Source organism: Gallinula chloropus, assembly GCF_964237585.1.
Source record: "Gallinula chloropus genome assembly, chromosome: 12".
Lineage (NCBI taxonomy): Eukaryota > Metazoa > Chordata > Aves > Gruiformes > Rallidae > Gallinula > Gallinula chloropus.
Genome location: NC_140097.1, coordinates 18,528,547 through 18,650,442, shown reverse-complemented (window position 1 = coordinate 18,650,442; position 121,896 = coordinate 18,528,547). Strand labels below are relative to the sequence as shown.

The window sequence follows — 121,896 nt, the reverse complement described above, 5'->3', positions numbered from 1 at the left end:
CTCGCATGGGCGGGGAGCAGAGGAGCTGCATACCACCCGCCCGGTGCTTGGCCCCGGTGGTTTGCGTGGGGCGGGGGATGCACGGGCGATGATGCTGGGTAGAGGAGGAGGAAGAGGAGGAGGAGGGGGAAGCTGGCGGGACAGCCTGAGGTGGGCGGAGGGGGGAGGCGGGTGTTATACCATCGCTCTGGGGAAGGATAAGCATTTGCGAATTCCGGCTCCAGAGCGCGGGGAGCAGCCTGTCCTCACCGGCCGGGCGGGCAGCAGCCGCAGAACAGGACAAGATTTCCCGGCTTTTCGTTATCCTAACGCTGTCCGCGTTATCCCCGCCTTCCTCTGCCCGCCTCTGCCGCTGGGTGCCGGCGGCTGCCCGGCCCCGTTCCTCCCGTGCAACAGAGCGAAGAGCGGCAGCCTGCGGAGGTCCCCGCGGAGCCGAGCGCTGAGCTAACCACCCTGTCCCTCTCCCCGCCGCGCAGGCACAGCCCGAGCCCTGGGTGAGTAGCCTGGGAGCTCCCTTACTCCTCCAGGCAGGCCAGAAATATTCAGGCCCCTTCTCCACATCCCTTTCTTCATCTCTTCTCAGTTGTGTGCCTGGAAGGTGCAGGAGGAGATCTCTGTTCTCTGTTAGGTTAATCAGGCTGGGATCCTTGGCTGGGGAGGGATTTTTGAAAAGCTTTTCTATCTGTGCCTTAAAACCATGTTATGCTATGAAGTTTGCTGTCTCAACTTGGAAGTCTCCTTCCTTTATATGTATGCTTTTTAAATATATATATATATATTTCTCCTTCTTTCTGTTTTCTATCTTTACAACTTTTCCAGCCTCACAGTTGCCTCCTTCACTTTCACCAGCAAATTTCTATTGATAATAGGAAGCTAAAGATATGCCGAGGGACTTGTTTTTGTTGTTGTAGGTTATTACTAAGAATTGACTTAAACTATCTATGTTTTTCTCTTGTTCTTTCCTAGACTGAACAGTCATGACAGCTGAAAAGACTATTCCTATAATTAATGGCAAGCCAGAAGATGCTTTGGACCCAGAAGCCTCAAGTACCAATCTCGTCCACAGCAATGATAAGAAAGTTCATGAAAGAGGTCACTGGAACAATAAGGTTGAATTTGTGCTTTCTGTGGCAGGGGAGATTATTGGGTTGGGAAATGTATGGAGGTTCCCATATCTTTGCTACAAGAATGGAGGAGGTAAGATAGCATCATATCTTGATTTACAGCTCACTCCTAAACATCTGGGAAATAAACAATTAAGAATGTTTTACAGTGTTTTCTTGTGCTAGGTATTCAGGATTTCAGTGTATGTGCAGAGTGGGAAGTATTAAGCATCTGACAATCAAGGAAAACATTGTGATTCTCTTATCTTCTCCTCCCCAAGTATTGTGTGGCTTACTTTCTAAAGTTTTGCTTGTGTTAGTAAATTGACTTTTTTTTTGGTAAGATCTTTAATGTGGAAGAAGCTGATATTCAGTTGTGGTAGTACGCTGTGTGCTTTCTTCTGCATGCAAACACAGACCTAGGCAGACTTAAATAAGTTCATCTGACATAAGAAGAAATGTAGCAGTTTATTTTTCGTACTAGTATACATTGGAGATCATGAATATTGTTTTTGATAATGCCATAAAGTTTACCTTTTGACTTTTCTTTGTCATATGAAAATTTCTTCCCAAACGACTACAGTAGAGTAGGAGAGGATGTAAAATCTGCCTGTTACTCAAAGAGGAGAGCAAACCCTATAAAATTTGGAATAAGAATATTCATTGATAGAGGAAAGAACAGACTTAACTTCCATGATAGTGTAACATGTGACATGTATTGGTTGTAGTTAAGAATAAACTATGTAAACTGTGTGACAATTAAGAATAATCTCATCAGATGTGACTTGCAAAGCAATGAGAAAAGCAAATTAAAATTTAGTTTGGAATTCTCTGTACTAGATGCAATAATCTCCCCACTTAAGGCCTGAATCTGTATTAGTATAAGCATAAAAGCTGGGAGAAAATTAATATGTTCAGTGGCTGCTATGTAAAGATCTGTTCTTCAACAGGTTGGTTTATTAACAACACTGCACCAAATTTTTTCCCCTTTTCCCTTCAAAACTAGTCTCAGTTGTCCGAACTCAGAGATGGTTTGGGCCCATTTTGTCTGCTGTTTCTATAAGGTTAATGCTACTGTGGAAGATGAGTTTGAGGTTTGCAACTCCTTTATATATCTGTACTTTGCAAAACTAACAAGAATTCACCTGTTCTCAGAATGATGCTACCGAGTACTGCTGTTAGTACATAAATAATAGTATATGGATACGATATACAGAACAGTTTCTTGTCTGTCAATGTTTTTCAGAGAAGTTTTGGTAGTGGAAAAGGTAGGAAGGTTGTTTTCAGTATATAATAACTCCTTGTTCCTGCAGTAACATTTATGTGACCATTTGTATGTATACACTAGATTGTCAAATTGTGATGTGTCTATTTTTAAGGCTATAACATTAGATAGAAAAAATTCTAATCGTGCTTTTGGGTGATTTTTTGGTAAAAGTACTTAAATACGATATTTAATCACCACTCTATTTTTTAAGAAAAGAATTAATGTGTGTGGTTTAATTGGTCATGTCCTGGCACCATGGGAAATTTGCTGTTGACATCAATTTTATTCAGTGAGGAGTTGGTCTATGACCTGTGGTTTTTGTAACTCTCTGGAATGCCCTGCTGGAATTAGATCAGCAGAATCCAATGAGAGTTGGACTTGTTTGATGCATCAGATGTAAATACCTGAAACTTCTTTGTGTGTGGTAAGTGAAGATGATATTAAGACATACAAGCTGGTTAGGAAATAATTTGCTAGGTACAGACTGAATCTAGAAGCAGTAATGTGGAACTACTGTGGTCTGAGCTCTCTCTGGTACTCACTCTGAGTCATAACAGGTAGTGTAGCTGTAAGCTGCTACATTTTTAAGTTGTTATTATGGATATTTAGTGGAATTTTAAGGAAAATTAATTTATTTGCATGTTTTGAATTAGGTATTTTTTTGCATGTGATCTGTTTGCAAGCTGGGAAACCAGACTTCCTCTAATTTTCATGATGTCTACCTGTTATAGAATAGTGTTGGACAGAGTCAAATCTAGTACTTTAACAAGTTGCCACGGGAAACTTGCTAGGATTGTGGATATGAGTGGGCCAAGTTGGATTTGATACTGTCCAGCACTTTGCCCAGCCTATAAGTATTTTGTTCAGACCAAATCTTTGTGATTTGTAAATTGCAAACATGTTTTATATGTAAGGTTTTCACTCTTTGTGTAATGTCAGCTGTATTTAGTTTTCTAAACTTTCGTGGCTAAAATATAGCAATAGTTGCAGGTGGTGGGTGTGTTGTGGTGTTTGGGTTTGTGGTTTTTTTTCCTAAGATCATGACAGGGATACCTAACTTCCCTTGTATTAGAAATTTTCCTGAAGTACTTTGCTGCACTAGCCTGCCTGGTTAAACCAGTAAAACTTTCTTGGTGTAAGTAAAAATGGCAGAATCTGTTATTTTGTGCTTGCTTCTCTGTATTCATTTCCTTCTTTACTTGTTTTAGTCTAAACAAGTATAATTGCTTCTTTCCACCTCATCTTTTGACTCATCAGAAAGTCTGAGTAACTTGGAGAATGAGGGGGGGGGGGAATCTTTATGCCTTATGTGTTAATTGATTCTTACACAATCAAAAAGCTGCACTTGATTGCTCATTATTTAAGTTCAGTTCTAAATTGAATACCCAAAATCTACATTATTAGCAAGTGATGTTATGCCTAAGTATATTTGTTCTCCCCTTTTTTGCTTTGACATACTTAACATCCATTTTCTTTAGGTGCAACATCTAATGACACAACCAATGGTTAAATAATATAATACTCTGCACTGTGTTAATTGCTAAGATGTTATATATGGTGCTTCAGCATTAAACTGTACTATTCATTATCTATGCTGGAGTTTACTGTCAGCATCTAATAAATAAATTAATGTTTTGTTACTGTCCTGCAATGTCACATTAGTATTTATAGCAGGTAAGGCCAAGCCCTGCTTTCCTGTTCTTGTAAGTAGTTCTAAAGCTTATTTCATTGTTCTCTTTTCTTGAGCCTTGTGATCAGGCTTATCCAAGTAACGTACAAAGGACTTCTTGGATTTCATTTCCATAACACTTTTTCATCCCAGCCTTCCTGAGAAAAGTGAGGAAGATTGCATGGACTGACTTGGTGATGATCAGAGCAGAATTGTTGGGCTGAGTCAGGCTGTGGTCTTTTCTGTGTTTAGTCTGTATTGGGGAACTTTGGTCTGGTCTTATGTGAAGTTTTCTTATCTGGGGCTAGGACTAAACACTTCCTGTGCGTTTAGCACAGTGCCTGAGAGGTGACTTAATGGGTGAAAATTTCTCAATATGCTGTGAATATCCCTTTTCGTTGTAACCAATACCTCCTCCATGCTTGCTTACAGGTGCTTTCCTTATCCCATATGTGGTCTTTTTTATTTGCTGTGGAATACCAGTATTTTTCTTGGAGACAGCCTTGGGACAGTTTACTAGTGAAGGAGGCATTACATGCTGGAGGAAAGTTTGCCCTCTATTTGAAGGTAACATCCAGTTCTGTGTTTTACTGCAAAAGAATGCAGGAAAATTGAAGTAAAATAAATTAAATTTTGTCAAAACTGGTGAAGATATACATATAGTAATAAACATTTGGTTTTCAAGTACCTGAAAATGTTTTTCTATTGAAAAATGTTTTCTATTGTCTCACTTCTTTTCTCTAGGTATTGGATATGCTACCCAAGTTATAGAGGCACATCTAAATGTATATTACATCATCATTTTAGCATGGGCTATCTTCTATTTGTTTAACTGCTTTACTACAGAACTTCCTTGGGCTACCTGTGGGCATGAATGGAATACAGGTATGACCTCCATAGAGATTGCTGCTATACAAATACTTCCAAGTAATTGATTAATACATTAAAACATTAGGAACAAAATGATTCTTCTACAAAAGTCTGTGGAAATAGGGCAAGTGCACCATGATACACCATGATAAAGGAATCCTGGAGTGAAGATTTATTCATACCTTCTTGGTGTAGGTCGTTGTATAAGTAATTTTTTTGCAGAATATAATGTTAGAAAGCAAAGAGGACTGCTTTTTGTTAATTCTGTAAAATATTCTGGCGAAATCCCAAGACTCACATTTGCAGTCATGTTTATTGTCCCTGAATGCATTAAGTGAATTCTTCGGAAGAGCTGATGACCTGATGACAGGTTACAATCTTATTCTTTCAATCTCATGAAATCAGGAGGAGTTTAAATGGAGAGGAAAATACTAGATGTGGAACTTTGAATTCTCCCTTTTTAATGCCAGATGTTGAGGAATAATGTTCATCAAGCTACTTGGGAAAATTTAGTCACATAAATAATCCTTACTGCATGTGAAGTAGATTCTCACATGAAAGAGACGAGGTGTGTATTCATATGGGTTTTCAGTACCGGGCTCTGCATCTGTCCCCTCATTGATGGTCCCCTCATATTTTATCAATAATGCTCTAATTAGTGCATTTGGAGATGACGAATATGTATGGGGAGGAATCCATACTGATGCCCTTAACTCCCTGAAATTCTTGCATTTATATCACTAACTGATTTCAAATCATGTGCCAATTGTACTTTCTTTCATGGTTTTTATTAATTTGTTATTATTGTGTTCTTTGATCACACCTAAAGCTATTTGATATCTTGCCATTTGGGTGATGTTAGGGAACTAGTCTTGGCCCGATAGATGTGGAGGGTTTCAGGATCAGTTTTAGCAGCCCTGCAGAAGAGCTTAGCCAATGTTGATTGCTGTTCATATATTAAGTGTCAGCTCAATCATGTTGGGCTGCTTTGATCTCCTTTCTCTGTACTAGAGATGATAGTAATAACCTATTACTAGTGACTTTTTACTCACTGTTTTAAGGCACAGTGGAAACTTGTTGTTAGCAGTGTTTGATAAGCTAATTGCTGGCCATTGAACTAGCAGTTGGAGTCTGGAGTGTGTTGTAATTCCCAATCAATTGCCTCGGTTCCTCTAAGCATCTTTGTTCTGCCTCGGGTGTTTTATTTGCCTTTGCCATTGCAACTGTGCCTTTGGAAAGTGTTATAGGAGAATGAAGCTTACTGCATGGATATGTTTCTGGGATAGGCCTGTGATCCAGTGGTCAAAATATGGTGTTGCATAAGCAACAGTTGTGGCATGAATCCTTTAACCACCTAGAGAAAACGCCTTACAGAATGGTGGCTTTATAAGATGCATAAACTAGAAGATGCACAAGAAGAAATGCACTTTCACATCAATGTATCCAACTCTTTTCTGTTCTTTTATAGAAAACTGTGTGGAATTTCAAAAACTTAATATGAGCAACTGCAGTCAAGTCTCTTTACAAAATGCCACTTCTCCAGTGATGGAATTCTGGGAGTAAGTGCAACAAACTTTACATTTGCTCAGACCGTTGATTAACTTCCAGTGTTTTGATCATTTACATGTAACCCTATAGCACTTAGTGATGTGTGTTTGACTGGAGATTTTCTGATTTTCTGATACAAGCAAAGACAGTCAGGATAAGAGCTTTAACTCTTATTTTTTTAAGAGGATACAAGGAAAGGGATTCCATATCCTGAAAGAACATAGAACAAAGTGTGCCACTTGCTTGGGAGCTTGGCTCTTGCTGCTGGAGGAAAGAGCCTCAAACCCATACTAATGAGGAGGCAGAGGTGAAAGGAAAAGGCTGATTTAAAATATTTCTTGTTTTTTCCAGGATGTTTCTTCTTTTAAGAGTTTGAGAGTTGCATCTTCATCATTTTGTGAGCTTCTGTATCTCATTATTTTTTTATAAAGGCCTATGTAAGTGTTAGTTATTCAGCTGTAATAATGGCAGAGTTTCATTTTCTTGTATCTCCTAGATTCTGATTACTATTTGGAGTAGTAGAAGAGAAGTATATCTTTACAAAATATGGTCTGCTTTTGTGAGACAAGTATTTTTTCTTACTATAAATATTTAATTAGTGCATGTGTAGTCACATATTTGTTCCTTGCAGGGTGCAGTGTGTGTTAAGACAGTCATAGAAATGGAATGCTAGTTTTAGTGCTAAGCCATCTCACAATTCAAAGTGTGTTACAAAATTCTAGGTTACTCAAATTTCTTGAGGGTCTGTTCTGTTCTCATTAATTTTATTATTAAGATAGAACTGTATTCTGAGGCAGTATGTTCATAGCCCAGTTTTATGTTCAGTTCAGCTATAGCTGCACTTTGAAAGGACTGTAAATGAAGATAGTCCTTCGAGGGAGAGCTCTACATTAACGTAATTTTCTTGAATGTTTGCATATGCCATGGTCTTTGTTTCTGAACCTCTTTGTCTTGCTACATGAGTTACCTTAGCTTTCGTCGGTGGTGCTGGTTGATTCAGTGCATGATACTGTTCTGTTTAATAATAAAAACCCAAACCCCAAGTAAATCTAAACCAGACACTAAAATGCATGCACTGACTGGTTAAAATTATCCTTTGAGTATCTGTTAGGTATTCAGATCATTGAAAATTTTAACATGTTAAACCAGAGTATCCCTGTTCTACCCACTTCCCAGCTAAAATTTTGGAATAAACAAGAGGGTTTTTTAGGTGTCATGTCTTATGGCCATGACTTAATAATTTTAACAAAAATACCTCGTGTTTCTTTGGGATAACTACATGTCATATAGCTAGAATAAATGAACAAAGTATTTTCTCCAGTACTAGTGTTATCTACCCACAGTCTTAATTTGCTTATTCAACAATATCAAATCTTAGCAATTGATGGCAATTACAGTTATCCAGAGAAGCAGGCAACATTCAGTGGAACTGTATGAAGCGGACAGATTAACTTTTATATCCTCATGTTTCTAGGGTGTTGGGCTTTTCTGTTAGTGCTCCTCTTTTGATTGCCTGAATTCTTGTGTCTGTGTTATTTTGACACACATACAGATACATTCAAAATTTGAAGGATTTAGAAGCCCCTGTAACATGAATCCAAGTTTTGCTATAAAATCTTTTTAGTTTCATTTTTAGAGAATTCTGAGAAGGGGGTATGTTTAAAATGTATTTGCCTACCTGATTTTGGTTGTGTTAGGAATGAATTATGAAATCAGAAGGTGTAATCAGATTTAGCCCTTTCTCTGACTTGTTTTACAGTATGAGTATACAAAGTAGAAATTACACATTGTAACACTTTTAAAGTTACAAGCACCAAAAGAGTAAACAAAAATAATTTGCCATCTATCTGAAACTTCTTTCGTTGTTATGATCAAACTTTTTCTGACCAGTTCACTGGTCAAAATAGTTTACAGTAGTTTACTTGTCTACTATCTCTGGCCAAGTAAAGCTGAAGCTGCATAGATTTCACCCTTGGAAAATTCATGTACTCTCTTCCTGCTGAGGGAGACATTCGCCTTGTTAAACTTTAAGTAGGTATGACATTGCATGGCTTCAAAATTTAATACAAACATGAAAAAGTAGAAGTAGAAAAAGCTTTATTAAATAGGAGGAATTATTTTTGCATTAACTAATTGGAATAGAAAGATTATAATCAAGTTTTATATTTCTCAAATATATCAGAAATAAATGAACAGTAGAGGTCTGTGTGTTTAGAAGTACACTGCAGATCAGAGTAGTTAATCTGAAGTAAATATATTACTAGACCAGTTAATTTGTCTGGCAAGTTTTCTTACAGTCTGCAGACAAGTGTTACCAGAAATGTTACTTTACTTAGCCAGAGGTCTTGTTCATGTGATGTTGCTTTGCTCCTATATCAGTTCTGGTGTCAGGAAATATAAATTTATTGAAAGACTCTTTTTGAAACAAATAGTAAAAGAAAAGTTGATGGGGTAGACTACACAAAGCAGATGCTCATTGCTGTTCTCACACCTCATGTGGATGGTGTGTGAGAATCTTCGTTGCTGCAATAAACACTCACAGGGCTGAATTCATTTGCATAACGGCCAAGTTCTTTACAACTAATTAAGTTGATGCCTGTGAAGGGAAGGCGGAGGCTCTAGGTTTCTTCTGAACAACCCCACCATTGAAAACCTTTATGCTTTACTCTTGCCAATCTCAAGTCTGCAATTGTAATTCCTCTGAGTCATGGCCACATAAAGCAAATTTATTGTGTAAAGGGTCAGCTGGGGGGGAAAGTTTGGATTTGGTGGGGTTTTCAAGGGTTTTGGTATTAGGTATTAGGGTCTGTTACCATCTACTCTTGGGACAATCGATGAATTGGAGTGGTAATCATTGTGAGTAGTGATCCTGTTTGCTTACTGTATGCGATCTCATTTACATGTAGAACTGACTACTGCATTTGTAAACTGTCAGGCTGATTATTACATCTTCCCTCTGATAAATCACATCCCATTACCACAATCCCCTATAGTATTCACAAGCTCTCCAGGTTTTTTTAGTTAAACCAAACCAAAAAAGCTTAGGGAAGACTCAATATTCACATGAATGCATCTTTCTGTACCATTAGGTGTTTCTGTCAAGCTCAGTGCGCTCTGTCTAAGGATTAATAATGCTGAGGAGTATACAGGGTGCTGGGCATCATATAGCAGACCAGCCTGGCATCTGTGAATGCCAGCAGTGGTTAGTAGCAGTGGCACAAGTTGGGCTTAGTTGTATGTGTGTGTGCATGCTGGTAAATGAATACACCAGGCCCAAAGGGATGTGAGAATCCAAATCATTTCCTGATTTGAGGACTGTGGAAAAGGTCTTCAGCTTCTTTGTAGAAATACCTCTAGCTTTCATTGCATCTGTGGCCTTGGCTACTCCTGAAGCTATTGCTGAGGTCAACAGCAACTCATCCAAGTGTAGTGATGTCTGAGAGGATACTTTGCAGTAGTATGAAGCTTTTCTGGCATACACATTATTAGTTACCTGTACTCAGGTCTACACAGAGGATACCGTTTCCTTGCTACCCTAGAAGCTATAGACCACTTTCTCTGATAATTCACCAGTCTCTACCAGCTTTGATGTCTGGGTCCACAGAGTGTGAAGGCCTATTTATTGTCTTGGATGGGGTGGTGTGTGTTTTGAGGGGTTTTTTTGTTTTGCTTTTGTGTTAAAAAGAAACTAAGAGTTTGGAGATAAGTACCACAGTAGGTCCTACATGCGATTTTCCATAGGGTACACGGAGAATAATCTCATAGTATGTGCAAGGACCTCAAAACTTAATTACAGGGTCACAGAAACATTTTGATAACTACTTATCTGTAGCTATACAGTGAAAAGGGTATGATTCTGGTAGAGGAGCAAGAAGCAAATCTGGGAGTTTGGATGCTCTTTACTTGTTTTCCTCCTTAGAAACGTCTGTCCCTGTTAACATTTTAAGACTTCATTTGAGTTCATAGACTTGCAACTGCCTGCAGGTATCAGCGTTGAAAACTCTGGAAAAAATTAGGAGATTAAAGGATTTTTTTTACCTTATTTAAGACCTTGCATGCCTTGAGAAGTTTCACATTCCATCTGCATATACAGCTTCCTAAGATAAGTCGATCAAAACTCACTTTTTATTCTTCAAACTCTCTGGTGCCATATTCCAAAGGAGGACAGGGAAGAGTCTGAAGCTTTACTTTTCATTTCATGCAGGTGCCCAGCATTCAGAGGCTGTCTAGTTACCTACTATTTATGGTGTTTCTCTCATCCTAATCATATAGCCTGATTTAAGATTTTTCTAAGACAAAAAATATTAATCATACTTTCAAGGTATGGCACATGGAGTTTTTAGCATCCAAACTTTAAACAGTTAATAGCGGTAGCTGCAGTAATAATAGAAGTATTGATAATTTGGGGTATGTTAAAGCAATCCCATGAAAGAAAGCCTTGGCCATGGATGAGGCTATATTTATAGCCTGGGAGACAGAATAGAGAGGAGAATATACTCTACTGCGTTGTTCTGTGTCCATTCCTAGGAGAGGAAATTGCCTGGCAGGTATAGGAGGCAGCAACCATGTCTCTGGTTTTCTTGGCTGCTACTCCAGTCTGTCACCATGGTCAGAAATTTGAGGTTTCTAGTGCCTGGGAAGGGAGCTGGACACACAGAAGACCCATGGTTTTGTGGTTGATTCCACCTCAATAGTTTTTTTTTTTTTATTGGCTGTATAACAACAACTTGGTCCTCTGTTAAATAAGGTCTAGTTGTTGGCCTGTCATTCTCTGGAGGAGGTCACACATCCTTAGCATTTCCAAGTAAAGCCTAATGAGAAAAAAACATTTTTTTGTCTAGAGAGAAGAAAAGGGGCTGTTTTCAGCAAAAAGGAAAAGGCACAAACCCTTTCCTTGCAAAGTCAAAGAGTTTTTCCTGTGCCATTCAGGCTGCAAATGACTGCAGGAGTCGCATTGTGCTTAATCCTCACTACCCTATGAAAAGTCATTAGTAAGTTGAGCCTGATCCTGCAGTGCTCAGCACCCGGAGACCTTCAGCACCTCTCAGAACTAGTCCCTTTGTGCATGCCTTGTAGAACATTGAGTTGTGCCAGACTTGCTCGTTTCTGTTCAGTTCATAAGAGGCCGTGTGAAAATTGCTTTTTGTTTGGAGTCACGTGAGATCTTCATCTGGTTTTGCCTCAAAACCACTGACTGCCTGGTTTTGGTTGAAAGGAGGAAATGGGGTAGGTGACAAAATGCTGGGCTGGTAACTGCTGCTCTGAACCAGGCAGATAAAAATAAAAACCGATGGAATTTCATCTTGAACATTGTACATAACTTTTTTTTTTTACTATGTAGAAAAATTACCTTAAAAGTTGCGAATTGAAGCATTTGGGTATTAGGAAATATTAGAAATAAGGTTGTGCAATTTCAAGTTCAGATGTTTTATGAGTATGATTTGAAGAAGAACCTGATATTTTTTCAATTGATCTGCTTTGATCATGCTAGAGGATGCATAAGGAGCAAATACTGTGCAGCTATTCAGGATTTTGTCATTCTTCATTAATGTTCTTATGCCTTGTATTCCCATTATTGTTAGGTTCCTGTTCTGCTGACAAAATTACTAATTTAGTCACGGCTTCCTAGGATGCTCATGGTGCCAATGGCTTTGCAATTACAGATTTATTGATTATTTTGAGGTTGATTTATGTTCACAGATAAGGTCAAATTATTCCCATTTTCCAGAAGGGGATCTGAACTACACAGAGTAAAAGTGCTGAGTTAATATTAGAGGCCCAAGATATTTTTACATACTATTTATCGTTACATGAAAAGATTTTAAAGTTACTTAGTTGAAGACACCATAACATTTGTTTGGAGCAAGTAATTACTATTTCGTTCCAAGCAAAGCATTTTATTTTGCATACTTGCATGAAAATTTACGGGAATTATTGGGGGAAAAAAAGGCCTTTTTGTTGTCTTTGCTCTGATGACTCAGGATGTAGGAGGCTGTCTTCATTGTATGAATGTCCCACTTCCTTGAGTGTGTTTGTATGGGGTGGGAATTTCACCATCTTCTGACTTGTCTTCTTTGTATAAAAGTGAAATAATCATGGAGTATAGACTGGGGTGCTAATGTCTTGCTTCTCAGGTCATTACTTTGGGCAGAGGTTTAGGGATCGTTCCTCCACTGCCTCCATACTTTTTTAGATGGTCTAGATCAAAGGAGGTACTTGAGGACAAGGATTGTGGAAGACTATTCTGATAATATATAGGTTAATTGTCTTCATGCCAATAAATATTTAATTGTTTATTTCAAATTGTATTGTGCAACTGTAAAATGCTACAAGCCCCTCTTGTTGTACCTGTAGGTACCTTGTAGGTACTTAAGGTAATAAACTTCTCTTTGTGAAGGTCCCATGAACAAGTTTGGGGCTTTATTTTCCTAGTTATTTAGAATGATACTGTTATTTCAGATAAGTTTCATAAAGCATTTACTTCACTGTTTAATACCTAGAATTTCTTTTGGGAATTTGTAGCATTTGTTGTCTGTGATTAAAAAATGGGACAGTTTTGTCCTGCAGTCATGGCAAAAATAAAAATTACCTTTTTGTTGGAAAGATTATACATGAGCTATTTAAAACAACCCTTACACAACTGTAGAAGTTCTAGCAATGAAAAGGAAAAACACATGGAGCAGAGTGATGTGCTTAAAAACCTCTGGCCTTTAGCTCAGATAATCAGTTTTGCTGAAGAATGCTAATTTTTTTTTCTTAGAAGAATTGGTAACACTAAGGGCAGGAATATGTATTTAAATATATGTCAATACATGCTCTTTTATGTATTGTGGAGAAAGAAATATGAGATGCACAGTTTTCCTGCAGGAAAATAAAATTTTAAGAAGTAAAAGATCTAAAATAGTGAAACCTTACATGTGCCATGACAAGTTTGGCTAAATCAGTCAGTTGTAGAACACGCCAAATTAACCAGGCTTTTTTCTTCTGGCTTTGCTAGGGTTTTATTAGTTTCTCATAAATTCATTTGTTCTCTTACGTGAGAGAAGACCTCTACTGAAAGGCCTCCTTTCAATTTTGGCTTGTTTGGTGCAGCTACAGAAGTGACCTCACCACCTTATATAAGTTACCACCTGTAGCCTCCCACGCTTATATCTAAGGAGAATTTTAAATCTAGAAGACTAACACTGTGGTTGGTGGCAATTTCTTCCTGAAACCGCTTAGCCCACTCCTCTAAAGGAGAGGGGTCTTGCCAGGGTCAGTCTGAAAAGTTACATTCATGTTTTATGAGGTTGCTCAATAAGTATGTTCTCCACCAGTTTACTGCAGGACTAGATCTGCAGAGAAATACCATGTGATTCTTCCAAGATGTATCCTTCAATACTTCTGGAATCCTTCAGAAATGTATGTGACTTTACAAAATACTACAGTTTTTAACTGTAGAAGAATGTGTCCATTAGATTTGCTCACTGGCTCAACATTGAGAATCTTAAGGATTTTAGAGATGTTCATGTATTATTAACCAGCAGTTGCATTTGTCTGCTTACTGGCTTTCTCAGCATGGGCACTGTGTAAAGCAAAGAGTTCCGTATAATTAAGCAACCCTGTATCTATTTTTGGCTCTTAAAGAAGTTTCATCACAGGACAGAAGCAAAGTTTACACACTTTTTAAGTGTATTTAGGAAGTAAGGCATTGTAGATTGAGGGTGTTAAGAGAAAGGGTGGTTGCTTGTTCGTTTTAGGCACTTTAAATGCTTGAGAGAGATGTTCTGTCTGTGCAAAAAAGTATAGTGAGCACAGACTGGGGAAAAAAACCCAAAAAACATCACCACAAACCAACCTTGTTTTCCAGTATATTCTTTCATGGCAGCAAGGAAATTGATTTGCAGTGTCAGGAGGATTTTCTGAGGAATTATCATTAAGTATTGTGATGGAATTTCTATAAAGGTTACACAATATCTACCAGTGCTGGCCTTGAAACAGTGATGTCGGCATAGTCATTTTCTGTGTGGAAAGGGAAATGACTGATATTTTACCAAAGTCCCTTCAACATCTGTTTTTTTAATAATTTCAGCTCTGCTATTTTTAGTTTACAAATGAAAAATTGAGGTGATGGAGTTTATTTGAATTTATCTAAGAATCGTACTGTAAGTTGCAAGTGCTTCAGGAAAGCAGTATTTTATGTAGACCCAGTAGCTCTAAGTGTGAACAGAGGACTTGGGGCTTCCCAAAATAGCTCCATAACTCCTGTGTACGTTTGTCGTTTTCTTTTTACTGTTTTATGAGCTATTCTTTACTCCCTTCTGTCCCTGTTCCTTTGCAGGTTTTGTTTGGTTTGGTTTTGTTGTTGTTCATAGTGGGTTTTATGTAACTAGGATTTACTGAAGAGCCAGTGAGTATATGAGCTACATTGACAGAATAATTTTTTATTTATTTTTGCCAGTCAAGTAATGGTTTTATATTCGCCTCTTCTGTGTGGAAGAGGTAAGAGCTTACCATCACCCATTTCTTACACAAGTTTGTAGCCAAGAGCTCCCTATGAAGGGCTATTTTACCAAATCACATGACAGTTCCTGATTTTTTTTTTTTTTTTTTTGTGGTCTGTAGTTCTCATTTTATGAACATTTAATTGAGTGGCCAACAAAGGACAAGTCTACAGACTGCTTGAAACCTTCAGCACAAATTGAGAGAGACATCAGGTTGACTTACATTTGTTCTAGATGTTTTCAGTTCACAGCTGCTACTGTGTGTTGTATTAACTTAGGTAGCTTGGAAGGTGAATAAAAAGGAGATTTTTGGCACTGCATCAGAGAGGAGTAGGGGAAAACTGCAAGACTTAAGGATTCATTGGATATATTGAGAGAATAGCAAGAAACTATAGAGCAGAGGTGAGTGGAACAGTACAAAAAAGGTTATTTGACAGGATCAAACTCTCAGACTTGGTAAGAGAAGAATTTGCTGTGACTTCTGTGAAGGAGATTGAAGGAAAACAGGTCAGGAGTGGCTAAAGTGGGAGTTCTGTGATTCGACTCTTATCTCTTGCTATAGATATATAGAAAACACACACCTATACATACACAAATAAAACCAGTATATGTATATACACAGTGGCTGCTAAGTAGTCACATTAAATTCAGAAAACATAAATACTGAATTCAATGAGTCAGGAGTTGAGATGAGAAATAACTGTCATCATTTGCAAGCAGTGCTACAAATTTTAGAGAAAATTCTGCCGAGGAGAGTTTGATCTTGCCTTCTAATTTGATAAGAAGTGTAGATTTAGAGACTTTGTTCCATTTTGTAGTTGTATCTATGCTTGTTGTTATAGGTGTTTTGGTGATCGCCACTCGCTGCACCAGAAAACAACAGACACAACCAATTTTAAGTTTCTAAATGCTGTAGCCTAGAGGGAAGGAAGGTAGTGTGAAAAGAATCTCTTCTTTTTAAGGCATTCTCTTTCTCAAAGATACACACCTACTTTATAGTATTACCTTCATTAATATGTTGTTCTCTCCCATGTCACCGTCACATAATCAGAGCTCTGCAGGGTAGCAAACCAGTGGGGGTTCATGCGCTAGCCACTCATGCAGTGCATCTTCTGAACGCTTGTCTCCTTGAGTCCTACTCAGGTTCGAGATTGTCTAATGTGGGTGCAAGTAAGATCAGAACCAGTTTAATATGCAGCCTGTCTTGTGTTGCTCAGCTTTTACATTTGTTTAGACAATGCAACGTATATTATATGTAATGTAGGACTGGTCTGTAGGATGCATTTTTCACTGGAACTTACAGTTTTAGGGTTATCTCTGTTAGAATGTATCTTCCAATCCTCTAGGAGGGAGGTCTCCCACACATTTCTGTAAAAGTCCTGGGTCAGGTAGGTTCTCTTCTAAGAAAACCTTTTCTTCATACTGTTGATTGCTGCTTACTCAGTGAAGCTCAGCAAGTCTCCTTTACTTTATTGGGCAGGTATAATTTAATATATAGCCTTGTGAAGTACAGAACAGGATGTTTAATTTATGTTTTTAAACTGAAAAATGTTTCACAGCTTTGATATTGCTACACCTGTACTATTCTGTACACTTTATTGTGTCATGAGATAATTGAACCACACCAGAGAAAAGAAACCTTGGAAAACAGTATGTGTAATACATACAGTAATGAATTGACTAGGGAAGTAACAAGATGACTCTTTTTACTTTCATTTTATTGAAGGATATTTTTTCTTTTTTCCTGGTCCTATATAAAATCCATAGGTATTGAGTCAAAAGTCCTGAGAAGTTTACCAAGTAAACTTTGGGATTTTAGCCTTTTGGTTTCATAGCTCCATATCCTTTAGCATTCAGTATACGTGTTGGAAGTTTATCTCACGAGTATGTAAGGCAGTGGAGAATACCATCGCAGATCTTTAGCATCTTGTATACTCTGTTTAATGCTGAGGTTCTTTTAGTGTCTGGAGTGGCAGAAAATCACTATACTCAAAGGAAGGTGGGCAGCATGTAATTTTGGTGAACAACTCACCTTCTCTTAGTTGTTATTCCTTACACTGAGAGTTTTATTGTGCCTAGTCGGTAAACTGGAGACTGCTAAATCAAGCAGTAGGGTCTTCTCTGAAATATCAGTTTGTATGTTTGTGTATTATTGAAACAGGCATTCTTTCAAAAGTTTTTGTTCTTCCTAAGCTCTTCCTCAGATTCCTCTGAGTTTTGCCGTCTGTGTGGATCAGTCTGTCTCACAAATTAGACAACAATTAGCACAGATTAGATGGCCACAGGGAAATGCCGCAACTCCCTGCAAGATGTTTCAGTACAGAAAGTTTATGTGCTCTTCAGCAGAGCTGAGTAAGTAGAATGAAAGAAGCAATTTCAGTACTTGTGAGATCCTTTAAAGCTGCTTGCAGTCACATGAGTTGAGGAAGCACTGCCTTGAGCAAGAACTCCTAGCACTGCTGCCTAGGAAGCGTACAGGGTCAAGTGAGCCTCAGCATTTAATTTTTAAGAATCTCTATCAGATAACGAAGAAGCTCCAATGACTCAGATGAGAGGAAATTGGTGCTGGTGGTAAAACCCTCAAAACGGCTGTTACTAAGCCATTCCTATAGCTGTAAGGTTGGTCACACTTATCAGTAAATAATGTGTATCAAACACATTAGGTAAGCAGCTGCCTCGGATCTCCGTGACAAAAAGAATGTCACTTTTTAGTGTTTTGTGTGTCCCTGGCAAACATGTCAGCCTTCCAGTGTGTCTGGAAGTACTGCAGTCACTCTATGTCCTTACCAAGGAGGCTGGTTTTATGACTGAAGAAGTATCTGACAGAGCAAAAATACACAGTGTGATTGTCTTCATTCAGATCTCTAGCAGAACCTCAGATGCTGGTAGCTCTCTGACCTAGCAGTTCAAGCCTCCACAGAGGATCTTGTACATGGCCTATTAATCCCACCATTTTCAGAATGCAGCTGGTATCTGCTTGAGTTTCTGTGTGTCAGAAAATCTCCACTTGCACATGATACTTGTGTCCATTTGGGTATGAAATATTCAAACTGATCACTTTTTGCAACAGCTAAAGAATAGTACTTGCTTCAAGTGCAGATAGAGGAAGAAAGATGAGTTTAGAAAACATGTCTTTGAATAGAAACTTAAACTCACTGAAAGATATCAGTAGTTTTCTACTAAACTGGTGTAAAATCTGTGCAGCACTGCACTCAAATACATTATGCCTTTTGTACAAGGAGCTCAGTAACAAGGCTCACAAGGTCAGTACGGACTGGACCTGCAAAATCTGCAGGGATAGAAGGAGCCTAGCAAAACATACAGTAAGAAAGGCCACTGTAAAGTAGCAGCACTGCTGCTTCATTTTGTTTCCCTTTCATTCCCTGCAGAATGCTCTGAAGACAGAGCCTGGCCCAGAGTAAAAAGGAACATTGCCACCTATGTTCCTGGCTGGCTGGTTCAAACAGGCACAGATGGAGAAGTGACCTCAAGAGGCTTCTGTCTCTGTTGAGATGGCTTTTCTTCGTGGTGTTTGGTTTTGGTTTGGTTTTTAGTTGTTGGGGTTTTTTTAAAAAAGAAGAAAGTCTTGGAAACTGCTCCGAATCAGACAGGGAATATGAAGGGACCTTCCTCAAATAGATTGAATCTGTTCTTCAGCTTTCCAAATCATGAAATAATGCAGTAAGTACCCTGCTACATTCCTTTCAACAATGTGTTGGCAGTAGTTAATCCTCTTTCTATTCAAAAGCCTGGTACAGCTCTGCACATTGGAACACTTTAATAAAGACACTCTTTCCCAGGAAAATGCAGTGTTCTCCCAGCCAGTTACACAGTGGCATAAGCTTTCAAACCCTTAGTTTTCAAATTTGGATGGAAAGGTTACTCTTCAGCAATGAGTAGTTATCTCATAATAATCTCCATTACAGCAATTCCAACAATAGTGAGGCCCTTCTTCCTGCCAGACGTACTGAACAACTAAACTGAAAGGTGTTGTAGCATGTTCTCAAATAAATTTAAGCTATTTTCAGTAAGTAGAGGGTACTTTTTGAAATAATTTCCACATGGGATTTTATCTTTCTAAATTTTGCTAGGGAATGTACTTGCAATGATTGTAATGGAAAGATTAGAGATAACCTTGTGCACTAGTATGTTCCTGAAATGGAGGTAGCAAAGAGTTGTCGTATTCTGTCTGTTTTCTTGCTAGATATATATTATGTATAGTTGAAGTAGGAGTAAGTGTTTCTATGGTTCTGTTATCTCTTACCAAATCTGTCCATGTTTATTTGTTTTTATCCACACATATCTGATCCATGTTAAACTTTAAGTGTAAGATAGGCTTACAGTATTTGGTACTATAAAGCACAACCAGAATAAATCAATACTGTAGTAATAACGTCATCATTTTCTTCTAGTTGTAAATACCCTTGTGACCAAACATCAACATTTCTGACAGCTAATGGGAAACAAAGAATGCCACTGTTCAGATATATGTCCTTTTGTTACACTTAAATTTATCTTCTATTCATCAGATTCTATAACTTTTATCACTTCTGTGTTACATATAGGAAGAAAAGTAAAAACCTCTTTGATAGCATTTTGTCAAGCTATGTATGTGTGACTGGAAAGAGTAAAACCTTCGAACGTTGTGTGTTGTGGGTGTGATACACATCAAAATCCACTCTGCTTTAAATCTGATTTTCTATTTACAAGTAAAATACTGTGAGTGGGTTAACAGTTTGCTACTACTGAATTGCAAATCTTACTCTGGTTTAAGTTAACCTTTGCATTCCAAATTATCCCTAATACTAATGGAGCTTGTTTTCCTCAGTATTCTGGTCAAGATGTGCAAATGCCACCAGTCTCCTGGCTTCCTTCCCAGGCTATTGGTAGGTTCAAGAAATTGAAGTGCTGCGAATTTTCAAACAACAAAACAACCCCCCTTTAACAACTACAACAACAAAATCCCCATCCTCAATACCTACAATAAATCTTTTCAATATCTCAACAATCTCCATTTTCAGTGAGATCCAAAAATAGTTAGTGATTTGTATCTTCTCTGCAAAACAAGTGCTTTTTACAGCAAAGTTTCACGTGGTCTTGAGTTCTTGCCAGCAAACTCAGTACACTCAAAGTTACTCTGCTCAAAGTGGCTTGTACAAAGCAGTGACACACAACCTGTAGTAATTCCAGTGTTATCTACAGTAATGCCAAACGGTTATCTACAGGTTTATTGTACTGGCAGCTACAGTGGACCCCTAGGTTCTTGAGCTTTTTTTCTGTCACAGTTGAGTTCGTTCTTTCTTTCTGTAAATGTATGATTATTTATGGGAACTTTCATTTATTAAGAGAACATTCAATAACCTTCCTTAACCCAATATCTTTTCCCCGGCAAGGTAGATGAGTTTGCAGTATTTGTTTGAAGGTAAGAACATTCAGGCCTTAGGTCAGTGACAGTAGTGAATTCTAGTGGTGAAGTTTCAAGACATCCCAATGAAATCTCAGTTAAGGTGTTTCTTCTCAGTCACTCTTCTGGGGGATTTTCCTTAAAGAGCCTTAACTTTAATCTTTAATAATTTTCCTTTGATATATATTTTTTTTTCCTTCATGCAAGTATGAACCAAACCAGCTGAAGTAAAAATGGACTTTCCACATTCTGTGTACATTTTTTAAATAGTGCTGTTAATGACAGATGTGTGTGAGTCCCTTGGGAAAATACAGAATTCAAGAAACAAAACCTTGGAGGTGATTGCTGGATGTATCTGGGTTTTTATAGTATGTCTGGCATGTAGTGGCACCACTCCTAAGGTATATGGCCAGTGGCATTCTAATCCTTCCCAGGGTATTCAGATTTGATAATTGAAGACTTCTATCACAAAGGAATGTCTTGGACTCATTCTGTAACTTAGGTTTCTGATTCTTGATACTTCAGTCATATAAATGAATGTTGTCACTTACCTCCATTGGCTTCACTTAGATAACTACATAAGACTGACAGTCTAACTAGGGCACCTTGTGCTCCGAAAATGACTAGTTTTAATTTTGATATCACCTGATATTTGGAATAAAAACCAGCTGTGATTTCGTGGTTTGTCTCAATCCCATTGTCTTATTTTACAAGACCATGTAGTTTATAGCAGGGGATGCTTAGGGTAGGACTGAGACCTTGTGTTCTAGAAAAATTTCAAGTCCAGTGACCATGAGGTGCTTTTCTACTTCTTCCTGTTGCAATCTGTATAAATTATGCAATGTGCATAAATTACTTCCTTCTGCTCTGCTTCAATATGTGCAGTCACAAGTGATGAAACATTGGTGCAGACAACCTTCACAGCTTTGGCTGTTGCTGAGCATCTCGCTATAGAACTTCTCTTTTTCAAATGCTTGTGATTTCAAAACAGCATCACTTCCAGTGCTGATTTTGCTGCTCTTGTTCTTTCTCTCTCTATCCCAGAATTAAGAGGTGAAAAGAACATAGTGTAGGGGACTTGAAGTAGTAAGAGAAGGAGAGGAAGGCACAGGGAAAGGTACACTGTCGCTTTTTTTTGGTGGTGGTGGTGCCTGTGAAATTTGTGCAAGGTCACGGCAGCTTTTAGATGCTGAACTGCTGAGGAGCAAGCAGCTGTGATCAACTGTCATCTTCTGACCTCTGAATACATCAAGCTCTTTACTTGGATGCAGGGGCAAATCATGTATTTTTAAAATGCTTTTCCTTTTTGTTTTATTTAAGTTGAATAATAAAGGAGCAAGAGTGCCTATGAGGGTATCGATAGTCAGACTGAACTGAGGCTTTGTGAGAAAAGTCTCATGTTCTGAATGCCACGTCCTTTCAAAACCTGCATCTGCTGCTGCTGTTTCAGATAGCTTCAGCAGGGGCCCTGGCATTAGGGAGGGCATTGTGCCTGCTGAGGAAATCACTGCTTGCCTCTGACCAAGACTTTTGCTTCCTGCAATCTGTTCTTTGCATACACTGTATGTTATAGTTTAATTATATGCACTGGACGTGTTGTTGCTTACTTTCTAAGGGAAATACTAAACCTTTTCTCTGCTTGAACAAAGGAAAAACAAAACAATTTATCACACTTCACTGTATTTTAATGTTCATTATGATGCTAACAGTTCAAGTTGATTGGCACCATGTGTCTTTTTTAAATGAGAGCAGCAGGGACAATTCTGTTGAGGCCATTAATTTGCTATTTACTTTCTATGACACCTTTTACAAAAGAACCTGGCCAAGATTTTTGGATGGGTAAGGCAGGTGTCTTCTATTTGAGACTTCTAACAGAGCATTCAGAAAAGACTGAGCATTGACATTCTGCAGGTGGCTTCCAGAAACTGGTTGCTTTTAAAACCCCTCATCTTGAATCTTTACTGAGAATCGTGTTCGTAAGAAATTGCCTTTTTGTGTGTGGCACATGCTAACCAGCAGAGAGCGAGTAATAACGTTTAGTAAGAAGTTACACAGAGTTAGAACAGTGGAGTGGCCAGGTGCTGGAAAGTGTTACTTTGACAGCTGGACGTGGATCAGATCATGTGAGTGTGAAGTAATTCTGCAAGCTTTGTTTGAACCCCAAGTACACCAACGTATTGGTCGTACTTCTATCACACTCACTGTGGTGGCAGCCACTGTGGAATTGTAATGGAAAGCTTTCTCTGCCATCTTCTCCCAGCACACATTTCTGCAACCACACTGCAAGACAGCTGTACAAAAATTGGTATTTCTCTTGACACACTTACGGGTCTGGAAATTGAGGAGTGATTGTAGCCTCAAGTGTAATTGTTGGCAGGACATGGATATTGAATGGCACCATGAGACCGGGCAGGTGATATTCCTGGGAGTCAATGTGATGTGGTTCATCACCACTATAGATGTGCACAAATCTTCAAGTGAGGACATTGCCAGCCTCTCTCCAGTAAATTTACCAGTCCTCCAGGAGCCTGTCCTGTTGCTGGGGCTTTGTCTGTGTACCAAAGCACAGCAGCTCTAACTGTGGCATACATGCTACAGGCAAGCAAGTAAGTAACTGTAATACTTAGCCCCAGCAGAGTGCTGTGTTAGCTCTGCACATCCAGTAGCTGAATAAGTATACAGATTTCTTCGTAGCATTGCTTTCAGGTACTTGCACCCGTCATACACGTGCTCACAACTCCCTAATTTGGACCAGTGCTGCTTATGTTTAGGTGCACATGTACATAAATATCATACAGATAGCAAGAAAAAATATTGCTTTGATGGAAATATAAGGCACCTCATTCATTGTTCTTGGTCAGTGAAAACAAAGCTGAAGGAAGTAAGTTTACATTTCAAAAATTTGTGTGGCCAAAACACAAATATTTTTATTTATTTTTTAAAAATTGTCTTAAAAATTAATGGTATTTTTTATTTTAATTTAAAAGTGTAGTAGGCCACTTGAAAATAAATATTAGAAACTTTCTAATCAAAACAATAGTTAAAATTATTGAATTTCAAGTGTACATTTCACCAGACTTCCTGCATAGCTGTGGTTCAGTGGTGTTCCTTTCAATTCTAGACTATAGATAGAAAACATGTATGTCCCCTTCTTGATTAAAATATATCCTTCATTAAAATGAATCTCTTTATTCTTTTTAATGAATTTTGATGATATTCATAAGATTCTTTGCAGGTGTTAGCTAGTGCATTGTTTCATGCTAGATGTCTTCCTAAGAAGAACATGGCAGAAGCTTTGCAGAATAAAACTTAGTTACTGGATAAAGGGGAAAAGTAGATGGGGTGACAGTATGTTTGACAGCTTTGAAAATAAATGTTTTGTAGTTTGTGTTACAAAAGGAAATTCACAAAAGTAAATGTTACTAGATAAAAATAAAGGTTAGAACTTTTTTTCTGAAAAAAATAAACCAACCCAGTAAAACTGGGAGAAAACCCCCACCCCAAAACCATTCAAGTGTTTTATTTTTGACTTATTTGTTGGTTATTACTTTAAAGAGATAGGGGTGTTTTTCTTTGACCTTTGCTTTATATAAAAGCTGATTTAAAATCTTGTTAAATTTTGTTACTCACTTAGAAAAATAAAACATTTGTTCATTTTTAACCAGATTTCAAATCCACTGAGAATATCCTTTTTCCTTCTGCCACTTTTACCTCAGCATGGCACGCTGTCATTAGTAACTAGGAGTGTCTTTGGTTGAAGTTGATTTGGTTTCAGTCCAGTGTTTTGTTGTTTGCTTCAACATTATTTTTCTCTTCCTTTTTGCAGACGCCGGGTGCTGGCCATATCTGGTGGGATTGAGCACATCGGGAACCTTCGCTGGGAGCTGGCACTGTGCCTCCTTGCTGCTTGGACTATCTGCTATTTTTGCATTTGGAAAGGAACAAAGTCTACAGGAAAGGTGAGGTTAATATTCTGCACATCAGCTGTAGTACAACTTGCTTGTGCTCCAAACCTGTGTTGGCATTTATATTTATTTAAATCAGAATGGTGGAAGTTCACATGTATCTTGCATTGCTCTAAACAGCTGTACTATAAATTGTCATGGTAATTAAGGCTCCATCATGCTCTCACTGTTTTCTTCTACGGTGTCATGACTTGCTGTGTTCCCTGATTCCATTAGGTAAAGCTCTTTGGTTTTGTTTTGGTCTTGTTAATTTAGGAGACCATATTACTGGCCACTCCTCAGACACAGAAATCACTACTGAGTTGTGTTGGTTTCTGTGCATGAAGTACCCAAAACTTGAATTTTGTCCCAAACTGACAGGAGCAGAAGCCCCCAGTGACACGAGTAAATCACATGCATCAGCATTGTGAGTTTAGAAATACAGTCACCCTACAACAAATGCAACCAGAACACCTAAAGCACAAATCATGATAAAACAGATGGACCCATGAGGGGAAAAAAGAAAGCATGTTGTAGTCTTCTTTATTAATGCCATTCCACACCAGACAGAAAGATACTACTTCACAGCCTGGGTCATGGGATGATGGAGAGGTAGCCCCTGGAGAATTACAGATGTAGTTCTGAGTAGAATATGTGGGTATCAATGAAACAGAGAGAAGAGAAGAGCCATAGCTGGCAGGAGGGCCTGTGTGTGTGTGTAAAACACCACATTGTTTTCACATTTCGAAACCAAAGAGTGCAAGGAAAGAAACTGGTGGACTAAAACATTTTGTGTGTATAACTTTCAGTTGTTTATTACTTTGTTTGGAAGTGTGGTTGGATTTCTTTGTTTCTCTTTTATTAGCCTACGCCTAAAAATGAAATGTTTGAAATTAGAGTGGGTTTTTTTTATTTAAAAAATGTCAGAGCAAAATTTTTCAGCTTTCTAAACCACACTGATCCTTCTTTCCATCAAAGTTTTGGCTGAAGCTGTTAACTGCATTCTGCCTGTGTATGCCAACTGTGTCAGTCAATCTGGTACTGCATTTTTCATCTACGTGTTTGCACACACAGATTTATGCAGCCCTACTTTTATCAAGTCAGTGCAGGAAAAATGCTGAGAAAGACTGTCTGGGGATACATACGAGCATGAATAGTTTAGAGGAAAGAACAGAGAAAAAAAAACTGAAGAGGAAAATATAGAGAAGGAAAGGTGATATAAGGGAATGACAAGATAAATGTCCATATGTCTTTGAAGCATGCACTCCAGGGAGGTACAAAAGTGGTTTAGAGTTGTCTGAGGAGCTACAGCTGGCAGTGAAGAAATGAAACTGAGCAAAACTAATTTTCTTTTTTTCCATCAGAAGGAATATATGAAGATGGATATCTATTCTACCATAGCATAATCTGGCCCAAGGGTGGGGGAGAAAACTTGTACTTTGAATGCACATGCGTGCATGCATGGAAGGTTGTGCAAAACTGCACTGTACTTAAGAAAAATAGCTTTAGTAAAATCAGTTGTTGGTAGGGAGAGGCTGTTGTGATTTTGGAATGGATATATCTTACGTTCCTGCATTCCTGTGGTTTACATTCAGCTTCTTATTGTTCTTCATATGTGTATCACATGACAGTCCTTCATCTTCTACCATTTCCCCAGAAAAGGATCTTGCATTTTGGAAGTAATTGTAATGAAACTGATCTGTTTGAACGTCTGTTTGTTTGTCAATAAGTTTGTTTGTTTGTTTCCTCATAGCTTAGCTGAAACCTCAGCTTACTGGTAGCTGGAATAAGTTTTATTTGGCTGTATTTCATTAAGATTTTGATAATTATGTTTCTGATGAGGTTAGGTGAGACTGCCTGAGAAAGAAACCCATCTTGTCCATTTGAAATGGTATGATAGGCTTTTCAACAAAGCAAAAATAAGTAGCAGGCTTGCAATACAAGTGCAAAGAGAATTTAATTAACACCCAATATTCAGCTTTATAGGTTTCAAGCTTAAATTTAGATCAGGGTCCTGTAAGTAGACTCATCGTACGTGTACACTCTATGGATTGGTTTGCCATGAACAGCAATTCTGTTTCAAGAATCATGAGGAAGCAGGCTCATAGACTCCTGTGTTCCTCAGAAGACACTGGTATTCAGCAGTCTGCCTGGGTGGAGGAACCAGTGCTTCTCAGGAAAATTCAAGTAGGGGGCTTTCCTAGCATATGATGATAATTTCTTTTTCCGTTTCTGTTCCTGCTGTTAGTAAGAAAAGCTTTTTACTAGATGGATATGTGACATTGCATTAATTTGCAGTGATGATGTTTTATTCCTGGACATAAGTTCACATTTTACATGTGTTTAAGAATTTTAATGTTCTTACATTTGTCACTCATTACAGACAAAGTCACTGGAAATGAGCTGTTGTAGATGCAACAAGGGAATGAAATGCTCTGAAATCTAGGTGACACAGCTGTCTTGTGGGCTGCAGTGTCAGTTTCTGATCTATTGGCATTTAGGAAGTTCATACTTCAGGTCGTCCAATCATAAGCCTTCACACTAGATTGAATTTATTATATGTTTATTTCTTATAATATTAAAGGGTTTTTTTAGGCTAACCTGTTAAATTAGCTATATACTTTAATTGGATTGAATCATTTCAATGGAATAACATATTTATTCAAAGCAGAACATGTCTTTATACCACCTTTGGAAACGTTTTCAAAGGAAGATGTTTGTGAGACAGAGTAGCTAGAGAGAGAGAGGACAGGAGAAACAGAGAGACAAAATGGAGAAGGGGAGAGACTTACTTACCGTCTTCATACAGCTGTGCTCTGAAATATTCAAGAGCTTAGTTTATTCTTTTCCTCTTTTTACTCTGCATCCTAATGTGTGATGGAAAAAAATATCCAAGGCTTAAAAGCTGCCATAAAATAAACGCATCATTCTCCAACTAGTGCTACCACAGAACTCATTGCTCAAATTATGAATATTTAATATTTTAAGTTATTAAATATATTAAATCTAACATAAAGTTTAACTCCAAGTGAAGCGCTTGTGACACTGTTAACAAGATGCTTCAAACTTTTCCATTACTGTTCTTGAAAGTCATCAGTCTCTCCCTAAATCATTTTAATTTTCCATTCCAACAGATGTGTAATAGCAAAATAATTTCAGGTGGCTCTGGTAGCTTTCAAGAGAAACCTCTTTGTGCCTTTTCTGAGGATCTTACCCTTAGTTATTGAATCTTCGATCTGAAGTTATTTGTATGCCAGCTTTTTAAAATGTTGCATGTGTAGGAAATGCAGGGTCTTTGAGAAACTTCAGATTGAAGATATAGTTTTGTCATCTTAAACAGAGAAAAATATGACAATGTGATGTCAGCATAATGTTATGTGTATGTTGCAGCTTGCTGAGCTTGTTCATACATGACATTTGTCTTATGCAGAAGTATTTGCAGTAGGTAATATGAAGTGATTCCAAAGATGAGCTAAGAACTATGTAGATGGTTGAAGAAATTTAATGTTCTAACCATTTAAAATATTATTCTAGATCATTAGAATTTATTTAGTATCTTATTTTTGCAAAATTCTTTTGTTTGCTAGTTAGGAAAATTCTGAGTAATTCTATAATGTGTATACCTACATAGTTGCTGTGTCTTGCTAATTTTTGATCTTTATTTGACATTCATTAACTCTTCAGGTACTGGGGGAGCCAGGTTGTTTTTTGGTCCTGCACTATCCATTTATTAGTTTCGCAGTATGTCCGTGTGCTTTATACTTTGAGAAAACGACACCAGAACTTTCTGATCTATTTTTCCTGAAGTGCTTGCTGAAAGGGAGTAATCCCAGTGTTTTCCACTTTATTTCTTTTTTTCTTTTGTTTTGGGTTTGGTTTTCTTTGTGGTTTTTTGTTTTGTTTAATGAGAGTATGCTAGGGTTTTTTTAGGATAGCGATCACTCCTTTGAGCTCATAGAGACTTCTCACTTGTTGCAACTTCTGCACAATTGCTTTTCAACTTGGGAGGCTCGTAGACTTAGAGTTGTGTAAGGCATTGTGGTAGTCTTGGTGTTACTACACGACTATTTCTGTTCAATCACCTTGATTTTTCAGTGCAGCAACACATCCCTGGCTGGTGCTGATACTGTTAGTTTGGAATCCTGTCAGGTGCATGGATTTATAGAATCACAAAATCGTATGGGCTGGAAGGGTTCTTAAGAAGTTTCTAGTCAAGTCTCCTGTTCAAAAAAATTATCAACGCTGAACTCAGAACAGTTTTCTTTTGTGCTTTGACTGGTTGCATCTAAAAAACTTCCAAGGATAGAGATTTCACATGTTTTGGGGCAACCTATTCCAATGCTTAACTGTCTTCATGATACGAATAAGTTATTAATTATCTTTTTTCCTACATGTAGGGTCACTAGAATATTCAGTTTTGTTACTGAATTATACTTTTTCTTTTGCATAGCTTGTTACATCTCTGTCAGCCCCTCCTGATTAAAACACATTTTTGTATGATCTCTCTTACTCTGTAGCATGGGCGGGAGTGTCTACAATTTTTCTTGCACACAAAGTGACTTGGATCTCCTTCTATATTAATAAGCTAAGTAAATAGCTGGATTTCTCTTGTCTTGAGTCTTTCTTTCTTTGTCAGCATCACTGGCATATTAATGAACAGAAGTGGCAGTTAATCAGCAGACAGTATGTCACACAGCCATGGGACAACTGATCAAACTTACTCATGTCTTTATCACTGCGTGATGAGCTTCTGCTGTCTGTGCTGTAGAAAAGAGCACTGCTTCAGCCCACTCCCTAGACAAGGAGGGATTGAATCAAAAACATTGAAAAGCAACATGTAGTCTTGCTATTACTGTCCAGTGTGGATATTAGAACATTTTACCACACCCCCACCTTCGCGTTGTGATGTCTTAGTTAGAAAGCAGGCCACAGAGAGACAAGCAAAACTAATGTAATAATGACTGATAGATTTGGATCCAGAGGCTGGTTTAAGTGTTGAGTATTTGATGTCTAATAAATACCATAAACTGTCCTTGTTCGTATGCAACATCTTTTGCATTTCTCAGAAAATCAGGCTAAGACCCTTTCAGTCTTACTGCAAAAGGTTGGACCTAATGAACAAAGAATGCAAAGTCTGATGAAGGCTTCAGGAGATCTGCCAAAGGTTATTATGGATAAACATTGCCAAAAAGGCAGCTTCCATCTTGCAAAATATTCCTAAAATGTAATATGAATTTGTACCCCAAACCACTTTATTTGCTTTGCCATGTATTCTGTGGCAATAGACTACTTTATTAAATGATGGTTTGGTTACAAAAAACAGAAAACTGGAAAGTGTGTTCCTTACAGAAGAGTATACCACATTGAGATTTACAGTGCATTCCAATTTGCTCTTCTGAAACCTTTCCATAATGAATTTGGGGGTGTAATTATTTCTGATATAGTTTTTCTGGATAATGCTAATTTGAAAAAAATCTGGATAGATGGAAGTAAAAGGAATATTGCTGACTACCTTCAGGATTTTTATGTTGTTCAGTATTAGATTATCACACTGCTTCTAAGACCACTGAGACCAAGACTCGCATGTATTTTGGGTCGTTTTGAAGGAGTTTTCATTAGTATCATAGAGACTATACTTCTGTTCTTTTGCCAGAGCCAAACCCAAATAGTTCTTCTACACTGTTTTGCACTTCTCCATTGGCTGCTGGACAGAAAGTGATGAGAAATCCTTCTCACGTTGTTCCAGGATCATCTGAAAGAGGGACAAATCTCCTAAGAGTCTGTTCTTTAAATTTTCCTGGAACTAATTTATGTATCACAGACACAGGCTTCAGTAATTGCTGAATATTATTCTGTTTGATTCTGACTTCTGAATCTTTTGATTTTTTTTCCTACTTTTATGTTGAATTCCCTGAAGTTCAGTGTCATCCTGATTTTGGAGTGTGTTAACCACATGATGTCTCTCCACTTGATGTACTTTAAAACTACAACAGGAGGAGAGGCTAAAGAGAGTAGAGGGCAATGCTGAAATGTAAAGTCAGGAGTGTTGTCCTGACTTGACACAAGAACATGCAGAAAGCATCAGTGCTTTCACGTGTATCAAGTGTCTACAAGGAGTAGACACAGAGCTAAACAGCTGTCCCCTGTAAAAAGCAGTGAATAGCCTTAGCTGCTCTAAAATAATTTACTTGTTTTTTCAGATAATATCCGCTTTAAAAATGTCTTGCAGACTGTCTTAGCAAGCTTTGACTTGAGAACATGCTAGAAAGAGTTCATGTGGTTCTGTTTGTCACCTGCTACCCCTTTTTTACACTCTAGCTACTCTCATAGTAGCACAGAAAGCGTTGCTGAAAGGTATTGTTATGCTCATGTCTGAGCTACATAAGAAACCACACTGATACAGCTACTTTCTCTACATAAACATGAGTTGTCTAAGACACTTGATTAAATAGTCCTGCAAGTCAAAATCTAAAATATTAGATTAGTGATTGCAGTATCTCCTCATGAAACATTTATGACTTCTCATTTATCATTGGATGGGCTCATATTAGCCATTGTGTCTCTAAAAAGGATACTGTTTGGTTAAGAAAATAATTTGCAGTTCATCATTCTAAACCATTTGTAATGACCTCACAAGCTTTCTTGGTGATGTAGTTACCACATGAAAACATGAAAGTATGAGGCACTCTGATTTTTCTGTTTATCATTATTCAGTGAAGCATTTCACTTTGTACCATGACATCACTTGAAAAGTTATAAACACCTTAGTGAAGCAGAGAACTTCCTTTTCTTAAAGGAGTAGAAGTATTGTTTTACCCAGTACAAGTAAGCAGGATATTGGGTTCAGTGTGTATGTAAGTGATGGCAGGATTTATTATTTTATTCTTCTGCTATTACTGTTTTCTTTCCTTTGTACATGCATGGTGTCTTGACCTGTAGTGTTCTTCAGGCTTTTCTGCTTCATAGTTCTGATGGGAGCCTCTCTGGTTCTAAATGTTATGTTTGGTGAACTTGATTGTATTCCATACGGCCTCTCAGATTTTTCCTGATTTGAAGGTTTTATTGAAGTTTTACATGTAAAACTCAGACAAGCATCTTGTAAAGGCTGTTAAGTGCATTTTATAGCTGTGATCAACATGAGGATCTTAAGCTGATAATTGTGAAGTTCATCTTGTAGCTGCATGGCTGTTGTCCTTCGTAATGCTGCACTGTTCCTAACTTCGTAATTAGTTCCTCTGATCAGCTTAATTTGCTGTGCTGGATGCGTTGAAGGGCCATTTAAGCGTAAATTGTCAAGACATTTTGTAGAAGCCACCAGTAATTCTGTGTGTTAAAAGACCAGAGATAAACCAGGAAGGTACAGCCTGACTGGGACGTCTTGACACAGATCTGTTGACAAGACTAGGGAAGTTTCTGGGTAGGTAGTGCTGACATTGTTAATCTGTGAAGTTGAGGGGCAGGAAACAATCACTGAAAAATCTAAGATTGTTTTTGCCGAATAAATAAGACTCCAAATGAAATGTACTGAACTATCTAATTAGCATCCACTTTTTAGTAAGGTTTCACTAAAGGGGGTAGAGCCCTGTTTTTTCCACTCAGCAGTCTTTCTGAAGGTGATGTCTCCAAGTTGCAGTTCCGATAGGCCTGAAGAGTTTAATACAGATAGATGTCTGAGCTGTTGAGAGTTTATTCCAGAAAATCAAACTCCTCTCTGTGCATTATTGGAGGAAAAGAAAAAAGAAAAAGAAAAGGCTGCAACTCAACTGAACTGTTGCTTACATCTTATTTTTTCATTTTTCTGTTGAGGAAAACCCCTTAATTTGTGTGAACAGTTTAAAATGCAAAACATAAGATGTCAAGCTCTGGCTGGCTGAGTGTAGTGCCATCTCTCGCTGGCACGTACAACTCACATTCGCCCCTCACCTCTCTCTATAGTTGGGATACCTCCTCCACCTGCATTTGCAGTGCTGGGGAGTGTGGGATGATTGATGGATGCTTCCCTGTTCTTTCCCCCAGATATCCAGGCTGGAGACAATAGAGGCATAAAAGTAAATTGGTTTTCAACTTTTTTCTTTTTTTTTTTCCTCTCTCTCCAGCCCTTATTTCTTTAGATTGTGTTTGATACCAGTGGTTCACCAGTAGTTGAGATACTCTCAATTTTTATGTAGCAGCTACTCAGAACTTCAAGATTTGAAGGCTTTTCCCCTCCATTCTGAGCCTTCGATTTTGCAAATCATCTACCAAGGCCATCACTGTTAGAATGTATCCACATGGCAAAGGAACTGACCCCACAGAGCTTCCCACTGCAAGAAAGGCAGGTGGGGCCAGCAGCTTCTGTGCCAGGCCGTGCACACCTGCAGAGCTGGCCTGTTTGCACGCAGGTCTCGTTTATTATGTGATAGGGCCACGGGTTATTTTTCTTTTTTTTTTCCCAGACAGGTCTCTGCTTGGCCTCTGTGTAGCTCCCTTGCTTCACTTGCATTGTGCACCTATATAAAACCTACTTTAGCACCCCAGAGTAGTATGCTGTCCAGCTTGTATTCAGCTCTGTGCTGGTTCTGGGGTAAGCTGCAGCGTGCTCAATTCAAATCTAGCTTCAGTTTCTTTGAAATAATTTATCACACTATTGGCAGACCTGAATAGTGCTCATGTTTCTGACTATGCATAACTTTGTACTGGTTGAGAGAGAACCCAGCTTTACATGTCTTCCGTAGCAGTACATCTCTGTCAGAAATGATGTCGGAGTGCCTTCTAAGCTGTGTGGCCTGCTCAAGGTGATCCTGTTTTGGCCAGGGCGGGTTGGACTACCAGATCTCCAGAGATCCCTTCCAATCCATACCGTTCTGTGACTCTGTGATTCTGTAAAGGGAATGCCATATGGATGTAAACTGAGGAAAAAAATTGAAAATAGTATATTAATTTGATTAAAAATAGGAGCAGAATGATAACTCGCTCTGTCAAGGCTAAGGGCTTGAGGTGAAAAAATTGCTAGGATCAGGATGTTCTTTTTCCTTGATTTGAATACCAGCAGTACACTGCAAGTTATCTGGTGGCTCAAGGGCCCCAAATTCAGAGATGGACTTCCCATACCTCTTACCCATCATTTTCTCTGCCTTCCCATCAGGAGTTAAGCCTTGCTTGCCAGTAGTTAAGACTCAGTCTCTAGACCCAAAGAAAATTTATTTCTCAATAGCAGGCTATATAAAGGCCTTAATGGATTCAATGAGGCAGAAAGAAAGAGTAGAAGCGCAGAAGAAAAAAAAAATAAGAGAAAGATGTGTGGAAGAAAAAAAAAAAAGAAAAAAAAGAACTGGGGCCCATTGTGGGAGCCCAGGAAAAGGAACTAGGCAGCAATGATTGTATCTCCTGAAGTGTCTTTTGTTTTAGTCTCAAGTAATAGCAAAGAATAGTCCTTCATGGTGAGGCTTTAACACTCTGTCCAAGATTGATCTCTGTATTCAAAGGGGGAAAGTAGAACATTCATGAGATGCATGCAGAGTTCCTGCTATCCGCCTCCTCTGTGTGAGGTTTTCAAACAGCTACTGCGATATTTTTTTTCACTCTCCTGTGTACTGAGCATTTAAGGACACCTCAAATTTTTTTTTAAAAGGAGATTTTTGTGCCTTTCAGTGATTTTCTCAAAATTGTGTTTGTCAGCTGTGGGAAGTATCAAACAGTAAACTTAAATCAGAATTGTACCTTCATGATTTCACCTTATGAGCAGAGATCCACTTTTATATGAATACTTACTTAGACTGGATCTAAGCCCTGGTCCACAGCCCAAGCAAGTTAAAAGTGTGCTTCAGTGCACTCAAAGGCTGTGCAGGGCACATGCAGTTGTGAGAACAGAGAAGTCACCTGATCTGTCAACCTAACGTATGAAAAGGAAGGCGAGCTTTGGTATTTGTAGTAATGCAGTGAAGTTTCCTGAAAAATTAAAGGTGAAGTAAAAAGACAGATTAACATTGCGCCATCTCTGCAGGAGAAATGCATTGAATGGCTAAGGGTAACACATACAGGTTTATTTTTTTCATTGAGATTACCAGGCACTTTTAGCCCACTATCAGTAAAAAATACACTGACTTAATTAAAAAAAGGCTTTAGAAAAGCAAAAGGTTCAGTCATTTGTTGCTGTACGAGCTCTTCATATTTCATTTCTCCTTTCACAGAATCCTCTCTTCCTTACAAACCATGTACTTCCTTACAAACTCTCACCCGCAAAAAAATAAAATAAAATCAGTGAGCAATGCTATACAGAACATCAAACTGGAGCCAAACACAAATAGTTCTGTTTATTGTGATCACTGTTTGATGTATGTGCCAGGGATAAACCATTCTTCCTCCCGGTGCCTGACCCACTGTCTCTGTCTGTGACTCATAACTATCAAGGCTTTATGAAGCTGTGCTTTAAAAGTGTTTGTGTGGCTGCCTGTGTCCCAGTCTCTTACGCATGTACAGAAATCACTACAGATGCTGCTTTTGCTGGACCGTAGTTTATGTATTTGGAACGTTACTTGCAATAGTACTTTTCACCAGGACCACACACAGTATCTCCCTGGTCACTCAAATACAGAAACATGAGAGTTGATATCCATTTATAGCATTGACTGTTAGTGCTGCTTCAATGTCATACTGCTTCAGCTGAAGTAGAACAGCTAGTGTCACCTGTTTTCACACAGGTTGTTTGTCCTCAGCTTGTGCTAACCAAGCGTGGCTCACTTGTCACATTTCAAAAAGCTGTTTGTAGGTATCCATCCATAGGTATCCATCCCCACGGCACTCCAGGTAAAGGTCAGTATTGTGTCTAATTCCTGCCTGTGGGAGGTGGTCCCTTCAGGTTTGCAGTCAGCACAGGCTAGTATTTTGTCTTTATCTACAAGGCAAAGATGACATTGTAGTAGCAGTTTTGTTTACACGGCTGTTCTTGTGAGAATTACAAACTTCTGTACATACATACATACATATATATATATATATATATAATTCTGTATACCCTCCCTGTGTCAACTAACACAGGCTGTATCCAAATTCAGTCTAAAGAATGGGGAGGCTTAATGAAATAAATTGCTACATGAGCAACAAGGGCAGCTTCGGGCAGCTGCTGGCGCTGTGTTGGTAACTAAAACACATCCCTGAGAGTGAGTTGGCTGCCGTGCGCCTGCTATTCAATTCTGCTGCTGGGCAATTGAAAAAATAGTAGTTGAAAAAGAAAATAGGTCAAAACATCCTGCATAAGCTTAACGGTGTCATATATAGAAAGCATAAGGCATTGCTGTAACAGTCTGAGACAAAGATTTAACTGTAATAAAAAAATTCTTTGGGTTATTTCCTGTGGCTATAAAATGTGTTTGTTGCTGAAATAACTAATGGTAGCTCTGGTCAGTAAGGGCTTTTGTGGTTGAGTTTGTATGTCACTTGTTTCTGGAGTGCTTTACTGAGGTTAGAATCTCAGTGTACCAAGTCTTGGAGGAGTGCAGTGAGGTGTCTCTAATCCCCGAAGAGCTTGCCTTTACATCTACATGACAGACACTCAGAGATCTCCATTGAACAGAAGGGATGAAGGGAGAGGAGACAGATCAAAGCATTTGCTTAAGATAGAAAAATAAATCTGTGGCAGCAACATACTCTCAAGTCACACTGTCTTTCAGCCTGATGTCTTTATTTTGTGATTCCTCTCACATTTCCTGTGCATCACATCCCCTCTCAGGTCTCAAACTTGTCTCAAAACCACAATTAAATTGCAGCACGCTGTCAGATCAGTGTCCTACAAGTCAGCCTTGGGGTGACTCGGGGTAGATTTAGAGGCTGTTTAGTAGGGAAGTTACAGTGCAATAAGCCTTTAAGTAAAATAAAGATGTGACTAACTGCATTGTCTTAGATGTAGTAGCCATAGGGAATGGCAATGTGGAAAATTAGGGTCTGGATGATAAGGGTACTTGTTAGTTTACGTGGTAAGGCTATTCATTATATTTTTTAATAATTACATTTAATAGATAAGTAATAGTGCAGTTGCTTCATGGCAAACACATCTCTCAGCTATTGCCATGGTGATAAGGGCCTAGATGTGTCAGTGGATGATAGAAATTTGTCTATCGACCTATGTCTGGACAAGCACATACCTTTTCCAATAGTAGACAATAAGCTCTTTATTACCCTATAAGTATCCTGAATATTTTTGGTTTGAGGGGACCTTTAAAGGTCATCTGGTCCAATAAACAAGGCAGTTTTGTGATTACAAAAATGATCAAAAGAAAGAGGCATGAGTGTGCTCTAGAGACATCCTTTTCTTGCCCATTTGTTTACAAAACGCTTTTTCCTCCTCCAGCATTTCCTGTATAAGATTGATTAATGCTGGGGTGCTCTCAGAAAGCTGCAGGATTGACTGATAAATCTTTCAGAGATGGCCACTTACATATCTGCTTGAGTGCTTGGAAGTTTGATACACTACATACTCAAAAGAGGTTCAGATGTGACTAGTTTTGGTGCAGAGTTCTAGGGGAGATCCCTAATTCCTATTGTATTGATGTTCCATGGGTTTAGTATTTGCAGTTATTTAAAACGGCTAATGCAGTCACACATTTATTTGATGACTTCTCTTATGCTGATTCTTCTCTTAACCTCCTTCCCAGTAATACCCTCTTTGCTATATTCATCTATGCTGACTGGCATCTTTTACCTTTGTGGCTGCCTGAAGAAGGAGGAGCTCTAGCTAGGAAACCTCACCTACTAATCCGTCTGGTAGATAGCATTGTATCCAACTGCATGCAGTTGTCTCTTTTTGCCTTAGCGCCAGCGTTTGTTCAGGAGTGGGGGGGTGTGTGTTGGGTTTTTCTGTTTCTTTGGATTCTTCTAAAGACAAGTGAGGAGGAAAATCAAGCAAGACAAGCAAGTGAAAAAGATGGAGATTATAAGAAATGTTCTGGTACGGCTGTGTTGCACTGGAAAAAGTCAATGCACTGAAACTAGTCATTCTTCAGAGCAGCTAGCCATTACATGAAGAAAATACTCACTTGGAAAACCCAGCTTCATGTTCTCTAGCAAACAGTCAGAGGGCAAACAAACCTTTATCGTCCTCTAGTTTGCAGGAATGAGCCAAACATTTTGAATTTATTCCAGTGCAGATTTAAGGTCTTACAGAAAAAAAATCATCTCTTGTCCTGTTCTGACCCTTGCAACTTCATCTGCGTTACAGGTTAAACATTGAAGGCACCACTAAGTATATTCTAACATTGAGAGCTGGAAGTCATGCCTAGACTAGCTAAGAAATCCCATTCATCTAGCACCTTATCGGTTCCCCATTTCTGCCTGTGCAAACTCAGTAATGAAACTGGAAATTCAGATGCTAGTATGGGATAATTCTGACCCCTCTAAATTATTAGAAATGAGATTATTCTATGTCAGGAATAGTTTAGGTTTCTGTGGATGTATGTAACTAATACCAGTATCTGGCTTGTTGTGTATAAAGGCAACCTAGGTGGCATTCAGAAGTCTGAAGATCCTGGAAAGTTTTGAAAAGGAACAGCTTTGATTTATAAAAGCTTGAACTTTTTCAAGACCTTTTCAAAATGCAAAAAACCCAGCCCTCAGTTGATTAATTAGCCCTAATTTATATTAAAATTCTTCCTGATTGAGTTTTAAAGTGAACTTTTACTTGATTAAATAGCAGTCTTTGATTTTGAGATATTTGTGGCTCTGCAAATTCCCTGCTTGATGGGAGCTCTATGTAAACACTTTTGCTTGCAGTAATGAGCTTAGCCAAGATGCTGAAGTTTATTTCTTCCCAGTCAGTTGTCCTGTCCCTGCCTACCACCACAGGGTAGGTCGTCTTCGTGCACTTGAATATTGACCAACACAATAAATTAACCTTATTCTTTCCGATATTCATAGTTACAGAATGACATTGTTTCCTTTGCCATTCTAGTTTGAGGCTGACCCATTTATGGAGTAGATAATGTAACAAATTCTTATCAATAACCTCTTCAGGGTAGACCACCCAACCAAAACGAGAAAACCCACCACAGCCTGTAGGTACTACAGACAATAATACCCTGATTTGCTATTGGATTGCTTCCTTTGTATTTACACTGGCAGAACTCTCAGCTTGCCAGATTGTAATGCTCAGTTTACTAAAGGTTTTCTGCAACATTCTGCATTTGAAAATTAGACTGCAGACCTCCCCTGGATTCACAGATTTATTTTGGGCATTCTAGTTCTGTAACTGTTGGAAGTTTTACATTGGCAATGGATTATCAATATATGAACAATGTGACAAGCATGCTTTATAACAAGTGGGTAGCACATTCTTAGGCACGTTTCTGTTTAGAATTGTCACATCCTGTACTTTTTTTTTACCGACAAATCCTCTGAGGACACTCAGGCAGTTGCAAAGTGTAGGATGAGTACTGAGTTTGGATAACAAATTTTGGAGATTGATGAACAGTGGCACTGAGAGGATCCAAGTCACTGCACTGAGTTTGTGAGTTTTCTCTGCCGGTATTTATCTGGGAAGGAATTTGTCCTGCTCTCCTCCTCTGGCACCTAATGGCAGAAAAAAGTGTGGTAGTATTGATTAGACAGTCTGACTCACAGTCTTATGTTTTTTTAGTTCAGGCTGTGTCCCTGTTCAGGCCAGCAAGGTTAGCATTGTGTGGGTTCACTAGTGAATCTTTCTCTTCGCTCCAGAGCAGGGTCTCCAAAAGCTACTACAGAACTATGCATTACTCTGTAGGCTGTGTAAATTTAGGGTAACCATGCAAATAGTTTCCGATGAGCCTTAACCTAGGTGAAGTGAGTCTCTTCTTTTGATGCCATGAATCAAATTCTACTATGAATTTAACAAAGACCTATTCAGACTGGAATGGATTCTTGAAATATAAGGAACTGTGATTTAAAGACATTCTCTCAGGATTTGGCTCTTATATTATTATGATCAGTTCCACTTTTTTTAGGAGCTGTTGGCACATTCATTTTAAGTGATTAGGTCGTTATTAAGCTGTGCCCACATATGCTTAGCTCAGGGAAGAATATAGGTATCTGTATTTACCATTATTTAGTGCTTAAATATGGGTGCTCACATAATTGATTTAAAGAAGATAATAAAATTATTCATCGTTGCTTTCCAGTTGTCCAGTTGTGTGCATTGGAAGTCTCTGCAGTATCACTGAAACTCATTTCTACTCATATAGTAAGGTTTTTCTTTCCAAGGAGCTTTGAACCTTCTCATTGTACTCAAACACCCAAGTTGAGAAGTAGGGATAACCAATTAACTGGGTATTACAGGGGAGGTGGTCTGAAGTGCACCAGTTCTGTAGATACAGGTGTTCTCCAAGATATTTGTCTGAAATCTCTCAGACCATATTTATGACCATTTCTGTTTGCTTTCTCTTGGTAGTTTAACAAGTGAATATCTCGGGGCAGCAATGTGTGTTAAATCAGGGAGTTTGTTACCCTAACACATAGAAGTCTAGCTTTGTGTTTGATGCAGACAGTGCTGCTATTCCTGTTCTTGTTATTAAATATGAGACCTGTAGACAGTATCATAATAACCAACAATCTTCAAGTGTAATTTTAGTAGAAAGAAGACCGATGTTTATTTCGATGGTCGTGGGCAATGTGGAAACAAAGCCAGCTCTAGTAACTGCATGGGAACCAGTTTGAAGTCACTCACATTTAGAAAACTGGATGCTGCTTAAGGGGAGAAATAGCTTGTCATCTAAGTTCACTCACTTCAGCCTGGAACATGAGCTCCTGCAGGGCACTGGTATTGTCTACCTTTGGTACTTTGCTATTGCTTTCCTATTTTAGCTGTATTCCTGCATTGGCTTGGTGGAGGCTGTTAGAGCATTGGGGGTAGAGCAGTGCTGAGTCAAAGCTTCCTCCATACTTTTCCTCTCCTCTTTTTTGAAAGAAGACTGGGAGGGGATCTGATTAATGTTTATAAATATCTTATGTGTGGGAGACAGGGAGAAATAGCCAGCCTCTGCTCAGTTGTCTGTGGAGACAGGACAAGGGGCAATGGCTGCAAGTTGGAGCACAGGAAGTTCCACACCAACATGTAGAAGAACTTTTTCATGGTGAGGGTGACGGAGCACTGGAATAGGCTGTCTAGGGGGGTTGGGAGATCTCCTTCTCTGGAGATATTCAAGACCTGTCTGGACATCTACCCATGTGACCAATCCTAGGGAACCTTCTTTGGCAGCGGGGTAGGACTCGATGATCTCTAGAGGTCCCTTCCAACCCCTATAATTCTGTGAATATGTGAATTTCTGACTGCAGATAGGCAATTTTTTGAACACAGAATATGTTGTTGAAATGCAATTTGAGGAGAGCTGAAAACTCCATAAAGTCAAACCCAATGTAAAGAAAAATTCTCGCTGAAAAAATAGGAAACAAACATTTTTCACCTGTTTTTTAATATTGAAATGAAGTGTATAGGTAACAGCTTTGGCTTGTTAAAGAATTTTTCAGTCAGGAGAGATGTCCCTCCAGCCCATTCAGTAAAAAGAATGCCAAACCAAAGTTGAATAAAATGCAGTAAATTTTTTTTTTATTGACTCAAAAAGAATTTTGGAGTTGAGTTTTCATTTCATTATGAAGAAGTTGTTTCAGCTTGACTCAGACTGTTGTTGACTTACTTATTGCCTGCACCACCACAAGGATGAAAATAAGGACTTTGCACTGCTCTGGGAGAGAGATTTTTCTGTATTGCAGTCAATGACCTCAGTGTGATGTGGTATTAGGAGTATTTATTCCTTTCTGCCGTCTTCTGTCACACAGAATCTTCTGCTTCCTGTGATCACTATGCATTTAATCCTACCTACCTTCATTAAGTGTCTTCTCTTGGCTCATATTTTCTGACTCATCTTGCATTCCCAGTGATTTTTTTTCCACTTTGATGCTTATTTCTCAGCTCTCAAATCTCATTAAATTTTCTTACCTGTTGGTTTTTGAACTTCTCTGTACTCCAAGTGAAACCGTCTGAAGTCAGATATGATTCATAGAAGAAATTCTGCAGTTTGTAAGCAACCTGATAAAGGTTGGTTCATGAGATTATGCTGAAGCAAATTTCCCTCTGTGGGTAAACAAACAGGAGATGAAGCTAAAAATTCTGTAAACCGCAGAAGAACAATAGCAAATCAACCATCTTGATGATTCTTGTCTCCCCACCTATCACCACTCCAGTCATATGTCATACAAATCCCCTCCTCTGGTATTCTGTTGAGTTTTTGGTATAACTTGTTTTTCTGCATATGAAATTTTAGCTTCAAAATGTAGGAAGATCTATAATTTTGTTTCCCTCTTTTGAAATACTTTTTGAAAATCTTTATACTTTTTTACACCATTTTTCTTATAAATCAAATGAACATTGACAATCACTCTTATCAGTTGATGTTCATAGGTGCTGTAGTGTCATATCAGCAAAAGACTTTCAAGCAAGTGCTGTATGGAAGATTTCACAATATACCACAGTGGTTGAAATTAAAATCTTTTATAGTGTTATCTGCTGTTAACATGTAGCAGCTTAGAATTTGTGAAACTGGAAATAGTGTTAGTGGAGCCAAGATGTCTGGGTTGTGTGGTATGTAGAATTTTTTTTTACGTTTTTTTCTTTCTTTTTTTGCTCTTTTCCCTTATTTTAAAAATTTTGATAGCAGTTGTCCCCAAATTGGTAATGCCTGGGTGTATCTACAAAGACACTAGAGCTGACAGACAGTGGTAAGAGAATTCTGTTTCTATAGTTGTACTAACATGCCTTTCTGTATCAACACTGTAAAGCAGGATAAAAGTTACTCTTTTCCCTGTTGCATCACTTAGTAGGGAAATTTTGGTTCCCAAGCTTCTTCTCCACACAGGAGTGTACAGCAGTGTGGGCGTAACTTCCTTTCATTTGTCCTGTAAAGACAGACCTTGTATATCACTGAGATCTGAAGATTGCTTAGCAGTCTTCTATTAGCAAAGGAAGTTGGTGGTATTCCTGTTCTCAGTGGTCAGTGTCAACTAAGTAAATACACTAAATAGCTAATCAATAGGCTGAAAACACTAAATGAAAGATGAGGGTTTTCCACCTAACCCTTCTGAGTTTTGGCAAATTTCTTGCAATTTTTGCATTGATACTACTTGAGTTTATAGCCTAGTGGAGCAAGGAAGGACTTTAGGGGAAGGGGATTGGCAAACCAGGATTTTTTTGACACAGTAAGTGAAATAAAACACATTCCATTTATAAAATGCAGTTGGTGCATTGTAGAGCAAACAGTCTTCAACATCACAGTTTCCTAACCTCAGAAAGCTCTCAGCAAGAGGATTAAAGTTTGCCACTTCCTATTCCTGACTCACCCTGCTAAGAAGCTGCTGTGAGGTATTGTGTGAACATCAGCCTGGTGTATTCTGTGGTAGGTGTAGCCAGAGAAATCTATTTTTAGGCTTTTAGATTTCTCTCTGTGTGTATGGCTCAATTCATTGCATGGAGGGCCTCTTCCTTATTCTCCACAGTTTTATCATGTATTGCTTCTATGTTTTCTTGCAAGCTGAGTTACCTTCACTTGAACCTCTATGGCATCACCTGGCCACAATGTTCAGAGAAGCAGCCCTTCATTTAGGGTGAGCAGTTCAACAGTGCTAGTAGGGAGATTTGAAGCTATGGACCATATTTATGCTTTAAAGATACTTGGGTATGAAAAAATGTAAACTGGCAGCTAGTTCAGTTCTCAAGATCTTTATGGCTCCTTACTCATTAAATCATTGCGTAGATACTTCGATGTCTTTATAACTAACCTTGAGAGAGATAGACATCTAGGTCTTGTAAGGTTTTGATATGGTAAAGTTCTAGTACTTGGTACTAAAAGTTCATTGGAGTCAATGAAACATCCATTTGCAGGATCTTAGTCCTCATGTACTTTGAGTTGAGCACCTAGGTTTGCTTAAGAGCTGTTAGATGTCCCAGTGGGTGCCTTTCCACATACTTGCATGTCTAAATAACTTTGTGAATTTGCCTTTCAGTTCTATTGTGATAGGAGAACTTGGTGCAAGAACTAACATGCCAGAAATTTTAATTTTGTTTCCAACTGCTTGAACACTGGCATTGGTCTGACTAGGGTTTAAAAAAAGCATTTGAGCATTGGAATGCAAATTAACATACCAAGCAATTAAAGTCAATTAAAACAGGATGCAGTGTAATTAGAAACAGTTGTGTTCACATTTATATTCAGAGAGGTTTCATGTGTTGAAAGAAAAGAAAACAATTCAGGAAACTTTTAATGCCTACAGATGTGATGACGATACTAATAATGGCATTTGATTTCTAAAATGCCCCATCCTCCCGCACCTCATGAGCTCTCCCCAAGCATGATAAAATGAGCAACGGCTGCACTGGATGCAGTGGAATTAAGTGGCCCAACATACTGGGAGGCTCGTATGCCACCTAGGAGAGGTGGCATTCTCTCCCTTCTCTGAACACAATGCACATCCCTGTTGCTGTACAGGAGAAGCTTGCAGTTTCGGCAGCCTCGTTAGCTTGTGTGAGCACTAACACCAAAAAAAATTGTCAACAAATGTCAGTTGGCTCAGGAAGGGTGTATCTTTCCCACACATGCTTCCTTGGCATCTCTTTCGCTGTTGTTCTGGAGATCTGCATTAGCATTTATTGCCAGAAATACTGAGCCAATTGCACTCTATTTATATCCTCTTTCTGCATGGTAACCAGAAAGGAAGGAGAGTCCTCGTTCCTCTGAGGCACAACTACCCCTGTGATAAAAAAATATACTAGAGGTTGTGGTCATAGTACTTTCAGTAACATTAGTACATGGGGACAGGCTGTGGAAAGCACTCGGAAAAGCGAACAGAAAAGGGTGAAGTGTGACTATGGCGGCTGCTGCGTGGTTACAGACGGCAGCACAAAGGTACCTTTACCTGATCTCTCTTGGCCATAGGGATGAGTGGTTTCAGCTGTTCCATAATGGAGCTGAGTGTGGAAATACACCCAAAGGAACCTGGGAAGAACTCTGTCTGCACAAAATTGCCATCTGTTTGCTGATGTAAAATATTTCAAGGCAGAGACAGGTTGCAGGAGATAGGCCATGGAACAGTGTAGTTAATGAAGTGTGATGCAGTGAGGTGTTATTCTTTAATGTTATGACAGCTATTCAGGTGCAATACCTTCCATGTCATCGAATGTGTATGTCTGCTGACCATCCCCTGTTAAAAACATCTATTGATTTAAAAGAAACAGAGGAAAATACCTGGCAAAGAATTAAATACAAAAACATAAAATAACATCTGCTGCTACTTTGTCATTTCCACCCAATATAAAACTTGGAGCAGCACCATGTCTATTCCATGTGTTTCTTTCTCACTGCTCATTAACTCATGATCCATTTTTTTATATGAAACCTAAATGTGGAGAGTGGTCTCTTGGAGTCAAGGTCTGTTTGAACTCAGTCATTTTAGTTTGCATTTCCACTGATAATCTATAATAATAAATGTAAGTGCTGGGATTCCGTTTTGCATTTTGTCAACCTGTGCATTTGTCAGTTTGGGCTTCTGAGACCTGTAGGAACGCAATAGCTACCACCATTTCCTGGGAAAACCAGGGCGTGGATTTTTAAATGGGGTAAGACACCTGAGAGATATATTGATGCTTACGTCCTATTAAGGTCAGTGAGAGTCGGGTGTCTAAATGCATCTTGGGCAGCTGGACATGCTCGAAGATCTACCATGTGATGTTTAAGGAGTGCACAGCTGAGGCACAGATGAGATGATTTCTTGTTTGAGGTTAAACACTCAGCATGGTCTGTAAATCAAGATTCAGTGAATTAGTCATGAAAATATGTTTGAGAATCTTTTCATGGGTACATTGTCTCATGCATTTCCTTCATTTACATAGCCATGAGACAGGTAATGAACTTTGGAATTTAAAATGCATATTTTTTAATATTATAGCCTATTTTTCACCAATTATTTTCCCCATTCTTGCAGTCTATGGAGTAATTTTTACTTAGGCAGTGTAGATATCCCATTTCTGGCAGGGTTCAAGGCCAGGTTGGATGGGGGTTTGGGCAACCTGGGCTAGTGGAAGTTGTCTTTGCCTATGGCAGGGGATGGCACTGGAGGGGCTTTGAGGTCCCTTCCAACACAGGTCATTCCATGTTTTTAGGTGTAAGCGTAGTGTTGCATATTAGGATATCTCATACCTATGTTACACAGGTGGGAATTGCTATAGAGAATTCTGGAGAGTTAAGTTTAAGGTTTTGGGGTTTTTTTAAGTAAATCTTTATAGCGACTTGAAATTTATCATTTAATCCATCTCCAAGCTTGAATAGCTCTATAGTGCTCTCGGGTCTGTGATTATAAAATAACAGTCTGCTTGATTTTTCCGTTGACAACCATGGCTTTTTGCAGGTCTCCAGAAAAACTCAGTAGCTCCCCATGCACCATGCAAACTGACTTATAAAAAAAATGGGGCCATATATGTGAAAACAGAAATTGCTGAGCTTGAGCACTTCAGAAATCTTGTCTGAAGGTACTTGGCAGGATAAAGGTGCTGTAGCAGTTCATGAGCAATCTTAGGACAGCTTGGTAATTGATAAGTGATTAAGAATCATTACAGATGCTTTTATATAGTGCATACCATATAATGCAATTAATTACTTGCTGTTCTGAATCAATGTCCCTGTATCTGTGTTTGAAATAGTATGTGGTATAGTGCACAGGTACACTGTACTATGATGTCTGGTCACCTGTCACAAACAGAGAGTAAATAATATACTTAGAGAGCTTCCCAGTCTTTCTATAAGAATGTTGAGCTTTCCCACAAGTCATTAATAGTTTAGGTGGTGTTATGTTTGGAGGACAAATTCATCTCCATGAACAAGGACATCAAGAGCACTTTGCCTCCAGAAAAGAATTTCTTTTTGTCAAACAGCAAAATGAATGTGGAAATGAGGGATTTTTGTTGTAGTTGCAAGAATGTGTTTTTCTGATGTTTTCTTCTCCTTGCTAGGTTGTGTATGTAACAGCCACGTTTCCCTATATCATGCTGATGATTCTTCTGATTCGTGGAGTAACGTTGCCAGGTGCTTCCGAGGGGATAAAATTCTACTTGTACCCTGACCTTTCTCGACTGTCGGACCCACAGGTAGGACCATGGTCCATGCATTTATTAGCCTCTCAGGCTGGGAAAAAGCTGCAAGAGTTTCTTGATTTTAAAGTTTGAATAAAGGTGATTGCTGGGTATTTGTTCATTTGTTAGAGGTTTGGAATTGTGGATAGGGCTTTTAAGCCATCACTGCTTATGCATGTTGGTGTATATTTCTCTTGTAGAAGAAAGTACCTTGGTTGATAAATCAGGATTTTTGGAAGTGTTCAGTTGCAGTCAGTGCTTCTGTCACGGAGAGACAAGAGCATTACCTCTGGTTTCAACAAGGACAGCTTTAAGACTTGTCTGTTTTATGGTTCTTTCTCTATTCCAAAGCTAAATCTCAGTCAAGATTAACAGAGAAATTAATTGTTCAGATGATCGTTGTCTTTGAAGCATATGTCTCTATCTGCAATTTAGGAGGAATTGGTGTACTCAGACCTGGAACTGTGTCTTTTTGGTTGTTTCCAGAGTAGAGCTGAACATGGAAAAACTAGTCATTTTTTTCAGAGGCAGATGAGTAAAGAAAAACAGTTATATATCACTTATCTGATATGAAAGAGGGAAACGATACAAGCTCTACAAAACCTGACAGGTTGCAGACAGCACTTTGCTTATCTGGTTTGGCAATGTAAAAGACATTATACAGAGCTGCTCCTAAGGCTGTTACACTATTAAATGGATCCTGAGATGGAGATAGAGGGGAAGCTTGGGAATATTTGTCAGAATTAATTTTTAAAATCTGCTTACTACAAATGCATCAGCATAATTATTTTAACCTCAGCTTACTGAAAAAGGTTGGGGTTTTTTTGCAAAAGACAATAGAGGGGACCCTTCAGGTTACATTCTGGAAGTTTCTGAATTGACTGACTTACGTAAAGTTCACTTTAAACAAGTGATTTTTCTACAGAAAAAAAGCCAGCTAGAAAGAAGATTCATTTAAAATATTCAAAATTTTAGATGAATATTTAATCATGTTGCCACTTTTGGACTCAACAATGTTTCCATTGTTCTATGTTGGCATAGATGGGAAGTGAAAGACAAGTTGTGAAAGTGGTGTTAAAGCGTCAGTGATGTGCTATGCCTTTCCAACAGCTAGGAGGGGGGCCTTGGTTCTCCTCAGAAATTAGCACACTAACAGAGAAAGCCAACAGGATTCTCTGACATGAGCCCAGTTATTTCTTTGCAACATATAATAGAGTCAGGCTGTAGTAAATACAGCAAGCCAACCCAATTTCAAGTGGAGCCCATGTCTCTTAACTCATTTTTGCAGAGACAAGAAATTTGGCTGTTGTATGTTTAGTCCAGGTTCAGCTAGTGTTTCACCCCCCATATGGTTCTGACAACCACAGTTACGCACTCACTTAATAACAACTGTTCACTCAGTACTCTGTCCTTGTACCAAGCCATGTTTCCTCCACCTGTGGAGTCTGCTGGACTAGTATGAGCAGGAGGTAGTCCTGCTCCTTAAATGTTGGTTCCTTTGCTTGCCCAGCAGCATGTGAGCAGCCTGTTAACAGGGTTTTGCCCCGCGTGTGGATTTTTCACATGCCACTGACACCCTTGCTTCTGTTTGTTATTGAGGGAGGGCATGCAAGCTTAAGCAACACGATTGTCAGGCTACAAGGGGGTTTTATATGCCTATTTACTGTACTGTTTCCATTTGTAAGGAAATACAGTGTTGCCATGACAATTTCTAAAGCACATAGTATTCGCCTAAGCAGCCTGTGAAGTACAAAGCACTTGGGACACGTGTGCATGTATCTGTTTGTCCCACACATATTGCTCAGCTGATACTGGAGTGGTTTTTGGGAAGGCTTAACGGATTCCTTAAACAAGCCAACCTCTCCATGTCAATGAGACTTGTAGTTCAGCCTTAGTATTTTAAACACCTTTTTGTAGGAAAGAAGCCAAAATAGAACAGACCATAATAGAGATTGAGTTAATTGAACTGTGGTGTTTGTGGTGAAATGGTTTTAGAGAACTTTGTTTTGGCTTTGGATTTTAAAAATGCTGTTTCGTTGAAATTTAAATATTTTGTTGAGACTAATCAGTTCGGTTCTTGAAGAAAGATTGCTGAGTTACTGTGTCCTGGCTCTTGCCAGGCCAGAGTCAATCTCCCCAGTCATCAGAGGTGAGCTGAGCTAGCCCAGGTGAGCTGAGTGGGGGCTGTTTGCCACACCACCTGGCACCACTTCCTCATAAAAGGAGCTGTTTGGGGAGGGGCAGGGGCTTGGTGCCTCCAGGACAGTCTCAGTGTGGCTGGGGCATTGGATTGGCTGGTCCTTGTGTTGGGTAGCACTCTTTAGGCCTCTTTTTAAGCCACTCTGTGTTATCACTGGGTGTGAGTGTAATGGCTGTTATTAGGGTGACTTAGTCAGTAAACTATCCTTATCCCAACCCAAGGGGGCTCTGTCTGTTTCTTCTCTGGGAGTAGAGAACCACCACATAAAGGTGGGATCCTTGGTCAGTCTTCAAGAAGTAAAGTAAGTTTGGTTCTCAATCTTAAGAATGCGATTTGGCACAACGAATTTTATTAAAATAAAGAAAAGGATTACATTGGTTCAGCTTTATTGCAGATTTTAATAAGGTAGATATATTAACCCATTCTATAAACCTCTTAGTTTGTTCAGGAGATTTTTGCCAAGAAACAAATACAAGGTAACTGAAGTAACCTTGACATTTGTGCTTCCAGTTTTTATCTGTACTCTTGTTTGGATTTACTCCACAATATTGAAGCATAATGCATGTGTACTGCCAGAAGTTATTTTCCTCTTCAGTTGGAGGTTTGTTCCAGGAGGCTACTGTGTGTGTGTTAGCAGAGCCATATTTGAACCACAGTGCCAGCTATGTTTACTGTGGATTAAATAACTTAAGTTTCTCTTCAAGGCTTACTTCAGTTTGAAGTTCTTGAATCTTTTGTCTTTGTGTAATTTGCATTCCATGGTTAGTTATAGTTTTCTAAGCAGCTATTCATCTGTCTTTTCAGTTCCTCTTAGCTTTCAAGTGCTGTGTTCTCTATTTCATTTTTACATTCTATCTTTTCAGCGGACTGAATCCTCTTGGTCTGGAAATGCTGTCTTTTGTCCTGTGTATCTGTCGAGCTCATACCAATCACTTTTCTTTATAATAGTGGAGTACTATATTTAAGCTTCAGAAATTCTTCCTTTCATCAAGTGTAAGGCTTTATGATTAAATTGGCTTGAAATATGTCCCTCTGTCCCATACAGGTGCTGTTTGTAGCTTAACTATGGAGTCTTTCCTGGGTTGTAACTGACATAACAGAAGTATTTTTACAAAGGTAATAGAGTTGTAATGGGTTTTGTGTGCAAGGCTGAGTCAGAATGTGGTTCTGGTTGTCCCTCAACAGATTTAAGACAGTTAATATGCAGTTATGCTTGCCTGTGGTACTCACTGCTCTGTTTGGGGGAAAACATTTTATTCTTAATTATGGGATTTGCCAAATGTTTGTGCATGGAAGAGGTTAAATTGGTTAGGGACTAGCAGACATACCAGCTTGATGGATCAAGGAGTAATAATATGGCCAACGATCTGGAAAAAACAGGCATGCAAATTTAAAACCTGCTGTAGTGGTGGATTCTTAAAATGAGAAGGAAAATACATGTGAAGCCACCTTGTTTATTGTGTGCTTGTTTGTTACTAACTGGCTGAGGTACAGGGGAGTTTAATGAACTTATGTATTGTTTTAACGAAGATACTCATGGCGTCTCTAGGGATGAACTTGTCAGCATAGTCAGAATTGCATTCTCCTCTAAACATTTGGTCCTTATCAAAATCTTAAATGTAATTAGCCTTAATGTTAAGCATGATAAATGAATAGCAAAGGAAATGATGTGTAAGGCACAGGAAAACCTGAGCCGTTGCATTTAGGATTGATTCTAAATGTCTCTGATCTTTTGTGTGCAGTGAGAAAATGTTAAATTTGCAAGAAAATTTCTGATGGCAGAAACGTTTCCACAATTCATCTCTGTGAGCTATAAGAGCTTGAATATTAGGTAGCCATGACTGTTCAGACCTTCCAGATGTTTCTGTGGGTACTCTTGCAATGGGTAGTCCTCCTGCTTTGAAATAGTTTTCCAGAAGGAATTTTTTCCATAAATTTGTGAGATTCAGGTGACCGGCTTGTAGCTCACTGGATCTTTCTTCGTGCTGTTCCTGAAAATAAGTATCAAAATAGGAATTTGCAGCAGTGAGCACCAGTTGAACTCGACTACACCTTACACTAGGTGAATCTTACAGAACACTCATGATGTTTTTCTTTACATTGCCCTCTGTCTCAGAAATTTCTTCCTGCATTTGCCTGTGTGGCCCTTAGGCTAGGCTTTCATTACCTGTGTTTGCAGGGAACAAGAACATTTTAATACATTAGATCTCTCTCTCTCAGGGAAAACACATTGAAAAAAGATTTTATTCAGCAAAGCTGTAAAAAGTGCTCTCCTATTAGGCTAATTATAATATTCATATGCGTGAGACATTTGGGAATACTGTATAGGTGTAGAGATAATATTTCCTTAAATCCTGTTCTGGAAATCTAAACTGGTAAAGTGTTTGTGAGTTTCCAGGTGCTGGATAATGCAGAGTTGCCTTAGCGATCAGAGCTGCAGCTGTAACGCCGCTCCGAGGCCTGCCCAGGAACTCTCTCCTTAGCAGTAGAAGAAATAACCCAGATCGATTCGGTGTTAGAAAAGCAGCCTTGGAAGCCAGAACTTATCACAATTGTATCGCTGCCGGCGACTGTCACAATTGTATCGCCACCTTGAGGCCGAACCGAAGTTTGAAAGGCAGAAGGAGAGGCTTTCTCTTTAGCTGAATGCGGAGGAAGCTGTTGCATTTGAACAGAAGTGTCAGGTCTCTGTTTTCTTTCCAAAAAAAGGGAAAAAAAGAAGAAAAAAAGGTAAATTTCAAAGAAATCTTATTTCATTTTTGGGTGGTTTCATCCTCAGAGTGTCAAGGGAATCCTGTGGAGTCCCTAGTACTGTATTTTAGACCTGTACTGTACCCCAGGCATACTAATCCTTAAACTGAAACCTAGAAATTTTTGCTTATTGGCACTGAAACAGTATCTAATTGCTGGAGAACATTCTGATGCTTTTATTTGTTTGGAATGTGACAAGTGAGAAACTTGTGGTCTCATGAGAAATTTAATTTACAGGATGCATTCAGTACTGCACAACAAGCCCAGGTTTTAAGTATAGTACTTGCAGGAAGGGTTCAGAGGCAGGTCATATGTCCTAACTCTTACTGGCATTTTAATACTACTAAGTCTAGTAATACCTTCAGCAGTGTCCTGTACTTCTAACCACTATGAGAGTTCACATCATCCTTATCTGGGAAAAAATAGTAGTAATGAGGAGGATGTCTGGTTCCCATCACACTCACGCAATTCTCCCAATAGCTATGGAATTCATTCTTCTTTTTCCCACCATATTCTTGCCTTTCTCTGTACTGTTTGCTTCATCAGGTATTCAGGTATGAAAATCCTTCACTGAATTTACTATCTGATAGTAATTGTGAGTTTAGCAATGGCACGTTCCATTTAGATTGTGCTTTTCCCACAGCACGCTTAAATAAACCTGAAATATTTATGTGATGTAATGACCTGTGCAGTGACCAAATACTGAGCTGTTCCATACTCATGTCTCTTTAAATAAACAGTCTTTGTTCATTTGGTATGGAAACTCAATTTCAAACCGTTCTCTCTATGAAACAAGAAAAGCATTCCTGCTGGCTGTGAGGCTCTCATGTTGCTGTTAAATAGTAATCCCATGCCCACAGTTTTAAAATTAAAAGTTGAACCAGAATTATTTCTTCTCAAAGTGTGCTGTTTGCACCATCTTTACAAATTGCTGAGGCTTTAAAATGCGAAGTGAGCACAGGATATAGACCGATAGGATGTTTAGAAGCATTTTGCCCTAAAATGCAGTTTAGAATCTTCACAGTGAGGAACTATTTAACTTACTACGTCCTATGGCTTTCCATTACAAATTCTTTATGTGGTTTTGAAGAGTAGGAAGACCAACAATTGCTGTAATGCAGTGCTCTGGCTGAAGGTTGTTTAGCCAGGCTGTAAATCACTCCTGTTCCCAAAGAAAACCTGAAGGCAAAGCCTAGTAGCACATCGCAGTTGCCTTGCTGGAAGGACCACACGTACCGCTGTCTTGCAGTGAATCTGTACCACAGTGGCTGGGCACGTACATTTGAAAAGGCATTGGATGAAGATGTTCACAGTCTTGTCCTGTGACAGAAAAGAGTGTGGCATACCTTTACACCTCAGTGTACAACTCTTTTTTTTTTTTTTTTTTTCCTAATTGAGTAATATTATGAATATTAATTTTTATCCAGAAAATATTTAGAAGTCAAGTTACTGCTTTGGAGAGTTATTTCAAGTCCTGAATGGACAGTTTGCCTCTCTCTCCCCATGGTTTTTCCCTGTGTTTCTTGCTAGTGCTACACAAGCAACAGCAAGCTGAGCAGGCAACAGCAGATTTTGGCAGTTAGAAGAGACTTGCTGAAAGAATGGGGTCATGTCGTAATTTCCCTGGGGCTTCTAGGCCACACGAAATCTCTTCCGGCTGTCCCTGCAACCTCTTAGTAACCTTGGCAATGGAGAGACATCATCTGAGTTTCAGGGAGACTCTAATTGCACTTTAATATTAGGCTTCATAGCCAGTGTGATATGCCACTGGAGGGAGACAGGATCCACATATTAGCTCAGTGTGGTGGCATAACAGGGAAAGAATTTTAGTGTTTACAACGATGGCACCTGGGAAGAAGCCCTAGAGCCATTCTGTGTACAAATGAATTAACATTCTCAGGAACATCTAAAGGATTGTGAATACGGTCAGTGACTCCAGAAAAGCTTCTGTTAAAAATGAATTTGTTTCAGATGACATTAAGAATTGGTATACAAAAATACTAAGTGATATATGGATATTAATAAGGGAATAATAATAAGGGACTTGGGGTACAGTGAGGGTAGTCAGTAGGTGAACCAAATAAATATTCCATGCTATTTCTGGGACAGTCACAAGTGTGTATATGATACCATGTAAATAGAGGCACTGAAAATATATCATTATTTAATAATTGCTAAGAGGATTTTTATTAATGCTGTTGTTCCAGAGGAATGAGAGAGGGGAAAAAAAAGGAAAAGAGATTACTACGCTAGTGGAATTTGAAGAAAATTTGCTATTTTTTATTCAAAATATTGATCAAGATTGTGTCTTTTTATTTCCATCCTGGAACCGGAAAAGCAGTTGAATCCTCAAAACAATCCAGCAAAAAGAAAGATGGGCAAATACCTGGAGAGCTGACAAGTAGCAATGGATAAAGTGTATTGTGCCACCCCCAGACTATCCCCACAGAGGAGCCATGCTGCAGGGGCTGACTGTGAGTCTAGAGAGGCCTCTGGCTGAGGTCTTTACGGTCAAGGGATTGTGGATCTTACATATTCTTTCCTCAGAGGTAGCCTAAAAGAGATTGGTACTCGAGTTCTCCCCAGAGGTGTTCCCTGAACTAAAGGAAATACAACATGTAGAGGAGGCAGAAAGGAATAAAAAAAGAGACCTTCCTCCAGGGTGGCATGAGAAGGTTTGGGGACTGCATTGAGCTTTGGGCTATATAGGCATTCACAGCTTTATGTGCCTTATTGCTGCTCATCCCTTCTCCCACCATGCTTTTTGTACCTCTTGACGTAGACTGTATGGCACTTGTAAAGATGAGGAGATGTGTCTATTGGCAGGCCTGACTTTCTCATGCTCTTTACTCTGAATGTCTGTGCTAAATTGTTGGCTTCCTTATGGATAAAGTAACTCTGGGTGTTGGTATAATTCTTGCTTGGGCTGTTGAAGCCAGATTGTCAACTGCTTTATGTAGTATTGAGTAATTGTTTCTTCCTTATGCTTTATAAAAAGCTTATACACACACACATATGTACACACTAAAGTTACATCCCAAAATTGCCTATGAAGATCAGTGACAGGATGGGATAGCCAACATGCTTGTCTAATTTCAGATTCTGCTGTGGTGTGGTACCTGACTTGGAGATACAGTTCATATTCTTTTCTCTGGAATGAGACTCTTTCAAGAAATATATTTTTTCCTGTCTTAATGTTAAACTCCAGAAAAAAATTGTAATACAGCAATTCCTGCAAAGGTCATTAATATTTTTAAAGATACCTTCCTTAACTGTGTTCCCAGGCTTAGATTTCCATATGTTAACATATTTTTCCATATGGATGTTTATAGACAGCTACTTTAAACACTGAAGCTCAAAGAAACTGAGCATTCTGTGACCATTTGCACCCGAATCCTGGCTGCAACAGTTTCTTTTTATGCCATTGGAGAACAGAGGCAATAACGTGTGTTTTGTGGCACCAGTGCCAACCAAACTCTGCTACTTCAATTTAGGCCCATAAAGAGGGATAGGAAAGAAAGCATCTGACTGTCACAAAGAGAGAGGCAGTAAAATGCATTGAGTGTTACAGACTTGGCAGGAAGTCATCAGATGTTGATGCAGTTTGGGATGTGGGTTCAGGGATCTTTAATTTGTTTATTGTCAACCCATGTGAACTTTTCAGACAACATTTGAATCAAGAAAGGGCAGCTGAATTTGTAAAGAATGGGAGTCAGAGTCTGGGTCCCAGTGATTTTGTACTTAACTTTGGTGTTCACGTATTTTAGCAGAACAAGCACAAAATGTTTCACACTGACCAGAGTTTTAAAGTGGGGTTTTTTTATGTTGAAGAGGTGTTTTTCTTTTTTTTTTTTTACCATTATTATTACATTTTGAAATGAAATCTTGTTTAGGAATTATCAATCAAATGCTTGATTTAAAAATAGAGAAATAACATTTGATTTCTCAAAATAGCCTTTCAGTTTTTGACCAGATGCTTTTACTGTGACAGAAATGTACAAATAATGGAAATGAAACTGAATCTTCATTCTTCCGTGAAATTAAAGATTTGATAGATGTTGGTACAGTAGCCCTTTAGTGTCAAGAAGTGCAGGTCTGGAATACAATTCCTAAATGGTATTTTTTCATTCTAGTGCTGGTTTGGGGTTTTTGGGGGAGTTTTTTGTTTTGTTTTTTTTTTAATTATTTTTTTATCCTGAACTTGGTTTTACTTTAAGGTTCTGCCAGCTCTGTGGCACAAATGAAAGGTTTTTCATTGCCCAGCTCCCTTTAAAAAGGACTAGGCTCACAGCAGCATTTTAGTGAGCATTGAGTGGCTTGTTTACTAAAATTTGCTGGTTGGGTATATGGTTCCTGTCACTCTAAAATCAACTCATGCTTTTAAAATACTCTAAATCCCTCTGTGTCACATAATAAAACAATAGAGTGACTCTGAGGGATGTTCACAAAAAGGTATAGTGAGAGCTGGTACTTACTGAGCCTGGAGGTCTAAATAAACTTGTTTACCCATCCATGAAGGTGAGTAGAACATAGGTAGAAAGCGATTACAGCAGCTAAAGCACTGAAAAAGGTATAGTTGGGGCACCAGCCTTCAGCAAGTTACTATCTTAGGGAGGAAGGCAGAAAGGGTGGCATGTATTAGGGATTACTAACTAAAATGCTCTGCTCTGTATATTGATCTTCACAACAAAGTAGACCAGGTGGTCCAGAGACATTGTATTTAACTTTACATATATAACTGGCATGTGTAAGCAAGGTTCCAGATTTGTAGGTGGCTGCTTCTTTCATTAGTGGAAAGGGAAAGGTGTCTTGGAGTGTAGTTCAGTCACCCACCAACTGCAGCAGTTTTTAAATGCCTTCAGTGCTAGTATGTCAGTGATATCTGTATGTTTGTGTTTATGTAACTACACTTAGGTAATACCTATAGTCACTGAATAAGTTACTTGTTAAAGAGCCCAGCTGGTCAAACACAACTCCAGATAATAAAATATAAATGTTGTGCTTTCGTTAGACCCAAAAGAGAGGGAGGTTGCTTTTTTCTTTTTTTATACATAGGCTTAAAGTTTTACTTTAGCTGCAGGGTTACACAGGTGGAAGTAGAAGAAAGAAGCATGTCTATTGCCAAAATATAGGGGTGAAGAATACAAGACTAAAAGAGTTGGCAGCGAGTGGGAAAGGGGAAGAAATAAACACACAGTCCTTTTTTGTCTTCTCTCCATCCTGTTGTACTAAAATTGTACTACTAAACCAAATTTGCTGTATTACTCTTTCTTTCTCCACTCCCCTAACACACACACACACACACACACCCCGATTTATTATAATTATTTAGGGAACACAGTCTGATTTTTGCATCTATTGAACCCCTTATGGAGCTGGGTGGTGTTAGTAGCGCCTTACCCAGTGATGTGACCTTCTTTAAACTGTCAGGAGGAGTCTCAGTGACTTGAAACTGAGAATAACCAGAACCCTCCAAGTACCCCTTAAAAAAATCTTAAGATCTGAGATTGTTTGGATAAGTTGTTGCTCTAAGCTTGCTAGAGGAATCTCAGAGATTCTTGGCATGTACCCCTGGGTTGGTGCCAGGCTCTTGGTCAGGTTCCAAGCAAATTCCAGCTGCTGTTCACCAGTAATTAACTCTGAGACTCATAGTCAGATGGTACATACAAAGTTATCATCTCATTAGTGCCGTGATGCCCTGCCTCTTGCAGAGCTATGGCCATGCTTGTTCATCCACAAAATTGGGTTTGTCCACGGCCACAGAACAAGGCAATGCTGGCCTACACACCCCTATGTACCAGACCAATTTCCTGTGTGCCGCAGATGCTACAAGACTTCCATCTTCCAGAAGCCAGGATGCTTCTGACTGGCATGCAAGGGAAGTGTATGGGGAGGGATGAATTTAAACCTCAAGTTATTCTATGAATCTATAAAGTGCCTGAGTTAATGACTCTTGCTTGTTCAGTACTTAATGACTGGTGAAATTAAAGGAGGAAGAGGCTACAGGACAAAGTAGTAGAGCTTCTGTTTGAGAATGTGGAGCCTTTGAGACTGCAGTGTGTACATATATATGGTTTTGTGGCATACACTCACTGAGGAGGTAACTGTAATGCTCAGTATACTGAAACAGTTTACTTCTGGGCAGTGCTGCCACAGAATTTATATTCTAAATGTTTAGCTTTGAGGTAACCTTAATGGGCTTTTAATTTTGCTTCCTAAAGTTGCTGTTCAGTTTTAACTGAGAAGGATAAGTAATATGCAGCCTTTTAAGTCATTTGGGTTTGCTGTAGACAGTGGGGGCACATCCATTTAGCCTTAATTGCTGTTCAGAGATGTTTCTTGGCGTTTCATTGCAGTGTGCTTCCTTGGGCTGTCACGCAGATGGTTCTGTGTATTTGTGACTCATTCCTGTTGCTTTCCACTGTCAAACAACTGGATGAAATTGTTTATCATTTGAACATGATTGTACAAAACAGCAAAAAGTAGGGAACCAAATACCAAAGCCAAAGGCCAAGATTCTCTGGCCCCAAGAGTTTCTCTGAGAACTTATGGGACAAAGCGATGCAGTTTAAAGCCTATTGATTACCCACGACTTGAAGTCAGAAGGTTCGTGGCTGGGTAAGGCAGGTGGTGGGACTCCCAGGCTTCCATCCTCTGCAGACAATGGAAAGAGAAAGCCACCCTTGGAGAGCATTTCCATTGCGTTGAACTCAAGCTATTTGAACACGGAATAATACATAACAGTTTGATACAGTTTAACCCAAATAAACTTGGAATTTATTGGGGTGGTAAATATTTGCTCATTCCCTGAGTGCCTGGTTTTGGTAACTATTAATAGGGGGCAGGGGGCTACCTTTGCAGTGATTGAATGCAGCCATAGTTTTGTTGCATACCTGGATATAAGTGTATATCCTATGTACCTAAGTAGATAAAGTGAAAAATGTTTCTGTTTGCCTTGATAGTAATTTGAATCCTTCCCATTCTATTTTCTTAAGTCACGTTAAACAGAAGATGACAGTTCTCAGATGAAAAGAGGGTTTAAGATGTTTTAGTAAGTGCTCTGTAATAACTACGTGGCTTTTCTTAGATTTGTGGGCAGTTTTTGCTGAGTTAGGATGGGATTATCCTAGCTGCTTTGAAGGCTGAGTGACTAAAGCATGATTAAATTAGAATAAAATTATATACTTTCTTGGTTTTCACTTTGACTTGTTGACCTATGTTGTCAGTACCAATATTTGAAAGAGTATGTTGCACAAGATTTCAGTTCTCTGATGTGTTTGCTATTTTAAAAAGATAATTAACTTTTAATTGTGTCTTTTGTTGTCACTTGGCAACTTCAATTGCTTTATTAAATGCTGGGTTTTGTTGAGGTATTTTCTAAAGATATTCTTGTTAAAATTTCAAAATAGGTTTTACTTTTCCTTTTGGTCATTAGGCAATAAATGTTTTTTTAAATAAATAAACCATAATCGAGGTGCTCAGTGGGTATTAGCTGGAAGATGGAACACAGTTTTGGTGGCATTGTAGACAATGAAGTAGTTAGGCTTTTCAGAGAACTGTATTGTGCTTGTGATGCTCCTTAGAAGACTGATCTGCTCGTTAAATAGCAGTGGTAGCTCTGTGGGGCAGTATATAGCCAACACTCACCGGTGGGCTTCTTGTGTAAAAGCAAAACAAAACCAAGAAAAAGCTTTTACACACTGTCAAACCTGAAGCTGGAGCACAGCCCGCCTGGTTCTGCAGCCAAGGCACCATTCCATGTTTGGGTGGCAGTCAGCCAGTAACTCAGGAGGTCCTGCTGGAACCTTGCCTTGGATTTGGCAGAAGTCTATAAAAATGGAGATGTAGTGGGTTTAGAAAAGCACAAAAGAATGGGCTGTTGCATGGGATGAATAACTAAATGGTGGAACCCACTGCTAGAGAATGTGGGAGGCCGAAAGTATAAATTCATTCAGTTAATTACAGATAGGTCAGTTGTGAACTGTTAAACACAAGAGTCCACATATAACCTGTGGTTCCAGCTTGTTTCTGCTGGAGAATTTCTGTCCAGCTGCTTCTGGCAAGTTCCCTCTCCTGGAGCGTCCACCCTGCAGGTGCAGTCTACTCTGTCCAGACTATGAAAGCCAGCCAGTCAGAACCTGTTTATTTGGATAGAAAGAATACATTAGTGGCTTACTGCTGTAGATTCATAGTTTAACTGATATCTTTAATCCTTTGGTAGCCATTATTCATCACTTTCAATATCCCATGCAGGGACTGGAGGGGAAAATTGGGCCAGAACTTGTATAGGTTTGGAAATATAGCACTCCTTGTTTGGGTACTGGCATTATCAGGTGAGAGAGGAAGAGAATTATGGAAATGAGTGTGTGAAAACAACTAGGCAATGTTAGTTAATGGAATGGAGAGTAAACTCAACATGATAAATTCTTCTGCCTAACAGGGAGTGTTAAAGGAGGCTTCAAAGAATATTTTATCTTCTTGAAAGTATATAAAAAGATGCTTTACATAAAGACTTACGCAGAACAAAGATAATGTAGCCCAGCATGCTATCTATAGCAGTGGAAGTAAGAGGATTCCATATGATATTTGTCCCTTGAACTCTTTGGACAGCCAGGTATTTTCAGCTCAGGTGATTTCCTAGGTTCCATCTGTTTTTTTTACATTCAGAAATCCTCAAATTTCCCTTCTGTGTAAATTTTTGCGCTCTAGCCCATGAAGACCTTTTGTATCCCCGACATCTCTTGACAGTAATTTACAGATGTTTGCTAATTGTATCAGGAAGAGCTACCTCCTTTCATATGGGATACCTAGAAACTTTATCTGATAATCCAAAAGGTCTTGCGCTGGAAGCAACAGTGAACATTGTATCCCTACTCTTTCTTTCTCATTCATAACTTGTTCTTTTGCATCCCACCTCAACTGATGAAGTCCTAGCTCACTCAATTGATTCACATACAGAATCACAGAATAGTTGAGACTGGCAGGCACCTTTGGAGATTTTCTAGTCCAACCTCCCTTCCCAAAGAATGTTTGACTAGAGCAGGTTGCTCTGGATCATGTCCAGATGGGCTCTGATTGCCTCTGGTGGTGTTGGCTCCACAAACTCTTTGAGGGCAACCTGTGCCAGTGTTTGACCACTCTCACAATGTAAGTTTTTTTCTTATGTTTAAATGGAATCTCCTGTTTCAGTGTGTGCCCATTGCCACTTGTCCTTCCATCAGGCACTACTGAGAAGACACTAGTTACCTCTTCTTTAGTCTTTCCCCTTAGGTATTTATACATTGTTCTGATCCCCCAAGTCCTCTCTTCTCTAGTCTGAGCAGTTCCAGCTGTCTCAATTTCTTCTCACATGTTACATGGAACACCCCCTTAATTGTGTTTGTGGCCCTTCACTGGAATTTCTCGAGACAGACAGTGTGTTTGGGTCCCAGTTCATGAGATGACCCAGACGTGTCTCAGTGGTGCTTGGCAGAGCAAAAAGATCACCCAGATCACTAAATGTGCTGGTGATGCTCTTCCCAGGATGCTGTGGGTCGTCTTTGCCCCAACAGCACACTGCTAACTCATGGCCAGTTAGTGCCCTAGGACCTCCCAGAAGGTTGTTGCTTAGCTTGTATGGATGCACGTGGCTGTTCCTACCACAAAATACAAAGCTATTTTTGGTTACTTGATTCATCTTTTTCTAAGTCCTTTTGAATTCTATTGTAACTTTTTTATGTGAGGAGATCATAGTGAAAGCTGCACGGAGTATTCAAGATGTGGACAATCAATACATTTAGTGGTATAATGCTGTTCTCTTCCTTAGTATTCTTCATATTTATTCCTTGCCTTCCTAGGCATTCCTTTCTCATCCCTAGCACATAATTTGCTTTTTTGACCACGGTTGAAACTATCTTAACATAACTACAACATAATGTTTCCAAATCAAAATTATCAGCAAAGAGCCCATCATTTTGTGGGTAGAATCCCAGTTGCTTTTTCTTGTATATATTACTTTAAATGGAAGTTTTTATTTTCCACTCATGCTAGCCCGTGAGATACATCATCACCAGTAGCTGTCATTCTTGCTAGCCTGGGTAACTTAATGTCTCTTCTTTTTTAAATTGTCATCAGTGACTTGTGAAGAACCTGAACAGCACAGGTCATTGCAGTATTCCATTGGTGGTTTCCCTCCACTATAAAAATTATTCTTTTACTCATACCTGGTGTTTCTATCTTCTCATAAGTTATTTGTCCAGTCATGACTTCTTTCTTAAGCCACAGATGCTTAGTTTCCTAAAGAGCTTTTGGTGACAGGTTTTTCCGAAATACTTTTGAAAATCAAAATAAGCTTCCATTGCCTTTAGGCACGTGGTTGCTGACTGCTTCCAAAAACTTTAGGAGCAAGTAACCTCTCTTGGTTGGGGTTTGTCTTATCTGCAGTTTCTGAGCTTTACCAGCAGCTTCTGTCATGTTTCCAGTGTCAAGTGTGAAAGGAACAGAAGGAGCAGAGAGAACAGACTCTGGAAATAGAGATGTAGGAATTCTGCACTGGTAATACTTGAGCAACTTGATTGGTTTCTTAATTTTTGAAATGCAGCTGCCAGTGGCACAATTCCAACAGCTGGGCCAGGATCCACTGGTGAGGTGCCCACCCGTGGCACTACGCCAGCGCAGTTGAGGAGGGGAAATACATCCTTCACCTCTGTGCAACTCAACGCTGCAGACTTCTGCTTCTTTTGCCTTTGAGCTTTTATGGTTTTGGCAGTGGCTGGAGAAAGGCAAAGCTGGGGGTTAGGAAGCTCTGCCCTTATGACTGCTACTCTCTGCTTTCCACCAAGAGTCAATAGAGACAGATCATTTCGTTACAATTACTTGCTGACTCCAGGCACTGAAAAAAGTTTGCATGAGTAGAAACTACAGCCAGAAAAAAGACTATGGAGACTCAGTGTCACCTTTCCCAACACAGCTGGGGAAAAGCAGTAATGTCACCTATTCTAATCTGAGGTATGCATAAAGTGTCTTGTACATTGACTGCCCCAAACATGGTGCTGCTGGTACTGCTTCTGTAAAAACTGCAAAACCAACCAAAAAAGACAAAAATATATTAAAAAAATGAAGAACACATCTTAAAAGAGAGTGATTTCCACGTGGTCTGCTCTCTCCCTGTACTGGCCATGGCTGTTGATCCCTGCTCGCCCTACTCTAAGGAAGAAAGTAGAGTTGTTAGCTATCACTGCAGGCTGCAACCTGGGCAAGAAACTATACCATTAGTACGCAGAGCCAAATCACTTTCACATCTTCCTTGATGTAAACTCTCCAGTCAAAGCTGTTGGGTTTGTTGTGCCATATTTGCTACGATTGTCCTAATACCTAAACAGGACTCCTGGGGTTCCTTCTGCAAGATATTTGCAGCCAGAAAAATCTTTCATGTCATGAAGGGCGTTTTTGAAGAAAGATACAATGAACACAGGCTTTTGAGAGATTAACTTTTATTTACTGCTCAGAAAGGATGAGAATTTGTCATAAACATTTTTCCAATCCAGCTCAATGTTAAAGCCTTTATAATGTAAGGGATGAGGTGGGGGTTTTTATTTTACTCTGCATATGGTGTCCTTAAGCCCATAATGCCACATTAGAGTAGGAGAATATATATTAACTCTTCACATACTTCAAACATCATAAACTATTCAAACTTGATAACTGTTTCTGCAAGCTAAGTAAGCCAAAAACCAAGTCTTTTAATTGCGTTTCTTGTTTCCATAAATTCCAACCTGTAAAAACTTGCAAGGTAAAATTTTGGCCCCTGGAAAAAACCTGTTAAATACTCTGCCTGTCCTGGTTCCAGCAGGGATAGAGTTAATTTTCTTCCTACCAGCTGGTGTGGTGCTTCCTTATATTTTGTGTGGCCCATCAAAATGTTTTTATCTCAACCCACATGATCCCCCCCTTTCGCTCTTCCCATTGTGCCCCCCATTCCACCAGTGGGGAGTGAGCCACCAGTGGTGGCTGTGTGGGGCTGAGCTGCTGGCCAGGGCTGGACCACAACATCTCTCTAATGTTGCAGAAGCTTTACCTGGAAGTTTCGAAGTATTCAGTAGTAAGGTAGCACATTCTTTTCTTCTGCTTCAAGTTTCCTTTCCTTGTCCTTATTTTAACACTGTACAGTGCTAAATGTGACTTTTCCTTAAACAGAAATTCTCATATTGCGAAGTAGGCATTAGAAGATGTTAGAGGTGAAATAGACAACTCAAGTAGAACCTTCAGGACTCAAAGTGGTCTAGGATCATCCTTTCCTACAGATCTCACTGAAAATCACTAGACCCCTGAAGATCTCGTGTTTGTGCCACTTGATAGAACATACCCTACTGAAGAACCTTAATTGTGTTATTAATTCCTCATATAAGTGACAGAGAGAAAATAGACCCCTACAGACGGTAATTTATCCTACTTAATGATCGTCTTAACTTTTGAGGAGGGACCAATCTCTCTCCCCTGGCTACAAGAGAATGCAGGGGAGTACATTCTTAATGTAAGCGCTCTCATTAACCTCTAACCTAGGTGGGAGACAGGCCTTGGCATCATAGCTATGTTACAATCACTAGTAAGAGGGACCTTTGAGTGATAGAACAATCCTGAAAAAGCTCCCATTACAGTGATAGCTTTTCTGGGAATGCATTGCTTTTGATATGACACTCCTTTGATGGTGCATATGGTTTGTTCTTTTTTATCATGAACTGGGAGCATAGAATCATTAAGGTTGGAAAAGATCTCCAAGATCATCTAGTCCAGCTGTCCCCCTATCACCTATATTACTAACTAAACCATGTCCCTAAGTGCCTCATCCGACCTTTCCTTAAGCACCCTGAGGGACGGTGACTCCGCCACCTCCCCTGGGCAACCCGTTCCAATGCCCAGCCACTCTTTCTGAGAAGAAATTTCTCCTAATTTCGTAGTTGAACTTTCTGTGGCACAACTTGCAGCCATTCTCTCTTGTCCTGTGGCTACTTATCTGTGAGAAGAGGCTGACCCCCAGCTCACCACAACCTCCTTTTGGGGAGTTCAGTTGTAGCATCACACTGGGCACAGATTTTCTGAGCAGGGAGTGGGACTAAGCCACCTTTTTACCTGCTCCTGCAGAGTTTGGGTTTTGTTCCGTTTCAGGCCTGCCTGCACAGCGTAGTTGGGAGTCAGCCCTGTAGTACAGACTCCTCCTTGCACAAACACAATAGTTGTGGCCTGCATACAGCCATAGGGTTATTTACATTTTACTTTGTTCTGTGGCTGGCTTAGCAAACTACTACAGACCTGGCTGTGTTATGCAGCCCTGTTGCATGATGCTGCTGGGGAACTGTCTAGCATATAAATGTTAACCATACAGGCATTGAAAATGGAACAGGTCAGAAGTGTTCTACTGCCATTTCCTCAGTACCATGAGTACCACTTCTGCCTGAATGAAAACCAGAGGTGTTTGATTATCTTTAAGGTGTGGTTTTACAGTCCGTCTGTCTTCGAATTGCCGGTTTGCACACACCAAAAGGCTTTTTGCTCATTAATACGGCATCCAAAGATAAGGAAGTACTTCTTTCCAGAAATCAAGCATGTATTTTAAGTGTAGTTCATATGCAGTTCAATACAGTTGTTTCAGTTATTTTAAATGACATTTAGTATGTGTTCCAGTTGTTGCTGGTTATGAATACTATGTGTCACTAAATTACTTCATCAATACCTCAGATACATTTGGATCAGCATTCTACAGTGGTAACTGCTTAAGCAATGTCACATATGCAATACACGCTTTATTTCTCAGTCAAACTTTGCTTCAGTCAGAGTTTATGTATCATTTTAGCATTCAGCATTTGGTACTCGGATGATGTCTGAATTGCAGAAATGAATGGAAATCTCCTTGTGGAAAACTTAATTTAGTAGGAGGTTTAAGCTCTTCCCAACGAAAGCACAGTTCAAGATCAAATTGTTCTCGTGCTTCTATATCTGTGTCTCTTCTGTTTAGTATGTTAAAAGTGCAGTTTCTAAGATTAGTGTTCTTCAGAATATTGCTTAAAAAGAATTCATGAAAGTTATTTTTAGAGAAGTTATATTAAGTAAAATGTAATGTTATATAACCTAAATACAGTATCCCGTTACTTTCTGAGTGAAATGAATTCTTTGACTGAAGATTAATGACCCTTCTTTAAAATACTTGCAGTCAGGGCTGAATACTGTGTTTAATATCTCCAGTGTTTCCCTGGCTTCAAGGATGCCGAACCAAAATCCTAGGAAATTAACAGGAGTAAAGGAAAAAGCTATCAGAGAAGGAGCTGTTGTTTCATTGTGATGTTAAAGTCAGGCAGCTCTGTAATAGCAATTAAGTGTCTTGAAATGATCAATTAACTGAGTGGATATTTGTTTAAACCTGTATCTCACCTTTCCTCTGAACACCTAAAAACCAAACCACCCCCAGAGCCCTACATTATGGCAAATACTCTGCAAATGGAATAGCTGAAGAAAACGACCCTAGAACCATTTTGGTTTGGATTCAGAATACTCCAGAAATCAGTCAGGGTGACCTCTCTCATCAGTCCCTCAGTGCAACTGGGTGTAAGTGTTCTGAAACTCCTCGGCCTGTCCTCAGCATTACAGTGCATGTGGGAGCAGCCGTGTAGCTCCTTCTGAGAGCATCTGGGGATAGCATCTTAGTAAAGAGAAACACTAATCAACACCCTCATTTTAGAAATTAGTTAACTGCACTTCCTGCATTTATTTAAAGAAATTAAGCATCTTTATTTATCACTTATAGGAAATGACATTAAGCATGCCTCAACCCCAAAACATGCTCCCCAAAAGACCCAGTAAAGTCTGGTGTCTCTAGGACACTGAAAATAAACTCTCTGGAGAAGAGAGGAAGGCAGGCAATGGCTGTTTGTGCTTTCCCATATCATGCATAGAATGAAAAAACTCCCTTTTGTTTCTGTACTTGTATAGTGCAAGTACATGAGAAGAGAAAACTTTTGGTGCTTCTAAGGCATGTTGCAAGAGAGCTCTGCAGCACAACTGGAACATGTGGATGCTTTAGCTGGCAGTGACTTTCCAGGATGCTGGATAATTTTCAGTACAAGCAGCTTCATCACAGAGGAGTGATGCAGACCACCCTGCTGAGCTGAACTCTGTACGTTTGGTATGCAGTAAAAAACAGATGCTGCTTCCAAGCACTACTGGGAGTTAATGATATTTTTGCCTCTTACCAATGTATTTTTAAAAAAGTTTCCAGGATTTGTCAGCTTCTTAGGCCCTGCCAGATGCACAGGAAGGTGGGGGAACCTAGCCAGGAAATCTGCCCCACACTGGCCAGAGGGACATTCCTTTCGCTTCTGATGGAGCCTCGTGTTCCATATATTACTGGGGGAGCTAGCCAGGAGGTGGGATCACTGCTTGGAATCAGCCTGGGTGTTGAGTTGGTTTATTTTCCTTTTGCATGTGGTGAGCAGTTGCATTTGTGCAGCAATTGTGGTGGTGTTATTTTCCCTTTGTTATCCTATTAAGCTGTGTTTATTTCAACCCACAATGTTTTATTTTCTATTCTTCTCCCCATTGCTTCATGGGGGAAAGGGGTGAACAAACAGCTGCATCGTGTTCAGTTGCCAGCTGGGGTTAAACCATGACACTAAATATGTAGAAAGTCCTGTGAAAATTAGTCCTGGGGTTCTGTGTATCTGCACAGAAGAAATCAAACAGGGTGTTAGATAGGTTGTACCATTAAATCCAAGTAAATTATTTAACAAGGAGTATGAGATTGCCATCTATTATTTCTTTCATATCACTAAATTTCCCAGATGCTTGAGACCAGATAACTAATAGCTGTTGAAATGCCAGTCAAAGAGGGAAGCTCCAGAGGATCAGGCCCTCACAATGTTATTTTACCTACCCCAATTGCTCTTTATGTTGTAACTTTGTGACAGACCGTACCTCTGAACATGGTAGCCTGCCAAGGGAGCTTTGCTGGCCAGAACAGTTTCCTTTTACATCACCTGCAGGCAAAACTTCCCTTAGGCATTGCTGTCTCGGAGGAAAGCTGGGGATGCAAAGACCCTGGGCCAACCCAGAGGTTAGAGCATGCTCGTACCTGCGTTACCACTCCTGCAGCAGCCCAGGCATCCTTCTGAGCCTCCGGGCCTCCAAGGTGTCATTGTGGTGACGATGCCATGCAGATATGACAGGTGTTCAGGTTTAGCATAGTGGAAAACTGATGTCACCTGCGTATTCAGTGTCCTGGAATTTGGAGCCTTCCTGAGGTCTGAGATGCCAATTAGAAACAGAGATAAGCTAGAGGTTAGAAATGGAAGTAGGCAAGCAAACAAGCCAGCATTGAATGCATTGGAGCCTTGTCCCTTTCCAAATGTGGGTGATGGGAGGCAGAGATTCCTTTAGTTTTCTGTATGGCAGCTCGGTGACATGACAGACATACAGCTGGGAGTTGGTACCTTCTGTTGCTTCTGTAATGATGTTAGACTTGGAAGCAAAGTTGTGTAGATGCAGTGGGCACATGGGCTGTGCAGCTAGCTGTCCTCAGCAATTCACCAAGCTCAAGAAACAATTGGTAAGAAATTAGTAAAACAGCGATGCAAAACACAGTATGTTTAGCACCTTTTCTTGCCAGGTTGGGATTTCCTGTAGTTAGAGTGTGAGTTTGTGGATTTAAGTTTGTATTTGCTGACTGGGAAGTGAATTGAAAGCCTCTGCCCTCTTGCCTGTGTTCTGCTGTGTGTGGGATCTTTACAGATGTCAGCTGACGAGTCTGTAATCAAAGGGGATTGCAGGCTCAGCAGACTGAAACTGGAGTGTGGAAATGGAAGATGCTTTTTAAAAGCCCCACAAAGCCCTTGTGCGTGGTTGTGGGCAAGGCTGTGACCTGCTCTCCAAAAGGAGCCTCCAAGCCCTTAGTTATCTCAGCTAGCCCTCTGCAGGGGAGAGTGGGGTTTGGCTAATGTTTATTTCTGTGTTAACGAACGTACATCCTACCCTGTCTGAGTGCACTCATGATTATACAGACAGGGAGGTACAGCAGTACTTCAGTAGCGCTGGCATCACGCCAGGGCAATCAAGGTAAAATGCTTTAGTTTGGGTTAAGGAGTTTCAGGAAAGTAAACCTCAGGAGAAGCAACCAGTCTGAGTGAATGGATTCATCTTCTAAATCCCAGAGGAGCCCCTGTATGCCTTGCTCCTGCACCTGACTTTCAACATTGGCTGGCGACACAGAAACATACTACTGGTGTGGCTCCTGTACTGAGGAAGGTCCTGTTCCAGTTGAGCAGGATGGTACTTGGCTAACCATTCCGCCTCAGAAAATTAGCATTTAAATATGTGTAAAGTAATCTGAGCTATAGTGTTGGTCTCCAAAGGCAGCAGTGAATAAACAAAACTTCAAGTATTTAGGTCCTTCTCCCCCTCAGCTCACCATTCTCATAATGAATATACTGTATTCATCCTGTCCGTAAGTAACATTAGCAGAAGGTAGGAGAGAGACTGCCTAGCAACCCACAGAAATCCCAAAGAGAGGTGGAAAGGAAGTGATTTTCATGTAATTATTCACTCCTACAAAAGCTGTTGTCAGGTAGACACTAGAAACATAGCTGTTTTATTATTCGCCTAACCTACTTTTAATCTTTTGAGAATCACTACCATTAAAGGCAGGGAAAAAAGAGCTTAATTCAGCCATTTTCTGCCTGGCCGTTTAAGTTGTGTTTTCCTGCTCTAATGAAGCCTCTCCTTTCAGAAGCTCTGTTGTTTAAAAACCCCTGGGTAGTAAACTTGAGAAACAAACTAATCCTGTATCCAAAACTCAACTTTTTTTTGTTGTTTTTTGCTGCTTCTCCTCCATACAGAGTTCATATTTTGTTTCAGTTTTGTTTCCCATTTAATGACTTTTCCCATTGGGTTGAGACAGAAACAAAATATTGTGGTTGGTTCCCCCCACAGCCTTCACCCCCAGAAGCCATTTGGGGACAGGGGCTAAAGAGCTTATTTACTTTAGGTAACACACTTGGTGCCAGCGTGCTTGGATCCAGCAGGTTTTTGTGCTTCTCCGAACATGAGGACCCCAGCTTTGCCCTCAGCCACCATTCCTTGGAGCTGACTGAGGCTGCATGGAGATAACTCAGGGATGTTTTAGTACTATTCTTGCTATCTGGAAAAGCCTGGAGGAGTTGTGCTTCACTTGCAAAGCGTCAGGCTTATCTTTTACATCCATGACTGAACAAACAGGTGCCACTTCTGCGTAACCTGAGGACTGGCACATTTTCAGTGAATAGTCTGATTGAAATCCTTATTTTCCTACACCACATTTCTAGATTAAAATAAGACATTGAAAATTTTCTTATAAAGAAGTATACTTAATGGAATATATATACCAATGTATCAAAAAAGTATATCAAGTGTATTTTGAGCGTATTTGTTGAGTCAGTGGCTTTCAGACTGGCTTATTGTGGAGGTCATATCACCAAGTTGGCAGAGGCTTTAACCTGTGCTTTTGGGTAAGGTAATATGCTACTCAGAAGAGATTGCATTCTAACAGTCTGGTTTCTCACTGGTTATCCCAACATTTCAGTTTCAAGCGGGAAGCTTTATTTTCCTAGTCAGCAAAAAGCTTTTCATTGACCCCTGGGATAATTTTTGTGAAATATCTTTTTGTCTCATTTCTACATTAAGGTGTCTTTTTTTATTAACTCTTTTGAAAAGAGGTGTAGATTATTTTTTTAAAACTATATACATACCAAGATCAGAAAATTGGTCTTCTCTGCTGTATTATAGTCAGACATGAGAAACTATGCAGTTACAACAACTGTGGTGATTATGTGGGGAAATAAATTTAAAATAAATAAGTTTATTCATTCCTGTTTAATTTTCTCTGCAGGATTTATGAGAATAAGATAGATTATCAGCATATCGCTAGACAGGAAAGGAGCAGAATGCAGGCAAGGAATGGATTCATTCACTTTGTACATCTACATCTCCTAAGCGTTTTGGGTGGGTTTTGAGCATAGGACACACTTTGAACTGAGAGTATGTGTTTTGTGCGGTTGCATAGCACAGACATTCAGCTGAATTTCGGTAGCTGCTGTTGAAGGATCAGTGGATTGAGAGTGTGAGCAGAGAGTAAATGAAAACTGGTTCATTTTCTTTTGTTGTGCCTCTGAACAGAGGTTTCGGTTGATGGCAGTGAATGGGCCAGAGTGTAACCTTTTGCACTTGTTGTAGCACGACCTAGAGACACTGCACACTCCTGCACAGTGTGCTCTCTGGCAGGTGTAGGTGCTGTGGCCTCTTTGTCATCCATTTGACAGAGCATTCTGTATTGAAACTGAAACTATCCAAAATGCATCTCCTGTCTTTTCTGGTGGGGTGTCATGTGAATGTTTAGCATTCTTCATTGTGCTCATCATATGTGGAACATAGGAAGTGACAAAAACCCTAACATACTGAACCCACCAAACAAAAGCCACATGTATGCCTGTGGCTTTCCTTCCATTGTATCTGTATCCATCCATCAGACAGAACTCTACCTACCTGCTATTAGCATCTATGCTGCACCGTGCCAAGCATAACAGTTAGAGATGTAGTGCAATGTTCTTCGTAATGAGAAAGCTGGGAAAAAATAATTTAATTGGAATAAGATCAGAGTTAAAATGCTCAGTCATCCACTACTGCCTATTTTATATTTTTCTTGGAAGATACATTCATACATACAATAAAATGTAAATTGTAGCAGAGGAATGCCATAAGCAGCAATTTAAGAAATGTTCTGGGAATGATTTTATAGTTGCACATTAACCTATGCTGTGTAGGCACTCTTCAGCAGAGTAACTCCTGCTTCCTAGTGTCTACAAAATTCATCTTAGTGATAATACTGTGATTTATTTAAGATACATGGTATCTAAGACTAGAAAAAATGGTCTTATGAATAAAAAATGGTAAAGCTCACTGCCTAGGAATCTTCAGGCTATGTGGTGCTTCCCTGTGGCAGTTAAGTATGCGGGCTCTGTGGTCCTAATATCAAAACACTATGGTGAGCAGCAGCGGCCAGTGGCCCTGGAGTCCTGATGGTACAGCCAGGAGCCTCTGCACATGCAGGATTTGTGCATTGGCAGGTATGTCTGTGGGAAACGTACCATTGTGTATGAACACAGTTTGATATATTTAATACAGCTGAGTTATTCATCTCTGTTTTCTGTGCTCTTTGTAAATGTAAAATGAAGGCCTACTAATCATGAGAGGAAAGAAAAGTTCCAGGCTGACCTTGAAACAAGGGCAGAATACCCGATTGTCCTCTGAATACTATGTGTAGGCTCAGAGCATGAGCACCTGCTGGATTTCTGTGGGTTGCAGCAGAAAGGTCAGCTTGGTTTTCAAGTTCAGCTCCTTTTTAGTCAGGTATGTTGGCTATAACTGAAAGCAGTCTTTCCTGGTGAGGTGATAGAAAAGAGACCAGACTATCTGAGGTGAAAGGACAGGGTGAAAGAAGGACTCTGCCTTTCCTCCAGAGTCCTTAGAAACTGCATCCTTTTCATCGTGTTTTGCTCAGCATCTGTTTTGGGGTTTTCTACAGTTATGTCAGAAATGGTCAGACCTATTCTGACCTGTTGTAGCAGCGCTTGGAGCTGTAGGTGGCATGGCTGAGGACAGACCCTTCAGCACTCCTCTAATTCAGGTGGCAGGAGGGGAGGAAGGAAGCTTCTGTCAGGGCCGTGGCTGGCAGATTCCTTTGAAATGGTTTTATTCTCTGAAAGCTTCTATTAGTGCTCATAACTAAACGTAGTGGCAGCTCCCCTACCTGACAGAGGGGTACTCTTTAAGTGCCAGTGCTATTTCCAGATCAAGACCTGACATTTTTATAGTTTCTTACAGTCCTGTTAGATCTTAACCTATATGATGACAAAAGAGCATATAGTACCTTTTCCCAAGAGCTGAAGCGACGATCTTCATGGCTACCCTGCACGAGTTCCATGACAGGTTTTCAGTCCCTGTGTCCGTCTTATCTGCTTTTTTTGACATAGCATATGGATTTTGGAGTTTTTTTTCTGATCTGAGTTTAGTCCTCTTATTTATTTGTTTGTTTATTTATTTATTGAATTTGGGGTTTTTTACAGTCGATAGCTTGCCTGCCTCCCAGGTGGTTGGATGTGAACCATGCTTTGTGACCACAGACTCACAAAGTACATGGTTTAGAAGCCCACCTGGAAATGCTAAACTGTGTGCTCTGGTATAGGTAGAGGAGTTCTGTAGCTGACATGAATTTTTGATGTTTTCTGCACACTGTCCACATGTTGTGACAGGCACTGGCACATGTACATTAAACCTGCTGTGATGTGTCGGACTTAAGCTCTAGTAATGCTTTTATTTTAGTCTATTTGGCAATAGGTTGTTTTATTCAGGTATTCTTACTGATTTATAGAAATCTGCACCTCTTCTATGCCTTTACCTTGCAATTTCATCTATTATATCCTGATAGCAGAGACTTTATTTTTTAAATTCTTATTTAAAAGCAGTTTGCTTTTGATTTCAAAATACAAGCTGTATGGAGATTCATCAAAAAGTAATTAATAATTAAATTGAAAGAAAAGTCTAAAGTGATTGCTCATTCCTTAATAACAAAATGGGAAATAAATGACTATCAACATTGGGAACATCATGTTTTCAGGAGCGAGTATGACATTTAACTGGCCTATGAAATCTCCCGTGCTGCAGTGAGTGCTTCGTTACGGAATTGTCATTAGCCACTCTGAGTTAAGGATGCTTTGAGCTGTGCAGCTGAAGTGGGTGTTCAATCTGAAAATCTTCCCTTGATTTTGATAGAAATACTCAAAGCAGCAAACATGAGTGGATACAAATATTAGGAGCCCCCTTACATGTTTATTGTTTCTAACAGACCTGCAGACTGTAGGAAAGGTCGTAGGCAAACAGATAGTAATATATACATTTTGTTCAATGGAAGAGTCATCGCGGTGCTTGATTGTTGTTCTAGTTACGCGTGGAGAACCGTGGATGTTGCAGTTCTTTTACATCAGCCATTACATTGAAAACTCTTTAGATTGGCTCCTGAAGCCAGGTGTCACGATGATTTGGCACCATGGGAAACAGAGAAAGTGTGCCATACGTGTTTTACATATTCAAGCCTCTTTGAAACTGTAACGCACAGGCACCTAAAGCCCATGTGTAGGTCCAGACTAGCAGCAAGACCCCCCAGCTACCACCTCAAGGTCCTTATGGATTCTGTGAGTACAGAGAGCAGTACCACATGGAAGAGATCCCACCATCTCTCCTGCAACAGGTCACACCCAGCTCTTAAGGCTCAGCCAGTTGTAGTGCATTGACAGTACTGTTTCCCTGCTGGGTATAAAGTCCGGAGCCTTACTCTGAAGCAGCTCTGTTCGTTCCTGCCTCCTTTCGGAGAGTGTAAGTAGGGACCATACTTCACTTCAGTGTTCTTGTTTTTTCTGTTTTGTGGAATTGTGTTTGTACCACCATAAGTTAGTCACCAGCAGGATGCAGCAGAGACCAACGCCTGTGAGCTAACGGTGTGAATCGGGAAGGCTGCCAAGTGTGGGAAAGCCTCAAAATAGGGATCAGGGCACAGGCAGCTCTGCTGTTCCCCTTCCTGCTCCGAAAATGGAAAGTGGAGCGACACAATCTCTCACACCTCAGTGCTGCTTGGAGCAGGCGGGCAGCACCATGGAGCTAAGGCTTGCTTACTTTGCCTCCTTCCTTTGGGAGCAGAGCTTCATCGCATGAGCTCATTGAGCAGCCCCTTCTTCCTACAGTGAGTGGTTTGTGGGCAGGAGTCACAGCAAGAGCTGTGCTGCTGTTCTGAGCTGGCAATCGCGTTGTTCTAGTCTGCTCATGCTGATGCCAATGTAGCACTGGGCCTGGAGTGTCTAGAAAATGGCTGTAATGTGGGTACAGAAATGTTAGCACAGGTCATAGGAAGGTTCTGTCCTTTGCTAATTATTAAGGTAGAATATACAAAGGTTTTGTGCCTTAATTTTAGTCTTATTTTGGCATGGAAACATTTTAAATATGAGATAAAGAGGAAAGAGCTGCATCTTTTAAAGTAGGAGAAAATAGAAAACTATAAATTATTTTCAGTCTCCAAATTGATGATCACATGCTGCTGAATTGACTTAATTATCACTAATCAAAGGATTTTCAAGGTACAAAGTTTATAAAGCATGAACAGGATAATCTCCAGTACACATCCTTTCCTCTGGAATTTACTCATGCCAGAGTATCAAGCCCATCTCATTTCAGAAAATCCGAACTCATTTTGTCCCAGCCTCTCACCAGCTGCTGGCTCCAGAGCCCTTGGTTTGCAGCTCACTGGCAGGGTTTTCTTTGTCTCTGTCCTTCAGAATTTCATTGTTCTGCAGAATTGTGCTACATTCATTCCGTGTACTTGGAAAATTTTACAACTTCTAGTCTAAGCCAGGCATTGCAAATTCAACACTCTCAGGAATAATTTATAATGCTTTTGTTGCTGTGAGCCAGATGGATGACACCTGGATCTGAGTGGTCTATCTGTACCCATGAGAAGTTCTGATGAGAACAACTTCCCCTGAGTTCCAGTTTATCAATGGCCAAGACTGGGTGTGACTTAGGGTAATAAATAATTTGTGTACTTCAATAAATTCTCCAGCCACGACTAAGTACCAGAGTACTAACTGTCACACAGTCAGATGGGGCAAGAGAATGAAGAACTCATCTGTGATATCAAGCACATGGCTTTAAAATGTTGCCATGTCTAGACAAAAATTCAATAGTTTGTCCATCTCTCATGGTTTTCCAGCTACCAAAAAAATCCACCTGTGGTTTCTAAATGCATTTCCCTTTTGCTGTTTTCCTGATTAGTTGTAGATGTATTTGTCTTTCCAGAAAGTTGAAATTGGTATTAGTGAGCATCACAAACTAAACATCACTGGTTCTCTGAGAATACGGCCCAAAAGAAGCTAATATTCTATTGAGTAGATAAAATGTTTTCCTTCTTTCTGTTTAAACCTGAGCTGTAAGTTCTGATGGGCATTTCTAGATAGATGTCATACAGTGCAAGAAAACTAATCTGATTCAATGTAGCTGGAATATGTTAACGTTAGCTTACAGAACACGCTTCCCATAGAGTATTTGCCATGTTTTATGGTGAAGCACTGCCAGATGTCACAGTCTTTAGATGAGATGTGTTTCCTTTGAAGGAAATTGTATCACTCATGGCCAGAATTTGATCTGTTTTTCTAACGAGGTATGCAAGGCCTCTGGAGGAAAGTCTTCTCTGCTGCTCTTCTCCAGCAGCTCTGGAGGTTCTCACTTAAGTATACGGTTCTCCTTTGCCCCCATTTCCACTAGGACTTGCTGTCCAAGGAATGATCGGACTTCTGTGGAGCTGGTGTATTCCAACAGGAAGGCTGTTGCTCATCTGCGTGCTTGACAGTGCCCCCAACAATACATTGTGCAAAAAAGAAATGGGAGGAAAGAGCGGCTTCAGCATGTGCTGATCCAGTTTCCTCGCTTTTGTTTATGCTCAAGAAGACCATGCCTTTTCAGTTGACCTATGCTACTTACAGCTTTTTGGGAGCTTCCGATCTTGTTAAAGAGCCTGTCTGTCAAAAGGCTTTCTCTGGGCCGTTTTTTCCTTACCAAGTGGTGAAACTTTGAGATGTAACCAGCTGTATCTTATTCAGGATGACAGCACTGAAACCATTTAAGCCACTGATGCAAATCAAATGTGATCTTAATGTTATTCCTAAACAGAAACACGCTGAACAATTCCAGAAACGAAGGTCTCAATTGATCACATGTAAAACAAATACATCCCCTTTGTGTGTTTGAGTATTTGATTGCTATTATTAGTCATGAAATCATTACCTGCACTACCTCTTTCCTGGCTCAAACAGCTAATGGCTGCACAGCTATTGCCTCTGGTTATCAGTCAGTGTTTTGTTACTTCTCTCAAAAGCACCGCGGTTGCCCTGCTTTAAAAAACAAACCCCACACGCCCCTCCCAGAGCTCATTTATCCCAGGAAACCAGGAGTCAGAATTTATTGGATTGGACATAATAGTTCAGCTGCGTAGCTGTGGGTTCTTGACATCGTTCTCGTGGAGAAAGCAGGAGTTAAAAGAGGATATTCACCTCCAGTAATAACACACCCACACGCTAGTTGAATGACACAATCTGTTTTGTTGGAGTATTTTTAAAGTTAAAAAATATTGCCTGTTATATTAATGTTCTGAGCTTGCTGTGAGGAGAATAATCTCACTGTGTCGCATCATGCTTCCTTTTTTTTTATTTCTCTGATCTAGAATTTAGTATTTACACTGCTTCAGGGTATAAATGTTACCATAATGATGTTCTAAAGCTATTTACTTGCTAAATTTAACAGAAGTTTTATTTTTTAATTTTATATTGACCAGACCAACCATGTCCTGATGCTTAACTGGGGCCATTAACACCCGCTTTTCCCTGGATCAATCGTCTCTTCTCTTTCCCCAGCTTAATTTGTACGTTATCTGTGAATGCCATATTTTGTCTTTAGATTGGTTTCTCCACATTAATTTTTTTTAATTTATATAAATAATTATCAGTAAGGATGAGATAAATGCTGATTCTATTTAGGTTACTGACATCTTACAGTGTTAATGGAACCATTTAAGAATTTATACTGGGTGAGGTTCTTCTCCAGATACACTGTCTCTCTCTCCACTTACATTAGGATGAACCTGTGGTGACCAGCCCAGTTTCTCCTTTATACCACCGGGAAGGAGAGGAATTTCTCTCTCAGCACACTTTTCTTTTGGAAGGTTGTGGCTCACAGGAGGCTTGCCAGACACAATCACTGTGCGCAGGTGCCTCTGCAAATCTGCAGTCAGTAGATGCATAAAGGTGACTCCTCCTTGACCGTTTTTAACCTCTGCATTTTGTTTGCCCTCAGGTGTGGGTGGATGCTGGTACGCAGATATTTTTCTCTTACGCGATATGCTTGGGATGCTTGACAGCCCTGGGAAGTTACAACAACTATAACAACAACTGTTACAGGTAATATCTTCCATACTTTATTTTCCCATTTACTCTCAGTGATGGACGTGCCTGCATACTCCCTTTTCCTTTGGCTATTTGCATGAGAAATCACGAGCACATGTGTTTTTGTTGAACTGAGAGCTATAATGCTTCTTATTGTTTCAGGAGAACTCTTTCCCAAAATATGGTGTTTTAATCCCTTGTGATCCTATCTGAGCCTTGTGCAGCCACAAGCCCCTCAGTACACAGGGATATACACAATCGCATGTATAATACACACAACTTTATACGTGTATAGTCGTGTGTCTGTGCAGTATTTGATTGTATAACATACATCTCTTTAAGCAGATCATAACAACGCATTAAAAGGCACCAGAGTGGTCTGTGCTCTGAATGTCACTTTTCCCATGGTTAGCTGGCTCTTAGCAGCAGCACAGTGGGAATTGATAGCATTGCATCGCTTACCTTTATAGAAATCACCAAGGAAATTGCTAGTGACCCGAGGAGGTTTTAATCTTTCCTGAATGGATGTCAGAAGAACATGACTCACACAAAATTCTCATTCCGTTTTACTGGCACTGGCAGGAATATGAGCACTACTTTTTTCATCTGGCAGCAGTTGTTACTGAATCAGTTTTCCTACTGTTCAACAGCCATTAATACAAGACAGTAGATGACAGTTTGGTTGTACCGACTCCATCGTGATCTTCAGACAGATAATTAAAATTTCATTTTTCTGTAAAGGAAATAATACAGTCCAAAAGCAAAAGAATCCCAAACACACCACCCCAAAGCCCCTAAAGTGTATGTATTTAAAGTCTAAGTCACAGTTTCACTGGAAGACTTCAGGAGACAGTTTTAGGAAACACCTTTTTTCTTTCACTGTCTTACCAACGATTTGCTCTTTGTCAGAGAAATCCCAAAGGGTAGGATGGTCCAGAGTGGGAGCTGGGATCCTGGAAACTGCAGAGACACTATCTACGTAGCACCATCTGAATGTCCTCAAAGCTCCGCAGCCGCAGTTACGGGTGCTTTGCCATCTAAACATGCACAGTAACTTAGCAGCAGCCACAGCCAGACTTGCAAATGCTTTGCTGCATGAAGTAGCACAAGTCCCCTACCATCTTCAGTGCTGATTGGTATTCAGAAGAAGGATAAAACTGCCCCTGAAGAGGGTACAGAACAGAGGGTAATGAAAGTTTTCCCTAATTAGCCTAAGTGACGCTTTAATAAAGGCACTACTCCTTTTTTCCTCTTTGTTTTATATTTATTTCTTTCCAGTTGCAGCCCATCTAGAAGCTACTTTCTCACTGCCTCCAGGACTGCAGTGATCTTTTTACTGTGGTTTTGCAGCTCATTACAAAAAGCAGAAGCTCTGATGTGTGATCGGATTGCTTATGGAATTTTCCTTCCTTCCCTCTGACCCTAGCAGTGTAGCTTGTCAGGAACATCCACTGTGCTCTTAAAGCTCCTGAGCAAGATGCTGCAACAGAGACCTCTTTACTGAATCTGAGCTTCACAATTCCTCTGACAATATGTTCTCACAAATTTCCTGAATAGGACAGATTTTATTGTGTCCCAAAGTGTGATTCTGAAGCAGGCTGAGGAAAGGAGTAGGACAGAAGTTGCCTGCAGAAAACAGCCGAGTTCAACAGGGCTGTTAGCAGAGCAAGGCAGATGCAGCAGCTATGCACTGGAAAGCAGAAGTAAATTTATACTCTAACACTTAAAAAAATTAAAATCAAGCCATGAATATGCCTCTTACAATACCTGCAGGTGGTGTCTGATTGTAACACCTTTTTACCCCCTGTTTCACTAATGATTTTTTCTAAGGGACAGTTGCAGTGGAAAATAATGACCTGAGGTAGTTTAGTGGGAAATGGGCAAATGTAAACTGCATGACTAATTCATTAACATTGTAAATTAATTGAAAACAAATCACATCTTTGAATAGGAAATGAATTTTTATTACCCTTGCTTCTATTTCTTTGTAATTCGGTTTCCCAGCACTGCTGCTTTGTACCCAGGCTGCACCTCAGCAGGACCATTGTTATGTAGGAGCCCCAGGTACAAATCAGGGCTGAGTGGCCACATCACCACTGTGGTGCCAAAGATAAATGAGCGATTTACAGGCTGTCAACAAATGGACAAAAATTCTAGGAAATTAAGATGTGTTCTTTATCAAGCTTCTAGTCTAAAAGGAAAGGGAATTGGTCTCAAAGGCCAGAATGTAACCAGAGGGATGTAAAAGGTGGGCTTTTGCCTCTAATCAGAGAGGCTCCTTAAGGAAGGCAGAATGAGTTTTCAGTATCCTGCCTGTTGGGCACTGAGAGGATAAGGGATGCATGTCTTGAATTATTCAGGTGATTGGCAGGACATGAATTTGGCAGAATGTGGAGTTTTCATAAAAATTTGAAGTTTTCCTTTCATTTGAAATGAGTTTGAGCTTCTGTCAGGGTCTGATGCCTTCCTACCAAGGATGCTTATAAAAAATGGATGGAAAATTAGAAAATCTTCATGTTGTCCTACCAGTGGTTCTGGGTTATTTGTGTTACAAAAGTCATCAGTTTCACAATCAGTGGTTCCAGATCCCCCTCTCAGTTTTTCTTCCTGTAGCAGAAGAAAAAGACTGAGCTACAGGTTACACACTTCTGTGTGAAGGAAAACACAGGTAGGATTTGAGGGGTTAGAATTCCTGCAAAGATAAAGGAAGGATGGAAATAAAAATCAGATATTATGTTTTTAATCAGATAGGAAAGGCTGCTAGGTGCCCAGAGAATGTAGTGTTCAGTCTGCCTGTCTAACTGGGAAAGAAAATGCTGGAGCTGTGGCTGTGTCATGTGAAAAGAATAGGTAACACACTAACTGGAGATGATGAAAATCCCCTTGGGGTCACTTTTGCCCACTTCCTTAGAGAAATGCACACCTACCCCATAAATACTGAGTACAATGGCACTGTGGTTTGCAGGTGTTCCCTGTTAGAGGAGAAATAGCTGTGCTCCTCTTCTGCTTTCACAGCTGATCTAGCTATATAGGATTGTCCAGCTGAAACCACTTGGGCCCTGCCCTAGGACCTTCCTTCAGGAGGAAAACTAGAAGCTGCCAGGGACTCAGAAGGTGCACAGGGAAGCCGTGTGTTTCCACCTCAAACTTTTTTCTCAAGGTTAGGACCACTGTCCTTTGCCACCCCATTCACCAGAAAAGAAACTTTGTTGTTAGGACTGCATCTGAAGTCTGGGAATTACCTAAAATAAATCTTATCTACAGAAAATGGGCTGTTCCAAGCAGGGGCTTCATATGGCTGGTGAGCAGACAGATCCATCCCAATGAAGTAGTATTTCCAGCCCCACCCCCCCAAAGGATTACAAAGAAACAAGCATCAACTGGGTTTCATCAAACTTAGTATTAATTGATCATCAGTGAGCTCACCACTTCCTTTGGTGAGATAGGCTGAGGTGAGAATCCCTCCAGAGCTAACTCAGTGCTGGATGCGTGGAGAAGAATGGGCAGGGAGCTGATCCTTTGGGTTTGTTTCTCTGCAAAGTGCTCTCTGTTCCTGGTCATTTTCATTTCAATTGTTGTTTTGCTTTCAAACCTCCAAAGCCTGGCTGTGCATAACCACAGGAAGCAATTTCACAGGAAAAGCAAATAAATAACAGGTTAGAATTCCAGCCATTTCCAGGATTTTCAAGCAGTGGTTTGAAGGACCTACTTACCCCAGAGTCTGTCAGTCTGTGCATGAAGGAAGGGTGAACTGGGCTTCTCCGTGCCTGAGTCTTGATCTACACCTGGGAGCATTTCTGTGTTTTCATTTCTGATCAAATTTTGGCAATTTCTGTGTGTGTCATATGGAAATTATTTTACTGTGACATGATTATGAGACCATAAAAGGCATTCTCAAAATAATGGTTTAAAGTAAATGTAGGCAAGGCTGTGGAAGAGACCAAAAGCCTCCTGTGGCCCCACAGCCAGAGTTCAGCCACTCACTGGCTTTGCAGCAGCACAAGGTTTGCCTGCGTCCTGCCCTCAGACAGTGCGTGCCTGAGTCAGGCAGGGCAGGAAGGCTTTGAACAGAGGTGGGAGGCAGTGCACGGCTCCTTCATGAAGAAAAGGTGCTGGGGATAGTCACCTCACTTGCAACTTAATGGCCTGATGAGATAGTTACAGGATAAAAATACCCATCAAACAAGCAACAGGACAGAGACTGCCAGAGAAGTTTTACTGCGAAAATACAAATCATCTCTGATTCTCAGGAAAGTCTCTATGGATCTGTGCCAGGGACGGGAATCATCGCTGAAGGGGTGGTTCAGAACCTGTCAGGTTTTACAGGGTCATTTCTCCTCATAAAGAGCTTGCACAAAAATTTGCTTCAGAACCAAAGCAGGATGGGAATGAACCAGACTAAGGTGCAGGCTTGGCAGAGCTACAGACTTGCCTTGTGTTCCAGTGGTTCAGAATCGTAATTTACTTTCAGGCATCTAGGTTGGGTTATTACTTTTCTCAAGTTCATAGCTGCCTCTCACAACGATTTGTCTTAAGAGACAAACTGTCACGATAAATCATTCCTACCTCATCATCTGTCAAGCCCAAAGTGCTGTCTGCAAGGAGGATGAGCGATGATATTTCACTGAGCTCTGGGGAAAGATCGCACCTTTCTGCAAGAGTATTTCCCTTTTCTTGAAGTGATTTACTATTGTGACACTTCCAATCTGGGAAAAGAAATATTTTTTCACCTTGGCCTTGTAATTGTCATGGTTTGATGTGCAGGATACATAGGTCTGAGAGATTACTGTCCCTGGGCTGTCTTTGCCTCCTTGTTAGGCGCCTTTTTAAGCATGTACACCCTTCTTAGATCATATACAATGGTTTCCATTAACCACAGCTTCTCAAAAAGGGTTTATAAACCAAACTGGAGTTGTATTTTGTGTGGTATATTGATGATACACTGTACCTGGCATAGAATTAGCTAACTGCCCATAGGAGGTTTTTTTGAGGAAAGAAATTACTGCTGCTGTTAAATATATATATGTATATATAACAACATATGTATATATGGGTTACAGATGAGTCCATGTCCTCTGGAATGCATTATTGCTACTGTAGAAGAATTGTTCTTGACACCATTCTGACACTATTTTTACATGTTATTTTCAAACATTAAATTGAAAACTGTTGGGTAGCAACAGGTTTGCAGTTGGACCAGTTAAAACACAGGCCAAAGGTATTGCGATGGGATCTTCCTGCAACTGCTTACACCTGACAGGTTTCTCCCAGGCAGAGCCTCAGCTGGGAGCTTACTGCTAAACAGCATAACATCCATCCCTGCAGTGTGGGGATCTGTTAGTCCTGTGGCTCAGTATGTGAAAGACACCCAGGCTCTGGAGATCAACTGCAGTGTTTTTTATTTATATTTTCAGAGACTGCATCATGCTCTGCTGCTTGAACAGTGGCACAAGCTTTGTTGCTGGTTTTGCTATCTTTTCAGTTCTTGGATTTATGGCCTATGAACAAGGCGTGCCCATTGCAGAAGTGGCAGAATCAGGTAAGGTCCAAAGGTGTTTTCTGGGTTAACAAAATACACACGGAAGTTGCTGACCTATACTTCATCTGTGCCATGTTGTATGGATAAGTTGACTGGTTTGGATAGAGCTTTACAAAACTCCTCTTAAATATGTCACCTAACCTGACTCGCTAGAATAACTGCTCTAAGAAGAGCTCTTTGATGATGGAATTGTGTGATCCCTCAGCAAGTTTGCGGATGACACCAAGCTGAGTGGTGTGGTTGACACAATAGAAGGAAAGGAAGCCATCCAGAGGGATCTTGACAGGCTGGAAAGGTGGGAGTGGGTGAACCTAATGAAGTTCAACACTGCGAAGTGTCAGGTCTTACACATGGGCCAGATATATATGTACAGACTGGGAGAAGAGCTCCTTGAGAGTAGCCCTGCTGAGAAGGACCTGGGTGTCATGGGGGATGAGAAACTTAACAGGAGCCAGCAGTGTGCTCTTGCAGCTCGCAAGGCCAATGGTATCCTGGGCTCCATCAGAAGAGGGGTGACCAGCAGGGTCAGGGAGGTGATTGTCCCTCTCTGCTCTGCCCATTTGGAGTCCTGTGTCTGGGTCTGGGGCCCACAATACAAGAAAGATGTAAAACTGTTAGAGAGGGTTCATAGGAGGCCACAAAGATGATTAGAAGGCTGGAGCACATCCCCTATGATGAGAGGCTGAGGGAGCTCGGCTTGTTCAGCCTGGAGAAGAGAAGGCTGCGGGGAGACCTCATTGCAGCCTTTCAGTACCTGACGGGAGCAAGGAACAGGAGGGGAATCAACTTTTTAAAAGGCTAGATAATGGCAGAACAAGGGGGGTGGATGGAAGCTAAAGGAGGGAAGGGTTAGAAGAGATATTAGGGGGAAGTTCTTTACAGAGAGTGGTGAGGGGCTGGAACGGGCTGCCCAGAGAGGGGGTGGGTGCCCCATACCTGGAAGCGATCAAGGCCAGGTTGGATGGGGTTTTGGGCAACCTTGTGTAGATCCAGGCCTGGAGGTTGGTGGCCCTGCCTGTGGCAGGGGATTGGAACGCTAGGATCCTTGGGCTGACTTCAGTAAGAGCTGTTCCAGTGAGAGCTTGCAGAAAACCAGGCACAGGTACATAAGAATGGGAAAACAGGAGCCAGGCGAGATGGAGAAGTTACCAGTGCTGGTTGTAAGGTAAATATGCAGCCAGTGAATTAATGCTACATACCAGCAGCTGCACTCAGACACACAGAGCAGGTTCTGAACAAGCCAGTAGACATTTGACTTGCACCATGTACGGCTTCCAGGACGCAGCAGCTCTCACCAGTGACTGTGGTCCTGCACAAACTGTCAGAGACAGTGCTGTCTGAGGGGGAAATAAAGATTCCAGAATATGGTAATAGTTTATATGAGGCAATCCCAGGACCGTGTGCTGTTACTTATTCAGGTATGTGTCTTGCTGTAGATCCACACAAAGAATAAAGAGAATATAAAGTACAGTGATGTCTTAACAGAAGTCTTGACCTTCAAACATGTGGACAGGACGTAGGCAGTTAATGTGCCAAGCAAGTCTTTGTTAGTGATTGGCCTCATCACCAAATACTTAGGTGATTAGAGGTGTAGAGTTTGTCAAGGTTTTCAATCTTTTATTTGGTTCCTCATAAAAGAATTTGTGTTGGGTTGACCCTCACCAGCAGCTCAGCATCCACACTGCTCTTCACTCACTCGCCCACCCCAGTGGGATGGGGAGGAGATCAGAAAGACAGAAAGTGAGAACACTGGTGGGTCCACATAGAGTTTAGTAAGTGATGCTGTGCAAGCACTGTCAGCAATGGCCACAACAGCTACTGGTGTGAACAGAGCTGTTCTACCCACCACTGCAAACCACAGCACCAGCTGTGCAGACAGCTAGCTCAGTGTCAGCCAGACCCAGTACCCAAAGATAAATGATTTCCTTCCTTTTCAGGACCAGGACTTGCATTCATTGCTTACCCTAAAGCTGTTACCATGATGCCTCTTTCTCCTCTGTGGGCAACACTGTTCTTCATGATGCTTATATTCCTTGGATTAGATAGTCAGGTATGAAACAAATGCTATTTAAATATTTTGTCCGATTCCCTGCCATGTGGGTATATATGTGTGTGTACATATAGATATATATCAGTGCCCTTGATGTAAACAGTGGCATAACCTGAAGAAAGAAGCAACCTCAACTGAATTCCTTGCTTAAAAATTTTGGTTCCTTGTTTTAAATTTTAGCTGTGTGACAGCAGAAAGCCCTTTATGATTTTCTGTGAGCACTGATTCAGCCTGAGTGTCGCTTTCATTACTGATGTGGAAATCAGCTTCAACTGAAAATATGGGTGATTGAAATTCAGAGTTCAGGAAAATACCCACGTGTCATCTTTGCCCGGTTTTAAGCAGCTCTCAATGAATTTTGAAGCTCTGCATCAGATAATGACGATGTGAGTTCCTGTGGGGTATTTATACTTGGAGATACCGTAGCGAGAAACGTGTAGTCACATCCTACAGCAGAGCGACAGCACAGGAGTTGTTCTTCCTGTGTGACCATACAAATTGAGAAAGCTGTTTGATGACAAATGCAAAGTAGCTGGCAATTTTAGCATGCAGCTCAGCTCTCAGCGTGATTTGGTTCAGGAGGATTATGATTGTATGCTCTAGAATAAAGCTCTTCAGAGCTTATTTTGCATGACATTTCCAATCATTAAACTTAATGTTTTAATAACTGCTCTTTTTCCTCCCCATGTTTTTAAAATCCTTTTTTTTTTTTTAAATGAGCAATTCCTGAATTCTGCTCCTGACCACTCCAACGAAACAGGCTTTTCTGCTAATTAATACCTACTTTGGGGCATTAATTTTGGTGCCTGTTTTTGAACCTTGCTTCAGAATCCTGAGTCAGAAGCTGGGGCCTGTTGCTTTCTGCTGATTTTTGAAGTTAGTAAGAATGTGCCTTCCCCCTTCGTTAGACACACCGGGGCTCTTAATAGCTTGGTGGAACTTCTCTCTTCTGTAAAATGGGGAGAAGTCCTTCAGAAAACCTGTGGTTCATTTAGCAGTACTTGGAGGTGAGAAGTACTGTACATCATTCCTTTGAGTGACAGCGGGGCAGATGCTCTGAGTGGAATGCTAAATGCTGCTGCCATCCTGTGAACTGTTGTATGTTATTTAGGTCCTGCTCAACCCACATTTGCAAGATTTAAGTCTTCTGTAATCCATCTGGTACAAGGCAAATGCATGGTGAGATGGTATTAGTGGATTCAATCGTTTGAATTTGGTGGTGGGCTGGAAATCCATAGCTTTGGACACTTAATTCTGAAACTATGTTCCTCTCAATTTGAGGTTCTGCTTATAGAGTGTCCTCAGGGACCATTCAGTCTCAGTGATGGAAAACACAGAAGGACATTTGAAGTGTTCAGTAACAAATCCAAACCCCAGCAGCAGATGAGACACACGTTTCATTTGTACTTTCCTATCGTTTCCTCTAGTTTGTGTGTGTGGAAAGCCTTGTGACGGCCGTTGTGGACATGTACCCAAAGGTCTTCCGGAGGGGCTACCGAAGAGAACTGCTGATTCTCGGCCTTTCCATTGTGTCATACTTCATCGGCCTAATCATGTTAACTGAGGTGAGGTGTGTTTTGCTGGAATACTCCTCTGAAAAGGGAATGTTTATAATCGTGACAGCTAAAGCGCAAGAACAGTTGCCGTAGACAAACTTCGCTGTCAGAAACACCACTGTGGAACACTTCAGAGACTGTTCTCAAGAACTGTGGAACATTTGGAATCCTCAGTTTTTCAGTTGAGCTAAGGAAGCATTTCAATCAAAGTTAGGCAGCCAAGGAAATTCCATGGGCTTTGGACCAGCCAACCAGACACAAAGATTGTGGTTTCTGCTTGCTTACTCTGGGCAGAGCCATCTGACAAACAACTACATTTTGGATTAATGGATCAATAAAAAGATGAAGTAAAGTGAAAATAGAAAACTTAGATTTTTATATTGCTGTGCCAGGTCAATCGATACAGCCAGTCTCTGAACAGAAATTGCTGCAGTAAGAGAAAAAAAAGAAAAAGAAAGCAATTTTTTACAAACCAACCAGGGCATTGACTTTGGGATGTTCTAACCCAAATATTCTGAGGCTGTCAGTCCATCCCATCAGTTCATGGTACAACATGCCTGCCACCACTGCACTGGGTACCTGGGGATGGGAGGACCTCTGGGATCCTTTGGTACGTGGCAGCTAAGTCCTGCTGCTCATTGCTTGCTTCTCAGTGAGCTCTGTCCAGAGCCTTCCTCTGCTTTGCATTACCCACTCAGAACAGGAGGATGTGCAGAGCCCGTGTTCTCTCCCTGTACCCTCCTGCTTGCTGGGCGCCCAGAGCCTCCCTGTGCCAGGGAGCAAGGCAAAGAAAGAAGTTTCATGTCTGAGGAGCTGTAGAAATAAATGTCTGTGGAAGGGGACCCCAGGGAGCCTGGCTGTAAGAACTGTGAAGGGCCATAGCATGGCTCTGTGTGTGGCAGTCTCAGGCAGGGTTCCCAATACAAGCTTTATGAACTAACTCAGGTGAGCTCACCTGAATTCCCACAGTCCTTAGCTTCTGTGCCTTTCAGATTGTTTTGTTACTGAAAGTGAGCACATTTCACCCCAAAAAAGCCTTAGGCCAAGGTAAGCATGTTAGTTTGTTGTCCTCAGTAGGTTTTTACAACAAATAGAATACATCAACTAATCAGAATTTGTTAGCTTTAGATAAACGCTCAAGGAAAGAATAACTAAAGGTGGGGAGGAAAGTGGAGACTAGGACAAAATGAAACTTCTGTTATTTTCTTGGTGACAGCTTGTGCCAGACTGATCAGATACCACTCTGACATGGCACTCTGTATGAAGCCAGTGCAGTGCAGCAGGAGTTACTACACACTTCAGAGAAGGAACTGAAAAATTCACCACAGGAAAACCATTTTATTGTAAAGAGAAGGAATGGCACCAGTAACTGGACAAAGAGGAGATGATTATTCTGCTGCTGTTAAAAGTGGCTGAAATGAGGTTCTCAGGAAAGTCATTCAGCACTTGGGAGCAACTTTATCTAGTACCTGTAGTTGACTTGCTATGAAAACAAGTCACGGGCAGTCACTGGCTGCATGAGGATAGCTCCCCGCTGATTCCTCCTTCATTTTACGCTGTGAACCTATTGGCAGATTTCAGTCCATTGAACAGAAGTTTCACAGCTAAATCCTTTTTCACCAAAGTTGAACACTCAAGAAAGCTGACCACCAGGCCAGCAGCGTCCTTCCTGTTCGAAAGAACAGAGCAGGAGTTCAGTAAAAACAGAGAATTCGGAAAAAAGCTGCAGCCTTCTGAGTGCATGAAGGGTTGGCTGGCTGGAGTGTAAAAGGTGGGGTAGACTGTAGTAGCACAAGGTGTAAATTCCTCCTTATAGTAGTAAACATTGCTACCAGGCATCAAAAACTACAGGGAAGAGAAGGATCCAGCTGTGACATAAACTGTTTCTTGGATGTTCTAGGAAGGTATTTCAAATTGAGAGGCAGGAATACTCCCCTGACTGGATGAGGTAATCGTACTGCTGCAATACTGGCTGTGACTCTGGATACTCATATTCAGACTGGGAAGAGCACACAAAGTGAGAGCAGGGAGGATACTCCTAGGAGTGCAGAGCCTATTTTACCAGAAGTAGCAAAATGGAGATAATGTGTACATCCTGGATGTAACAGTGAGCATCAATAAAGTATCTTGCATAGCAAGTTATGTCAGCTATTCGTATGTGTTTGTCAGGTTATTCTTAAGGTTATTAATTTGGCTTCAGGGGTTTTCTTCCCATCTTACCTTGAGGCAAAGGCTCTAGAAAGCCAGGCAGTTCTCTGAACAGTTCTGAGGGCTCTAAGCAAGGAAAAACCCAGTGGAAAGGAAGGGAGGACTTACATCTTTGACGGATGTGACAGTGGATAGAGTTGAGTCCTGGGCAAACAGTAAGTGAGGATGTCTTGGTTAAAAGCCCTTTTCCCCTCTCCTGAGAGGTTGGTACTGGGGCAGCCTGGATGCAGAGAATGACCCATCATCGATAGCAGAGTGCGTGCTCTGCACAGACACTTGGGTGCTGAGTTGCTGGGGTTTGGGTGATCTCCTTTCCGGCTGTGCCAACGTTTCTGTCTTGAAGCAACCTGGAGAAGAGTTTTCAGCTTGTTAGAAAACATTTTGAAAAAGCTTGGAGTCAGGGTGATTCTTTTTTTTTTCTTTTTTACATTTTTTTTTCTCAAATAATCCTGACTCCTTTAATGTGGCTTAAAGGCTGGGGATGTTGTTCTCTCCACTCCTGGACTTACTACCTTAAAGCAAATGCACAGGATTCAGCTGGCACAGGGAACAACCATAACTGCCATGGAAGAATAAACCCTTTCACTGTAACAGGTCATTGAAAAACCCATGTTCTTTGTTCAAAAAGGAACCAACTTTAGCAGGAAGATTGCCAGGAAGCCAACAGACTGAGCCATGTTTGCTATGAAATATTCCTACTGGTGCCAACACAAGGTTTTTTTCATTTTTGTGTGTTTGTCTTTCAGGGTGGGATGTATGTCTTTCAGTTATTCGACTCCTACGCAGCTAGTGGCATGTGCCTTCTTTTTGTTGCCATATTTGAATGTGTCTGCATAGGCTGGGTATATGGTGAGTTCGTGAAAATTGCTGTGGTTTTCAGTTCTATGGAGGTTTTCTATTTGCCTAAAAGCAACGTGAAAGACCTGTACCCTTATGGAGTGGGGTCTTCCCCATTTCCAAGCCTTACCAAACCCAGGAATGCCTCTTGTTCCACTCTGAATAGCAAAGATGGTGGAATAGATTTGGTTTTTTCCCCCTTAGGCCTTGTCAGGACTGACCTCCACCCTCCTCCACCCTTGGCTGCCTCAGGAAGTAGGGGTGGCAGGTAGTCTTCCCCCTCACCTGCATGTTTGTGCAGGGCTTGTTCCCTTCCACTTCTGACACTTGCAGGTAAACCCAGGGAAGCCAGAGCTCCCCCCTCATTCCCACAGGAGGGACGTGACAGTGTCCCAAGCTCTGCTGCTTCTGTCTGCTGCCAGAGAACCAGCGCAGGGCTGGCTGTGTTCACGCTTACGCCCTCAAGACCTTTTTGTGTACAAAGGCCTGGCGAGTTCACTTTGATGAACTTCAGGCCACTCATGTGCCCAGATACCTTGGGCTTCACGGGCGAGTTTGTGACAGATACGTTGTGTGTCCCTGGGCTCGCCCGGACTGGCACTGACCAGAACCCCTGTGCGTCTGAGAGCTCACCCACACCTCTGCACCGTCTGCCCTGGTCAGATCCAGATGCTGGCAGCAATCACTGCCCCACCATGGAGCAGGGGACAGAGATGTGTGTGTGAGGGAAAGGGACAGCAGCTTCAGTCTTTGCAGCTCTGTCAGAACTGATGTTTTTCAGTTTACTGTTCCAAATGCTGACCCCCAGAACCTCTCATGTGTCTGTGCTACATCTGCTTTTCCTTTGGGTTTCTTTGGGCAGGCAGCAATCGCTTCTATGAAAACATAGAAGACATGATTGGGTACAAACCACTGACACTGATTAAATGGTGCTGGATGGTCTTAACTCCAGGTATTTGCGCAGTAAGTACAGAGTATCCAAATCAATTGTTCTAGGCATAAAGAGGGTTCTCTGTGCATATTTTTAGAATGTTTATGCTGCTCATATTTCACAGTGGTTGAGAGAGACACCTATCACTTTGTAGCATATGTTTTAATTAAAAACACTCTGTAGGATCTGTAAAAAATGTTAAATATTCTGGGAATTGTGAGAAATCTTGCTATACACAATAATAGGAAAAAAATAAACTCCAGGCCCTAGCTGAACATCTGCCAACACAACAGAGGCTGGTTTTCACTGCATTGCTTGTATACCTCGTGTCTGCCCAGCACAACTCGAGCTCCTCCAGACTCTGCTGCTTTCCTTGCTGCTCCAGCCTATTTCCTTCCCTCTCTCTGGGCAAGTAGACACTTTTCAGAGAGGACGTGACATTTTGTTCTTCTAGCAAAAGCAATAGAAGAGGCCAACAGCACAACTCATGTGCATGGAGAAGGAATTTGCCTTACCAGAAACTATCAGTACTGTGCCAGCACTGGCAAAACTACAAAAGGAACATGACCAGATTGCCCATAAATCCACAGATACTTGAGGATCAGACACTGAAACCTTCCAGTTGTCCAATACAGAAATGACAGCAACCACAAAACCACAGCTTCTGGGGCACCTGGAGATCCTGGTTCCCTTTGGCTTTGCCAGTTCATTTGCAAACTTGGGAAAATTTCTGAGTCATTTTCTCCCCCTCTGAAATGCACTTGCTCTCACTTGCTCTCGTACGCTCTCCTTTCAGAAAAGGACATAGGAGCTTTTCTGTATTTTATAAATTTAAATGGTCCAAACTGCTTGATTAGGCACCTGTCAAATTCAGACAGATAGATTTGAGCTCTTGTGAGGATGAAAGAGTTGGCTTGCAGAATTGCAGATACAGACAGTGGATTAAGGCAACTTTGAAAGTGTTGGCTTGCCTCTTTCATCGTGACAGGATGGGGAGAACGCAGCTGGTGTTACCTAATCACAGCTGCTTCACGGTAGCAGAACTTAATCGTTCCTGCCCAGGTGCTGTTTGCCATCAAAGTGCAGGTTTTATTGTCATCGAGAGGTAAATAGGATTTCAACTTGAAAGGTTGTTCATTTCTGAGAAATGCTCTTTAAGCTGTACATGGAAGATACTGCAGGGTTCTTTTCTCAGACTGAAAGGCTTACCTCTGTTTTCCAGCCATAGGGAGCCCAGACTTGCCTGAGCAGTCCCTCGTTTTCGTTACACAGGCAGTGTTAACCACTTTCTCTCCTTATTTCAGGGAATCTTCATCTTTTTCCTGGTGAAATACAAGCCTTTGAAATACAACAATGTGTATATATACCCTGACTGGGGCTATGGCATAGGGTGGATGATGGCGCTCTCTTCCATGATCTGTATCCCTTTGTGGATCTGCATTAAGCTGTGGAAGACAGAAGGCACTTTCATAGAGGTAAGCTGTGTTTGCAGATCAGTGATGATGACAGAGTAGGTGGGAAGGGAGTATGACTCCTCACCTGTGTTGAGACTAAGGACAGGTGAATCCAAAAATTGATGCCATGTAACTCTGTCAGTGGCAGCCTGGGATAGGTGCCTCAGTCAGGGTATATATATGGAAAGAGGCATCTGTATTGTCTCTATTTTCTTCAGAATTTCCTTCAAATTTTTTTTTTTTTTGGCCTTCACCAACTTCAGCCTGTGGTAAGTAACCAGTGCCAGGCTTTGAGTGGCTCTGCTCCTGCTCAGCTCGTAACTTAACATGTCTGCAATGTCAGCTGCATCCCTCAAGAAGGTTTGTACCAGCTATTCATTCAGGGGAGCTGCTTTCTTCCTGTGGTTTTGGTAGCTCCTGTTTGTGCTGCCAGGGTTTCCCTCCAGAGGCTCCAGGTTGTTTTATCTGTGTTTATGCTTTGACTGTACCATCAGAAACAAAACCTACCCCTGCAGCAGGCCTTACCCAGCACATTGTGCTGCATTTCTTCACAGAAGGAAACATTGCTCTAAATCAGCAGGAAAGTTCACTTTGACTTCGCCCTCATCCTCCTCCACCCATCAGCCCAGTGCGATTTGTAAGGAGCTGTGCAGCGTGCAGTTCTATGGAGGTACCTGCCAGCGGGTACCTGAACCAGACATGCAAGAGAGAAGGGGTTTAGGGTCAGTCTGCTGGAGAAATGTGTCTGTGACCAAGAAAAAGATGATCATCTCCATTTTCTCCAATTTTCTAGAAATTCAGGAAGTTGATTACACCCAGCTCAGATCTGAAAATGAGAGGGAAACTTGGAGGAAGAGCCTACATTGCAGCGATAAATGACTGCGATGCCAAACTGAAAGGAGATGGCGCCATCTCAACCATTACAGAAAAGGAGACACATTTCTGAAAGGACTTTCTATATTTTTTCTTTATTTTTTCCTTTTTTTTTGTATAAATGAATAAATAAAGAAATAAATTCACTTAATTATAGAGGCTGGCTTGTTTTGCACAAAACTTTATTAACCAGTTAATTTTAAAGTGAAAATTGTATACTTGTTTAAAAGTGATTTTTTAAAATGACTCTATAAGTAATGATTATGTAAAAGAAAAAGAAATAGTATTATATGGTATGTTAGTGATGACTTCTTGTAATGTGGTGACTTTGGTTCATGTTTTTTTAGATGTTAGCAGGACCTGTATAATGTGCTGTAAAACTTTTCTACTTTGATTTCTGTCAGATGTACTGTTGTAGTGATGTATGCACTCTAACCTGGAAGCATTTCAGACCATTTCAGCTCTTAATGTATGTATATAAAGGGGACCCGTACTGGAAGAAAATGTGAGGAGACAGAGGGGTGGCTTGTAACCACTGGTTGTCACTCTCTGAAGTCCCTGGAAGCCAGAGGGAGGCTTTCCCGCTGAGGCTGGTGCTGCGGGCACCAGGCACTGTGGGGTTCAGCCTTTCCCCAGCCCGGGCTTTGCACCTAACCCTGCTCTCCTTTCAGGGCAAAGTTTTGTGAAGCCCACAGGACCCAACACCTCAGTTGCTCCTCTCACCTTCCCTCCACCGTGTTTTCTTTGGCAGGTCTCAAAATGTGGTGAAATGGGCCCACTTCTGAGTCACTGTTTCTCTGGAGATAGAATAGAGAACGTTTCTTAAGAGCTATGATTGCTGCTGCTCTTGTAAGTTCATGGTCTCCAAGATGATGTGTACTCAGGGGACCTCTAAAGCTTTTACATTTTCTTCAGTGTCTGGGTGGCCAGTACTTCATCTTGGTGACACTTCCCATCCCTTGACGTGAAATGTGTTTGTGCTTGCACAACAGGAGATGGAGCTCACTTTACATATGTGGAGATGTTCTGAGGAGAAAAAGATGCAGGTTTAGAGCTCAGCCTACCTTCTGTCATCTGACTGCCAGTTTGACTTACCATGCATCTGTTTACTCCCCTCAAAAGAAATCAAGGATCCTGTAATGAGGTGTAGCACGATAAAGCTTTTCTCATCAAGGTACTTTGTAGGTGCTCTTGGATTCGGCCCTGATTGTTCCACCCTGAATGCTATCGAGGCTTGTGCTGAAGTCAGACTAGGAGCTTATTTGGTGGAAGGCCAGAGCAATTGGTCCTGAAGGAGATTTGTGTGAGGTGCTGGGATGCTGCCACCTCTCTGTACGGGAGCAGTAGGGGGTCTGTGAAATCAGGCCTTTTGATTCTGTCAGTTGGGTGAACTCTGACTCCCTCTGATCTAAAACAGTTTGTGTGTGAATCCAGCTGATGGATGGTTGCTACTGTGAGGTATGCAAAGCCAAGTCACAGCATCAAAAGCTCTAGGCTCTCTCTTGTTTGGGGTTTGGGGGTTTTCCCCCCTCCTTCTGCCAATATTCCAAACATTTTCTGTTCTGGACAGTTGTTATGGTTTTCTTGTCCTGTTGTTTATTTAATGGCTGTATGAGAAACCTGTGGAGGAACAGTGCTGCTCTGCAGAGTGTTTGATGGGGAAAGACAAGCAGCAGTCTAAGACAGCTCAGAAGAAACGTTATAAAATTGATGATTTTCACTGCAATTCAGAATCACCAGAGCTCAGACACCAGCCTCTGGCAGTGTTAGGAACAAGCAGCTGCTGGCCTTCTGCAGAGGAGGACGCTTCACTGGAAGGCACTAAGTGTATCTTAATATTGCACAGAACTGTACCTGTAGTCAGTGTTTATTTGAGTTTTCATGGTTACCTCTTAGAAGCATTTCCAGATGCTCAAGTCACAGCATTCAATCTAATAGATTTATTTAATTCTACTTCATCTTTTTGTTATTTTTCATGTGGTAAGGTAGAAACCTAAGAGAGAACTTCCCTACCACGATTCTGCTTCAATATATTTTAAATCCCACTTGCACATCTCCATTGTTAGGTACTTAGAAAGGACATTTTGAAGGAGCCTGCTTTCCTGAAGGTACAGAACCATCCTGCTGTGAATGCTGGCATCCCTCAGGGGTGTCTTCAGCTTGGCATCCAGAACTGGAGGTTACCCATGAGAATCACTGTCCCTTTGGAAAATGATACTTCTGGAAAAGAAAAGCTCCCAGACTTGACACTACAGAGTGGGTTACATGGCCACAGAAAAGAAAACGATTTTAAAAATGCCCACTCCAAAACCTAGAAATTAACATTTCTGGAAGTCTCAATGAATCATAAATATTTCTGATTCACTGGCCCTCTCTGGTCTTTCTCCCCACCCACCTGAGTTGCAGAAGTAAGGGCCCAGAGCCAAAGATGTGCCTTAGGATGGATTACTCTCCAGAGTAAATTTCAACTCCTTTTCTTACCACTGAAGGACACGCAGATGCGCTGTTGGGCTGCACTTGGCCCTTAGCCTTGGTTACAGTGGGGTTACCTTCAGCAGTCAGGACTCCTCAGGAGTGTTCATGGGAATGTGTGCCAAGAGGAGGAGCCCACACCACTCCACTGGCCATTGCACCCAGAGGGAAATCCCAGACAAGGCAAGCTTCCCCCTGAACTGTAGCACACATTGTAGCAGGAAAAACTGACATGTGCATTTCAGCTTCTCAGTGTACTTAGAACTGTTGTGCCCATCCAGGTACCTCCACAGGAACTGGGTACTTGGTATGGAGACGCTTCCTATTCTGCTGCTATGAACCATTTCACCTGTGGCTTTATACACATACATGTGGTTTGGCATGGTCTAAAGTATCACACAGTATGACTAATGTGCTGTGCTTGTACGTGTGTGCATTTAATATCTGACTTCTTTAACACCCTACTTATTTTTAAAAAGTATTTTTCTTTTGTGGGGAGGGATCTGGGAGGGAAAAATTTCTTAATAGTATTTCTGTTGTGGTTTGGGGGTTTTTGGGGTTTTGAAACAGTCTGAAGGGGAAAATGTAAAAAATACCCCTATATTGTGATGATTTTTTTATGCAGTAGAACCAATATTGCCCTTTTCTGAAACATCTGCAGTATTATTAAAAGTAATAGAATAAAAATGAACAACCACTAAGGTTTATGTAACATTTTACACAAAGAAAGATTCTGTTTGGCTTTGAAGGGCACAAGGATTTGTCTACTTACTTGTTTTCAAAAATTAAAGGAAATGGGCAAACCCCATTCTGTCTATTTTAGTTTATATCCCTGTGTTTTTATGCCCCTCACCTGTCAGCCCCCATGTCAGGGTAGAGCAGACCTACAGCCCTCGAGTGCAAACAGGCAACTTGGAAACAAGGTTTAGCAGCTTGTTGGAGCTCATCCAGTAAATCTGGGGCTGAGACAATCCGAACACTCCTGATGTCATAACTTTAAGTCACCGCTATGTAATATAAATCAATGTTGCCATGGAAAAGAGTGGACCTGCCACAGCTTCACCCCCCCAGCCTGTCCCTCCCCTCTCCTGGCAGTGTTTCACTGTGGCCTGCTGTCTGTCACTGCTGCGGGAGGAGAGCTGCCTCAGGAACCAAACTGGCTGAAACTTGACCAGAGTGAGGCGTGGGGTTGATCCTTCTCAGTGTATTGCCCGGCCGTACCAACACTGGTGCTGAAGGGAGGCCCACAGGAAGGAGAACTGCATCTTCCTGCTGTGACAGACATTACACTGGATTAGAATAACCTCCTCACCATGGCCTCAGCCACAGGCTGACACTCAGTCTCTTTGATGATCCTTGGTACTCTGCTGTTGTGCTCTTACACTCTCTTACGTCAGTGGCCCATGTGCAGGGAAAAAGGCCACTGGTGAAAAACTCTGACACAGCACCCTGAGGCACCCTGTGGTAGGAGCCTGCCACAGAGGAAGTGAAGCTCCTTTCTCAAAGGCCGTTTCTCATTTTGATTAATGAAGCACAGCTCTAGTAAGCAAATGTGCTGTGGGGTTTGATGAAGCCTTTCAGGTCCTCTCTGACTGTACTGACTGCTCCTCCCTGCAGCACAGACACCACAGGAGGGATGTGCACCCTTTTCCCAGGGCTGGTGGCCTCATACCCACAGCCCATGGCAGACCCAGGAGCCAGCCAGCCTCAGCAGAGCAGGGTTCTTGGCCCCTTTTCACAACTAAACCAAGTAAATCTGAGTATGTTGGGAAATTGGCCTCAGGTGATGGTGGCTCCTGTTCAGAGGAATACCTGAACTTGGTCATCCAAAGTGCAGCAGTGAGTCTAGTGAAGATTTCTAAATGCACCAATTTCTGTCTAGATCAAAAAGTGTCCTGGTCGATTACAGTACTTGGACATTTGGCTGGAAGATGCAAAAATTTATACAAATAGAGACACAAAAAGGAGAAAATGGGCTTAGAAAAGGTTTAGAGAAGGCTTGAAGAGCTTGAGATAGCATCAAGCACAGCCACTCAGATGACCCCACTTCTGTACAAACACTGAAGGTGAGCACTAACAGTGCAAGACAGTTTGCAGCTCCTCTTTCTAAAGCTAAGGCACAGCAGCTTTTCTTAAATGTTACTGTAGACCATCTTATAAGAGACATGGAGAGTACTGGCTGCTCTCTATTCAAAAGAAAACATGTGCTTCTTTATCACAGTGTCCACACGTGAATCATTCCTCTTCTCTTCCCAAAGGGCTAAACACCAGCTGCAATTAAGGCCACACTCGAACGAGCAAACCACAGCTATTTGGGCAGCCACCTCCGGGGCCAGTTCCCAGTTTGGCTGCAGCGATGCCGAGTTCAGCTGTGCTCTGATCAGCACTGGCACCAGGAACCCCTGGCACCCCTCAGCACCAGAGAGAGGTAGAACGACTGCAACAACAGCGAGTGTGGTACAGGGACACACAAGGAATCGCCCCAGCTGTGCCCTCACAAGCCTCACACATTCAGAAAAGGGATTATGTGGGTTATTCCCACGTGCCAGGAGGTGTCAGGGTGGGGGATGTGTCTGCACCCTTCCACCTGCGTATCAGCACAGTGGGCTCGCCAGCAGCAGGAAGCTCAGCTGCGTGTGTGGTGCATCAGAGGGTGCAGCAGAGCATCACCCTGCTTTGAGCTCTGTTCTCAGGCATGCCAAAACACCGTGGCTCTTTCTAACCAAGCCCTCCTCTTGGCTTTTTCCCAAATATATAAACTCCAACAGACCCACAGCCTGGAATTATTTTGGGCTTTATCAAGTTTTGTTAGCCTGGTAATGCAGAAGCCTGTCAGTGAGTGGAACCCAAGAGAAGGACAGGCCATTAACACAAAGGGCCACTCAGCATCAAAAAGCACCATGTGTTACACATGACATTTAAATTACCCTTTTTTACTGGTCATTTCTAGAAATTCTTCCCACATAACCAGCTCAGGCTACATTTAAAAGCCTCTGTTTGCCAAATTTTTGCCTCATTCACAGAAAACTTGTTGGGCTCTTATGGCACAAACTGCTCTTACTCCCTAAGCTTTGGGGCCTGCTGCTTCCACCAGTATTGCTTTTCTCCTTCCCCCTCTATACATCGTCAATACCACCTGGAACCATCTCTGGGTCTGCAGTAGAAGCTGGAGGGAGTGGTGGTGCTGCAGGTTATTAGCCGATTAGAGTAATTAAAAGCAATTGGCAGCACATGGCAGCTGTGGTTGGGGAAGGGATATAAGAGATGGTAGAAGCAAGTTGCTCTCTTTCTGGGAACAGAGGTTGTGGGAGCATTGGATTTTTAGAGTGAATTGCCTGGTGACATTGACTGGGACTTTTTCAAGGAAGTCACAGGTAGGGACTGTGAAGCTTGGGGTGGGTGACAGGTTTCTCTCAGGTGGTTTGTACCTTCTGGAATTAGTCTGTAGTTGCTAGCTGTTTTCTGTATGGTGTTGGAAGTCTTTGTGTGATCTGAGCTGGCATCATTGTTGCAGGTTTCCCAAGTTCCTGCATCATCTTTCCCCACTCTCCCCACACAGTTTGAATTGTCAACTTCTTCCTTGTATTGCAGAGCTGTTGCTAGTTGAAGAATCCTGCTTGTTGGGCTCTTTCAAGTGATACTTCAATATATTTTGTAACTTTTCCTAACAGTTTAGGTTATGTTTTAGATGTTTCAAGTTTAAAATTCTTTTGAGTTAAAAGATTTTTAAAAGTTAAAAGTTTTTTAGCAAGTGTTCTCAAAGCCTTTGCGTGTTCTTGCTGGGAATCGTAACACCCAGTCTGGTGTAGTCTGTCTGAGCTTAGGTGTCCTTTGAGTTGGTGTATCAAAATCTGGTTCACACAAGCTTTTATCTCCTTGGCCAAAGGAGTTTAAATTGCTTGAGCTTTTGTAGAATTTGGGGGGTTTGTATGAAAATATCTAATGTTACAGTAGACAAAACTGTATTAGAACTGACAATACAGTTTCTGTTTTGGAAAATACTATGGAGGTAGGATGGGGTGAAGATACAGCATTGAGGACAGAGCTTTGGCTACTCTATCTCTGGGTTGGCTGTTAGAGAAAAGCTGCTGTAGTAACTTCACGGGCTAACAGACTGGTCTGAGGAACGCTTTAAGCTCAGTGAAGCTCATGCATTCAGCTCCCTAGAATGCTGCTTTCTTGCAGCAGTTGCCATGCTTGGTTTCTAGGAGCTGGGACAGGGATATTAAGGTGGAAATAGCATATGAAATCTCTGACTAAAAGTGGGATTTCCCCCAGCTGACACGTCCATGTCAGAAATCCAGGGAAACAGCTTGCACTGCTTGCAGGTTCCACACTGTGCTGTGCCATGATGTAGAGAAGTCCTGGGGAAAGGTGGGGGGGTAACAGCAGTCTCCTTGGCTGTCAGGTGCTCCAGGAAGATCCCACTGAACAGCATTGCTGTGGTGCACTGAGGACACCATTTGGGTAGAATCAGTCTAAACCTGATTGACCCAGGGGCTGCATGTAAATCCCCCTGCACACCCAGTGTTTGCCAAGCAGAGGTCAATCCTATCATCAGCTCTTCTGAGCTCTTTATGTGTACTTGGCACACACCACTTCAGATAACTAGATCTGCAGTCTTTCTGCTCTTGCACCTTCTTTTCTGATGCAGTTCTGACGATTCTTGTCCAAAGACTTGCTTCTGCATCATTAGGTGGCAGCACATGCCAACATAAAATGAGTTTGTCCTCACAGCTCAGCAAATAAATAAGGGTGTCACAGGCTGTGTTGAGCAGACAAGTATCAAGCAAGGAATCAACTTGCCAGAAAACAGGCAGTGATTTGGTTTTCTGGAAGTACATGAGGAAATACCAGCAGTTTGATCATTCTCACGTGTTTATGCTCTTATCTGTATCTGAGAGATGGTCTGGGTCATAGCACAGCTCTTTGGAGCTTTGAGCAATTCTCATAATTACCTTTATTTTCTGAAGGAATAGAATATAAAGAGGTATTTGGAAGTATTTATGGTTATGATACACATAGCACCAGGTTCTGAAAGCAGGTTCTGTAGCCACACTGAGTGATGAGCTATTTGGTACTTCCTCACTGGCCTTCTGTGGTACCTTTTCAAAGGACGTTACTAGAGAGGGCAGCTTGTGTGCCTGTGAATCCCTAAAATGCAGATATCAGCTGGAAACATTACCTGGTGGTGGCTGCTGTAGGGATTTTCCTGTATTTCCCCTTCCCTGGAACTTCTGCTGTCAGTCAAAAACACTATGTGCAGGGACAAGACAACTACTTGTAGCCCTCTCATTCTCATATTTGTACTGAATTAATAAAACAGGTTGAATTAATTACATCCTACATGTCTGTAGTTGTACTCTAAAGCATCCTGAGTTCAGGATGTTGATTTCTGCAGCAGTACATTCATGTTGCAGGACCACAGCTTTCTTGCTAGTAGTTGAAAAGTGAATTTTAGGCTGTATCAGCCGAGGTGGAAGGAAACTTAATTTGGATTTTCAAGTTGTTATATTCCTAAATGTAATAAAGTAAGAGTTGCTTCAGACCTTTGGGAAGACTTGCAGATCAGTGGATCTGAGATGGGCTGTATTTTATTTAAAAGCAAACAAAATGAGCACCTGATTGCTCCAAAACAAACACCACTACAACAAAAAAACCCAAACAAGCAGGTCACCCAGTCAAACCACTTTCATTCCAAGGTCACTATTCTTCCATATGAAGTAGGTGTATGGAGCTGTTGTTCAGGTCTAGGTACTTGAACTTCAAATGTCAAAGTCAAATTTGACTACTCTTAGTTCTTGCCTTATTCTGTCTGAATCCTGTCAAATGTTTCTGGAGAACATCTTGGAACATCAGTCTAGGCAACTAAAATGTCCCCACTGTCAGTCAGTCCTCAGCTGTGACTATGGTTCCTAGATGTGTCCTTCACTGAGTGAATTAACAGTTGTGGCAAACTTCCTACCTCCTATCAAATTAGAGGAAGGTATGAATAGTATCTGCAGACACAGTTTGCATACAGAGGTGAGGTCACATGCTCTGCATCTTCTTTGTGAAGAGACCTGAAAAGTAGCTGAGAGGTTAAAAAAAACAGCTGAGCTTGGGTAGAACATTGTTAAAAAATGTCAAGAAGGAAAAAGTCACACTGACTCACTCAACTGAGAGACTATAAAGGTTAGTGGGAGGCCTCATTTGAGCAGCTCTGCAGCTGGACCTTTGGTCATCTATTAAGGTCCTTCAGCTCTAATTTATGAGAGGTCCTTGAAACAGCTATTTCAAAACTAGACTTGGACTCCTGGGGTTTGCCCTAGGGGTTCTCTGGTCCTTCAAAGGAGCTGCATTGCTGAGCTGCTGTCAATAACCTTAAAGTTACTCTGCCTTCTTTGTCTCCCCCCTCTTCTCCAAAACCTTGTGCATGCTTCCAACTTGAATATTGGATTGAAACCCTGAGCATCTCCAATCGAAATTGGTTTGTCATGTCTGACTAGGAGTTCTCCTTTTCAGACACCAATAAATGTATTCCTTACGAATTTCACGTGAAAAGTTAATCACAGCGCGGCTCTGAATAAAGAGCCTGATTTGCAATCCTAAGGAGCCTTCCTCCCAGGACTGTTAATAAACAACTGTAAAAAATGGTGACTATTTAAAGCTCCAAATTTACCCTGCCTTTCTCCTGACAAGCTTGCACATTGAATGTGACATGCAGACTGACAGCTTCATGGCATCTTGGGATGTCGCAACTGCACTGTGTATGAGGTCCTGTTTATTCCAGTCCCCCCATTGCCACAGCAGCCACTGACTCACGAGGAAAAGCTACGAGCGATGTTTGGCATTTGTCTCCTGTGCAGTACAATTTGCCTGGTTCATTAACCTTCTTTGTGTAGATGTAAATTCGGAGTCTGACGTGGTTATTTTGGGGGCACATGTCAAAACTAGATTTGTCTGTCTGAGCAACACTCCGAAAATATTTTAAGTGGCTTCAACTATGTTGTCTGATAAAGCGAATTGGGATGGTATCTTGAGTGAGGTTTATGCTCCAATCTCGAGTGCTGTTAAGCTTGCAGAAGGAGGCAGGAGACAAAGGGGAGTGGGGGAAGCACCAGCTGTGGCATCATCCTGTACCTGCTTTAACTGAGACCATCTCTTTCTGCTTATACCACACAGCGTTGCTGTTGGCTGATAGAGGCTGAATATAAGTTCTGCTGTTGCTTGCAAGGGGACTGGACTGGGTGCGTACAGTCGGGCGTATCTGAAGTAGGGGAGAGGTTTATGTTCCTGTAGCCATGAGAAAAGGCTCTGATAGGTCCGTACTTTGTGTCTAATGCAAAACACAGCAACAGCTAAACCTCTGGTAGGAATGAAGGTGTTTGTGTACAGCTAGAGCTTGTTTGTGAGCGATCCCCTGTCACGTGGGTGAGGTTATGCACTGAATGTTATGCATAAAATGGATGCCAAGAAGAATGAGAAGTGAATGCTTGGAAGTTGTGAACAGTAAATTCACCAAACCACTATCAGCAATGAGCTTGTGCTGTTGAACCGTTTTACTTGGTCAAGTGTTCATAAGCACAACATTTTTGTCTTCTAAAGCACTCCTTCCTGTTCTCCTCTGATAGCCTTGTTTACCAGGAGGAAGGAAATCCTGTGCTCCAGGACTTCACTTCTGTAAAACTGTGAGCACTGAGACCTTAATCCTTGCTGGATAAAAAACTGGTGGCTGGGCCCAAAGGGTTGTGGTGCATGGAGTTAAATCCAGCTGCCAGCAGGTCACGCATAGTGTTCCCTAGGGCTTGGTGGCAGGGTCAGTTATCTCTAGTATCTTCATCAATGACATACATGAGGGGATTTGAGAGCGCCCTCAGTAAGTTTGAATCTCAAATGCTGTGTTCAGTTTTGGGCCACTCACTACATGAAGGACACTGAGGTGCTGGAGCATGTCTAGAGAAGAACAAAGATGCTGGTGAAGGGTCTGGAGTGCAAGTGTGAGAAGCAGCTGAGGGAGCTGGGGTTGTCTGGAGAAAAGGTCTGGGGTCTCCTGGAGAAAAGGAGACTGAGGGGAGACCTTATTGCTCTTTGCAACTACTTCAGAGGAGGTTGTAGCCAGGTGGGTGTTGGTGTCGTCTTCTGAATGAGTGTTAGGATGAGAGGAAACAGCTTCAAGTTGCACTGGAGATGGTTAGGCTAGATATGAAGAAAAATTTCTTCACCAAAAGGGTTGTCAAGCACTGGAACAGGCTGCCTGGGGAAGTGGTGGAATCACCATCCCTGGTGGTGTTTAGATGTCATGCTTAAGGTGTGGTGCTTAAGGTCATGCTTTTGTGGTGGACTTAGCAGTACTAGGTTTACACTTGTACTTGGTCTTGAAGGTCTTTTCCAACATAAACAGCTCCATAGTTCTGTCAGCCTGCAGTAGCTTTCCTACATGTTTCCCCCCATTGTACCAAAAACAATGTTAGGAAGGAGGGAAGACAAGACAATGGCCTGGTTTGCTGGTACTTTTCAGGGCTTGGTCTCACCAGTTCTCATACCAACTACGTCTTTCCACTCCAGTGGCTTCTTTCTTGGAAAAGTTGATGCTGAAAACGCACAACTTTGCCCCTGCTTGACGTGGGCTTGTCTTGCCGAGGGCTCACCTCGTACACACGCTTCTCCTCTCCTCCCCACAAAAGAAATTGCATTAAGAATCAGATCCTCAGTGACCTCTCTCAGGAGCACCATACAGTTCAGCAGACGTATCAGTCCTCTGCTATGGTAGACTGAGTCTCCAGCTGCTGCCAAGGTGCAATTGGATTTGCTTCATCTCATTTTCTATCATGACCTTAAAACTGGTCCCTTGCTTAAAGTAAAGACTCATTTTGGTTTCTCTAGCTGCCTGGCAAAACTGTTTTAAGATTATTTGGAGGCCAAGCTAGGAGGAAAATGTCCCCTGTAAGCCTAGGAAGGATGTAGTTTCCTCTGATTTAAAACTTTATCTATAGAAGTCAGTCACCAATATGAGAAAATTTGGCAATATATGAAATGTGAACATGGGATCACCTCTGCCATTCTTCCATACTGAGCCAGATACTCTCTGTCCTTTTTCTGTTGGATCAGCAGTTTTGGGCTCAAGTGGAAGTATATTATCCACATGAATGGAAAATGTGCTTCAAATAAAAATATTTTCTGGACAGAGCATGGTTCTGCTGTCCTGTTGTACAGAGGTTGCTTGAACTATGATCTAATGTTAAAATTGGTTGAGAGATTGGTCAGGTCTGTTTATATATGCTAAATAAAGTCATCTTAAACATAAGCATGCAGAAGTAGGTGGTAGTACAGGATATAATTCTTCTTGGAATGGCTAAATGTGCCCAAGTTGGTTCAGTGCCTCCTTTCTGGCATGTGACTCCTACCTCAAATTTTTGAGCCTTTTGTACTTTTAGTGTGCTTTGGGTAGAGAAGGGCAAAGATGCCTTCCAACTCTTTTTGTCTCCTTGATGGCTTTTTGACCAGTAAAGAATTAAAGCGGCCTTTGTATATGGCTCAAAACATGGTGGCTGTCTTCTAGTGATAAATATTTACTTGGCCTGCAATCACCAGACATTGGACTTCAAGTCTATCCTGTGACTTGCACCATTAGGTTCCTTTTTATTTTAGGGCTTGGGGAAATGATGCGTACCGGGATCTATTTTTGAGGTTCTAATGCTTTTTATGTCAGAACATCTGGATTAAAAAGCTGTGCCAGAAGAGATAATGCTTTCTCAGGTTTTAATGCTGCAATTCTCAGCAGAGTGTCTAGTTTCATAGCTGCATCCATTTAGAAATTTTGAGACAACTATCTTAAAGTGGTCTTTGAAGCCAACAAACTGGGATTTCAGAAGTTGGTATTAAATCCATGCTCTTCAGAGTTCCATAACGAAGTGGAGTGTTCTGCTTTTCTCAAGGCTAGCAGGTCATTTATGTAGGTGGGTTAAAAATCAGTTTCTATGCCCTGCTTCAGGCAACCCAGTCTGAAGACTTCAGCTGATGCATTTCCTTCCAGTGCCTCAGTTATTTATGTGATTGTGAAAAGAAATGGTTTTTAAAACTGGTAGCATGCAAATAGAGATTTAGCTGATACATGCTATCAAGAAAACTTTATACACCACTGGATGTCACTCTAACAAAGCTCAAAGTATTTTGGCAGTGCAAATCTTCACACTTCCATTATAAAACAGTGTACATCCTGTTAAACTGTGGATTCCTCAGCAAAAGGAGGGGTAAATAATACAGAAGTTCCATGAAGAAGCCATTGACATCTCAAGTGTTACATAGGGCAAAAGGCAATTATGGGTTTTTCAGGGATGTCAAATCAACACTGAACCTATCACCCTGAATTTTTCAGGCTTTCTTTTACAAAACCTTTGTTTCATGGGCTGTTTTAGGCTTACAGGGAAGTTGAATTTCAACTCTGACGATTTTTCTGTCCCATGTCCATACATACTTGAGATTTCAGTGGAGAGCATGGAAGTGGAGTGTTCAAGTCCAGTTAAAAACCAACAGAATCTAACCCTCTCCTCAACTGTCTGTATTCAAAGAGTGGCAAGAAGTTGTAGGTCAGTAAACTGCCAAAGGGCAGGTTAGCTCCAGGACCATGAATGCTGCTGTTATGAGAGTCATATATAAAATGTTTCAGTGAGAAGGGACTCATCTGAGGACAGAGCAATAAGTAATAGAGTTCAGTTGCTGCATGGGGAATTTGAGTCACAAATTGTAAAAGATATAAGTGAAGGTGAGTGCTTTTAACAGAGGCAGACCCTCTCAAGGTGCTAGGGAGGGTAGAGAAGCACTAAAGTACACCAGTAGAGAATCTCCACTGCTCAAAGACTGCAAGAAAGATAATGTTTTAAACTACCCTTGAGGCACAGTGACATCTTGATTTCTGCTGAATACACTTGTTATGATTCTACCACCCTTTACATTGTGGCTAACTTGCATAGAATGCTGACCAGGGTGACTGTCTACACAGGTTGGACTAGTTCTGCCTACCTCTTTCACCTTAACAGGGGCAAAGTTGCCATCTTCCTCCATCCTTTTACCCTTGGAGTGAAAAAGACTTGAAATGTTTGCTCAGAGGCTACAGTTGTTGCTTAAAAATTTGAACAGATTTACTAATTTCTCCTATAATATATCTAATACCAAGCGCAGGTAGCGAGAGTATCAGCAAGTACCACTACAATATGTTCTCACTACAGCAAATTGGGTAATTTTCACATGTCACACAATAGAACAGAATGTCAGGGCACTGAAGAAAATTTTAATTACATAATGAGTTGACTGAGTCATACAACTTTTTCTCCTTTAACTTGAGCCCTGTTATAGATGGTTTTGGCATGTAGCAAACTGTTTTCTGGTATGGATTTGTTTGGGGGGTTGTTCCTCATGAATTTTGATAGCAGTAAAAATCTCAGAGGGAACATCCTAGAAGTGGTAATTTGGGGATGTTTTAGAAGAGGTGATACCAAATGAGGTCATGGTGAGATGTGTGTTAGTGATGTAAGCTAGCTTCACATATACTGCCAAAGTGCAAGGGGATGATTCTTTATTTTGTCATTAATGACCTGCAGTTGACTTAGTGGTTACAACTGAAAAGCTCTGAATTCCATTACCCAGCTCATCTCTGTGAAATCAATGAATGTTTCCCTGATGATACATTAATAGCTCAACCCTTTTAATAAGTGTCAGGAAGGGACCTTCATTTTCCCTGTGTGCCTCTTTATCATTCCTTTAAATGGGCAGAGAAATAGAGTCCTCTTAGACAATGTCATGTTTCCAAAATATCAATAATGCAAGATGCAAATAGATATCTCTCCCCAGGCAAAACCCCCACCTCCTAACTCTCCCCATTGCATGGGTGACAGTTGCCACCAAAGATGGGATTTGCATGCTGGGGGACTGGTGGTGGTAAATACAAGTTCTTGCAAAACTAGTGTGTGCCTCTTGCCCTGGGTCCTTGTCTGTCTCAGCACCACAGAGGTATCCTGTGTTAGTCTCCTTTAGTTATAAGTGTACTGACACCTTCCCTCCCTTGGGCGATTTCTGCTCCATGGCATTGAAAAGGTTCTATTTTTCTTTTACAGACCCAGTGGGTACACACCATGCTTTGGGACAGTAATAAAAACAAAATTAAAATTAATTTGTAACAAGTAGTTGTGGTCTATTTCAAGGCATTCTGTTTACTGTTTAGAAGCTTGGTTGTACTGGCTGGTGGTTGGTGCATTTAACAGCAAGTGTTACAAACTGCAGCTGGCTCAAACTAATTGTCATTACCAAGTTGCCCCCCTGAAGCAGTAATGAAAGCCCTTACTAGCAGCCCTCTTAAAGGGATCAATTGCTTGCATTATGATGTCATTCTTGGCATGCAAAACTTTAAAGGATGTGTGTCGTTCTTTGTGGGACAGAGCTCTGGTTGAACTCTTAATGATGCAGAAGAAACACAAGAGAGATTGCTTGTCTGAAGTTTGATCTGCTCAGCTGTAGCCTATGCTTGTGATGCAATCTGCTACATCCATTAGGTTGGAAAATTGCTCCATCTCTACAAACCTTGGTTCTACACAACAGAAAGTCTGTGCTGATGTCCAAACTGACTGATTCCCTAAGCAGTACTTTCTAGTTTCCACTATTTTTTTTTGTGAATTCTCTGGCTCATGTTCATTCCAGAAGACACTATTTAAAGGATTTAAGCAACTGGGGGGGCTTGTTATTGACCTTCTCTCAAGGGAAGTAACTCAGTTTTGAGTTCTAGGGTGTGTATTGTACAAGCCAAGATTTTTATCTACCTCCTTGTATTAGTTTGGTAATGATACCAGAGCGTTGGACCTGTGCAAGTAAGTTTAAAGCTACCTCAGTTCCATCTAAATAGGTTTCTAGTATGTATAAATTTCTGCTTTGTGGTGAGTTTTCCAGTTCTGGTAGCAATACCTGTCCTCATGCACATATGTATTTTCACAAGTCAAATTTGGATGAAAAAAATTTGCAGGGTGAGTAGTCTAGAAAGGCTTTCCATGAAAAGTTTCTGGTGACTGCATGAAAATCTGCTTAAGAGATTTCATTGAAGTCTTCTTTCTTAATCTAGCAGAGTTCTTAAAGCAAAAGGGTGAGATTCTGCTTCTGGGGTACATCTGTTTTTTCACAAGTTGCTGCAGATACAGTGGTTGCAAGTGAGAGCTCTCATGACTAGAGGTGAAAATAGAAACTTGACCCTCAGGTGACTGTAGCTAAAAGGTTATCAATTCCTTGTGCAAATTTAAGCTTGTGGTCATGTGGACTGAGATTATTATGGTTACTAAATTTCTATTGTTCTGCCAGAAGTCCACTCAGATCCACAGACCAAGAGCCTATTGTTCACAATGACTCATATGATTATAGAATAGTTTTGGTAGGAGGGGGCCTTAAATGTCATCTATTCCAACCTCTGTGCAATGAGTAGGGACACTTTCAACTAGATAAAATTGCTCAAAGCCTTGTCAACCTTAACTTTGAATGTTTCTGGGGATAGAGCATCTACCACCTCTCACGGTAACTTATTCCAGTGTTTTACTACTCATCATAAAAGTAGATAAATAAAATGTATTCCATTGAGTCTGAATCTTCATTCTTTCAGACTAAAACCATTGCCACTAAAAACTGTCCCCATCTTTCTTATAAACCCCCTTTAATTATTGGAAGGCTAATGTCTTCCCTTGCTCAGCCTGTCCTCATAGGTGAGGTGCTCCAGTCCTTTCATAATCTTTGGACTCCTCTGGACTTGCTCCAAAAACTCCATGTCAATCTTGGCCTTGCTGAACCTCATGAGGTTCAAATGGTCCACTACTTGAGCCTGTCCAGGTCCCTCTGCTCCTCAGGTGCATCAACCACATCACTTGGCCTGATGTCATCTGCAAACCTGCTGAGGGTGCATGCAACTCCACTGTCTAAATCACTGATGAAGATTTTAAATGGTACTAGTCCCCATACAGATCTCCGAGGGACACCACTTGTCACTGATCTCCATCTGGACACTGAGCCATGGACCACTCTGAGTGTGACCATCCAGCCAATTTCTTATACCCTGAACATTCCATCCATCAAAAACTTCTCTCAAATTTAGATAAGAGGAATCTTGTGGGGAGCTGTGTTCATAGGCCTTGCAGAAGCCCAGATAAATTACATCCATAGCTCTTTCCCCTGTCCACTGATGTAGTCAGCCTATCATAGAAGGCCGGGCTGGACTGGCAAGATGCCCTTGAGGAAGCCATGCTGACTGTCTTAAATTGCCTACTTGTCCTTAACATAGTTTCTAGGAGACCTGGTCCATGATGTTCCCAGACTCAGAGGTGAGGCTGACAGGTCAGTAATTCCACCATGCTGGTACATTTCCATGGACTATGCCTGCAAATGGTTTGCAGACTTTGACTGCTTGTCTGTGGAAAAGCCTTAGCTGTAGTTTCTGTAGTTCATGAGGAGATTATTTTTGTATTGGTATGTGTGAGTCTGCATATGGGCTGAGTGGAAATGTAGTCATTTCCTATCCCTGCTTGTTTTCTTTCTCTTAATGGTGTCAGGACTGAAACATCTTATCTTCTTCAGTTTTTCTCTTTTATTTTTCTTTTAAAAAACTAAAAACTTAATCCTTGCTGCTTCAGGGTTTGATACTGATGATTCCATTTGGGTGAGATCTGTTTTATATCCAGACTGACTTCTGAGCACACTCTGGAGTATCCTAGGGTCAGTGAACCCAGAAGTCATGAGCACTTGAAGAACTCACTGGAACTTTTCAGAGTTGGTTCAAATCTGCCATAGGACAGCCCTGCTGTGTTTAGGTATCTGTTTCTCAGATAAAAACAGAAAATGATAAGACTTGGGAATTGAAACATCCTATTTTTAGATCCTTGCCATGGACACTTATGGAAAAATACACTGTCCGTTTAAAATCTTCCTAGATCTCAGTGGGTGCCTAAACACAGGTGGTAGGTTTTGGCTGGATTCTTTTCTTGAAATGGCTTGCTTGTATCCAATTGTCCTGTCACTCTGATGTGATAAAATGGGCAATGTGCTAAGACACAGCACATTAAATGTGAGGCAATGCATTACAAGGTCTAAACTGGAAGCCATACAAATCTAGGCCTTGAATGCCTGATACCAGTTCAGAGAGTAAACACTTATCCTGATTTTTGTTTTTCTTTTATTACAAGTTTCTGGTTATTTGATGGTTTAGATAAGGATTTCACACAGCTCTTACCAGTGGGGGGCTGGAAATCACAGCTAGTGCACTGTGCTTTTCCAGAGCATAAATATTGGTTTCAGTAAAGCATTTTTTATTGTTTGTATTGTAACACTTCAAATGAGTTGCTTCTCTTGATACCAGGGAACAGATTGTTGCCACCTGTTCTCCTTTCCCAAAACTTCTTTAGTAAAAACAGACAGAAGAAACTTGCTTGACTGCACATAGTGGTATAACTTAGATCCTCAGTTTACTTCTGCTTGCTGTCTGAAGCCCATACCAATCTAACCTTAAATTTTACTGCTGAAGGCAATAGTCCCTTCATGCTGCTTGAGAATCAGGCCTTTAAACTCCTTATATTGACCTGTTCAGATGTCTTCATGCCTTAGCACACAACTCTGTTGAAGTGACACCAAACCCTGCTTAGCCTGTATCTCTTGTAAGATGATGTGCAAGGAGCAAGCTTTGCTTAGGTGAACCAGTACTTGATCAGTGAAAGCTCTCTTGCTTAGTGACCTGGAGTAATTTTTTTCTTCACTTGATCCAAACTAGGGTATTGGCCATGTTGCCAGCTCTGACACATTTTGGTTCATGCTGGTGCTTAAGTTACAGCTGCTTGCAGAAACCTAGGGTCTCTGAGCCTGGGACAGTGCCCAGTTAAGTGCAGTTTTCACTGGCAATATTTGAGGTGTTTCTTCCTTTCTTAATCTTCCAGTAGCTTTCCATTAAATGACAGCTGCAATCATCTGCCTACCAGAAACCAGATATTTAATACAGTGACTGCTATAGTAAGTCAAGTAACTTCTAATGTGTGCTTTAGAAAGATGGGGAGGCTGACTGAAAGCCCCCAGTGATGATGTGTTTATTACTTCCCTTGCTAAGCTATTCTACCAGTTGATGACTCTTATAATCCGAGTGTAAAGTAATATGGTTGTGGCTACATGTCACAATCTAATTATAGGAAGGAGCAGTTATAGCTCTTCAAATCTGTCTCCAATAAGATTTCTTTGCTATTTGAAGTATCGATTTATTTTTTTAAATAATTGAGATTTTAAATTGCAATTGACTTTAGGTTAAATGACCTGCTTTGTGGCAGGCCTTCCATAAAACTAACGCTGATGGCTTTCTAGCAACAAATACATTTATTTCATCACTACATCCCAGATTCTAACAGAAGCCATTCTGTATGTGTAAGTGTGGTCACTGCAGTATTCAGGCTATGTACCAGTATGCCAAATGTGTTTCAGCATGGAGAAGAGAAGCAAAAAATCCTAATTTAATATTTGAAAAGCAGCCAATAATTTAATTGCCACAGAAACCATAATTAGAAATCATTAACTGTTAATGTGTTTAGAAGACTCAAAGCTTTACTGATGGTGAACTATTATCCACCTGATTCATTTACATGCTACACAAGCTTTAAGGATTTATGTGAGAGTATTCAAGGTGACAGTGGAAAAACTAGGAGAAAATGATTTCCTAATCTTGCATTTCGTTTCGTTTTGCTAGTTTCTAGCACTAGCCAGCAACTAAAGAGTCCTTTTCCAAAATTCAAGCGACTAATTTCTGAAGACTGAAGTAACAAAGCAAGCCTCTGTTAAAGAACACTTGCTGCCTCTGTTAATACTTGCGCTTCTTTCTGTGTAGTGCATAGTTCTACTGATGCATTTCCACCATAACGTGTGGCTGAAATTCTAAGGTACCACAATAGGAACAACTATCTGTATCATAGAAGCATTCAGGAGTTTGTGTTGGGTCTTCTAGGAACTCTTAATATGAAATTATTTGACTTAATGATGCTCTCTGAACTGCAGAAGTACTTTCTAGCTCTGTCTGGCAGCAGTTCATTATCCTGAACATAGACAACTTAGCCTAAACTGCAAATGTAGAACATAAAGACACACTGCTGCAATAGGGTAGATGAATTTCTACACTTAAACTTTGTGTAAACCACTGACAACTTCCCTCACACAGAGCACAGTACAAACTTCATGTTCGCACATAAAAGTAGGATTGCAAATGTACTGTTATATGTACTTTCTTCCATAGAAAGGGAGCATAAACATTGTTCTATCCAAGTAGATGATGATGTAGGAGGAAGAAGAAGAAACTGAGTGTTTAAACCTGGGTGTCCTGCTTAGAGAAGAAAGATTGAGAGTTGTCCTGACTACCAAGTCAATAACGAAATATCTCAATATGCAAAACTGTTAGTCACATAGAAAGCAGCTGATGGGGGTTCTATGATTCTTCATACTAGTAAACATGGTGCTTATTGGTAAAGCAATTTGTTAAAAAAGGTTGTTATTTTTAAAAGTTTTATCTGGCAATATGTTCTATGGGTTTAAACTTCTCTCAGTGTATAAACATTCTGCTTTTGTCAATCTTAGGAAAGCTTCAAAAATGGCATGGAAACTAGAATAAAAGAAAGTATAGAACAAAAGTTATAGCTGATAATTATGATCAAAGAAGTCCATCTGAATGATTTAATATCTAGAGTGCATCTTCCTATGAGGAAAACACATCACTATAGAAATTAACGTAAGATTGTGACCCGTTGGATCTGGAGGGAATTATGCAGAGTGAGCCAATCCTTAAATCTATCAGTATCTAACATGGAGATACTAGATAATGTTTATATAGAATGATTTAAGTATTTTGAAATTATTGGATGTTTCTCAAACGGAACAAAAACCTCCTACATATGTGTGGTCTATCTGAGCAGGCCTACTGTTGAGAGATGAATCCACTTGACTTGAATGTTTTACCCAAGCTGTGTGTCTGATCAGTCAAAAGCTGTTTTTTTAGGTCAGTTGTTGCATTAAATATCCAGGGGTTGTGGAGAAAATTATATACTAAACATTCCCAAGATGTAGTTTAGAGAAGTGTTGAAGTAAAGTTTTATTTCTGGAAATATATAATCTTCTTACATTAGCCTCTGCCTCCATGGAAAGGATTACTTGCACAGAGTCGTTGGGTCTGTGACAGGTTGGGAAGAAGAGTGTGGCAAGCGTGGTGTGTGCTCCCCAGTTGCTAAGTAACAGATGTTCAGCTCTTGAGCAACTGAAGCAGCTTTTGTCTAGCTGAAGGGAACAGCTGACTTCTGTACAGTGTCCTTGGATGGTTTTTCTAAAGGTGTAATAGTGAGGAAACCCAGAACTTATGCTCAGAATATAAAATGCTATATATAGAATATATATATAATCAGTAGAACATGTTTTTAGTGCAGTGTTTAAGATAATGTATATAATGTACTATTCAGACTGAAACTCAGCAACACCACCAAGAAAACATGGAGATGCCTTGCATGTGAGAAGTGATTCTTCTGCAGGGGGGGCTGGTGGCTATGCACTGTGTTCTCCATAGGTAGGTCTTAGATGCCAGGCAGACCTGGCAGCGCTATGCTTCTGAAGGCAGGGAATGCAAACCCTTGCACTGCTAGTGCTTCAGCTCTTGAACTCTGGCCTTGATCCACATGAGTGTGAGTATTCTTACTTGCCAAGTTGAGGAGTAAACACATTTATTCAGAAAGTTATGTATTAGGCCATAGTTAAACAACAGTCACTTCTTCAGTAAACTTGCCTATCGTGAGCAAATCTAAAAATCACTTTCTTTAGATGCTATTGATGATTGATGCTCTTGATTAGCTTAGATTAACTGTTGTTTGTAACATCTTTGGCCATACAAAAGAACACATTTCTCTTGCTATCATTCATAGCATGTGATAGTATGGCATCTTCCTCCACCAGTGTGATTGAGCTGGTGTCTCTCCATCTTTGCAGGACATATCTGCAATTGCTAGTATTATCAAATATCTATTGAAGGCCAGCCATATCAGTTCAGTGATATTAGTGGGCATCAGGTCAGCTCTTACTGAAGGTCCCTATTTCCAAAAAGTCTGCAGATCTTAGCAGAACACTTCAATTGAGAAAATTTATTTGGTTTGTGATATATGAAGGCAAAACTAAATTCTGAAGCTGTTCTGATAGGCAGCCACTTTATCAAACCAATATAACTTAAATCCCAAGTAGAACAGCAGCTTGCTACCCAAGGTGATGTGATAAAAGCTGCTACTGTTGCAATGACTTTTCAGAAAAAGGGAATTAAAGACTATGAGGTTCCATGAAAAGGAGCGAAATTCATCTAATCCTTTTATCTCAGACTGAAATCTCATCTTACAACACTATTCAGATGATTGAATCAGATGCAGCTGTAAAAGGGGAACTGTAAGGAGCTTTAGCTCCCTACTGGGTAAAAAAAAAAAGCCCTAAGTTTTTCAAAAACATGCCATGAGTCCAGCCATAAGTGTATGTACACCAAATGAGCAATCAGCCACCTCCAACTCTAGAAGAAAAACAGAACTGAGCTTAGCAGACCTGTTGTCCTATTGCAAATACAATGAAAACAAATACTCAGTATAAATACCATGTACATGGAACAGACACACTTTATGCTGCAGAGACAGGTGTTTATTCTAGTTTAGTGAAACACTTCAGCCACTATCTTATCAGGTCTGATGTATATGTGAGAGAAATGGCTTGAAGTCATACACTAAAAGAAAAGCTAATCTATCTACTACTGTAGCAAATTAGTCCACACTTGGAATTGAATGTATGGTAGACTAAGATGCTACAGGCACATCCTCCTTGTCTCACCTGTAAATCACACTGGTGAATGCACTTTTTTCAAAGCTTAATGTGTTGTACATGGAAATCAATTTAAGGGAAGTACTTTGAGTTGTAGTCATGCAAGTATACCATCAAATTCCATGCTGTTAGCTAAGAGTGAAAAGATGGAAGAAAAAATGAAAGTAGTAAGAGAGCATTGTGAAAGATGGACATAACTAACTTGAGCAAGAGGACTGTTCTATTTCCATGTTCCAGAAGAAACACTGTGTTCCTTAGTGCATGGCCTCAACAGAAAACCAGTTTCCAATAAAACCTGTCATTTGTTCTGTCTTGCATTAGTTACAAGGATATATATTTACCTAAGACAATAGGGATGTTCCTTATTGCTATCCCCTGGCCCTTCAAAAACTAGTTCTGCTTACTGTTTAGTTACAGCTTTTGTCTAAAGGCTAAGCAGGAGTAGCTATCCCTATAGTGCTAGTCAAAATCCAGTTATCCCCACTCTGACTTGGACATGGAAGTGTACCCAACCTGTAAGCTATGATTTGATGGATCTCTTGGTCCAAGGATGCTGTAGTCTACTCTCTACCATATGGTTGCTTTTTCTTTTTTTTCCTCTAGACATCTATCGAGAAGGTCCTTCTAGATTTTGGGTGTGAAAAGGATGGGAGTTGAAACACCCTGAATAAATAAGTCTCTTGTGAGCACACCAGTGAATAAATTATTTGACAGTAACAGAAGTTCTCATCTAACACACAAATTGAGATGAAACATGTTGTTGCCATTTTTGTATTGGAAAATTAAGGACCAATGTTATTTCCAGGGCAAAGCATCTCTAGGTGAGCAAAACATTTGAGTATGTTCTTAATTTTAAGCACATGAGTAGGTTTCTAGCCCTTTATTTACTGTTCTTTATTACTACATAAAATCCTGAGCTCCTTTCACAGAGCTCTTACTTATTTTCTTCTAATCAGGCAAAACTCCCAATAATTCCATAACACACTTGAGGCATTATGCAAGCTATTAATAGAGGCTTTCAACAGAAATAACTTTGACAAATCTATCATGCAGAGGCTTCCAAGCAGTAGCAGCAGGGTGCATCTTTTCTGTGAATCCACACTAGAAACTCAGGGGGTAAGTCAGGCAACTTAACCTTTAAGTATCTTGTGTACAGCTAATGGTAACACACTGATAAGTTGAGTCAGGTTTGCTGGTCTCTGTCTGAATTGCAAATTGTATTTGCATAATACAGCCTGGTTTGGAATGAAAAGAGAAGGTTCACCCACATAGAATGACTTCAGAAGATGATGGATGTATTTAGCTAGAACAACCTAATATAAAAATAGATTTCTGGTGGTTCTATTTTGGCAAAGAAACAATGAGATGTGGGAAGAGGAGAAAGAGCCTGAGAAACTCCGTATCAACTGCCCCCAGCTGAGCCCAGAGGCAAGCCTGTGTGTATCCTCCCAAGTTCCCCAACCAGGGATTTATCTAAAAATGTTTGAGAACTTGTTTATTTTCATCTTGGGTTCCTAGGGAAATGCATCTGAGGAGGTCTGGACACTCATTTTCTGATCATGCTCTCAGTAATCTTTGCACTTAGCAAAGTTCAAGCAGATATGATAGAGGAATAAAGAGCTTAGGACGTGAAATTCCTGCAAGGTGCATCACTATGCTGTATTCATCACTGTAGGGTTGGCCATTCTGGAGCTGAACAGCAATTATCCTCTTTATCTTTCTACTTGGGAGCAAAGTATAGGGAATTCCACAGTAGACACCTACTGATGAGGAAAATCAATAGCATTAATTATGAAATTAAAAGGATAATTAATTTTCTCCCATCATTAGCCTTTGCTTTTACAAACTGGGAATAATCACAAAAAAGGGTGGTAACAAGAACATAGTTATTGCCTGTTCGTACATCTTTGCTACTAGAAAAAGATCCAAAAGGAAATATTTCCTTCAAGTTGCCCTCATATGACCAGATTAGCAGTCTGAGTTCAGCTTCAAGAACAAGGGAAAGCCCTGGTCCCTGGAGCTGATGGTCAATGTTACGTCCTTATTCAAGATTTCATCTGCTATGAATGAAGTGCTACTATTTGAAAGGAGACCAAGGTACATATCATAGTTCTTTTCAGAACCCACACCAGTAGTTTGGACACAGTCCACACCCTAGTTGGAGTGCTGCATCTCAAACAATCCAACACCCTAAATTCTTCAGGCCATTGCCTGGCATCTGTGTCACACACTATACTCATAGCACTGGTCTGCCAAACAGCATTTCACCAGGCAGCAGCACAGCAGCCATGGTTATTTCCCTCCCTGTGACCTGAAAAAGGAAAATCAAAAAAAGACAAACAGTCATTTCAGTTCCTTTGCTGAGATATATTCCAAGAGGATGTCACTTGAGTAAGCATGGGAAGGGAAGCTTGGTATGAGAAGGATGTTTTTGTTTTCTCAAGAAAGAATGAGATGTGAACTCTCTCTAGCAGCAAGTGAACAGGAGTGATAGGGCTAGGGCCCAGATCACCTGTGCTCTCCTTCAAGGATCTATGCAGTGGAGCTCAAGTAGTTACACATCTAAATTCATAGTAACATACTGGGGTAGATGCAAGGCATTATCTTAGGGTACCTAGCAAGTCTGTCACATCACTGTAACACTGAGATTACACATACTTGTCTGATATGTGAGGGAGGCTGATGTATCCTGATTGTGCCAGAGTTCTGCCTGAACATGGTGCAGGTGTCTGTCCTGGCTCTGCTGGACTTGTGTGTGTATGTCTGGGTGGTGTGTATATTCTAAGTCCAGCGTGTTGCACCTGCTCCTCCATCTGTGAGAGTCCTGTTGGGGTCACTGTTTGTGTTGCATGGATGCAGTGGCTGCCTGTTAGAGGATCTGCACTGATGACACCTCTAAGGGAAGAGAAGAATAATTATTAGAGGAGAGGTCACCAAGTGCCTGGGAAATCCACACCTGTGTTTGCTTTGTGCAGAAGTAGGGAGTTGGTCTTGTTTCTGTTTGGATGTAGGGGACTGACATGTGAGGGCTGCAAGCTGCTTTCTTTTCATCCAGCTCCCACTCAGGCAGTCTCTTAGTTCCTCCATTAATTTCCCTGAGTTCCTTGCTTGTGAACAATACACTAAACTGGAAATCCTAGTTAAAAAAAAACAACCAAGCACTTTACACTGGGACCAAGCACTTGCTGGCTAGGTCTGAGTGTGGTGCTACTGTGTGCCCCTTCAGACCTGAGAGTGCATTCCATGCCTCAAGGGCAGTGGAGACCAACCAGTAGTTGTAGCCTGCGCTGACCTGACAACGTCTGACCCTGCAGTGACCATCACAAGCTCCTGACAACCATGTGCAAACAAGGACTGGCTGCAGCACTGATCCTGCAGTCCTCATGGCTGCACTAGGAAGGCAGAGTCAGTCCCTGCGTTTTGCATTACTTTGCATCTTGAAAGCATTAGAGAGGTGAATCTCAGAGCAGCTTTTCTCTCTCATCCCCACAGGCTGACTCTTCTGTGTGTTCTCTACACGTTCTGTGTATTTAAATATAAAATGTGCTCAGTACATTAAAGAAAATTTTTTAAAAGCCATAAGCCAGTTCATGTCAGATGCATGTGCAGGAGCTCATACACATGCCCAATCACACATGCATACATTAAGAGCCCATTTTGCTTTCCAAATAATTTTTTTAACGGAAAATCAAGCATACATTTGAGTCTCCACTATAATTATAATCAACGTTTTCTTCTAGGAAGATAAAAAGAGAGAAGTGGGAATCAGGAAAAGGGAAATGTTACAAGCCTTTTCATTATGGTTTTATGTATTTAAAGAATTTACATTTTTAACCAGTGGCAAGTTTATTTCATACTCCATAAGTTCTGAGAATCCTTTGGGATAAACAGCATGAAAGCTGTCATTTTAGAACAATCATCTATTTTCTGTTTATTGAAAGTTTTCTCTTTTTTGTCACGGTGTTTTGTGCGTGGCTGGAAATATTTGTTCAAAATTATAATTGTCAAACAGCTTGTTCTGTTTGGAATAGATTTGTTAGAGCTGCTTCTGCTATGAAAATAGATGGAACAGTGCCAGTTGATTTTTTTGGGCTGCAGGTTGCAACCTGGAGACTGCCTCCCTTCCCAGAGTGAGGTGTAAGGTCCCTGTGGTATAGGCACACCAGCCATGTGCAAAGGCAGAAAGGAAAACCTGCCTTTCAGTGTTTAGGAGTGGCAGCCTAAAATGTGTGTGGAGAGCTGGGAAGATGAGGACTTCAGTGTTTCTAATTCAGGTTTAAGGGCCAGTCATTTACCAGTGGAAGTAATAGATTCCCATGGGGAATTAGTGGATGGCCTCATTCTACTTCCCTGTACTTCCATCACTGCTATTGCAAAGCCAGTCTGGATCTTCTGGAGTTTGTTAGGAATAATCTTTAAACTACACAGTCTGATATCAGTGTATTGGCAAACTTTTTCATGCCTAGCCTTAGTCTTGACCCAAGAGCATGGTAGGCACCCCGGAACTGCATTTGATATGGCAGCATAAAGCAAAACAAACTGAACATTCACCTTTGTCCTGTTGTGTTGAAGCTCTAGCAAGAATAATCTTATTGTGGCTTTTCTTGGTTACTATGTTTAGCTCTTGGGCCCTGTCTGAGTGTGTATTCAAGTACCTGCTGTCAGTTACAGGGCTTAAAAGTCCTAGCTTATGAGATGCACATCAGCAGATTTGAACCTTCAGGAAAAATAGAAGCCTCTTGACTTTTGAAATGAGATCATCTCTTATGTGAACAGTTGCTAGACCATGCAGGAGTGCGGATGTCTTAAACTTTGCTGGAGCACAAATTAACATTACCATTGAGCTCAGGTGTCTGTGAAGGACTCCCTTTAACCTTAAATGATTACTAATGTGTAGTCCTTCCTCCTCCAAATAAGTGTCTTTTGCTGTCCAATTAGTTTAAGCTCTTCTGTTTGATTTTTGGATACTGAGTTGCAGTGATTGTTTCTTTTGCAGCTTTCTGTTTAATGAGTAAATGTGGTACATAACTACTATGCATAGTGGCTGCTGACATTCACTTTCCAAAAGTCACCAGCAGAGATGATGTGTAATTGTTCTTGTCCTTTGAACTCAGAAGTCACACCCAGCAATAGCACCATTGCTAATAGTGACTTTTGTATATATTAAAGACGATAAATAAGATTTCCAGATGCTGTTTGTTTGAAACCTGTGGTTCTTTTGATGCACCCATTGTGATCTGTTGCCCCCAAACACTCTAAGAGCTGACAAAAGTTAGACACTTGGGAAAGCAAAGACTTTCACACCAATAAAAGCACTAATTAAATTTTGACGTAAGAAAACAGGGTTAATACTGTCTTTCATTACTACAAAGCATCCTTGGGAACTAAAATATCAATTCAGAAATCGGTAGCAGGATGATCCCAGCAGGCTTAGTGCTGTTGCTAGGCAACCTTTCACATTAGCTTTAAGGCACTCGTACTGTGATATGACTGGGATAGAAATCAGAGTTGCTGCTTTCTTTAGAAAAAATAATAATGAATGCATTTGTCAGCATTTTGTGGGAGAGGGGCAAGGAGACTGATCTAACATACACTGCACTAAATGCAAGGCTTGAAAAGAAACATAACTGTGCTCAGATAGTATCATTTTACAGAAGAGTTGGTGTGTAGCCCTTGATGTGTCCTCATCTGAACAGCATTGAAAACAAGACCACTTTGCTTCTTTGAAAACCAATTGTTTCAAAAGTTATTTCTGTGGAGGAAAATTATTAGTCACTATGCTCTTTTTACCAACAAACTGATGTATAAATAGAAACTGTAGCTGGATGGAGGAGATGATTCCAAACAGTCATTGCCAGCTGACAGTAGAACTGTGACTGGGCTCTGGACATAGCAACTTGTACTAGTGTCATGAAGTGTGTGCTGCAGGCAGCATCATGAGTGCAGCCTCTACCTTCTGCTTACACAAGAGTAACATACTTCTTCATTTAATGGAACTATGGATGGGTGAAGTTGAAGCCAGATTAATTAATAGCCCTTTTCCTTCATCTTTTTAGTAGCTCATATTTTCTTTTGTCACATCTCATTTATGCTGCAGTTCTAACTGAGTTTTAGAGCTAGGGGTATATTTTATTGCAACTGTTAATCCTGTAAAAATATCGTCCTTGGCTAGTTGGAAAAGCTCTGTGAATTGTTGCCTTGGAACAGTAATAAAATAGGTTTCCTGCTGCAATATATAGGAAAGATTGTGTGTCAGCCTTTGGGTATGCATGCTGAAGTCCTGGTTCCATGGAAAAGCAGAAAGGTTCAAGTCAAAGGTGACGATTAACAGCACATGGGAACACTTAGGCTATTCTCTTCATCCTTTTAACCTCAAGTCTTTAATTTTAACACTATTTGCTACAGATACCCTTTTATTGGAACACATGAAGTTTTGCAAATGAGTGAAAATCATTGTTCAGTAGCTAGGCCCAGGCTCCTGTGCCCTCTCTTGATCTGCAAGGACAGGACCTTCCACACTGGTGGCTGCTGTTGCTGGAACAATCTACATTTTGCCCCCTTCCTGGCAATTCCTTAATTGAAAATGATTACAGGAGGCAGTTTATAGTATTAGGTGGTCCCTCTCACATGAAACGGGACAGTATGTATCACCAACCTAAGAAAGAAATTGAAAGTGATTTCTGACTAAACTTTTACTCTTTAAGAAAAGCATAATCAAAGGAGCATCTAT

The 121,896-nt window shown here is 40.7% G+C and overlaps 1 protein-coding gene across 1 annotated transcript; it reads left to right on the top strand.

The window, feature by feature from the left end:
* Nucleotides 1-977: 977 nt before the first annotated feature.
* SLC6A11 (solute carrier family 6 member 11) lies at nucleotides 978-92,910 on the top strand (the record flags this gene model as incomplete). Its single annotated transcript, XM_084269507.1, has 14 exons — nucleotides 978-1,197; nucleotides 4,472-4,606; nucleotides 4,784-4,924; nucleotides 6,378-6,468; nucleotides 24,171-24,303; nucleotides 46,283-46,417; nucleotides 77,301-77,404; nucleotides 82,804-82,928; nucleotides 84,866-84,978; nucleotides 86,406-86,543; nucleotides 89,489-89,591; nucleotides 90,442-90,542; nucleotides 91,815-91,985; nucleotides 92,758-92,910. The coding sequence occupies 14 exons, from the start codon at nucleotides 978-980 to the stop codon at nucleotides 92,908-92,910; spliced, it is 1,863 nt and encodes a 620-aa protein (XP_084125633.1).
* Between the last annotated feature and the right edge of the window lie 28,986 nt (nucleotides 92,911-121,896).